Source organism: Vombatus ursinus, unplaced genomic scaffold, assembly GCF_900497805.2.
Source record: "Vombatus ursinus unplaced genomic scaffold, bare-nosed wombat genome assembly UNPS02014802.1, whole genome shotgun sequence".
Lineage (NCBI taxonomy): Eukaryota > Metazoa > Chordata > Mammalia > Diprotodontia > Vombatidae > Vombatus > Vombatus ursinus.
Genome location: NW_020954580.1, coordinates 8,721,736 through 8,834,412, shown reverse-complemented (window position 1 = coordinate 8,834,412; position 112,677 = coordinate 8,721,736). Strand labels below are relative to the sequence as shown.

The window sequence follows — 112,677 nt, the reverse complement described above, 5'->3', positions numbered from 1 at the left end:
GAAGAAGAAGAAGAAGAAGAAGAAGAAGAAGAAGAAGAAGAAGAAGACGAAACAAGAGGACCAGTCATATAATAAGAACCAGAGATACCCAATCGATAGCTTACATGGCCCTTCTTAAAATCTGTGTACATATTTAATCTGGTCCTCTAACTCCATCATTCCTTCTATTCTACCTATAAAGGCAACCATTGATGAAAAATGAAGTAATTAAAATTATTAATTATACTTTGTTATTGAAGTAATCTACAAGCATAGCATTATTAAAATATGCACACGATAGAAAAGATGAAGAATAGATTAAATATGTAACTGATTTCAGCATTAATTATTTAAATTTTTTAACAGTTTTGTCAAATAACTGAGAAAAAATAGACCCAGGAATAACTAGGATTTTCCCCCTAAGATAAAACCACAGCAATTGTTAAAGAAAAGAAACTAGCTGGGACAGTACAAGGAAATGAAGTATTTTTTATGCTTTTGTTTTTTTTTTTTTAAAGAAAGAGTAAATGGGGAATGCAGGGTTTTTCCCCACAGGGAAGCATTCAAGACCCTCCATCTCTCCTTGTGCCAACCAGCAAATGTTCTTTGGAAGAAGAAAAGTGTTTATCAAAACAGACTCTCAAAATCAATCACTAATGGGGGGGAAATCAATAGAATATTGTGTACTGACTTAAGCCTTTGGAATTATTTCTGCTTGCAAATAGAAAAAGAAAAAAAAAAAAGGTCTGATGCTGGACAGAATATAGCATGAGTCAACAGTGACCTCTAGTGTTTACTGAGCTTTATAACAGCAGAAAAATCCCGTGGCTGATTTGGAGGCCCTTAGAAGAGAGATAGGAGGGAGGGCCTAGAGGTTACAACAGCGGCAGCTGACCAGTCACTATGGTGTGAACACTTCTCATATTGGCTTAAAAGAAAATGGCATGGAGTGTCTTGTTTACAAGGATATATGAAATCATGGAATATAATATTGAATAGGACCTCAATAAGCCATCATTATTAATTCCTTACTCTGTATAGGATACATCCCAACCATCCCAGGTACTAAGATCTTCAAAATTCCTATGGAGGGGAATTCCAGACTTTGTGTTACTTAATAGAGTCCTAATATGTAAACTTTGTGTTTGTTAATGGAGTTCATTTTGATTTGCAAGTATTCTCCTATTAAACCCATAGCTCTCCAACTTAATCGAAGAGGGAACTCTTAAGTAGACTCACGTGTGAAACCCCTAGACCTGCTTTCCCTGGATGAATGAGGGTCATGGTGGCTCAGTAAGACATTTTTAAAACAGACCCATTTATTTCAGAATTATGACTTTCTCCATTATCCTAACAGTAGATTTTGAATTGGAAAAATCAATCAATAAATTAACAAGCACTTCGTATGCTCGTTAATTATTTATTATGCTTGTTAACAGAGAGGCAGTGTTGCAGGATGGATAGAAGAAAGTTGGACTCAAAACCAGGAAGATTCCAAGTCCTGCTTCCCACACATACTGGCTATGTGACTCTGGTCAAATCACTTAACCTCTCAGTGTTCTAAACAACTCTTAAGTCTTTAAGTTACAGAAATAGTGCCAACCTGAATTGACAGAGGGAGCTAACTCATCTGGGAGTTCCCTATATCAATGAAATCACATTTCATATATCAATGAAATCACAATGAAGTTCCTATTCCTGGACATTAAACACCTGTTGTGTCCTAGGCACTGATGCAAAGCATAAAATGAAACAGTACTTGCCCTCAAGAAGTTTGGGGGAGGGTTGCTGTAGAGAAGAAATGAAGAGAATATGTATTTATATAGAGACACATAAAATAGATAGAAGTTATTTTGGGTGAAATAGTAGCTGGGGAATCAGAGAAGACTTCATGTAGGAGATACTTAATCTGAGCCTTGAAAAAAACTTAGGGTTTCCAAGGATGTAAAGGAGTACATTAGAGTAATAGAGGATAGCTGGTATAAAGGGAAGAAACAAAAAAACTGAATGATGTGTGAGAAGGATTGATGAAGCCAATTTGGCTGGATGATAGTGTATGTTGGCAGTTGGGTGGCAGCAGTGGATAGAGTGACGGTCCTGAAGTCAGGAAATCTCATCTTCCTGAGTTCAAATCTGGCCTCAGACACACAAAGCTGTGCGACCCTGAGCAAACCACTCAACCCTGTTTACCTCAGTTTCCTCATCTATAAAACGAGCTGGAGAAGGAAATGGCAAACTACTCCTGTATCTTTACCAAGAAAACTCTAAATGGGGTCATGAAGAGTTAGATATGACTGAAACAACTGAAAAACAACAACATAGCATATGTACATGAAGGAAAATAAATTGTAATAAGGCTGGAAATGTAGGATGGGAACAGGTTGGGAAGGGCTTTAAATGCAAGAGTAATTTAATCCTTTTTTTTTTTTTGATCTTAGGAAAAAAACAGGAAGCCCTTAGAGTTAATTAAGTAGAGGAGTAACCTGAGCATTAGGAACAACACTTCAGTAGTTGTTGAGGATGGACCTGAATGGGAAAAGACTAGAGGCAGGGAGACCAGCTCAGAGGCAATACTTTGTAATAGACCACATAAGAGGTCAGTGGAGAGGATCCAGATGCAAGAGATTTGGCAATTGAGTAGATGTGTGAGGTGAGGGAGAGTGAAGAGTTGAGGATGACACCGTGGTTACAAACCTTGTTGTTAGGAACCATAGTCGTTTCACTTATTTTCAATCTCTATCTCCCTACGAGCTCATTTCCTACTGCCTACAAACATGTCTCCCCCATCTTGAAAAAACTCTCGCTTGATCCTTCCTTCCTCACATCATCCTATAGCTCTTCTGCCCTTTCTAGCTCCTCAAACTCATCAAAGTGGCTATCTACAATAGATGCCTCCACTTTCTCTCCTCTCACTCTTTTCTTAAACCCTTATGATTTGGTTTCTGACCTAATCGTTCCACAGAAATTGCTCTCTTCAAAGTTACCAACGATCTTTTAGTTGCCAAATCCAATGACCTTTACTCAATCCTCATTCTCCTTGACCTTTCTGCAGCCTTTAACACCGGTGATCACTTTCTCCTCCTTGAAACTCTCTTCTCTCTAGGTCTTTGGGAAACCACTCTCACCTAGTTTTCCTCCTATCTATCTGACTGTCCCTTCTCTGACTCTTTTGATGAATCCTCCTCCAAATCACACCCTCTAACCTTAGGTGTCCTTCATGTTCAGGGTTCACTTGGTAATCTCATCAGTTCCCATGGATTTAGTTACTATCTCTGTATTCATGATTCCCAAATCTACTTTTCCTTCCCCAATCTTTCTGCTGACCTCCAATCTCACATCTCCAACTACTTTTCAAATATCTAGGACTGAATGTCCAGTAGATTTCTTAAACTCAATATGTGTAAAACATAACTCATAATCTTTCTCCCTAAAACCTCCCCCATCTCCTACTTTCCCTATTGCTGTAGAGGGTAACACCACTGTCCCAGTCTCTTAGGCTCACAACCCAGGAGTCATCCTGGATTCTTCCCTCTCTAACCACTATATCCAAGCTATTGCTAAGGCCTGCCAATTTCACCTTTGCAACATCTCTCAAATATGCCCCCTTCTCTCCTTTGCCATCACTCTAGTGCAAGCCTTCATCATCTCAAGCCTGGATTATTGCAAAAGCCTACTGGTGGGTCTGCCTGTCTCAAATCTCTCTCCACTCCAATCCATTTTCCATTCAACCACAAAAGTGATTTTCCTAAAGCTCAGGTCTGATCATGTCACCCCTACTGTTCAATAAACTCTGGTAACTTCCTTTAACCTCCACGGTCAAATACAAAATATTATTTGGCATTCAAAGCTCCTAGTCCCCCTCCTACCTTTCCAGTCTTTTTGTACCTTACTCCCCAATACTTACTCTTTGATCTAGTGACACTGGCATCCTAATTGTTCCACAAACAAGATATTTCATCTCTGAGCTCCCAGGATTTTCTCTGGCTGTCACCAATATCTAGAATATTCTCCCTTCTCCTTTCTGACTACTGACCTCCCTGGCTTCCTTTAAGTCGCAACTGAAATCCCATCTTCTACAGGAAATCTTCCTCAACACTTCTTAATTCCAATGCCCTTTATCTGTTAACTATTTTCTATTTATTGTGTATATAACTTGTTTTCTATACTTTTTTTGCATGTTGTCTCCCCTATTAGATTGCAAGCTCCTTAAGGGCAGGGACTGTCTTTCGCCTTTTTTTTTTTTGTATCCTCAGTGCTTAGCACAGTGACTGACAAATAGTAGGCTCTTAATAACTGTTTATTGATTGACTAATTGGTAGTAGTGCCCTCGACAGTAGCAAAGAAATTCAGAAAAGAATTGGTTTGAGGTGAAAGATAATGTAATGAGATCTAATGTCTATGATCTAATGATCTAATGAAATTCATGTCTATTTATCCTATGTGAACCATTTTGTCCCATCAAAATACTTACTGGTCACTGCCCTGAAGCACAAAGGCCACCCTTTTGAGAATCATCAAACACAGCCATGAGGTAATGGAGGGAAAAATCAAAGGAAGAGGATCCTGAGGAGTAGAATTTTGTCCAAACAGCTACAGGTGCTCTCACCTGAGTTGGGTTATAACCTCCTTCAGGGATCAATAATAATGAAGTTCTGCAATGGGGCAGAATGGAGAATTGTGGCTATGATAAACAAACCCCACAAATGGCTATTGCATTCTGGGTAGAATGTAGCACATCCTCCCATCTTAACTATTGATCATATAACCCTTGAAGTCATGCTCTGGCACTTTGGGGAACCACAATTCTATAAGACCTGCCCACGTTCTTTTCCAATCATACATACCTTGATGTCTTTCTTATCATTTCTTTTATTTTTTTTTAGGCAAAAATCTGCCTGTTCTCCCTCCCAACTCCCAACTCTCATCCCACCCCCACCCCCATTTAGAAAGCAAGCAAAATAAAACCCATGTTACAAATATGTATAGTCAAACAAAACTGATTCCCTTTTTGGTCATGTTTACAAAAATGTCTAAATCTACTGAGTCCATCACTTCTCAGGAGGTGGGCAGTATGTTTCATGAGTACTCTGGAATCATTGTTGGTCATTGTGGTGGTTAGAGTTCCTAAGTTTTCCAAAGTTGTTTGTCTTTACAATAGTGTTGTTATTGTATAAAATGTTCTGCTCACTTCTCTGTGCACCAGTTCATGTAAAACCATTCCTTTCATCATTTCTTATAGCATAATAGTATTCCATGAAATTCATATACTCTAATTTGTTCAACTACGCCTGAATTGCTGGCTTCCTCCTCAGTTTACAATTTTTTGCCACCCTCAAAAGGAGTTGCTATAAATAATTTTTGTACATATGGATCTTTTTCCTCTTTGATCTTTTTGGGGTGTAGACCTAGTAATGGTATTGTACAATTTAATAGGCAAATTGTTTTCTAGAATGTCTGAACCTATTCACAGCTCCACCAAGAGTGTGTTAATATACCTATTTTCCTATGGCCCCTTCAGCATTTGTCATTTTCTTTTTCTGTCAGCTTTGCAAATCTGGTAAGTGTGAATGTTTTAGATTCACGTTTCTTTAATATGAACCATCATTAGTAATAGACTTCAAGCCTTTTAATCCCATTACATACCTTTCTATTGCTGTTTGGGTCACCAGCAACTATGTGATTCTTTCAAGGTTGGGAGATTCCATGACTTGCAGCTATCTAGCAATTACAGGAGAATATTGGCATTCTACAAACAAAGTCCTGTAGTAGAGAGCATATTAGGATCTCTGAAAACCCTAAACAAGTTCCTAAATGTTATCCAGCTTGATTTCCTCCTATTGAATACTGGGACCAGTGCATTGTGCATCTGCAGTGTCTGGTCAACATATATCTCTTGAAAGACAAATCCCAGAAGACTCTCTGATTTTCACTGAGGGGGCTTAATGAAGCCTACTTAATGTGTTCTGCAAATAAGAGTCTTGGAAGGACCTTACCTTGCTGTGTAGACCCTGTGTAGGCCACCTGTGACCTTGGCAGACCTTATGTATCTATATCTTTCTATTTCATGCTTCACTTAGAGTTGCTTAGCAAAGTTTTTGTTTTCTTTTTTATTAAAATCTCTGTAGTTGCATAGACTTTTATATAATTTTAACATGAGCATAGGAAAATCAGTAAAACCCCTCATGGCTAATCCCTAGTGTGTCTCTGCCTTTGATATTATAGATGGGAATTCATTTAGACATGCTTGACTAAGTAAATCAAAGACCCAGCAAGACTTTCTCTTCTCAACTTATCTCAGTTAGTCATGTGACTGTGAAGATGTGATGTGCTATAGAAAATCATCTTGTCTACCTGATTCATTTCTCATGTTCTCAACAAACTTAGCCTACATGCCTGCAAAGACCCCTGTCATAGTGCTTCTATGAAGATCAGAAAGTAGACATAGAGTCTGTTCTCACTGATTTCTTGAGTGCTATGATTGTCCAAAACAACTCTTTGTTATTTTTTTTTTTTTGGCCAAATATTTTATAGCAGGTTGCCTCTATTCTGGACCTAACTCTTCTTCTAACCTAATAATATTCCCCTTTTCAACCTCCATGCTTTTCTGAAAACTTCCATGCCTTACATTAATCAACTTCACTGGCTAATCTCTAGTGTGTCTCTACCTTTGACATCAGAGATGGAAGATCATTCCTCCCTCCCTATAAGAGCCATGACCTTTACACACATTATCAAGCTCCCCTAGTGTGAAAATGACAATAGAACTTGACTAGGAAGAGTGATGAAAGCTTGGCAGAACCTGAGTGATGAAAGCTTGGCAGAACCTGAGTGGGCTGGATCCAAAGGGTAGCTTCTCATAGGAGCATTATTGACCCCTTTCCTGCTGCTGCTGCTGCTACTGCTGTTACTGCTGCTATTCTCTGAAGAATAGAACCTAAGGTTCTGGTGAATTGCCTGGTTGTATTCTTGATTACCCCCACCCCAATTCTTTATGTCTCAGGTAAGTCTTTGAGATTTATATGAACTGATTCAAAGTGAAATGAATAGAACCAGGAGAATGTTATATACAATAACAGTAATATTGTAAAATAATCAACTGTGAATGACTTAGCTATTCTCAGCAATAGCGATGCAAGACAATTCTAAGGGATTCATGATGAAAATGTTCTTCACCTCCACAGAAAGAACTGATGGAGTCTGGATGCAGATGAAAGCGTACTATTTTTCACTTTCTGTATTTTTTGTGGCTTTTTTCTTCCTTTGGGTCTGTCTTTTTTCATAACATGACTAATATGGTAATATGTTTTGCATGATTGAATTTGACCTATATCAAATTGCTTACTGTCTCAGGGAGGGGGTAAACAAGGGAGGGAGAAAATTTGGAACTCAATTTTTTTAAATGAATGTTAAAAATCATCTTTACATGTAACTGGAGGAAAATAAAATACTATTAAAAATTAAATTAAAATGAGACTAAAAAAAGTTAGACTTTGAGATTTTTCCATGTATGAATTAAAATACTCTACAGTAAAGGCTATTTGTCTGAAGTATTAGTGACCTGCCAAATTTTTTTGTAAAACCAACCCTGCCAAGCCCCCAAACTACTTCTATGGACTAGAAAAAAAGAACCTTTAAAATCATATCACCTCCAGGACAGATTCCTTGTTTATATTTGATCAAATCCAGACACTGTTTCTGAATTCATCTTGCCAGCTATCATTACCATCTCCTCACATAGTGTACTGAATACAGTACTGGGATAACACAATAGAAATGTGATAGTTTCATTATTTCTCTTACATGACTTTTAAGCTCCTTTTTGAGCTCTTTCATGAGTTCTTTCTGGGCTTGAGACCACTTCCCATTTTTCTTTGGGGTTTTGCCTATAGGTGTTTTGACATTGTTATCCTCTTCTGAGTTGGTGTCTTGGTCTTCCCTGTCACTGTAACAACTTTCTAAGGTCAGATTCTTCTGTTGTTGTTTTTTGCTCACCTTTTTTTTCCCCTGCCTTTTTCCTTTCTTTTAAATTTGATTCCAGCTCCCAGGGTAGAAGGGGCACTGTCTCAGGCTTCTTGTGCCAGTGGCTGCAGGCCCTGACTATTTACCTGGTGTTGTGCTGATATTGCCCTGAGGTCCATGAGGAGCTCTCCTGTCTAGTACTGTGTTGAGGATGTAGTGGGGGTGACTGGCACTGCTGGAAGCCATAGGGGTCTGGCAGCTTACCTGGTGCTAAGCAGGACTACTAGTTAGGGTGTCTAGTGTGTGCTGAGGCTTAATGGGGTGTTTCTGTGTTTCCCTGGGGCCATACTGAAGCACATGGTGGTTCTCAGAGTAGGAGTCTGCCAGTTTTCCTGTCTATGCTAAGGTACATGGTGGTTTCTAGTGTTGGCTAGTTTAACTATTATCATGAATGAGAATACAAACATTAGAAGATCTATTCTACTTCATGTCTATTTGTTGTCCAGTTTAATTTTTTTTTAAAAGCATTATTGGGATGAGCTGGCTTAGTTGGATTCCATACTAAGGTCCTTTGCAAGCTCATTTTCTTTTCAAGTTGTTTTTGTGATGCAGAATTACTCAGTCTTCTGTTATCCTTCTCTGTAATTTTGTTCAAATGAGCAATGCTGTCCTTAGCTGCCTTATTTCTTTACTTGGCAAAGGGAATAAGTGTGATCTCGATGTTCTTTTAGGTTCTCCGTTATAGTGACTGGCTTTATCCTTTAGACTTCTTAAAGTAATTGAATTGATGTCTTTGCTTTTGTTCATTCTCCACTTTTTGAAGCTGATGGATCTCAGAGATCAAGTAATCCAAACCCCTCATTTACAGCTGTGGAGGTCAATTAAGGTTGCAAACATAGTGAGTATCAAAGCTGGGATTCAAACCCCAGTTTTCTAAGCACAAATCCAGTGCTCTCACCACTATATCATGCTGCTCCAATTATATATTGGATAAATGATTATAGCAAAATATCATGATAATGGATTATGTAGTGCTTACTAAGTATTTCCCTCACAACAACCCTATAATGTAAGCATTGCAAAGCTTACTTTATAAATGAGGAAATCTAGCATCAGCTAAGTTAAATGACTTGCCCAAGGTGACTCAGCTGGTAAATATCTGAAACTGGAAGATAAGTTTTCTGAATCTTTGTTGGGTTGGTTTCTTTCCAACTCTCTTCATGAAGGCGGTATCCATCTTATATGGGCATGATGCCATTGGCTAGCCTAGAATTCTTTCTTTCATTTTTTTATCATATATTTTTCCAACATAATTTTTTTAACTCTCCTTGCCTATGACCATCTTTGTATTGAAATCACCAATGTATCAAAGTATGGATTGATTTCATTTGGGAGGATTTTATCAAATTCTTCAGATAATTCTTCATTTTCTAGATGTTGGCACATGGCAATTTCCCCAAAGTCACATGGGTAATAAGTGACAGACAGGATTTGAATCCAGGTCCTTTTACACCTAAGCCAGTGTTCTTTCCCCTGCATCAGGCTGCCTCTCAACTATACAATGAAACCAAGTCTATAATCTGCTTTATTTTTCTGTGGAAAACCCATCAGTCATGCTTTCATTGAGCTGAAATGTCTTTCTCTTCTAGTTTCATTTATAGAAAAAATGTCATTATGGATGTGATTCAATCCCTCCACTGACATGTCAAGTCAGGAGTCATAGAACGACAACAACAAAAACATACAAGATTACCAACAATTAAATATGAGTTTACAGAAAGGGTAAGAATTGTATGATTCCTAGAATCTTCTGCTCCTTTTCCACCATTCAGTCACCATAGGAGAACTGGAAGAGGGCCATCGAGGACTGAGAGTTGTTTTGTTTTTTTGTCCATTTTATGTGTCTCTATAACAAAAAAAAATTTCTCACCTACCAGCCAACCTTCTAAGCCTTTCCATGCTTAGCTTGACTCATCCATGGATAGCAAAGTCTATTCCTGAGCCATTCTCAAAGACTGCCCAACTTTGTAGAACCTGTCCACACTCCTCAGACCTAGCTTTTAAGGATCCTGAATCTTCTCTCTTCCATGATACACTGTGCCATCAAAGAAACATTTTTGTGAAAGTTCTCCTAATCAAGGTTCATTAAATACTGTATTGGTAATAATATAGTTCATTTTACCCACATTTTACTTGTTTAAAATCTGAGCAGTCTATTAGTATATATTGCAGAATGATTGGAAAGAGAATTACAAAGACAAAATGAACAGTGATATCAAAATGAATAAAAATCTTTATTTGAATTCAAAGAAATGTTTAAAAGTTATTATAATAAATGCCTTTCCGATATAGTAATTTTATGTTACTTCTCAGTGTATAACTACATATCCTTTTCAAAGAGATGACCTATCTCAACCTCACTTTCTTCATCTACAAAATGAAAGAGTTGGATTAAATGACCTTTAAGGTCCTTTCCACTTCCAAGTCTATGATCTCTAAGGTCCTTTACACCAGATTTTTTCAGCTCAATTATTAGTCTTTAAACTAAAGAACATGGTTAGAGATTTGAATAATAGGTACCTGAAAATATATATAGAATTATAACGTGTCTTACAACAGAATATAGGATGCACTGGATATTCATAAGACCTGTTAAATAATATTTCTCTTTATAAAGAATTGAAAAAGATGGTTTTGTATTTTGTATATTAAAAATGATATGTAGTGTATATTGTGTAGCAGCAATGAATGGGTAGGCTTGGTGGCTGGTAATCCAGACTCTGGTGAGTTCCACAAATGAAGAACCTCCTCCCGAGAGTTACCCCTCACTGGAGATTTCAAGAGGTAACTACAACTATGTTGACCACCTGGATATTGTTCAGGAATTAGTTGTATTCTATGGCCCCTGAAGTCCCTACCAACTCTGAAGTTTTGTGATTCTGTGAAAGTTCCTGTTCCAAATGACTAAAGAAGTACACATTAAAATAACTCAATGCATACAAATCCGTTTCATTGCATACAAATTGGCAAAGATGAAAAATAAGGGAACAATCAACATTGGAGGGGCAGCAGAAAGTCAGGGCATTCATGCATTGTTGATGGACTTGTGTTTTGGTTGAGATGAAAATACCAGGATCCCTAGAGGTTGGGTAACCTTCAAATGTCATCAGCCATTTTATGGTTTGCAAATGAAGGATACAATATGAAGGAAGGCTCCAACAGGAAATAATATGCAGAAGGAAAGAGAGTACTTGGATCTCTAGGAACTATGAATGTAGGCTCAGATTCTTAAAATCTGGCCAATGGTTGAGATTCAATCTAGCCCACTTGTCAATACAAGTGTCACAAATGTTCAGATTCCTTAAGAGTCTGTCCAATATGGTGAATCTTTGATAAGCCTTATCTTTGGCTGAAGGAAGGCTTGGATTGAATTCATTTGGGCAAGACCTTCATGTTGTTATTTTGGGATCCCAGCACCCCTAAACTGACCCAAAGAGTATCAATTAATGATTTACTGTTGTTGGACAAGTAAACACATGACTACACCATTTCTTAAGAGACACAGAAGGGCTTCTATCACCTCTCTCACTAGCAGGTTCACGTTCGATGAGGTCAGATGGGAAGACAGGATTGGAATGTGTTAAATAAGGTGTTAAATAAGCTTACTTTATTCTAGTCTAGTCTTCTCAAAGTGAGTTTGCTGATAATGGGACCACCAAGTCCTACAGCCTTCCCTAACAACTCTTCTCACAAGGGCCAGCATGAAGGGGGGGGCAATAACTCCTCTATCTCGATGGGGTCAGTTGAGACAAGCATGCCCTTACATCTCCTCAAGCCTTAATGGGAGCCAGTTGAGGCAAACACACAGATTCTCCCTCCCAAGCCTTAATGTGGGATGATCAATGCACACACAGCATTCCAGCCTCACTTTTACCCCTAAGGGGGTTCCCAGTCACTGACCATTGCCCACTTGCTTTAAAGGGCAACAGACAAAGGCATATTGCCAGCAATAGCCTCACAATTTTACATTACTTCTTCCCTATATTTACTGTGACTGTGCAGTAGAAACTGTTTTCAACCATGACTGTGAGAACTCAAATCTAACATCTAGGAAGGTGTTATGGCTATTGCTATGGCACTGGGAAGAAAACTCTAAGAAAGAATAAGAAAAAATCCACTTTACACACACTAAAATTCACCTTACTTACAACTGTTAATTTAGAAAATCCGGTGGGGCCCCCCCCATTGTCCCCTGGATGCAGCCTGTGCTCTGTTCCAGTCAACCTCCTCTTTAGGACCCCCTCGAGGCAGGGATAGCTCTACATCCCTTGTCAGCAGGAAGCAGTTTCAGAAGCTGAGACCTTCACCCCTTACCCCAAAAGAATTTGGGTCCCATTGAGAGGGGAATAATGGGGGTGTGATCTGAACCCTGAAAACATCTGCAGAAGGTGTGCCCAGGTCCATGGTCTTGAACCGAACCACTGGACTGAGAGCCTGAGTGTGTCAGGCTGAGTGACTGTCTGCCCAAAAAGCAACTCCAAACCTTCCTAGGTGCTTGGAAAGCAACCCCAACTGCAGGGAGAGAAGGGGATAGGGACAGAAGGAAGGCTTACATACCTTCCAATCTTGGCTGAAGAAGAACTTGGGGTTAGGCAGTTTTCCCAGTCTCAGGGAACCAAAAATGTTGAAGTTTATGGGTGCTAGGACCCCAAAATAGTGACACACAGGTCCTACCCAAATGAATTTAATCCAGACCTTCTTTCAGCCAAAGACTTTATTAAAGCTTCACCGTATTGACCAGACTTTTAAGGAATCTGAACAGTTGTGACGCTTGTATTGACAAGCGGGCTAGATTGAATCTCAACCACTGGTCAGATTTTAAGAATCTGAGCCTACATTCTAGTACTTTCAAGCATCCAGAAAGACAGATCTTGGTGTCAATGAATCATTAGGCTACAGACGAAGCTGAAAAAAACACAAAGTCATAATATTCTCTCCTTTCCCAGACAGGGATTATATTTGGACCTTATAGAGATATATGGAGACATCTGGCTTATGAAGAGCAGCTGCATCAATATTGCCAATGAACCCCTATTGAATTCTAGTCCTGCCTTTGATTAATGATGTGAAGCTTCCCTCACAAAACTACTCTATATGTAGAGCCATAACTATGGTGGAGTGACTGGTGTGGTGGACCAGGGCAATGAAATTTAGAAGGCATTTATCCTTGACCTCTATCAGCAGGTAGAAATAATTGAACTTAGCTCTCAGGTAGCAAGAATAATTGGTTAAAACACAAAGTTGTCAAGTGGCACATCTCTGCTTTCCCACATCCCAGGTGAGCTTCTCTTGACCAGCTTTACTCTCCTTCCTAAACTCCACAAACATACCCCTCTATCCCATGGCAGCCTTGCAGTGTCCTGGGCTCCCTGACCTGTCCTCCCTGTCTCTACCTCACAAATGAATTTGTCTTAAGAAATTGATTTGAGGTATTTTGCATCATTAGCCTTGGACACATTTTGTATTGCTTGCTCTAGGTGCAAAAAAAAAAAAATGGCAAGTTATGGCTCTCTCCACATCTCAGATTATCCACCAACAAATTAAAAATTACAAAGTACAATGGAAAGGGAAAGGAAACTGTTGTAGATAGACATCCACTCATATATTCTCTGCTCTTGTGAATTCCACAGAAATGTTATGAGAATAAATGAGAGGTGTGTATAGAAATCCATTAACATCTTGGAGGAAAAAAAAACAGCAACTGTATAATTCTGTGTGTTCTTACAATCAGAGTTGCATTTCATTACCATAAGTAAAGGAATAGTTACTTAAGCCTTATGTGTTCCATAAATGCAACCAACCTCATCTACTCAGGAAAACAGAAGGCAGAAAGCAGAAAAGAGAAAATGAAAAAATTGAGATAAGAACAATTTTCTTTTCAAAGTCTTTTTTTCCCTCCAAATCAAGCCTGTGTTGGAACAGCACAGAGATATGATGGGAAAGCTGCCTTTAGAAATGTATCTAAGTTGAATTTTTCAAAAATACCATGTCTAAAGAAGCAAACCTTCCATTTTGCTGTTTATTGAACTAGGAACTATATTTAACCGGTCTATCATGTCAGTGGGTCAAACAGCAATAGAGTGTCTTAATTTCTTCTATAAAAGGCACTGAATTGCCAAAAGAAAAAACTAGAGCAAAAAATATTCAAGACACAATCTCTTGGAGAAACTAAATAGTCAGAACCTTTTAGACTGGGGTCAACTATGTGGGGTTGAATTCAAAATAAAAAATTACAAGTGACAAGGTTTTTCCTAGTAATCAACTAATAAATCCTAGTCCTTTAAAACCTTTAAAATAAAATGCTAACATTTAAAAGTGAGTCAGTTCATCTACATAATCCTGGCAATCAGATTTCGAGGCTCATTTTTCAGTTATCCAAGGAACGTTTCAAGCATTGGCCAAAAGGGATTTGCCCAGTTATGTTATTCCATTTAAGTATTTCTTCAGAACTAAAGGCAGAACAAGGTCTCAGACACAGACAAGACAAGAAGGCTGCAGGCTTTGTGTAGGTCCCAGGTCAAGGGCAGCCCATGTAAGTAAACAAAAGCACTGTGCATCTTCCTTAGGAGACAACCATTGTCTACTAACTACAGTGGTTGAGGAAGAAAGGAAAGATTATGGGCAACACAGAAAGAAAAAAAAGACGCAGCAGTAATCTATTTCAATTGATACATAGCAGCAATTCAGTAAGATTCATTAAGCACTTGTGATATGGTTTCTGCTAGATGCTAGGCACACAAATACAAAAACATACGTATCTGCCTTCATGAGGCTTACATTCTACTGGAAATGAAATAAAATGAATAAATCTGGTTTTTAAAAAAAACAGCTTTTTATTAGATATTTTTCTGACTCTTATACATAATAAGAAGAATGAGGTAACCTGCTATCATTACATTTGAGAAATTGCTATCTCTATACTCACATGTGGGTAAGGTCCAGATTTTCCATCTCACTAACAAGAATAAACCCAAGCTTTCTAGCAATCTAGTAATTGAAAGGATAGAAGATCAGAGTTGGAAGGAACCTCAGAGGTCATATATTGTAGCTCCTGTTCAAAAAGTAATCCCCTTTACATACTCCCTAACGTGTAGCTCACTAGCCTCTACTTGAATACCTCCAGTGATGGGCAACTCACTACTCATCAAAGCAACCTGCACCACTTTTGTACTGACCCCACCTGCTTCCAAACAGGATTTCTACACATCTCTAGTAACTGGCCCAACATTCTTTTTGCATAAAAAGTAATGTTTGCTACTGATGCTCCTGAGGCACCATGAGGAGCTGATGTATTTTCTGAATGACCAAAGAAAGATTACACCACATTCAGTTTAGATTTAGTGTTGGGTTCAGCAGATTTTATTGTACACTATTTGAAAGTAGTTCATCCTGACGTGGGATAACCAACAGCTTCCTATCAACTAAGATCAATTTACCTAGTCTTAGCCTTCTCCGTCCCGCCACTCCCTCTTCTGCCCCATACCCCACTAGACTGTAAGCTACCGGAGGGACCCATGTCTTATTCATCTCTGTCTCCACCAGCACCTAATCCTGTGCTTTGCACATAGAGGCACTCAATAAATTTGTTTTGAGTCTGTGGAATTACTGATTTTTCCTTTTGTGAGAATTAGCAGAATTTAAAGTTCTCCAAAGGAAGAGCTGAGACCATGAGGTTTCCCTAATGGTTTAAACACGTATGATGAATCCTCCTAACTAAGGAGGATAATCTTGACTGTAATGATCTCTTAGAACAAGGTCCACACTAGGATTAGTTTAGTCCTTCCTTGGAGCTGGGCAAGGTTCCGAATCCTTCTGTACATGGACATGTGTTTCCTAATCACAACACAGACGTTTTTCTTATTCTCTCCCCTTGTCTCTCTCCTACTTATAATTCTCCAAAGAAAATCCATGGTACTTTGGCTGGTTGCCCTGAGTTCCCAGGGGAAAGTTCAAGTTCTGTTCCAGGTCCATCTCTTTATGGGCTTGGAAATGGAAGGTGGGGAAGTTCCTTATGACCATCGGCTAAGTAGGTGAATCCCGGTTTTTTGGGGTAAGTGAGGCTGGCCATTTTAAAAAACTCTTCTGCAGCATCAAGAGCAATGAGACGATCCTGTCAAAGCAAAATGCAGAGGCATGAGGCAGGGCTGCTCTATCAGGGTAGTGGCAAAAGACCCTCAAAGTCACAGCTGAAATTCCTACATGATGACACCGTTTGTTAACATTTACCTCCAACTTACATGAACTGATGCAAAGTGAAATGAGCAGAATCAGGAGAACATTATAAACTGTAACAACAATTTTATACAATGATCAACTGTGAATGCCTTAGCTGTCCTCAGAAATACAATGATCCAAGACAATCCACCTCCAGAGAAAGAACTGATGGAGTCTGAATGCAGATCAAAGCATACTTTTTTTTCTTCCTTTATTTTTTTGGGACTAATATGGAACTATATTTTGCATGACTGCACATGTAGCCTACTCATGGAGAGGGATAAGGGAGGGAGGGAAGGAGATAATTTAGAACTCAAAATTTTTTAAAATTGAATGTTAAAAATGGCTTTTACATGGAATTGGGAAAAACTAAAATATTAAATAAACATTTACCTTTAGTCAATCAATACATATTTATTTAACACTTTATTTAAATTTTATTAAGTACTTTCCCCTTGTTGAATATCTCTAATCTATCCTGTCTATAGCTTATTCACACATAGTCATTCAGATGTTGTCTTGCCTAACATTGACCTCCTTCAGGAGCACGTGTACACACACACACACAAATATCCCATAGATATGTTCATAGTTGACAATGTCAGAGCCAGATATGATCTAAGAGATCACTTACTTAAGTTCCTCTTTTTACAAAGGAAGAAACAGAGGCCTACTTTTCTACTTAAACAAGGCTACTTGTAACTCTTTTCTTTTTTCAGTCCCATTGCTGTATCAATAATCAACAAGCACTTATTAACATTATTAAATTTAAAATTTTAATTTTAAAATTAAAATAAAATTTGTTAAACTTAATTATTAAAATGAGGATGTTCATAATATTAACTATTCACCTGTATATAGTACTTTATGGTTCACAAACACATTTTCCTCACAACCCTGTGAGTGCAAACTTAATTATTCTTCCTCAGATTTTACAGATGAGAAAACTGAGGCCCAGGGAAATGAAGTGATTTGCCAAATATCAGCCTTGGAAAATTTCAGAGCTGAGATTCAAATCCAGATCTCCAATCTTAGAGGTTTGTCCTCTGAAGGCCCTCCCAACCCTGAACTTCTATGATTTAGTGATTCCAAATCCATTGTTCCGAGACCATACCACCTGATTCCTGGGTGTCCTGACTAACTCATAGAGTTCTCGTGAGCATCAAGGGAGATGGAGAATGTATGAGAAAATTCTCTGTGACTTTAAAACCTATATGAATGTTAGCTATCATTATCATTATCTTTCACTGACAGGATTTCTCACTTGTTGACTATTATAAAGATACTGGCTGATGATGAGGCAATGGAAGGAGTGCCAAATTTGGAGTCAGAAAACCTGGGTTCGAATCCCAGTTCTGCCACTTAAAACTTAGGTAATCTTGGAGGTCACTTAACATCTCATCTGTAAATCATCTGTAAAACAAAATCTCTTGGGTCCCTTCCAGCTCTAAACCTATGATCCTATGACCTCATGACCAAATCCTAGGCCTGCTAATTACTGCCTGTGTAACCTTGACCTCTCTGGGATTCAGCTTCCTCATCTATAAAATGTGGAGGGGTGGGTGAGTTTAAATGATCATTAAAGCCATTTCCTGCTTGAAAATCCCGCGATCCTATGATATGGGGAAAGTATCTGGGTATCTGGAGGTACAAATTAATGTCAAAGTTTTCAATGGGGTCACAGTCTAATGGAAGAGACAACAAGCAAACAGATACGTACAAACCAGCTATAAATGAGATAAGTGGGAAATAATTAACAGGAAAGCATGTTTTAGTTAGCGAAGTGAAAGAAGTGATAAGGAAGGTCCTTCCCAGGTCTAAATCTATGATGCTATGATCTCTATGGCACCTTCCCAATTCCTCTAAAATCCCATGACCTGTGGCCCAGAGCTCATTTCCCTATCCCATTAGATACCTTCTTATTTGCCCTGTTCAAATCTTATCAGAAATATCTCAGAGTGTTTGTAAAAGGGGCAAGAGGGAAACCCAGGGAACAAAATCTACCTTCGATGAACTGCCTCATCAGCTCGTAGCCAACAAAGGGATACCAAAGCTAGATTTGTCTCAAAGTCTAAGGTAAGTTGGTGGAGAGGGTTGGAATCTTTCACCAAGCCTAGTCCTAATATAAATATTAAGGGATATAGGCAAGTAAAAGCAGCCAAGTCAAGAAATAAGGGAGGTATTGAGGTCAGCAAGCCTCCAAGTCTTGTTCTCAAGACAAAAGTTTAAACTTAGTCAGCCTATGTGTGAGTCATGTCAGCCACCTTCCCTCCATCCACTGACTCTCAGATCACAAAGAGAATGCATCCTGGGATTCCACCGTCACATGCCACCTTGAACTTAAGGGTCTAGGAAATATCAAAATCCATTCTTTCACATGCTAAGCAGAAAAGGCAGGAGAGTTTGCAGTAATTTTAGGGCAAAGAAAGCAAAAACTCATCTACTTACCACCACAAAGAGGTACCTCTCTGAGAGCTCCCAATTTGTTGGGAAAATATTTGTCTCTTCAGCAAGTTTTAACAATATCTCCCGTGCTTTCCTTGTGTTCTGAGAGTCACTGATGGTGCTGAGTTTAGTCACTGATAACAAGGAGTCTGCTTCCTTCTGAAAGCCTAGAACAGAAAAGTTCATGATTGTAAAGCAGTGGTTTGACTAGAAAATGATCTCCCTACAGAGAAATGATCGTTTTCTTTGGGATGCACGGGCAAAGTGGGCAAAATCTTCTGTATCCCTCTCCCATCTCCTTGCGGTCTCTCTTACATAATCTTAAGTATTCATTACCTCCTCACACCTTTATGCTTCTTTCTGGGTACCCAAAGCCACAGATGGGAAGACCCACCCATCTCAGCCAGCCCTCCTCCTTAAAACTATGCACTTCATTCTTCCTTCTAGCTTCCTCTTGATCCAAGCTGCCATGTGGTGCAGTAGAAAGGAGCACTAGACTTGGAGTTAGGAAACCCAAGTTCAAATGTCAATTCAACTACTTATTAGCTGTGTGTGACTAACTCTGATTCTCAGTTTCCTCTTTTGTGAAATGGAGATAACAAAGTAGTAGCTGCTTCACCAGCTAGAGAGCTGTGTAAGTGTGACTCATTGTCATTCCCCTAACAACCTACTTGAAATAATTCATGCTAAAGTGTGAATTGTATGGTTCTCTAAGAGTGTTCACATTTTAGAACAAGAGCTCTAATATGAATCCCTAATGCTAACTCTGGCAGAACCAACCCCAAGGCCAAAAGAATAGAGTAGAATCACTTGACTCTATGTCATTAAAAGGTTGTAACCCCTGCTCTAGTATATTTCTGCTTCCATAAAGGAAGACTTGCCCCTTTTGAGATTCATAAGATCATAAATCAGGAGTTATAAGGAACCTTGGAGACCATCAGATCCAACCCTCTAATTTTACAGATGAGGAAACTGAGGCAAACAGTGGTTATGTGATTTGCCCAGAGTCACAAAGCCAATAAGTATCTGAAGATTGAACTCCTGATTCCAAGTCCAATGCTCTATCCAAAACTGATAGGGATAATTACAGCTCTTACCTCCCAGGGTTGTTTTGAGGTTAAAATAAATAAGTAATATCATATAATAATATAAAATAAAGTGCTTTGAAAACCTAAAAGCACTATATAAACACTATCATCATCATCATTATTATTAACAAATAAAAGATTTTTTTAAAGTACAAAAAATTATTTTATTTGGTACCTGTATAAGAATAATAAAGCTAGCATTTTGCATATAGCAAGGTTTACAAAGTGCCTTATCTTATTTGATTCTCACAACAACCCTGGGAAGTAGGTGCTATTATTATCCCCATCTTATAGATGAGGAAACTGAGGCTCAGAGAGGTTAGGTTTCTTGCCCAAGGCCTTGCAGCTAATAAACGTTTGAGACAGGATTTAAACTCAGGTCTTCCTGATTGTCAGTCCAGCACTTTACCCACCACATATGCCCTAGGAACACACAACTTTAGAGAAATAAAAATATGGTACTTAAAAACCAAGGTGTGTGTATGCATCACTGAGACATAGTGAGTTATGAGATAATGAGACCATTATGGGGCTTTTTTTTAAAAAGCCATTGTATGGCTTTAAGAGAGAAATCAGTGAGCAAATAATTCACACAGAGTAATCAGGCAATTACTGGGGCACTTTTAGTCAAATCAAAAAACAAAATGAAAAATCCAAGGATGATAATTTGGGAGGAAAATGTTTTTCTATGTCAGAATATTTTTATAAGAATGTGTGCACAGTGAAAAAAAAAAAACCACACACACACCAAACTTCATTAAATAATCACAGCCCCTCAAAATGAGCCTGGTGGTCCCACCAGAATCCATACCTAAATCTTCCAAAATGCGTTTCCATCTGTTTCTCACTTCCCTTCGAGTTCTCCGTAAGGTGTAGATATCATAGTTGAATTTTTGCCATTCCTGTAGGATAATCATAAAATAAAAAGTCACCTTTACTTGTACCTCCCAAAGTGTCCCTATAGCTTGCAGGCTTTTTAAGCAAATGGGGCCAAAGTACTTGTAAACCATCTATCTCCTCCTCAGTCTATAAAAAGCAACTGCCATAGGTTCAAACACACTACTACCCAGATCCTACTATGACAGAGCCTTGGCTGGCATTAATGAGAAAGCATCAAACAGTTGCATTTCTCCACAGGCTGCCCTATCTTCCCACTGTGGAGGAAATGGAAAGCTTACAGATTTTGAGCTAGAAGAGACCATAAAGTCTTCCCATTCCATGCCCCTCATTAGACTACTTCCTGCCTGAAGATTTTCTACAGCAGCAAATGAAGCCTTGCATTGTGGAACCTGAGCCTTTCACTGCTGAATTGGAACTGAAGGAGTCAATACCAGTAGGTGTCCCCTGTCAGAGTGCCCTAGAATGACCCATCCAATTCGTGGAAAAGTAGGCTCAATGTCTGGGAGACTAGTGCCAACTTCAGGCTAATAAGAAGAAAGAATGTTAAACCTATGATCCCATGAAATCTGGCCTGCAATCACAGCTCTTCCAGCTTTGTAGGAATTCAACAGAGCTTGTGCTCCCCTGATACAGCATTCAAGAATCCAGGGTCACCCCTCACTTCCATGAAGAGGGTAGAACTCCAGTGGTAGGTATCTCATGGCAGGAGCAGGCTAAGAACAAAACCCAGGCTCCCACCTTCTGCACTAACTCTGCCTTTCTTGACAAATGGTACTTCTCAGGCACTCAGCAATTATCCAAAATTGCCCAATTCTGCAGACTTCCTGTTCAGCTGCTCTTATAGGGAGCCTCCTTGTAGGTCATAATTTTGAAATCTGAATCTCTCCACTCTCTTCAAAGGAAACTTGAGCTAGGTATTTTTTAAAAGGGCAGTTACTGGAAAGTGTTTTTGCAAGGGCCCATAAGGGGGTCACATTATAAATGATCATTTTCATACCTCCCCAACCTTCTGTTTCCTGGAGCTTAACAGAACAAGGATGTTGGCCCTATATATTCACCATAAAGCCCCATTCCAGGGGCTCTGCCTAAAAGGACATGCTTCTAAATGCTCTATTTAAGGGGTAAGTCTCATGATACCTTGGCTCCTCCAATTTCATGGAAAACTCTTTTCTCTTCAATGAAGACCTTTATTCTCCAGTCTAGTTTACTATTTCAAGGGCACAGAGAATTTGGTGGCCAGGTAATTCTCACAGATCGGCTCACACTGTGTGAAGTCACAAATAAAGAGAGGGTTCCCAGAATGCTTTATCATGATCACATGTGCTGACTAGCCTTTGTGGTCCCAGCTTTGGCCTTGGGATTTACAGGAGAAAAGTAATGATGAATTTATACTGGTATCATGTCCTGGAAAGAGTACTGACCTAGGACCCAAGAAATCATAGGGGAAAGAGCAAGGGAAGGGAATAAGCATATATCAAGGGCCTAATCTGTGCCAGGCATTGTGCAAATATTATATCGTTTGATAGTATTAATATTAATCAGAGGAGTATAGATTTGGAATTAGAAGAGGCCTTAGAAGTTACCTAGTTTAATGCTCTCTTCCACAGATGTAAAGTGACTTCATCCCCACCACTCAATAAACTCAAGTGGATCCCTATTTACCTCCAGGGTCAAGGATCAAGGGCAGCTAGGTGGCACAGTGAATGAACTTGCAGGTGTAGAGTCAGGAATGCTTATCTTCCTGAGTTCAAATCTCACCTCAGACACTTAGTAGCTATGTGACCCTGTGCAAGTCACTTAACCCTGTCTGCCTCAATTTCCTCATCTGTAAAATGAGCTGGAGAAGGAAATGGCAAACCACTCCCACACTTTTGCCAAGAACAGTACCAACAAAATCAAATATGCCAAGTCTAAAATCTACTTCTTGGCTTTTAAAGCTTTTCACAACCTCACTCATTCCTACCTTTGTAGGTCTTTTTATACTTTACTCCCCTCTACATACCCTACAATATAGTAATACTGGCCTTCCTGCTCTTCCCCACATGGGACAGCTCATCTCCCAAGTCCATACCTTTCCATCGGCTGTCCCCCGTGTCTGGTTTGCTTCACCTCCACCCTCCTGGTTTTCCTGATTTCTGGTAGGACTCAGCTCCAATCCAACCTTCGACAGGAAGCCTCTCCCACCCCAACCCCCATGAAATAGTACACTTTACATTAAACAAAAGAATAGCAGGAAGATAGTGACCTATCCCAGACCTATTACTATTAGAATTCCATCAAACTAGCTGAGATAAATGAGATAATGATTATCATCATTATTATTGGCTTTATATAGCACTTAAAGCATTCAAAATGCTACATATGTATGTGTATATGTACATATACACATGTGTGGATATATGTATATATATATAAAATCTTATTTGATCCCCACAACTATGCAAGGCAGACATTATTAGTGTTATTTAAAGATGAAGAAACTGAGGCTCAAACAAGGCCTTCAGAAAGCCAAAAAGTGTTTAAATTTAAAATCCTTAAAATTTAATGACAACTTATGAGCCTGAAATTTCAACAATTTCCAGGTCACATGACCAACAAGATGGAGGAGTAGACATTTTCTCTGACCCTGAAAATGACTTAAACATCTCCAAAATAGGAATTAAATGCAAAAGATACAATTTTACATGTCTAGGACACCAAGAACCAAATAAGATAACAATTCATTGTGCTAACAGCTGAGAAGGCTAATCTCTAATCCCTAATGTAATTACTCAGCTGCTTCTCCTCTCATTAGCCACCATGCTCTGAAAGGGCTATACAAGCCAATCCAAAGACTTGCCATAGAAATGAAATCTGATTCCCCAAACCTCATGCTGGAGAAAAACAAAAGGTAGATGCTTGTTCCGGCTGGGACTGCAATTGGAAGTACTCTATGTTATATCAGGGCTCAGCCAGAGAACTGAGAAACCTGGGGCAGAATGCCAGCAGGGTTGGCACTCCACTAAGTCTTAGGGAAAGAGCCCAGCATCCAACCAGTGCCAATTCTGTCTCTATAAGCCACTTGGGGGCTCAGATTGAGGCCTGCGAAACATGAATTCCCCATTGTGGTGAAAATTTATTTAGTTTTGAGGTCCAGCTCCCAGGGAAATCATTATCAAAGAGGAAAGAGTCAAAAACTGAACAAGAGGAAAAAACTTAAATTAGAAAATATTTTAGGAAGAAGAAAACTCAGTTAAAGATGTTGAGCATAAACTCAATATTTTAAGATATTAAAAACAGAAAGTAATAAAGTAAATAAAAATAGACATGTATAAATATTGTAAGACAAACAAAAATGAAAGCAACAACTGATGAGACAGAGGAAACTGGATTCTCAAGAGAGAATAGAACCATAATAAGATGTTCCATAATGATAGGAAAGAAAAATAAGAATTGTGAAAACAGAAAACACAGTGCCTGACATACAGTAAGTGCTTAATAAATGTTGATGGTAATGCAAATATACAGAAGTAAAAGACAACCTGGAAGAAAATAAGCAAAAAACAATAATGTTAAAGAAAACATAATCTCTATACAAGCAAAACATATTGATCTCAAAGACAAGATGCATGGACAACTTAAGGATTGTAGATCTCCTAGGAGAATACGAAAAATTTTTTAAAAACTGAACATCATAATGCAAGAAAAAAATATAAGAAAATTACCTAAAATTTCTGAACACAGAAAACAAAATGGCAAGTAAAATATCCACAGATTGCCTGCAGAAAAAAAAAAACTATGCTGCAAAACTCCAAGATAGTCATTCAATTTAACAATTCCATTAACTAATAATAAATTCTTCAAGCAACCAAGAGAAAGACCTTCAAATATAAATGAAAAAAAATGAATAACACAAAATTATTCTGTACTCACTGGAAACCATAGGAGGGAATAGGAAAATGGGTTCCAAATAGTAAAGGGGCTCAAGAAGCAACCCAAAATGATATATTCTGAAAACCTGAGCCTAAACAATGAAAGAAATAGATTCTTAATTTTTTAAAGAGGTTTTTAAAGCATTCCTACTGTATCTCCTTCAGGAATGGGCATGTCTATAATGGGGGGGGGGGGGGAATGGCACCAAAGGCAAAGTCTGTGAGATAACAACATAAGAGCTGTTTAGAAGAAGATATTCAAATGCGTATCTTACAAGAGAGAAATATAGAAACTAAAGATGAAATAAAGAAGTATAAGTTCCATGAATCAAAGAGTAAAAAGTCTAGAAAAGACAGAAGGAAAACAAACAATGAAAAGAACAAGGTGGGACTGGATCCTTTTTAGAAAAAAAACAGAAAATGAAAATTTTAAACTAAAGAATAATAAATAACAAATCAAAGTAAGAAGAGAAAGGGATTTCCCTGACTACTTGAGAAAAGAAAAGATATGAAGATTTAGATCATTACATAAAAGTGAGAAGTTAAACAAAACTCAAACTAGGAAAAGGGATAACAAATGCAGGGAGTTGGCTTTGAGGGTAAGAAGAGAGCTTTTAGAAAAAGGCCTATGTTAAAGTATAATAAGCAGAAGTAACTAGAGACTACATGTCTTTACAGAAGAATAAGGGAGGGAAATCTAATTTGAGGAGGGAGGAATCATTAGAGATAAATGGAGGAAAATATAAATCTGTCATAACTTTAAACGTGAATGGGTTAAACAATCCAATAAAATGAAAAAAGTGACAGATTTGATAAGGACACAAAATCCCACAATCCATTGCTTACAAGAAACACACCTAAAAAACAAAGACACATACAGAATAAAAATTAGTGGCTAGAACACAATATACTATAGATCAAGTGAATTTTAAAAACCAGAAGTTTCAATTACACCATCAGATAAAGCAAAAACAAACATTCACAACATAAAAAAGAGAATCAAGGGAAAACATTTTGCCAAAAGGAGCTATATATAGAAAATAAAATGATATCAATGTTATATTTATATGTTCCAAATGTTTTAGCAACTAAATTTATAAAAGAAACATTAATTGAATTGTAAAAAGACATAGACATAGACTTCACCATCTTGTCTTCTTTCCCCAGGAAACTCATCATTGGGAAAACTCATTCTCCTGAAGCAAGATTGAAATCAGCCTTGGTACTCACATCTCATCAATATCCTCTGGTCATCTGATTGAACTCTCTGACTAGAAAATAGGGATATGAGCTGCAGTGCCTCCATTTAAGAAGGGGACCCAGCACAGTCTTCTCCTCATTTCCCACCAGCTACCTTTACTTTTAGATTTCTTTATCATGCCCCAACTCCTGGTGCCTTCTCCCTGTCCTCTCCTTTCCTCTACCAATCCTCCCACTTTTCAGCTTCTTTTTGAGTGTTGTCTTCCCACCTCCATTAGATTGTAAGCCCCTTGAAGGTAAAGACTGTCTTATTTTTATTTGTATTTGTACTCCCAACCCTTAACATAGTGCTTGGATCATAGTAGGTGCTTAATAAACATCTATTGACTGACAATGGTAGCAGATAATTTTAATTTCCCTCTCTCAGTTTTGGACAAATCTAACAGAACTAAAAATAAAAGTGAAAATAAAGAATTGCTTATTTTAGTACAAGTTTGAATTGATATAGCACTGTTTCAACAAGTAATAAAAAAAGTCACAAGTTTGCCTTCCCTTAGAGATCAGATTTTGTTCTTGATGGCACGTGAAAAAGCAGAAACTGCTTGACACTTTTTAATAGATTAGACCTTCCATGATGCCAGCCTGACATTTGACCAATTATCTTTTAACTTGAAACAATTGTAATGTACTATCTTTCATTCTTAGGCTCATTAATAATAGATGAAAGTCAAGGCAGCAGTTTGGCAGAATGAGTGGGTACAGCCAACAGCCATGCAGAATCCAAGAGAGTCCATATGCTTAGTGATCACACATGCTAAGGACACTAAATAGATTCAGGACTCATTTTATGTTCACTTTCTTTTAATCTGAAAGTATCTCCTGAGGTGAGCTAGAACTAGCTTATAAGGGCTCTTGAGAGCTTATTAAATTTGCAGTGTGAACATTTACACCTTGTACTAAAATAAGCAGTTAAAATATTTTAAACTTTTTGCATTTTTAAAATTAACTTCAAAAATGAGTGATTTGTTCATCTAGAATAGGGGCTCTTAACCTGGGGTCAATAAATTTGGGTTTGTAAACATATTTTTAAAACTTTCATCATAATTAGTTTCCTTTGTTACTCTACGTATTTTAGCTTATTTATTTAAGAACATTATTCCAAGAAGGGGTTCACAGACTAAACCTGACTGCCAAAGGGATTCATTATTCAAAGTTAAAAACCTCTGATCTAGGGGCAGGACCTGAACCCAGCCCTTTGACACCTAATCCAGTACTCTATTCACAGTGCCATGCTAGTATAAAATGGTTGTCAGGGTGGGAAGGACAAAGTGTTTATGAGAAAAGGAATAACTTCAATATGATTTGCTGATGGATTCAAGGAGGACAGGTAGATTCAGATTTAGTATTCTTTTCAGGTTTCATCTACAAGAAAGTAAAAAGCTTAAGTTTTCTCAAACTGATCTTATGGGGCTCTAAGAAGACCAGGTAATTTGCCAGTCAAGTGTCTCCCCTGGGGAGATGTGTTAGCTTAAACAGATGTCCACACCTGGCATCATTTCCCCTCATCCCAAAGGCTACTCAAGAAAAGCTGCCAAATAGAGATCTCACAGCACGGATGCTGCTTGTGAAATGACTGGGGCACAACCTCTTATGCTACTTAGCCAAACCCAGATCAGGGGAGGTGACAGGGAGACAGAGTTTTTAAAAAGTTTTAAAAAATAAGAGTGACTTGGGGCAGCTAGGTGGTGCAGTGGATAGAGCACCAGCCCTGAAGTCATGAGGACCTGAGTTCAAATCCGGCCTCAGACCAAACACTTGACACGTACTAGCTGTGTGACCTTGGGCAAGTCACTTAGTCCCGATTGCCTCACTAAAACAAACAAACAAACAAAAAATAAGAGTGACTGGCACCATCCCTTCCCCCAGCCAGAGCTGTTTGCTACTCTTTTCATTTATATCACTTTGTCCACCCTTGGTACCATGGACAGACACTACACACAATGGGTACATTGTACTTTATGCAAAAAAAGTATTTCCTTAATGAAAGAATCTCAACTATAGCAAAAATGCATTTCATGCAAGTGTCTTAAATGAGAAACTGCTTCAAGCAATCCTGGAGTTGCTAGATTTCTTACTGCGCTTTCCATCATCACCATCAAAAGTATGTCCATATATCTCTGGCATTAGGCCAATCTGTGTACTAGATACCACTAAACAGACACTTGCCCCAACCCTCAGAGAACAGTTCTGAATAGAACACTGACTCAGAGACGTGTATTTTAATGGTACTAAGGTGGACCTATAAAATCAGATAATTACTGCATAGCTAAATACATAAATAAGAAAGTCTGCTTTTGGAAGATACATATTTATGTACACCTGCAGATTAGCCAAATGTTCCTGGATGAAGGTAACAGTTTCTGCATAGGCTGTAGGACAGGTGAAATTGGAACCATTCAATCTCTTCCTTATGGTTCCCACCACCTTATGTCATTAAATAAAAAACCTTTGGTAAGCACCTATTTGTATCTCCTAAATGCTCTTGGACCAATTCCTAAAATAAATAACAGGTTTTTTAAGAGGAGAAAAAAGTTTTACACATTCAGCTTTTTTGCTGTCCATTTTGCTTATTTTCCTTTTATCCCTTTGCTTCAGGGAACCACACTCCAAATAGGTGTTTTCCAGTGTCTTTGAGGGTGTCCACCATAGTATCCAAACAGAAAAGGGAGATTCCCTACAGATATGGAGGTTGTCTACATGTTCCTGTTTACAGATGATATTGTGCTAATGGCAAAAAAGTTTGAAAAATTTTAGAGCTTCCTTAATGAGATCTACAAACACTTAAGAAGAATTTAGCATAACAATATATACATACAGACAGACAGACACACACGATGAGCATGTGCTCTAATGGAAAGTGGACTGGATTAGCAATCAGAGAACATGGGTTCTCATTCCATATCTGCCACTTACTGTGTAACTTGGTGCACACCACTATAATCTCTCTGGATCTCACTTTTCTCATCTGAAAAATGATGGAAGGAGTTAGAAATGACCTCTAAAATCCCTTCTCACTCTCAATCCTATGGAGAAGAATATTCTCCTTTTGTCTGGTCTGTGATATATGCAGCTGGACAAATAGCCCATAGAGTTGGGCTATCAATACATAAGCTTGCTCCAGAACTGAATAGAAGGAAGAGAGCGGGTTGGGCTGTGTTTTGAAAATTGCATGGCCTTTTCAACAATCCCAAGCTACTCCCTGAAAAAAAAGGAAAGAAAAAGAAAAAACCAACTCATCCTTTTAACAGCAATGTTCTTCCAGTGATGGCTGCAAATCATAGAACACCCAATCTCCAAGGAAACAAAATTTCAGGGTATAGAAATCACTGGATGCATAAATCTATGGTTCTGTGAGATAAGTGCTGGGGGGAAAAGATTGAACAAAATAAAACATTATAACTAGAAGGAACTTTAGACAGCATTTGGTCCAACTTCCTACCCATGTAGGCATTCCCCCTTCCCCCCCCATCACATTTCTCATACAGGATTATCTAACCTCTAATCTGCTTTTTTAAAAAAAATTCCAGTAGCAGAAAGTTTACTTTGGCAGAAGGTAGACTTGCCTTTTCCATTGTTGCACAGTTCTAGTTATTAGAACCTTTTCTTAAAACCTATACTGAGCTGCAAACTGCCTGCCTATAATTTCCACTTACAAAATGAAATACATAACATTACAAAGGAAACCAATTATATTGAAATAGTTACCAATATAAAAAAAGTTTACCCCAATTTAAGAACCTCTGCTAAATGACCTCTCATCACTCACTTGACTCATATAATCTATGAATCTAAGTAGCCTGGAAGCCAGGTTAGGGGAGTTATGGATAGGATAAATTTTTATTTGTGACTTGGAGGAAACCTGTCAGCACCAACACCCTTATTCCATCTTAGCCCTCACTCCTGGTCCCCAGACACACTCACTTATCTCCTTTCACTCAATAATGCTATCTTGGATCTAAGAAAGAAAGCATTTATAGGACTTTCCCACAGAGTTCTATTCTGCAGCAATGCTAGAAACTGTCAGGGCTGACGAGCCACATACAGGAACTTAGCTATTTTCTTTCTCTCTTTGTATTCTGCCTCCCTTCTCATTTGATCTAAAGAAAATATGTCATTCAATCATCCTTCCTTCCCTGAAATGTCAGGGCAGGATTCTCACCACTCTCCTCTCATCCTTGGAATATAACCTGGTGTGATATGAATGGCCCCTTCAGACCTCCAGAGAAGCTTTTTAAAGAAAAGGCTTACTTACACAACCAGTTTCATTCATATGATTTACTTTATCCCCAAAAGTTAATGAGCTCCATACACTGGAAACAAACTTGAAACTTCTAATTTGGTTTCGAGTGGGAATCCAAATCTATCTCCCTAAAAATGCAGATGGCAAAGACTTTTCTGTGGGATTTACTTTCTTTTCCTGAAAGGTACCTAGTTTCATTGATCATGAAGCAACTAGGCACCTGCCTTAACCTGCTATCACACATTAGACTAAGCATAAGGCAGGTGTATGGGTCAATCTTTTAAGGAAATGTCAACCATCTACAAGGAAGACTGTCTGGCAAAGACTGATAATCACTGACTTCCCTTATTGGGGGAGGGGAAAGGCAGAGTCCAGGGGTGGGAGGGAAAGTGGTCCAATCGTAACCCAGAAAAGATGGAATGGAAGGAAAGGTCCTATATAATCTCCATCCATCTCCCATCAACAACTTACACTAGCCACAGCATTCATTATTTGCTAGATCATTTTCACACATGCTTTCTCCTTCCATTGTAATGCCTAGGAAAAGAAATGTAAAAATATCCAACATTTCTACAGTGGTTTGGGGTGGGGGGAGTGATGGGGAGGAAAGGAGATGAGACTGGACCTTTGATTTCATTGATCTGTGAGTTCATAGGGAAGTCCCAGATGAAGGGGCTCTCCATCAATGTCAAAAAGCACCTTATGAATAGAAGAGAGGCAGCTGGAGTACTAAGAGGTGACCTAGTATATGTCAGAGGCAAGGCTAGAACCCACATCATGGCTCTGCAGTCAGCTCTCCAACCATCCTGCCACGCTGCCTCTCATGATTTTGTACTTTACAAAGGGCTGTCTTCACAAACACCTTTTAGTAAATCATAGTACCTTTTGTACCTTTAGTACCTTTAGTAAATCATAAACCTTTTGATTACTGGGGAAACTCTGAGGCTCAGAGGGTAAGTGTCTTGCCTTTAATCACACAGACAGCAGGTAAAATAAATGCGACTCAGACCCCCAACCTACTGACGCTAAGCACATTGCTCTTTCTAGAATACGATACTGCCTTTCCTTAAGAATACTGTATTACCAGGTCATACTTGGAACACTGAGATGCAAAGAGAACTGAATAACCCATGATGGCCAATTTACTCTATGTTCAGAAAAGGGTAGCTAGTATGTCTAGTCATTTGCATTACACAGAGGTGCCTCCATTGTTTACGTAAGGCTGTCCCTTACAGCTACATTCCTGACTACCCAAGCAAGACCCCAATGCAGAGCAAAAGAGGGAGAAAAGTAGAAAGAAGGGAGGCAAGGTACTAGACCTTAAGCATTAATGGCAACTCTAAAGTAGAAGGAAAAGTGGAGTAAATGGGAATAAACCATTAGCCAAGCACACAGAGAGGACACACAGCCAGGCTTGTTCTCAATGGAACCTAAGGGACCAGCAGCTCTTGTTAAGCTAGAACCAGGAGGGGAATCATGATAGCTGCCTAGGGACAAATCCTTTCACCTCTCATGTTCTAGGAAGCTGAGACTCTAATAATTGCAGAGAAGAGGCTCATCTGCACTGATAGAGGGAGTGCCCTCACTGTGAACTTCTCATGCTGATGAAATCACAAGAAAAGTCCCTGCTCTGACCTGTAGGGTGAGGCTACATGATATCTGAGCTCCTTTCCAACTATGACATTCTCTGAGTGCAGTGCTAGGAAACAGAACACCACTGAGGGCAGTGATTGGAGCCCACTCATACTGGCTCTCCATAGTCAACTGCTAAATTTTCAGTGCGTGCATTTATACCTGGGAAATCGGCAAACATTACAAACCAGGGCTTGATTTATTGTTCTGTTGATTGTCTAGACAAGAAAGTAATGGATAAAATGTAAATAATACAGATTGAACTTAAAAATGTGTCCTGTGTCCACACACACACACACACACACACACACACACACACACTCAATTTATATTTATACTTACACTTCATAGGTGTATTTGTTTTTTGTTTTTTGTTTTTCTTTCATTTGGTTGGTTGGTTGGTTTTTTTATTTACCAGCACATCCAGGTATTCAGGCTTACTCCTTTTCACTCTCCATAAGGCAGGGAGAACAGTGTAAGGGAGAAGTAACCTCATGCAACATTACACTTTGCCCACAGTGGGGCAGACCTCCTCAGGTCTACCTGCTTCTTATCACCTGCATGCTTCAGAGCCAAAGCTCTAGTCAAAATTCAGGGTCCCCAGTGAATAGCATACTTGACTGATCCAGTGGGCTTATCTATATACATTGCCTCCCTAGAAAGGGGATGATTTTTGATTAAAGAATGAAGCAACTCCAAGAGAGCCACATGGGGGCATTTAGACCCATTGTGTGGTAAAGAATTTATTCAAACAATCTAGCAATTGGAAAGCAAATTCTTTTTGTCCTGTTGGTCCACCCAGCTTGTGCGACTTTGACCAAGTCATATAAACTCTCCATTTCCATGTCTGTAAAGTGAGAAGAGTGGAGCAGATGATAGCTGAGATCTATACCTTCCAGCTCTAAATACTCTGGTACCATGAACCTATAATCTCTAAGGTTCCTCCAGCCTCTAAGATTCCATGAAGTTTGGCTCCAAATCCCACAGCTAATCTTTATATTTCAATTGTGTTCATTGACCAAGAATTTTAAAAATGATTTTTATCATAATTTACTATAATTTCTCATATCTATGCAAATTCACTTTAAATACAAATAATTATAAGAAGATGTTATAGCTTTACTTTGAAATAAATATTTTTACCTTCCTTTCTCTGGTATGTGCAAATGTTCTGTGTCCATCAATGCAGCATGGTCCTTAAAAGGTATTCTTAAATTCTTAAATTACATTTAAATTACAAATGGCACATCCATTTAGTTTGTCTAGGTGGTGCAGTGGACAGAGCTCCAGGCCTGGAGTCAGAAAGATCTGAGTTCAGATACAGCCTTACTAGCTGTATGACCCTGGGCAAGTCACTTAGCCCTATTTGCCTCTGTCACTTAACCCCAATTGCCTCACTGAAAAAAAAAAAAAGGTTAAGGCCAGAGTCATGGCTTTTTCACCTCTCTCTATATATATTTTTGATATATGGGGATCAAATGAGTTAACATATGTAAAACATATTATAAATTTTTCTACTGCTGCTGCTGCAACTACTGTTACTACTGGTACTACTGTTGCTGCTGCTGCTGTTACTACTAATGCTGCTACTACTACTGCTACTGCTATTAATGATGCTACTAATGTTGCTATTGCTGCTGCTGCTGCTACTACTACTGCTGCTGCTGCCTCTACTACAGTCACAAAGCCAGGGGTCAGCAGAAGCTCAGAAAATCTAAAGCTTCACTCGGGAAGTCCTTGACCTAATTCTTTATCTGGTTTTTCAGATAATCTGGAGGCAGTTTATAACTGCTAATGCTGCCTATCTGCCAGCAGAGTAGTGAGGGAAATTAAACTAGGAGGCAGGTTTCATTTTTTTTTTCCAGATTCAGGGGTTCCTTGGAACCCACTTCCACCAAGCCAGATGGATAAATCTAATCAGGCTGTTCCCACTGGAGGGCAGGGTGTATTGGAATGATTCTTTTGTCACCTTGAACCCCAAATCTACTGGTTTATTTCTTTCACTGCCAGCCCTATTCAAGTATTTGAAGGGCTTTCATGTAGGGGGAAAAAAGGATTAGATTTTGATCTGCCAGGCCCCAGAAGGCAGAATTAGGAGCACTGATAGGAAGTTCTAGGTAGACAGATTGAAGCTGATTGTAGGCAGTCCCAGAACAGTGGCGAAGGAGGCTAGGTCTGGAACCAGAGAACACTGATCAAGTCCTGTCTCTGCCTCTTACTAGTGACCTTAACTGAGTCACTTAACCTCTCTTGCCTCAGTTTCCTGCAAATGAGGCTATAAAATCCATACAAAATAAGGGAATTTTACTGAATGATCTCTGAGGTCCCTTCCAGCTCTAACATTTATGAACCTATGAAAAAAACTTTATAACAAATGGGCTTCCAATAGAGGCAGTGAGTGGATTCCTCATCTCTAAGTCTTGAAGCAGAGAGTAAGTAGATGAGCACTTGGTAGATGCCTGAGAGGGGATCCTTGATCTGGTCGAGGCTAGATCAAAGGACTCTGAGTTCACTTCTCATTGTAGAACTGGCATCCTGGGACTTGTATGGTTAAATTCCCATATGGGTAGAGGAGAAAAGGACAGGTTTGTTGACCAGCCAGAAATGGACTACTTATTCAACGGTTGCTACAAGTTACCATCTCCAAGGAGGGCTGCCTTGTTCAAAATAAATGACATTTACAGATATCTTTTTCAAGCTTTCGAAGGGCTTTATGGATATCATCTCATTTCAGCTTCATGATCATCATGTGATCTCATTTTAGAGGGTGTCAAACCTGGGCTCTAAGAGGTTATGCTCAGAGATGCTCAGTGCTCAGAGATGTAAGAAATGTCCAAGACAGAATTTGAACCCAGGCTTTCCTGAGTCCAAGTCTGACATATTTCTCTTCTATTCAGGGATCCTTAACCAGGATCTATGAAGTTAAAAAAAAATTTTGATAACTGTATTTCAGCAGAATTGGTTTCCTTTGTAATCTTACGTAATATATTTTATGCACTTAAAAACATGATTTTTTTAGAAGTTATTTTATTTTTAATTTGTGGAATAAAAAAGAATTTCTATATCACAGTACAATAAAAAAGATGGTTGCACATAAAACTGAAAATCTACTAAAAATAGCACAAGTTGCTATTCCTTTCAAATATACAACAAATTTATTATGTAATATTTTTCTTTTTTCTTCCCTCCCCCCCAAAAAAAAACATGATCCTGAAAAGGCCTCCTTGGTCTTCATCTGATTGCCAAAGGGGTCTATGATACACACAATAGAATTGAGAACTCCTGATCGCCACCATACTGTTTCTGTTAGTGAAGAGTCAAATGCATGTTCTCTATTCTCTGTAAATCTCACCTTTCTTGAAATTAACTCAGAAAGCTTAACTAAGGGGTAGTAGCACATTATCACAAAGCCATAATTCTTCCAAATGTGGAAACTAAGGAAGAAAGCCAGAAAGAGTCTGGAATGGTCATGTTTTTGTTGTTATGCCCACTCAGCTGAGTTATTACTAAGCAGATAAGCTTCTCAACATTGCGTACTATAGAGCTGACTTTTGTAGCTCCACTCCTTATTTCCTACACTACTCAGATTCATAGAACCAGAAGGACTTTCCAAAACTTAGTAGATACCTCTGCATCAGGGAATAATAGTAATAACTACACACACTTCTAAACTGCATTTGGTTTTATAAAGTGCTTTTTATAAAGCTAATTTAAATATTATTATTCCCATTTTACAGATGAGAAAACAGGGCTTTGAGGTGTTATGACTTGCCTAGGACCGTGTGTGTGTGTGTGTGTGTGTGTGTGTGTGTGTGTGTGTGTGTGTGTTTTGTATACACAAAGAATCACAGAATCACAGGATTTAAAGCTGGAAGGAACCTCAGAGATCATCTAATCCAACTTCCTTGTTCTCTAGACGAGTAAACTGAAGCCCAAAGAAATTAAGATACTGTAACTATTATAGTTAAATGAAATTTCTACATGTATAGAATTACTTGAAATGGGATTCAAACTTATGTCTTCTAACTCAGTACTCTTCCTACTCTATTATGTTGTGTCCATGGCCTAAAAGAAAACAAGGTAGATGAACAAAGAAAAATAGGATTTAAACCTAAAAAAGGTTCAAAGCAGGCAGCCAGTGGCTAGAGTATTGGTCGTGGAATCAGGAAGATCAGAGTTCACATCTGACCTCAGACCTTGGGCAAATCATTTCACCTCTGCCTCACTTTCTTCAACTGTGAAAATGGCATCTACCTCCCAGTGTTGATGTGAGGATCTAATGGGATAATATTTGCAAAGTGCATAGAGTAGGCACTATATAGATGTTACCATGTTATAATAAATTTTATAACGAATATGTAGATGTTAATTGCATTCAAGCCCATCTAGGCCAATTTCCTCATATTATAAATGAGGAGACTAAGGTTCAAGATGAAATGACTTGTCCAAAGTCTCACAAGTAGAACGCTGAGGCAAGATTTGAACCCAGGTATTTTGCCACTAACGTCATTATACCATGGTACTTTTCAAACCTAGTTCTCCAAACTCCTATTCTCTTTTCACCACACCATGCTACTTCTCCTATTGGGAGATTTCTGGCCTCCTAGCAAAATTCTACAAAAAGAATCCAGTCCCCTATGGCCTATTACTACCAGAAACACCAGTGCTGTGTGCATTGAAGGGTCCTATACTTTCTGGGGCCCCCAAAAGTGCAAAGGATCTAATGGGTGCTCCCAAATGACTGTGTCACCTAGGTACATGAATTAGAAATAGCCACCAAGAAGCAGTTTTCACCATTTCCGTTAGTAACCCAGTCTAGTATCTAATAACTTCATTAAAGACAAATTCCTTTAACAGGTAAATTGATTATTTATCTGGTTTTGGTAAAATCCATTAAACAAAAACTTCACGTGTGTATGTATATGTGTGTAATATATATTATATTACATATAATATATATTGTGTATATATATATATATATATATACATACACATATGTATGTATATGCACACACATATATCCTATCCTCACTTAATGGAAAACCTGTTATTTGGAGTTCACTAAAATGTATACTTTGTTCAGTATTTATTTGACATGGCCTTCAGGGAGTGTGGGATGGAAGACATCAGCAGAGAGGAAGGCGTCAACACAACCCAATAAAGACAGCAACAGAATCTGGAACATGGACCTTGGCTCAGCAGAGCTGTTAACATCAGCAGAGCTGGACAGAAAAAGGGATATTTAGAATAATTAGGTAGGGAGAGGAAAAAGGAGAAAGAGGAAAGAAAGAAGGGAGAGTGACTGAAGGCTTGCAGTTCACTTTATTCAAACTATCAAAATCAGGTAAAGAACACCCTCTGTACAGCACAGGAAGAGTTTTTCAGCTCAGTATGATTTGAATCAAGTGAAGTAATTTTGATGTCCCAGGATTTTCCTTGAGGTTTTGAAAGGTTTGTATTTTTTTTCCTTTTGTAGACTAAATATCTCATATTGTAGAGTTAGCCCCTTTCTTCTACTTGGTTTTCTTTAGAAGAGCAATTGAGAATAGCTTATCATGAACTATCTTACTTATAATTATCTTCTCTATATTTGAAGTCTATTATTAAGGATCCTTTTCTTCTCCAGGTTAACTAATCCCAACTCTTTTCACCTTTCTTCCTGGGTTCTATTTTCCAACTTTTCTATACTTTCTATTATCTTTTCTGAGCTCTCTCCAAATTACTTTTTTTTTAAATAGGGAGCTCCAAACTGACTCAATTCCTAAATAAATCTAATTACAGTTTCTGCATACTTAATAATATGCAGAAATAGTGTTTCATTGTCACAAGTGGCTTTCAAGCAAAGATATAGAAGATTAGAAGAGAACAGAAGACCCAAAGAGTCTTTACAATCTTAAAAGGCAACTTGATATAGTGGAAAGTGTGTTTAACTTAAGAGTCAGGAAAACCTAGGTCTGAATCCTGCCTCAGAAGTTAAAGTTTTGTGACCAAGAGGAACTCACTTCCCTGAGTCTTGGATTTTATCATCCATAAGATGGGAACAATAATTGTACCTATCTCACAACATTACTATGTTATATAACATGCTTTACAAACCTTATAAATATCAGCTATTAGTATTCATAACATTCATCCCATGAAAGTGGAATCCCAACAACATCTGGGTCTTCTCATGGCTTCAAAAGGCAAATATTCTAAGATGTTTCCATTGAACTTACAATATTTCACAGAGTCTCATTTTCATTCCCAGTAATCAAATACGTCTCCAAATGCTACCAATTCAAGCCAACAAATATTTATTCAGTGTCTATGATATGCAAAGTACTTTGCTAGGTTCTGGAAATACAAAGACAAATATGAAACAATCCTGGCCTCAAGGAATAATAATAATAGCAAACATATAGTGCCTTATGTTTTGCAAAGTACTTTATAAATATTATCTTATACCATGCTCACAGCAACTCAGAGGATAGATGCTATTATTATTCCCATTTTTTTTTACAGATGAGGAAACTGAGACAAACAGAGGTTAAGTGACTTGCCCAGGATCACATAACTAGTAAGTGTCTGAGGCCAGATTTTAATTCAGGTCAGGCGCTCTATCTACTGCTACACCACCATACCCCAGTGTGTCACCTTCTACAATATGCACACAAAGAAATAAATATAGCCAAATTTCAGATTTAAGTGAGCACCAAAAACTAGGGCGATGTGCAAGGCTTCCTGTAACAGGTAAGACCTAAGCTAGGAAACTAAGGATTCTAAGAGAAGGTGAGGAGGGAATACAGCCAAGGCATAGGGATCCACCTTTGCAAAGACACAAAAATGGGAGATGGAATGTTGAACAATAATCCAGTTTGACTGGAAAGTAGAAGGCTTGGAGAATTCTCTTGACCTCTTGGAAGAGCCCATATTGGTCAGCAGGGGTCCAGTGACTGTGGGTCAATGATAGTAGGCCAAATTGGAAAAGAAAGATTTAACAGAATGCTAAACAATCTGCCCTCACTGATAGCCAATTCAGACTCCTGGGTACAGATTCAGTTTTTATAACCTTTCAGGCCCCCAGAAGAGTATATGGCCAATTGTCATCATTCTGAGGCACCATAGAATAGAAAAGTAAAGTATTTCACAGGAGATGGTGCGGTAAAGAAAGGGGGAGGAGGGTCCCTCAAGAAAGAAAAGGGGAATTTGGGGAATGCATGTGGCAAGATTTATATTAACTGAATAAGAGAACATTCCCTGTTCAAGGACAAGAGACATGACAAAGAGACCAAATACTTTAACAATTGTGAAAGCAATCCTTTTAGATAAAACTGCAGAGTCTCTTATCCAAGGTCAGCAAGTGTTTGCTGGAACAGTGAATGAGACCATCTACTTTACATAGTGATTGGAGACTTTCTAATATTACTCTACAAAATGGTTGGGGGATTTCTATATTTTCAGTCCATCCAGATGTATTGAAATGATTGTTTCCTCCTCCCTACCCCCCGGCCCCACACACACAAATGAATGGAGAGTGATGTGAAGTAAATTTGGAAAAGTAAGTTAAAATTGGAACTTTAAATGCTAGGCTGAAGAATTTGTATTTCATCCTAAATGGAGTAGGGAGCAAATGATCATTTTTCAATAGGAGAGCAACATGGTCCAATATATAAACTGGAAACATTACATTTGAGTGCTCTAGGGAAGCAGGGGAGACCAAAAAGATTTGGGAGTTAAATACCATGTAAAAAAAATAGCCTTTTAGTAATTACCTAGAAACAAAGGATACCCCACTTGTTTATAATTAAACACCAGGTTTTATTAGGTGCTAGTTATGGGCACAAGCTGAGACTCACAGTCAAGTCATCACCTCTACCTCTTGAGTCCTGAATTCAACAGTCATTAGCATTTTTGAAGTCCAATTATATTACTTCCTTGTTGGATATCCTGCCCATTAGCATAGTAGGCTTTAATTCATCCAAATAAATCCCTCTTGGCAAAGATACTGGAGTGGTTTTCCATTTCTTTCTCCAGAAGAGAAAACTAAGGCAAACAGGGCTAAGTGACTTGCCTAGGGTCACACAGCTAGTAAGTGTCTGAGTCCACATTTGAACTCAGAAAGATGAGTCTTCCTGACTCGAGGTCCAACACTTTATCCATAAGCCAGGTGGTAAAGGGTTACTGATTGGACGAAAGGGAAGTCTGTGAAGCACCTTTGTGTTGTGGTACCCCAAGAAGGCATTAAGTGTCAAAAAGTCCGGAAATACCAATACCCCACCTTCTAGAAATGTTTCAATGTCAATGGCACTGACCACTAAAATAGAAAAATCACAAGTGGGTGTGAAATGGACTGAAGACAATGATTGCTTTCATTATGTGCCAGCTCTCTATCAACAAAACTGGAAATAGATCCCAATAGTTATTGGAAAGGGCTTCATATGACTTTCTGTCACTAGGAACCTCAGCTCCAAGCAACATAACAATGCATTCATGACCTGAGCAGGAGAATCATCATAGAAAAAACTCTGTCCCTAGATTAGATCCCTAGATTAGACAAAATGAGATTGTATTGAGGAGCTACTAAAATCTGAAGGGAGAAATGTTGAAGACCTCAAAATCATGGAACATCTCCACTTAATACAAACTCCAGAAATTATGCCTAATAATAACATGAAGGACAAAAACACTGGTATCTCCAATGATTTTGAAAAGGAGATGGTAATACTTAGACTGGAATTTTTTCAAGTCCTTTTTGAGTTTAATAGCATGAATCTAATTACCAGACCAACTATAACAATACAGAGTAATATCAAAAAAGCTGCTATCTTTTTTCTTTTTTTATCTTTTTTTCTACTAACCATTCTGAACAAATGCATTTTTCCCACTATATTTGACAGAAAGTAGAAAAACATTTCAGGACCTGTGCACAGTAATATATATGGTAGCCACTGCCATGATAATATAAAAAGAATGATAAGAGGAAAGGTGATGCTCTCAAAGAACGTCACTGAGGCCATGTGTCAAACACTACCATGACAGAAGTAGAGAGCCCACTGAAGATCTCTTTAGGGCAGCTAGGTGGTGCAGCGCGTACAGTGCCAGGCCTGGTGTCAGGAAAATCTGAGTTCAAATCTGGCCTCAGATATTTACTAGTTGTATGACTCTGTGCAAGTCATTTAACCCTGTTTGCCTCAGTTTCCTCATCTGTAAATTGAAGTGGAGAAGGAAATGGCAAACCACTACAGTATCTTTGCCAAGAAAACCCTAAATGAGGTTACAAAGAGTCAGACATGACCAAACAACAACCTTTTTATATACTTGGTTGTTTCAAGCAGCTCAGAATACATTGTGCTTAATATTCCTAGGACTTTTTGTTCCATCCTTTTTGTTTCTCAGACAATGCATTCTTTTATTGTATTTAGAAGATATATTTTAACGATACCATTAATAAATTTTTTAATTGCCAAATGGTATTACCAAGTGGTATTTTAATACCATTAATAGATACATTTTTAGTGTTTAATGGTTTAACGTTTAATTTTTGTGTTTTTTTTGCATTTAACATTACCATTAAAAATGCCATTAACAATACTATTAAAAATTAAAAGCTGCAAACAACCATCATTTATAAATATTGCCTTTGTAGATTATTGCAAAACCTTTGACTCACTTCTGCACTTATGGCTTTACTGCCTCTGTTGATTCTCTTTCTGGATATTTTTACCTTTATTGATTATTAAAATCTGTTCTGCACTCACGGTTTATTCACATGCTGAAAATATATAAAACAGACCCAAGTATAATGAAAATTCTACAATATTTAACATCCATGTAGAACTGTTCACTATTTAAAACATGCCACCAGCACAATAACATCATGAGAAATTCATATAAAATGTGGTGACCCAATATAACACTGAACATAAAAGAATGATACAGCAGGATAGCAACTTGTCCCAGGATTGTTTCCATCTGAATTCCATTTAAAAAAAAAGCATGTGATAATAGTAGTAGTAGTAGTAATATACTGGAACCAGAGCATTATCACAGATAAAACTATCACCCATAATTACTCACACATAATTTTGTGACCCACAAAAATTCAAGAATATTTTTATAGATGTTGCCATACTAAACACTCATACCCTCTAAATTATAGTTACAATGAAAAACTTCCAAAATATTGAACATATTATCCTCATGTTGTGTTAATATCGAATCTCTCCATGTGTTAGATTAGCTTCTCCTTTTGATATTTGCACCTAGGCACAGGTAAAACTACGAAATGGGAAAAGTTTGACTTGACTGGCCCTCCATTACTTCCCTGTTCATGGCTTCCCTCTTATTTGTGGGTACTACTCACACGCTCAGAGCCCTCTACTGTGGAGATTCTCCTGGGCAGCAGTAACCCCTATTCTGCACCTTTTCCTGCCTATCCTGGGTCCTTCCTCCAGTCAAAACAAGCCAGTCCTGATTCCCATCCCTTAAGGTCTCTATTCATGGGCAGGTAGCCAGATAAACAAATTTGTCCATTATTAATAGATCATAGGCTAATTGAGCTAAGGTGAGGCTAAGCAGGTTTGTAGCAGAAAATAGCTTTTAAATTGTTACTCCTTTTTCCCAGATAATGATTAAGCATTTTAATTGGGCTTCCAAGGGCTTAGACCAAAACAGTGACAAGAGGTTTGTATTTCAGCCAGCCTAGCAGGACCAGCAAGAGAGATATTTTGAGCATGCAAGGACTAGCCCAGTCTATGACTCTCAAGAAATGTCAGCTTGCTAAAATGGGGAGCAGCAAAAGCCAGAGGGCAAGGAGGAAATGAGTCAGGAACAAAGGACAGATATCCATCCCCAGTACCAAACAACTGTGAGACTCATATACAATTTCCCCTTTACTCATCTCCAAGAGTCACATGATCTATTGATACTTCCAGTAACATTATTAGTAATAATAGCTGACAATTGCTGTTACAAAGTGACTCAAGATCAGAAAGATAATTTGCTATGTTCAGTTTAGCCTTTTTCAGCCAAATGATGGCAATAATTATTACAGTCAAATAATGGTAATAACAGTAAATCAGTCAAATAATGATAGTAACTATTACAAGGTACTATGATCCATGAAAATGAATAATAATGCCAGATAATAATGAAAAATCAATAATAATGATATTTACATACTACATAATGATGTGTAAAACATCTTATAAGCATTATCTCCTTTGACACTCACAACCCTGAAAGGTGGGATCTAAAGCTTAGAAATATTAAGTACAATTGAGACAATTCTATTTGAATTTTTTTAATCTTTTAAGCACTATTTTATGAGGACTGGGACAGCTAGGTGGTACAGTAGACAGAGCACTAGGCCTGGAGTCAGGAGGACAGGAGTTCAAATCCAGCCTCTGATATTTACTATCCCTGTGACCCTGGGCAAGCCATTTAACCCTGTTTGCCTCAGTTTCCTCATTTCTAAAATACCCTGGAGAAGGAAATAGGAAGCCACTCAAGTATCTCTGCCAAGAAAACTTTAAATGGGGTCACAAAGAATCGGATAAGGTTGGAAAAATAACTGAACGGCTTATAAAAACTTGGCTTCAGCTTCTTCATTAGCAAAACAGGAGGGTTGGGCTCATTGTCTTCTAAAATCTCATCCACATCTAAATCTATAATTCTAATATTGAACGCATGTCTTCTTAATTCCAGGTATCAACCAAACTTACATAAGGAGGTGCTTACTCAAGGGTTTGTTTGGTTGGTTTTTGAAATTAAAATTTCAAGGTTTTCCTTATGAACGGAAACCCTTACAACTCAAACTAGTTATTTAGTTATAATAACCCAAATTAGCTATCTAATCTTAAATCACTTTGCCTCTCCAGTCCCCAATCTCATCTGTATGAAATGATGGAGGTTGACCTAGATAATCTCTTTCTTCAAGTCACTTTTGGCTCTAAAATACTATTATTTGGCCTGCAAAAACAACACTTTCGCATACCTCCACAGTCTTTGCTACACAAAACACATAAAAGTTTAGACCACAGAATTACTGCAGTTATGCCTGACTGAAGAAGCAGGCTGAGGAAGCCAAACTGCAGTACAAGAAAAATGTGTTCGGGCCCTTACTGAATGAGTTATCTCTCCAGTTCCCACATACCTACCTTTACTATTTCTCCTATTTTTTATTTGTTACTTGTATTCCTCTCATTATTATTATTCCTGCTATTTTCTATTACAAAACTTTGTCATTCACATAGGCCTTAAGCTAATGTATAAGCCCATCTATTACAACATAAAGCAAATTTTAAAGCAATTGTCATTTAGTCATTTTTCTGTCATATCTGACTCTCCATGATCCCTTTTGTGGTTTTCTTGGTAAAGATACTACAGTGGTTTTCCATTTCTTTCTTCAGCTAATTTTATGGATGAGGAAACTGAGGCAAATAGGGTTACATGACTTGCCAAGGATCTCACGGCTAGTAAATGTCTGAAGCCAGATTTGAACTCAGGTCTTCTTGACACCAGGCCCAGCATTCTATTCAATTCACTCACCTAGCTACCCCCCTTCTAAAAAAAGCAATATAAAAGCAAATGGTAAAGCACTGAAGATAAAAGTGAATTGAGACTAATAATGATGATATTTAGAATGGCATAGTCTCTGCCTACTAGGAGATTACAAATTAACATAGGAGATGACATACATGAATAAGTAGAAGGGTTTTATCCAAAGACAAAGGCAGCAATTTTAAAAGATTCTCTCCTGACTGTGCCCAAAAGGCTATGAAACTGTGCATACCCCTTGATCTAGCAATACCACTATTAGGTCTGTATCCCAAAGAGATCATAAAAAAGGGAAAGGACTCACATGTACAGAAATATTTACAGCAGCTCTTTTTGTGGTAGCAAAAAATTGGAAATTGAGGGGATGCCCATCAGTTGTGGAATGGATGAACAAGTTGTGGTATATGAATGTAATGGAATACTGTTGTTCCATAAAAAACGGTGAGCAGGTAGATTTCAGAAAAACCTAGAAAAACTTGCAAGAACTGATGTTGAGTGAAGTGAACAGAACCAGGAGAATGTTGTACACAGTAACAGCAACACTGTGCAATAACCGACTTTGTTAGACTTAGCTCTTCTGATCAATGCAATGATCTAGACCAGGGGCGGGGAACCTGCAGCCTCAAGGTCACATGTGGCCCTCTTGACAATTCCAAAAGACCCACGATGGAAAATGCTATCCATACCCAGAGAAGGAACTAAGATTGAAGCATACTATTTTCTTTTAGTTTGTTTGTTTTTTCTTTCTCATAGTTTTTCCTTTTTGTTCTGATTCTTCTTTCACAACATGACTAATGTGGAAATACATTTAATACAATCATACCTATATAGCCTATATCAGATTGTATGCTATCTTGGGGGGGAGGGATTTAGAATTCAAAATTTTATAGAAGTGAATGTTTAAAACTAAAAATTAGTTAATTAATTTTTTAAAAAGATTCTCTGCTGTTACTTTATTCATGGCTTTATATCAGTATTTCTCAAAGAGTGGTCCATGGACCCCTGGAGTCCCAAGACCCTTTCAGAGGGCCCCCAAAGTCAAAACTATTTTCATAATAATGCTGATATCATTTGTCCATTAAAATACTCCTCCCTTTCTGACTGCATATCTGTGTGAGGTCAGATTTTCTTCACATACTTCAACAAAAACTGCATTTCACAACAGATTTGAATGCAGAAGCAAGATATAAGAATCCAACTGTATTCTATTAAGTCAGAAATTAAAAAAGATTTGGAAAATTAAAACAATGTCACTCCTCTCACTTTTTTTTGTTTGGGAAAATATTTTTCATAAAATATGTATGTTAACATGAGCATATTATTATCTTAAATGAATTAATAAATATTTTAATATTAATATCTTAATATTTAATATTTTGATTTTTAAATGTTCAGTTTTTATGGTATATATTGGTATGGTAAATATGATAGATATATCCCACATTTAAAAAAAATTCTTTTGGGTCCTCAGTAATTTTTAAGTGTGTAAAGAGGCCCTGAGGTGAAAAAGTTTGAGAACTGCAGCTTTAAATTGCATCTAGTGAATTTCTACAGTTGGGAGATGTGTAGGTGGGAAAGAAATTGGAAGCAGGCCACAACAGGTTAAGGATAAGATCTCCTAGAACTAGGGCAGAGAAACAGGTACGGTAGGATGTTATGAACAATAGCCTGTGTCTCTATATTCCACTGAGGCTCTACCTTTCATTGCTGTGACCTAAAAGACCTGACTCCTCTCTGTTCTGCCTTCCATCCCAGCACAAGACTCAAAAGGATTGTGGCCAAGGAGGACTATGCTGTCTGACTTTCTGTTTTCAGGGCCTGCACACAGACTGTCCAGCAGAAGAGGCTTAGGCAGGAGTAGGAAAGAGGAGGATGATAAAGTGAGGCCCACAAGGTACTGGGAACCCAGATTTTCCATATCACCTGAGAGGCCACCCTGAATTACATACTACTTTTTTTTTAAAATGATGAACTCCCTGAAAATCGTGTGTTCAAAACTAAATAAAGCTAGAGTTGCCTGCATCCACTGTCTCGTAGACCTGGATCCACTACGATGCTGACCGAGCCAATGAATTCATCTACAATCTCATGTGCCCTACACTGGCTATGTGCCCATGATTTCATCACTGCCTGGCATCCTGAGCCCAGCTCATAGCCTGTAAAACCTCCCCCCTACTCACCAGGTAAGAAGAATGAGGTAAGACTCCTACAGGACCTGTAGTCCTTAAACGTCACCTTCCTTTCCCCAGGGATCCTGTCATCTTCCTGGCTTGTGCCCAGCTACCGGTCCTACCTCACCTCCCAAGGGCCACTGACACCTGATTCCAACACCTTCTGTTCTTCTGCAAAGCAGAAAGAAGGGAGCTAGCTCCTTGATAATTGAGGGAATGAGGTGCAAGGGTAGGGGTGATGTCCATCAGTTCCCCTTCTGCTGACTCCTCCTTGAGACATGCTAAAGTACCTGCAGTCAATACGCATTTATTAGGCACTTACTATGTGTAAGGAATTATGCTAAGCACTGAAAATACAAAGAAAGGCAAAAACTGCTCCTGTCTTAAATGATCTATCCACTGTGCCACCTAGGCCCTCTGGAACAGACAGAATGAGCAACCTTATCCAGGATCCTACAGCTAATAAGTGTCTGAGGCAGGACCTTCTCAAGTCCAGCACTCCTTCCACCGTACCCCCTCCCTGTCTAAAACATAGCATTGGGGCCTGGACCTGTGATTTCACTAGTTCTGAACTCTAGAGGGGTTCAAACTCTAGTGGGGTCCAACTGAATCTGTAATGGCCCCAACCAGTTCCTAGAGAGTTAAGAGAAGAGCACTCAGTCGACATGCATTTATTAAGTGTTTACTATGCTAAACACTGGAGATACAAAGAAGGAAAAAAAAAGCATGACCCCTAGCCTCAAAGAACTCACACCCTAATGAAGCAGACAACATGTAAATAACCAGATGTTGTTAAATCTCTCAGTCATGGCTGACTCTTCATGACCCCATTTTGGGTTTTCTTGGCAAAGATACTAGAGTGGTTTTCTATTTCCTTCTCCAGCTCATTTCACAGATGAGGAACTAAAGTAAACAGGGTTAAGTGACTTGCTCGGGGTGACACATCTAGTAAGTGTCTGAGGCCAGATTTGAATTTGGGAAGATGAATCTAAGTACTTAAATCAGGAATCAATTAATGAAGGAATCAATACCCATAATGCCCTTAGTTTTTGCAACCTGAATATGGAAAGCATTATCCTGGAAATCCCCAAGCAGTTTACTACATTTAGTCCACCAGGTGTTCAAATTCCAGATTTGGGAAGTCCCCACACAAATCCACACTCAGTGGGCAGTTAACACCTATCACCCTAGCCCAGAGGGTAGTCTGGGGATGGGAAAACTGTCTGGGCCTGTCAATGAAATGGCTCAATCTTTACCCCACCCCAAGTACCAATAGGTCCAACATCACCTAATCCCGGAAGAAACCATTCATCTCTATCAGAGCATGGAAATGTTTATGATTCCAGGAGACTTAGCACTGTACTATTTCCACTGGGTAGGAGGCTATAGTGGTTTGCAGTTCCCAACATGTAAAAGACCAAATGAGTATGCCAAGATATCCTCTGGGGAAATCCAAGAGGCAAGTGGATTGAGAGGTAGCCCAACCAATCAACCAATAAATAAACATTTATCAGCATTGTGCCACACACTGGAATCATCCTATAGAACTACCTCTCCACACACACACACAAATGTCTCCACATACATACATTGCACCTACTATAGAATTCTTTAGGTTAACAAAATTCTCTTTTAAAATGAAAATTTTGGGGGCAGCTAGGTGGGGCAGTGGATAGCACCGGCCCTGGAGTCAGGAGGACCTGAGTTCAAATCCAGCCTCAGACAGAAACTTAACACTTACTAGCTGTGTGACCCTGGGCAATTCACTTCACCCCAATTGCCTAAAAAAATAAATAAAATAAAATAAAATAAAATGAAAATTTCTACCTCTACAACCCTTAAACCAATCAACCTTTTATTTCCACTTCAGTGTGAAAGTACTTAAATATGATTTCCTTCTAACTCCCACCTGTCCCCAGAAACATCCATGGTGTCTTACAGGGAAACAAAATTGTTTCATATCATAGATCTTGAGTTGGAAGGGACTAGTCCAATCCTCCCATTTTATTGATGTGGAAACTGAGGCCCAGAGAGGTTGGCTTTTCCAAATGAGGCAGGATTTAAACCCAGATCCAGTGTTTTTCCCACCATTTGACATTGTCCTCTTCTGTCCTTCCTTCAGTCGAATACCCATGGTATTCTAATCACTATTGCCTTATTTGTTCATTTTCAATAGTTTTCAGCAGTTCAACCAAAGTTGAAAAACTGAAAAATCCTCTTTAGGCTTAAGGGAGAAGGATGTCAAGCATTTCCATGGTGACTGCCCAAAGGTAATACAGACACCGCCCCCCATGACTCAGCAGAGACCAGTCAGTATGCCTGGAGACCAGGTTTTATCATTCATTATGCAAAATTCAATCCTCCAAACCAGAGACAACCAAACTATGCCCTAAATGTAATTTCATCAAGCACATACAACTGCCTGCCTCAAAAATTTGCCCTATAGGAGGAAGACTTTTAAACTTTATTCCAGGCCCAGTGGGAGAAAAAAAAATCACAAGAATTAAGTGGTTCATAAATAATAGAAAACAATCACAACAAAAGGGAGGGGCACTACTTTATTTCTCCAGAAACTATTTTATAATTAGATGTGGTAATTACTGCAAATGGGTGTAACTAACTTTTGACATAAGCTGCCGGACCTGCGTCATATTGCAGAACATGAAAATGGACCATCAACCCCAGGTCCCAAAATGCTGACAGGCTTCTAAAACAGCCAACATTTCTGATGTGCTTAAGGACTCCACACATGCAATAGTATTATACATGTGTAATAACTTGGCCAATATTTATGGCCAATGGAGCCAAGATAGAAGAGTTAGTGTTAAGAAATATGTGGTCTTATTTCAAAGTACTTTGGGGAGTTGCATCTGCAGGAGATGCTCAGCAGAAAAGCAGGGTTCAATCTCAACACAATAATAATCACTAGTATTATTATAAATGATGGTGAGAATGGATATTTATAAAGCACTTTAGGGTTTGCAAAGAGATTTGCAAACATGATTTCATTTGATTGTACAGGGTGTAGCCTTTCAACCACATCTTTAGGATGCCATGCTACCCTCATGAGCAGCTTTGCCCTCACTGACTAGTTCTTTCTCATCTTGTCACCTTTCCTTCCATGGAGCCCCTAACCTTGGGTTCCATTTTTCCATTCTTGTAGCAGAGCACAGCCAGTCAACTCAGTCAACAAGTATTTATTAAGCATTTGCTATATGGCAGGCACTGTGCTAAGTGCTAGGGATACAAAGAGAGGCAAAAACAATCCTTCTCCTCAAAAAGCTCACCTTCTACACATAGAAATATCTAGCTAGGAGCATATAAGATATATATGGTCATTAAGTTACATGTCAAGAAGATAGAAGGTAATCCCATAAGGAAAGATACTTAGAAGGTAGGTGGGAGGGAACTAGGAAAGGCCTCATGCAGGATTTGAGCTGAGTCGTGAAGGAAGACAGGAAGCTAAGAGGTGGGCGTTGGGGTGGGGCGCAGAGCATTCCAAGCATGGGGGAACAGCCAGGGAGATTCAGAATCAAAGGTTCCCTTGGGCTCCATGTAACAAGAATGGATCATTTCAGTTTATTCAAAGTGGAGTTAGACCCACCGAACAAAGAAAAGGGAAAGGGTGGCTGTGCTGGCCAAATAATAATTGGTTAATTATCATCTTGGGGGAAGAACCAAACAAGATTTGTAAGCAGGAAGATTGTTGTAAGTTTAGAGAGATAAATTGTTAGAACACAAGGCACAGTCTTCTACAATTCAATGTGACAAGGGTTACTTGGACACATTCCAGAATCCTCATGACCCCCAAAATGATTTGTTAAGGACAAAGATGTTTACAAAGGCCTTTGGAAAGAACAAAAAAGGTGTGAGTGTGCCTGAAAAGAGGGAAGAAGGCAAGGCTCAATACATTCTCGACTTTTTTTTTAAGGAAAAGTTGTTTTGTTTTGTTTTTTAATGCATATCAAATATGGCATTTTAAAAGTTAAGTCAAGCACAGTGACTGGTTCCTCCTAGGAAATTTTGCAGGGTGCAATGATTTTATCAAAGAATGTTGGCACACTTGATTGTTGATTGTTTATTCTTCTTAACCTCCCCAAAAAGCCAGCTTCACTCATTGGGGAGAGAGTGAATACTCTGATTTTTTATTATGCCAACTTGATAAATCAGGCCAGAGCAGAGATAAGCTTAAATTTACCTAGAGTTTTGTGTGTATGTGTATGTGTGTTTGTTTATTGTTCCATTGTTGTGTGTAGGGTTGGGTTCTGGTCACCCTATTTAAATTCAAGAACTAGGAAACTGGCCTCCCAGTGAATTTTAAACTAATGAATCAAGGCCTGACTGACTAGTTAGGAGAAGCATCTGCTTCAAGTTCTGACATTTCAAATCCAAGTGATAGAACCCTTTAGCATCCATTTCCTGGGTGCTCAGCCCACCCTAAGTCAAGTCAGAGGTTGACTTTTAGCAAAAAATCATCTCCTGCATACTCAGTACAGATTTCCAAGTCGAATAATAAAGCAGAGAAAATGAAAAGCTATTCAAACAGGAAAGTATATTTTTTCAGGCAATAAATCTGCAAATATGATTAGGCTGGATAGATAAAGAAGAAGAACTGGATTAGTGCAGTGTAGTTGAAAAAACACTGATTTTGGCATCAGAAGAATTCTGGGTCTGCTTATTCCTCATGGGATCTTAAGACTAGTTACTTATACTTTCTGATCTCAATTTTCCCATCTATAAAATGAGGGTTACACTAAATCAACGCTTCTCAAACTTTTTAATCTCTGGACCCCTTTAGACTCTTAAAAATCAATGAAGACTTTAAAGAGCTTTTGTTTATAAGGGTTATATCTATCAACATTTATCATTTGAAATAAAAATCTATATGGGTTTTAAAATGTTTATTAATTCATTTATAAACAATAATAAATCCATCACATGTTAACATAAATGAAATATTTTTATGAAAAATAGCTATTTTCCAAAATAAAAAAATGTATTGAGAAGAATGGCATTGTTTTACATATTTTTGAAAATGTCTTTAATATCTGGCTTAATAGAACACAGCTGGATTCTCATATTTGCTTCTGTAGTCAATCCTTTGCAATACATTGTTTTGCTTAAAGTATATCAGGAAAATCTGTCCTCACAGAGATATGTAGTCAGAAAAGGGAGGACTACTGTAATATTACATTATTATGCATTATTATGAAAATAGTTTTGATCTTGAAGACCCCATGAAAAGGTCTTAGGGATCCTCTGAGGTCCTTAGGCCACACTTTGAGAATGGTTGGGCTAGATTATCACTAAGGACCCTTCCAACTCTACCTGTATCTAGGGTCCTATGAACATTAGTCCAGTGTCCATCCCTACTGCTATGAGAAAAAGTTCAGTTCTAAAAACTCATTCAATTAAAAGTTATTTTTTGAGAATCTGTTTCATAGAAGGCACCATTATGCTATGTGTTGTAAGTAAAAGAATATGATCTTTGCCCTCAGGAAGCTTACAATCTAATGGTTGAAAAAAGTCATAAATGAAGTTAGCTAGCAAGACACAAAATAAATGAGTTCAATTAAAATAGAAAAAAAATCACTAGCAATTCTACTTCATCATGCTACCACCTCATAAACATCACACTATTTATTAATTACCATTTATCTTTGATTATGAAGTTAAATGCTAAAGTAGCTAAAAGCAATTTTTTCATCACTTCACATGTTTAATGGGTATCACATTGCTTGCTTTCTCAATGGGGTGGGGAGGATCTAGAGAGAGGGAGAGAATTTGGAATTAAAAATTTTAAAATTTTAAAAACTAAAAAATTAATGTTAAATAAAGTAGCTAGAAGCATATATCCCAAATTTTAGTTGAACTGGCTAATTTTCATATTACTCAGGACTTATATTAAATCTTGAAAGAATGAAAACAAGTTGCAATTCTTTTTAGCAAAAATTCAGAACCATTAATGATCAGTTTATTAGCATATTCAGTGTACATGCACGTGTGTGTAAAGGGACTGATACCTTTTTAATAACAAACCCTCCTTATTTTTTCATCCTAGGACTTAACATTAGGGAGACCTCTGCAGTTAATATTAAGCTGAATCCAATGGGCTTAGCTCCACTCCAGTTTAGAAATCCCAAACTGAAGGGGTCCATCAGCCTTAGCCACCCTGATAGCAAGAATTACAGCCACACCATTTTTGTTCCAGCATAATCTCTAATTTCCCACGTGCTGAACCCATGTTAATTTATGTAACACTTAATTTCCTCTACCCTGATTGGTGAAGTGGAACCAAACAATGTTATCTACTCAATACAACATGAATTTAGAACAGTATTTTTCTCACCCTAAAATAAAATTTCATAAAATCTAGGAATGAAAGGGATGGGGAGGGAGTGTCAGAAAAACAAACTTTTGTCTGCTTTTTTCTAATGGGTTTTAGCACCTAACACTAGTGTTTTATGCTTAGGAAATTCAGTTGATGTTATTTTATAACATTTAATGTAAATATATAATGTAGAAATATAACATTGAATGTAAATTCCCACAAGAGCATGAACACTGGAAAAATATGTGTAGGGTCCACCAAGAAACAAGCCTTTAAATCAGTCTATGACTCATTCAGTACGGAAAGAAAAGAGAAGGAATCAGAAAGATTCTCAAGACCTTAGCATCTGTTGGAGTGGAGACAGAAGTAAAAAAGACAAGGGAGAATAAGCAATAATAAAAGGAGGTAGAATTAGGCAGTCAACAAGGTGCTCCACAAACAAAAACTATCTTCTTGGCCAGGTCACTTCTCCACTCTGGGTCTCGGCTTCTTCAGCTGAAAAATAAGGGAGTTGGACTGACCGAAGGCTTCCAACTTTGAATCGATGATCTTAGAATACTAACATCAAGATGCCTCCGGGCTGACCACAAAGAAACCATGGTTGTGGTAAAAGGTTCTGGGTTCCAGATGATTCCTACACATAAACGTCGATATGAAACAAATGTCCCAAAAAATCACAGGTAGACAAGGGTCAGTAAACAATTGTGCCTCCAAAAGCTCTAAAAGGAAAAGAATGAAGTACCAAAGGAGACAGAGAGAGAGAAAGAGATAGTCAGAGACAGAGGGAAAAGGGAGAAGAGGGAGAGGAAAAAAGGCGGAGAGACAGAAACAGAAGAGAGTGAAGGGGGAACAGGGAGAGACAAAGGAGAGATTCCCCCAATCATTTTCATGTCTAATGGGAGAGTACAGGGAAGATGATTGGGAACAAAGGACCTGGAATGTTGCTGATGACTACATCCTTGTACAGAACAGAGCAGATGTCAGATTGATGTGAGCTGAGTCAAACCAAAAAAAAAAAATTAAATTCATGCAGAACTCAGGTAAACACAGGTAAAAGAAATACAACCCACATATATGTATCTGCTCTTTAGTAAGACAAAATTGACTAGGTCAAAAAAGAGTATCTATTACTATTGAAAGTTGCCTCTGGCAGTGGGATGAGCTTGCCTTACAAAATAGACCTGACAGCTTTGATATGCTTTGAAAGCTGACTTGAGACAGAAAACGACTATTTTGAATAGTGAACAGAATGTAAAAATGTTTCATTCTCAGGCAAAAACATTAGCCCTCCCTGTCAAATCCTATGAGGCCAAATATTCTCTAGCAAAGTAAAATGTAGAACTGGGACAATTATGGTCCAAGGAAAAATCTTTGAGCATTTGACAGAGAGACAGTCACAGGACCTGGGTTCGAATGTTTGTTCTGCCATTTAATACTTATGAATCTTTGGGCAAGTCATTCCAAACTGCCCAGTTCTTAGTTTTCTCATCTGTAAAAATGATAGACTTAGATTAAATGACCTCTAAGGACCCTTTCAATTCTGGAATTGGTATCCTATTATCTAGAAGTTGGGAGGAAGGGGAGAATGTGGTGAGGAGAAAGAGGAAAAGAGGGAGAGAGAGCAATGAATTATCTGTGAATGCTTGTAAGTTTGTTCTTGCTATATCTTCAGAGTTCTTTCTGTTCATGCCATCACCTTTGTAAATGCTAATTTTAATTTAACTGGTTAAATGGAACTAAGGCAGCTTGGTGTCACTGTAGATAGAACATGGGACCCAGAGTCAAAAACACTTGAGTGCCAACCTAGTTCCCAACATTTAATAGTTGTGCAACCTTGGATAAGACAATTAACTGCTGCCTGCCTCAGTTTCCTCATCTGTAAAATAGGGATAATAATAGCACCTACCTCCCAGGGTTGTTGTTAGGATAAAATGGAGTAATATTTGCATCTTGTAAGCTTTAAAACACTACATAAATGCTAGCTATTATTATTAGTCTAAATTATCCATTTTATTTAGCTCATTTATGTTTTGTTTGAATAAGTGCACAAAAATGAAGGACTCTATTGGTCTCTGTTTATGCAATTGTGGGAGAATTAGATGTTACTGAATGAAAGGCTACCAAATCTATGCATGTGAATCATTAAGATGGCAGGTCTGGCATTTTGAGTCACCATGACTTGTTAGGCTACACAGACCCACCATAGAAAACTATGTAACTTAAATATTTTGATAAACTCTGACTCTGTTAGAGCATCAGCATGGAGGCCAACATGGTACAGCAGAAAAATCCTTTGATTTGGGTCACCAAGACCCAAGTTAAAACTCTGCCCTGATGTTTCATGGTCTTGTAGATTTATGGCAAGAAGAAACCTAGGAGGTGACTCAGATCAACTTCTTCATTTTACAGATGAGAAAACTGAGACCCAGAGAGGTCAAGTAATTTGCCCAAGTTCATACAGGTCATCCCTCTATCTCTGTGTCTTTGCATAGGTGGGTCTTCATGTGTAAAATGTCCTTCCTTTTTACCCTTGCCTCATTGAAACTCTGTATTTCTTCAAAGCTTAGCAAAAATGCTTCCTCCTCCGTGAGACTTTTCCTGATTCCCCTATTTAATTAGTGTCATGTAGTGAAGTTCATTTTATCTTAAAATTAATTTATCAGTTCATATGTTGCATTCCCTCATAAAATAAACTTGAGGCTAGAGATTATTTTGAGTTTTGTCTTTCTGTCCCCAGTGCCTAGCACGTAGTAGGTACTTAAAGTGTTCCTTGAATGTGAATTGAATTAAATTGGTTTCCTCCAAGAAGTTTTTTAGACTCACTTTAAACTTTCTGCTTTGTGAAACTTTATGCCAAATATCTAACCTGTGGAAGCGGGAACACTAAACACCCGTGTAATAGAAACTATATATGTACACATATATACATATGTATATATTTGAATATATATTTATTTATATACATATAAATATATTTCTATATATGAGCATATAGTATTAGTGGATAGCATATATAAAAAAAATATATATACATTTAAATACACATTTAAACCTCTACCATTGTCAGCAGCATGGATGAATAAGCTAACAGAGGAAATCAACTATATCTAAATAAGGAATTTGATGTTCTAATAGGACCAAATTCCACAGTTGTGAGGAAAATAAGTTTTAAAAAAGAGGGAGAGGGGCATCAAGAAAGTATCAGCAAATGCCCAACATGGATTCAACCTTATGGGTTGATGGGAAAAGCACAGGACCAGGAACAAGAGGGCTTATGCCCCAGCAAAGAGAAGAATCCACAAACAGATCCAGAAGCCAGGCCTCGTCTGAGTTCTCATGGTACACAGAGCCTCCTACGCTGTCTTCTTGAAACTGAAAAAGTCATACTAAATAAAGTGCGGCAAATGTGGCTATGGGCCTCCAGGGACTGGCTTGTCTGCTCTGCTTACCACATAAGCCACTCTAGAAGGACTTTCCCTGCTTCTTAATTTAGGTACAGGGATACATAGGGAACTGAGAACCGTGCTCTTGGTTGGTAAGAGGTGAGGGACAAAAGAGAGAACTGAGTCTGCTCTCACCAACAGAAACACAAACTGATCTTCCCAAAAAGGGCTTATGACAATTGGTTCCCCTCTGCATAAGAGAAAGAATCATGTGCTTTGGCACAAATACACATAAATCTAATTATTTCTCTGGCATAGATAAGACTATAACAAATACAGAGCTACAAGACTTTAGAGGTCATTCAGTTCAACCTCTTTCATTTTTACAGATGAGGAAACTGAGGCCCATAGAAGTCAAAATCTAGCAATGCCACATGCCTTCAAGCAAAAACCTTCAGAGGCTCCCTATTGTCTAACTCTGTGTGGCATTAAGGTTTTCCACAAGCTGGCATGACCCAGACTCTGGCTTCTGGACCTTTATTCAGACTATTCCTTATGCCTGTAATGTTGTTAGGTCTATATCTAGATACAGATAAAGGGTCAAGAACATCTGAGTTCAAATCCAGTCTCCATCACTTTCGAGCTGTATGACCTTGGGTAAAACATGTCTGTCTACCTCAATTTCCTCAGCTATAAAATGAGGATAATAAAAGTATCTACTACCCAGAATTATTGTGAAGATAAAATGAGAAAATATTTGTAAAGCACTTTGTAACCTTAAATTGATACATAAGTGTTAAGTATTATTATTTGTATTTGTAGCCACAGCATAGTATCTGGTGCACAGTAACCATTTAATAAATGTTTATTGATTGACTGATTATAAAGTCCAAAGACATCTTATTTTTTTTTTTGCCTTTTTTTTTTTTTGGTGAGGCAATCGGGGTTACTTGCCCAGGGTCACACAACTGGTAAGTGTTAAGTGGCTGAGGCTGGATTTGAACTCAGGTCCTCCTGACTCCAAGGCCAGAGCTCTATTCACTGTGCTACCTAGCTGCCCCGACATCTTATTTATTTACTAAAGTCATGCACTATTTTTTTTGTGAGGCAATTAGGGTTAAGTGACTTGCCCAGGGTCACACAACTAGTGAGTTTAAAGTGTCTCAGGCCAGATTTGAACTCAGGTCCTCCTGATTCCAAGGCTAGTGCTCTATCCACTGTGCTACCTAGTAGCCCCTGAGTCATGCACTTCTAATGAAGACAAATTTATTCATCTACCAGCTAAGTCATTCACCCAAATCACTGTCCTCAGTCACATAAAGAGGTGGCTGAAGCTTAGGATTGAGCTTGGGATTGGGGTAGGATCATCCTCCACCAGAGAACAATAACTAAGATGGCACACGTCCTAAGCGAAAAATAGAGAGAAGATATTTTCTACCCAAGAGCACCTGTACACATTAGGTACGTAGATTTTTTTTTTATAGCCAAAGCCCAAGCAATAACAAGTTTTCTGCTCTTCTCATTCACTGTAAGACTCAAGAAAATGGAAAGTCTGTATGTATAACCTATGTCAAATTGCTTGCCTTTTCAATGGTGGGGGAGGGGAAAAAATCAGAGACTCAAAATTTAAGAAAAAACAATTGTTTTTTACATTTTTACATGTAACTGGGGAAAATATTTTTTAAAAAAGAAAATGAGAAGTCAGCATACTCCATAGGGGTATACTCAGCAGCATTTTAAATAAACAGAGGTCAGAATATCTTGGTCATGAAGGATGGGCAAATGTCACCTACAATGAAGCCTTTTCTTTTGAATGAAGGGGGGGAACCAGTCAAACCTCATCATGCTCAGCTGCTTGTACTCTCAAAACATTAATTCCTCACCTTCTGACCTATTTCTTAATTTGCCAGTCAATAAGTTTCAAAGCTTAAAAGCCTCCTGAAGTTGCTTGGTGAGATCTCATTAAACTCATTCCTCAGGAGGGCAGGAACTGCTTTGATGTGTGCTAAAAACTACTTTTGGAAATCGGAGAGTTGGTGTTATGGTCCAAAATCAGGTAACCTGGAGTGAAACCTGCCAGATAAAACCTAATTTGGACTTCAAAAGTTCAGACATGGTGATGATTTCGATCCAGCACAGTTAATTCTGTGTTATCTATGAAGAAAGGGCAAGTCAAATAAATGGGGCAATATTTCTGGTGGAATGTTTGCTCCTCAGTACTTAATTGAGCAACTCATCTTCAAGTACCTTAATGACATCAGTTTGCAGCAATGTAGTAAGTCAGTAAGTCATAAATTTGTGGTAATGCACTACAAATGAATCTTAGCTATTTGTTAAAGTGGATTCATTAAGGCCTTTCCTTGGAAATCCCTGAATGATAGAGGTCGTCTTCTTCCTCTTCCTCCTCTTTTTCATATTTTTCTCCTTGTTCCTCTTCTTTCTTGCTCCTCTTTCCTCCTTCCCTTTCCTGACCCCATAGACCCTCCCCCCAATTTCCTCTAAACAAACACACACACACACACACACACACACCCCTTGTATGTACATGCTGCCACCCCCAATAAGTTATATGCTATAATAAGTTTCTGGAGGACAGGGATCATTTCATTTTTGTTTTTGTATCCTCAGGACCTAGCAAAATGTTTGGTACTTGAAGTAGGAATTTAATACATGCTTGTTGGTTGATTGACTATAATGCAATGTAGAATAGCACATCTATTTTGTAAATTAGAAAACGCAGGCTAGAGAAACCATCATTTGCCCCAAGTCATACAGCCCTTAGTTTGTGCTGGTATATTCTTAAATCTGCAAGAGTATCTGTCATTTCATTGATTCAGGAGTTCCCACCAACACTTGAGGATCACAACCCAGCCATAGCTGCCGATCCTGTGTAACTCTTATCCATGTTCTCCCACAAATTTGTCATAAGAGGTCCAGTCAGTGTTGGAGACTTTCCTCACTTTTTCCTGACAATGCAAAGGTAACAGTGGAAAATTCAAACAGTGGCCCACCTTTTATCCCTCATTCTTGCTAGTCTAGCTTCTCTTCTTATCTTCCATTTCCCTGACAACATCATCTTTTACTCCTGTTCCTCAGAGTTCCTCATCGGTTATATGTTGCAGTCTGCTCATGCCCACCATAAGCACCTTCACTGTCTTCTGTGAGACACTCATTTTTAATTCTTCAGAGGCAAGCTATCACATGCCTTTACTGCCATATAGCAATACAGGTAAAATGTCAGTCCTAAAAAGATGGGCCTTTGCTTTCATGTGAAACTTGGAATTAGCAAAAGAGCTTTACAATGCCCCTAAGGAAATCCAGACCACTCTCTTTGTCCTATTCAGTTCTGGACCCAAGACACAGTCCATCTGTCCTATCTGTTTCAAATATACAAAGTGTTGGAAAAGTTCTATAAAGCATCCATCCAAATGCATGCTGAAATCTGAGCAATGGTCTTTCCTATGTGGATAGGCAGACCAAACAGATGCTTACAGGTATCTTCAAGGAGGCTGTGTAATGTCTTGGAGCTTGAGGTTCCAAGACACAAAATATAAAGCAAGCAAGAGCATCTGGAATACTTTCACCATCCAATGGGAATCCCTTGTCCTCCTTCCATTTTCATCCTTGAATGTTGTCGTGATGATTTTGCTTAACTGGATATCTCAAAAAGATTTCTTCAGACAGCTTTTACCCTCCATTGCTTTTCTCTGCTTTATGAGACAATTTTGCTCATAGTTATCCATTGTCCTTACAAGTAAGATCTTACGAACAAGTGTATATTCTAACCCACTGCCTTTGGCAGCCATCACTCTCCATTTGGTAAGTAAGTCAGATGTGTCCTATGGTGCTTGCTTCCTCTGGGCTCTTTTGGTCTCCTTGTAGTAGCAATTAATTTATGCTAGATAAAATTTTTATATTCAATATTGATAGCACTTCTGTTTTCCATTTCCCATTTTTTATTTCCAATTAATTTCGCAGGGTTAAGTTGTTTCACTTAATGTGACATATCTTTTTCTTATTATTCTTTCCTCTTGTTTTATAATAATTCTGATCTTAGCTCTGATGAGAGGATGGTCTGACTGTACAAAGGCTACTGAACTGGGGGTGACTCCTATAACATTAACAAGTCATTTCTTTTCTTTTGTTATATATTTTGTTCTTTATGGTACTATTTGCTGCTCACCATGTCCACAACCTTCCAATTTTTAAAGTGCTCATAATCTAAAATTATGAGGTTTCTCTGTAATCTAAAAGCCCTTGACATTTCCGTTTCCTTCTTCTTGAACTATACTTTCCCATGTATCTCTCCAGACTTAACTTTTCCCACTTTTGCTCACAAGTTACCCCATAAAAGAGTATATGTTGGTTTAACTTGCAGCATTTTATCAAGTTCTTCTTAGAGAAATTCTACCCCTTCCTCTTCAGCAAACAGTAATTATTTTCATGGTGATCTTTTTGTCAATATTCATCATTAATACTACAAAATGGGATGATCAAACATCCCATGAAATAATGTTTCTTGTTGCCTTTGGACAAATGATAAAAAACTATTTTGCCAATTCCTTTCTTGTTCTTGCCAAGGAATACCGGAGTGAGCCATCCTTCCAGTTAGCAGCAATTACCTCCTTCCTTCTGGTTTCATGTATAGAACTATATATATACATATATATATATATATATATATCTCAAAAATGTCAAGTTAATATGATTCAGCTCCTCCAGCAATATAGGGGATATAAAATCCACTCTTATTGGATGGGGATCCTTAGAGAAGCAGTAATCAAACTAAAAGTTTCTTAGTGATCTAAAAACCTGTGTGATTCTCAGCACCTTCTGCCCCTTTCCCACCTCTCTGCCATTACCACTGAAAAAGCAGAAAGAGACATTGTCTTGTTGCTGCAGTTTGTCCTTTGTTCTTGAAACGGACCATGATGTCAGGGAGAAGAAGCCATGACATGCAAGTGAACTGGATTTAAGTGAAGGAGGGCTGTGCAAAGTCACCAGCCTCACTTTCTCCTCCAGAGTCATCTGAGTCCAGAGGCCAGATATGGCTTAGGACAACTAGAGATGGTCCATGGTACAATGGGGGACCTCGGCCTTTTCAAGCTAAGGTCTTTCCCAGGTCTCAGTCTGACTGAAGCAATGCCCATTCAGTGATTAAGGCTTAATAAGAAATGAGGCAAAGAATGGCCTCTTTTAAAAAAAATAGATCTGGGAGAGGAAGACCCTCAGAAATTCTGGCCAAAACAGAAACAACTGTTATTTACATTCATCCAGAGCCAATCAGGATCCAAACAATGACCAAGTAGGGCTTGGCCTGGAACCTATTGTTGGCTAATCTATGAGAGCTAGAGTGATTTGGAGTTAAGGCTAGTCTTTAAGAGAAAAAAAAAAGAACTAAAGTCCATTTATCTTCAAACAGTTGATAACTTAAGACTTTCTGCCATCTCAGACAGATCTAAATCACTAAGATTTTACCTACCAATGTGAAGAGTGGGTTCTCCAAAGTTACTTGCTAGATGACTTACCTCTGAATCTTTGGGCTGCTGATTTCGAATGACAATCAAATTATACAATATCCTATCATCATCCGCTTCTGTATGGGAGACATCATGAGGTATGCTCCATAAATTCTTCTCATCATCTCTCACTAGAGTTGCTCCAAAAGAGGAGTAAGGATTGTTGCCACTAGAATTAGGATGGGGGAAAAGAAGGAGGGAGAAGAAATAAAGTATAGTAAGTTCAGAGAACTTAAGTATGTAGTACCTTTCTTTTCTTTGACTTATACAACTAGCCTTTCAGGAATACTTATATGATAACAAAATAAAATTGCAAAAAGCAAATCAAAAATTTCTATTACTTAGTCACACCTTTAGGGTTATTAGTCTACTTGCTACCAATTTTCCAAATTCAAAATGTTTTTTTGACGGCTTAGTTCAAATTTCTGATTACAATAAAGTGCAAAATATGTAAAGCAAAGAAGGTATGCCCAGGAAGGCCTGGTAAGGCTTTCTCAGAATCAGAGTTCGAGAGCCAGAAGGGCCCTCGGGGGCCATGTTATCAGTCCAATTCACGCATGAACAACATCTACACTATCATATACCTCCTTGAGGAACTGTGCACCATGACAAGGTAAGCTCACTGTGAACTCTCCTTGCCCTGGGAAGACAGTCCTCTTGCCCTTTTAATACCATGTGAAGGATGCTTCTTCATACACCTGGGCTATACCCTTGGTCCTGGCCTTTAAAGGGAGGAACAGAGGCAGATTGAAAAAATCAGAGAAAAGAACCACAGATGGAAGAGGGACTATATATAGAGGCTCCAGTTCCCTCAAGGAAACTACCAAAAAATCATTCAATCACTCCTTAATGTGGTATTAAAAGAGCAAAGGGACAACCCAGGACCAAAATGGTTCAGCCATTATCATGAATTTAACTTTGTCAGGGGGCTGCAAACAACTTAGGACACACATATATACATAGGAGATACAAGAAAGATTTAGAAGAGTCTTATCAAGATCCTTCTCCTGGGCATATCTTCTATATAAGTATTCAGATGAGTCAGTTTTAATATTCCCCATTTGGTTCTATTAGATGTTTTCGGGTTTGTTTTTTTTTCTCCAAGGGAACACCATACTATTTCTGTTTCATGAAGGTGATCAAGTGAATTAATTCTCCAGATTCAAGGCTTATGGCTTATACCTGATTATAAGCATTTCTGTCCCGGAAATGTCCTTTACTCCCCTTTTAGTGCAGAAATGAATCAACTGCAATTCAAATAGGCATGCTCATGCTATTCAGCTGCTATAAGGAGATTCACCTTATCCTGGAGCTCCCATGGGTATTTCTCTGGTTATTTCTCTCACAGCTAATTGCTAACATTGATACAGCTCTTTAATGTATGTAAAGTTTTTTACGTATATGTATGTATATATACCATGTGATCTTTACAAGGGTGGGAGGTAGGTGCTATCATAATCCCCATTTTATAGATAAGAAGATTGAGGCTGAGAAAGAGTCAGGTTCACATAACCCATAAGTGCCTGAGGCAGGATTCAATTCATCTTTCTGACTCCAAGTCCAGCATTCTAACCACTGGGTAACCTAGTGGACTCACAGTTTCCCCTTTACTCAGACATAATTGTCACATGGAACCCAAGATCTGGCGGGGGGGGGAGGAGCGGTGTCTATCCAACTTGATATATCTGATGATATTCTAAACCTTTTCCTGGCCAAAATAAAATGCTCAGCCATTTTCTGTTACTTCATTAATGTGAATTTAGCAATCTAATATTCAAAAAAAAAGCTAAAACTAGGGGCCATATAAACATCTTAATTAGTCTGTGCTAGCCGTGATGTTTGCCAAGTTGACAATTGTAAACAGGTCTTATGGAAGACTTTAGTTCCCAAAAGATAAAAATCATTTTGAGGTTAAGGACCATATATCCTTGCTCCAGCAGCACCTATACCAAAATTGGAACAGTGCAGAGAAGAAAACCACAGCTCCTGAACAAGAAAGACACCCAAGTTCAGGATGCAATCCCTACTTTTTCCGGAAATGATCCTCCCCTCAGACTTCACATAGTACTTTGTACTTCTTTAAGGTAATAATTCCCTGCAGCATTATAATTATCTGTGGGTGTATCTTATCTTTCCACTAACCCTAAAGCCCCTTGAAGACAGAGACTAATCTAAGTTTTTTTTTTTCAGGAAGACCTGAGTTCAAATCCAGCCTCAGACACTATCTATGTGACCTTGGGCAAGTCATTTAACTTGCCTCAGTTTTCCTTATCCATAAATGGGCATAATAATAGCACCTACCTCCTATTTGTTTAGCACTTAACATAGTTTCTGGCACATAGTAAGTGCGATATAAATGTTAGCTCTGATATTATCTCCCTTAATGCTTAGCAGAGCACTATGTACACAATTGATACTTACTAAATATTTGCTGAATGGTCTCTTTTCCTATCTCCTACTCTAAGGACAGAGAAGGTACACAATAAATACTTATAGAATAATCATAATTTATATAGTGCTTTAAGGTTGGCAAAGTGCTTTACAAGGCTATCCCACTGATCTTCACAAGAACCTTGTGAAGTAGGGACCATAATTATCTCCCTTTTGGAGATGAAGAAACTGAGGCTGAATAAGGTTAAGTAGCATGTTCAGGGCCACACAACTATTAAATATAAGAAGCAGGATTTGAACTCAGGTTTTCCTGATTCTCGATCCTGTACTATATTCACTATGCTACTTACCTGCCTCACTATGCCACACCTTGCTACCTCAAGAATTGGGAAAGAATTGAAGAAAATGAACAGATATTCAAAATCACTGAAGGAGATCCAAGAGGTGTTTAGCTTCACCACCTTCTTAAAACTTCCTCAAAGCAGCAAAGTCAGAAATCAGCCAGAACCTAAGTTGGCTCACCAATGATAATAGCATCCTGACCATGGGCCTAATCCACTCTTCCTCTGTCAGACCACAATTTCCTTTTTTCTTCTGGGTACAATACCATAACCCACAGTATCCTCATCCATGCAAGGAAACAGAAACCTTTATATTAAAGTTCCCAAGAAGTCTTGTGAGGGTCACTGACGTGAGTACTACTGGCCTTACCTCACCAATGAAGGGCAGGGTCTACCTATCAGTCACTGAATTATTTGCTTTCTAACTGTAGTCAATACCTGTGAGTCCAAAACTAATAAAACAAGGCATAAAGCAAGTGGTCTCCAACACAATGCTGTTGTCTATGAATTCGTGCTAATATTCTCTAACTTCCTGGTCCCCAGGTCTTGTCTGTTTGCCCCTATAATTTCCTGGCTATTTCTCCATGACCTAGGTGACTTTCCTGGACCGGACCTTTCACCTACATGGATTTATTTTTTTTCCTTTTGCTACATTTGAGGTCCAAGCTTTTCCCCTCCGTCTTCCCAACCCCAAACTAGAGAAGGCCAACATTTGGCACAGATATATGTGAAACTATATGATCCATAGTTCCATGTATTGATTATTTTTCTGGAGGGGGGTTCCTTCATAGGTCCTTTGTCATTGATTTGAATATGCATATAGCCTGCCCAGATTTCTGATACCCATCACACCACCCATACAGTGCCCATACACAACCAGTTTGCTTGAGCACCACCAGTTTGGATCTGCGTCCCACTAACGGGGTCCTACTGTTCTCTATATCCCATAAGAGCTATTCACTCTTTACCTCCCCTCTCTCACATCATGGACAGCATCACTCCTCAAGATAAACCAAAAGTGAGAGAATTATCTTATATAACTTTGGACCATTAGGAAGACAAGAATAAAGGAGTGAAAAATCGGTACCAAAAGGATGGAGAAAACGAGAATCATCCTGACAGTTCTGATGAGGCTTTGTAAGACCTCTTTGTACAAAGTAAGCATATAGTGTGGTCTAATAGCCACTGGGGTTTAGGGTTGAATGAAAAAACCTTCAGAAAGATTAGCAGAAAGGGAACAAAACCATGCTACACAAAGAGGCCAATTCTGCTCTCTGCCTGTGCCTTCCTCCCCCCCCCCCCCCCCCCCCCAATTTAGTGCCTTCTCTTCTCAGCCTTTCAGAATCCTGCTCTTCCTTCAAGGCCTAGATCTGTCGAGCATCACCTCCTACAAAGTCTATCACTAAGTCTGCCTCTCCCCCCATAACCCAGCTAAAAGTTCTTTCTCTCTCTCCTCAAATTTTCCTAGGGGATTATGCTTGGTTTCTCCTTTTCCATACTCACTCCTTATTTTATTTTGTATTTCCTTGGTAGAACATAAGCCCCTTGAGGGCAGGGACTGTTTCTTGTTTTGTTTTATTTTTTATTCTTTGTAATCCCAAACACCTAGCCCAGTGCCTGGAATAGATGGGGGACCTTACAAATTTGTGGGATTAAGAATTGAATACATAGTTCCTGAAAGGTCCTACAGAAAAGGAGAGTTTCTACTATGCCTACCACTCCCCCTCACACACACTGCTTCCTGCACCCCTCCCTCCCACAATCCCCACAACCATCTGCTGATAATAAATATTTTATTAACATCAGGCATTCAAAGGCACACTGAGAGGCCCCTGTGATACTATATACTGAACAGATGCTTTTCGCTCCTGTAGAGAGGATGAGAAAGTCTCAGAAATTCTACCTCCAAATTCCCCTAAGGGTCAATTATCAAATTGATCTTCAGTATTTTACTTCAATAGTGTCTCAGCTAATAAGATGCTGAATGGTTTAGAAAGGCTGATCATCCCCACTAGGGACTCTGGGAGAGACATTATATGTCCAAAGTCTAATCAGTAAGGAGAAAAGTTCTTTATGGAGAGTTTCAAAGTGAATTCTCTCCACTGACCTTGAGCTCAGGGACTAGATCCATCCCTAAAGGTCCCACACTCACAAGTCTAGGTTTTTTTTTTTTGTTGATGATATAAACTTCAGGGACTTTTCTGTCCACCTCCAAAGGTTATATGGCTGTGTTTATTCTATTTGCTTAAGACTGAAGCTCAAAGGAACATGAAGAGACTTCAAAAATCAACCAAGAAAATCTTCATTCCAAACCTAACTCAGGTCTGCCTTTTTATTCAGACACACTTATGAAGCTGACATCTTTGAAGGCAAAATAAATTTGCAAGATAAACTTACTGGCTCAATTTTGAATAACTTTTAGCCTTACTTTGCACCTTGGTCTGTTAACAAGAAAACAACTTGCTGGTCTGGACACAGCAGTGTGTTCTCATGGATATACCCCTGACCTTGAAGTCAGGAAAGGGTGAAGGGAAAAAGTATTTAGTAAGAGCCTACTATGCACTAAGCAATGTGCTAAGTGCCTTACAAATATTATCTCATTTGATCTTCCCAACAACCCTGGGAGATAGGTGCTATTATTAGTCCTATTTTACAGATGAGAAATTGAGGCTGAGAAGGGATAAGTTCTTTATCCATAGAGCCACTCGCCTAAAGAAAGCACCATAATAGGACCAATACAGGTGATACTTAGGAATGGGGGCCTCAAGTCACATTAACAGAGGCTATGGAGCATGAAAATTATGATTGGATATGATGTTACTAACAGTGCATCAGTTCAGAAGTTCCTTCTGGCTATTTTGTCTTCAATTAATATAAACTCTGAACAGATGGTGTTTATACCACATTCATGGTCCGTGACCTATATGTCCTATCATGTGCCTTACTCTGAGCTCCAGACCAAGTCTTCGAACTTTTCACTCACTTTCTCTTTTTAAATTATAACTATAACCCTTTATTCAACAGCTATGATAAGTTGTAATTTATATAGCACTTTAATATTTGAAAAGTGATTTCTATATAGAGGGTGTCCCAAAAGTCATGGTGAATTTTTAAGCCTTAATACACTAAAAACTTTTGGGACAACCTATATTTTATTTGAACCTCATAAAATAACCCTGGGAGATAGACTCTACAGGCATTACTAACCCCCTTTTATAGATGAAGAAGTTGAGGTTCCATAGGGTTAAGTGATTTGCTTATAGTCCCATAAAAGATTCCCCAGCTTCTCTTGTCATCATACATAATGCTAAGGAGGTACTGTGGATAGAGCAGTAGACATGAAGTCAGGAAGGTCTCAGTTCAAATTTAACCTCAGACACTTACTAGCTGAGTGACCTTGTGCAAGTTATTAATGTCTGCTTGTCTCAGTTTCCTCAACTATATCATGGGGATAATAATAGCACGTATCTTCGAGAGTTGTTGTGAGGATCAAATTTATTTATAAAGCACTTAACACAGTGTCTGGCACATAGTAGGTGCTATATAAATACTAGCTATCAGTTATATAACACTGATTCCATTCATCCATAATTTACCTCACACTTACAGCTATGACATCTCAGTCCCTCCCTCCCAGAAGTATTACCCTTATATTTACAGGTGATTAAAATGGGGTTCAGAAAGGTTAAGTAATTTGAAGGCAAAATAGAAGTTTATATCATCAATAAATGATTAGCACTAGAACTCAGGTCTTCTAATTATCGGTCTAGATCTCTGACCACTAAACAACCCTGTCTCCCTGTACGGAAAGAAAATGGTTAGTTGTGTAAATTTACCCATTTCTACATAGACAGCATAAACTCTCATTCTTTTTCCAATAGAAAGATAATAAATTTCCAAGCAAAAGAGAGCAGAAACATCCTCCTTACAATAGGAATCTGGATGTTAGTTACCTGTGTGTTTACTGGTAATCTAGATAGAATGGCTTTCCTTAGAACCTAGAGTTATCCCGTTACCGGATTTGTTTACCAAAAAGCTATGGATAATCAACTTTATTCAACACATTTTTGTGGGCAGGTTCCAGCTCATGGCCAAGGATACAAGAAGAAGGAATTCTCTCGGAGTCTAGTGTTATGGAAATGTAGAGTTTCCTCCTGGAGTTTATAATATAGGTTGGGATGGGAAGTTGGAGAGAGAGAAGAGAAAGCTGGTGAGACAAGTACTTAAGTAACTAGAGAACAAGGTAGGATATAAGTCTCCAGGGAGAGATGAGGAAAAAAACTTACTATTCAAGTTTCAGAGAGATCGCATCTGGCTTTTAGGAAAGGAGAAAAAGAAGAAAAGGCTGGATGGGGAACTGGTTTTTGTGTTGGACCTTGAAGGATGAGCAAGATTTCAGTAGGCAGAGAAGTAGAGATAGAGCCCCATATAGGCAAAGGTAACAGCATGGGCAAAGGAAAGAAGGTGGGAAAGTTAGGGGCTACTTGTGCATCAACAGTGAGGGGCAAGCATACTTTTAGCTAGGTATCACCAACTGCCTCTTCCCAGGGCGTAGGTCAATTCCTCTGGGGCTGATCCCTACTCCTCCCCCCCACAAAGTAACCATGGGAAATTCCAAAGTCTACTTCCAATTCCCCTCCTTCTGTCTTGTCTTCCCCCATTAGAATGTAAGCTCCATGAGGTCAGGGACCGTCTTGCTTTCTTATATTTGTATCCCCTAGAACTTTGCACAGTGAATTTATCTACTACTACTATCTACTTCATAGGACCATAGATTAAGAGTTGGAAGAGCCTTTAGAGGTCAAATCCAACCCTCTCATTTTACAAATAAGGAAACTGAGTCCCAGAGAGGTTAAGTGACTTGCCCTAGGTCCTACAGCTGGTAAGTGTGTAAGGCAGAATACAAACCCCAAGTGATCAAATTTCACTAATCTGGTAATGTGTGTACTCTTACCTTACTGGCTTTTGTTAAGTCCTCTTTAAATTCCCCTTGATTCTCTAGCATCAGGCTACTTGCACCGGACCCAGGCCACTACTGTGATGGAATCCATTTTATGTAGCGTCTTTCTGGCTTCCCATTCCTCGTTGGTCTCCACCGTCATTGACTCCTGGCCCCCCTCTGACTCCATTATCCAGTCTTCGCTGCCCATCTACCAGCTGCTACCATTCACCCAATTCCCCTGTACCCAGACAAGAAAAGTTCATGCTCTTGGAATCTGGGCAGGGGCAGCAGGTTATGGATACAGGGAGAGGAGACTAACAAAAATGGTAGGATAAGCAGTAATCCTAGGAATGAAAGGGTTAAAGCTAGCCTTGCTGCTCCCCATCTCAGCCAGAAATAGTGCAGTACAATACAAAGAGATTGAATGAGTGAGTTTACAGTCAAAGTCTGGATTCGTAGATCACCTCACTATGTGATCTGGGATAAGCCACTTAAATTCTCAGGTGAAGATTGGACTAACTGGCCTCAAAAACACCTTCTAATCCTGAGATCTCAGTGGTTCTCAGAATGACTCTAGGATCCTCAGAGTGGCCCAGGTCCACCAGGAGAGCACAAGGTGCACAAAGCCAAGAGGCTACACAAGGATCAGAGGTGACAACCCAGTTTGCCAAAGCAGCTTCTGCTGACCAACTCACTCTTATCTCCTCCTTTGCCTTGGCTGATCTCCCAGGACTCTGATTTCCTGCCTGAACCTTCAGGAATCCCATGCTCAGCTCCCTTCATTGCCTGGACTTAAGGTTTCTACCAGACCCTCCAGGCCTGGCCTGTCCAGTGCCTCATGCATTACTGTGCCACGCAGCCCAACACTAAACATAATGAAAACGAGTTCTGCAAATATCAAAGTAACCTTGGGCATGACATTTTACTGGGCCTTAGTTTCCTTTTCTTTAAAAATCAGAGGACTGGACTATACTACCTTTAATATAACTTCCCACTCCAAATCCTATGGTCACTGAAGAACTATTGGAAAGCAAATGATGGGGGCAGCTAGGTGGCACAGTGGATAGAGCTCTGGCCTTAGAGTCAGGAGGACCTGCGTTCAAATCTGTACTCAGACACATAACAGAGACTAGCTGTGTGATCCTGGGCAAGTCACTTAACCCCAATGGCCAAAAAAAAAAAAAAGAAAGGACAGCAAATAAGACTAGGACATAGGAGGCTTGGGTTCTGATCCCAGCTCTTTCATTTACTTACTAGTTGTATTATTTTGGTCATCCTCCAAAGGCAGGGAGAGCCTACCTTGGTAGCCCTATTTATATGCTGTATCAATGTAATGTTGTTGGTGAGTTGCCAGGTGTGTCCATCACTTCATGACCCCATTTTGGGATTTTCTTGGCAATGATACCAGAGTTCTTTGTCATTTTCTTCTTCAGCTCATTTCACAGATGAGGAAACTGAGGCAAATAGGGTTAAGTTTTTTGGGAAGTCACACAACTAGTAAGTGTCTGAGGCTGGATTTAAACTCAGGAAGATGAATATTCCTGACTCCACACCCAGTTCTCCATCCACTGTGCCATCTAGCCTATACCGATGTAATACAAGATGCCAAAAATGAGGATGTGGGAAAAATACAAAATGTAGAAAAAAATGGGAAAAATTTAACTGTTTCCCTAGCTACCAGCAAGCATCTGGTGCTAATAAATATTTCAGAAACACTATCTAATGAGTCCCAATCTGTGACTACCACATACAAGTTTTTGATCATTTCATGGGTAGAGCTCTGGCTGGTTACTTAATTGATTTCTACTATGTTACTTAGAAGGGGGTTTTAAAAGAAATCAATCATTAAGCACTTATTAAGCTCCTACCACATACCAGGCAACATGCTACAAATACAATGAATATTAGAACTTACATTGTAATGGGGAAGATAACAATTACTTATCAATTTGAACTCAAAGCAAAACTAGCAGGTAGGAAGGTGAGTTTTACTGATTCCACACGGTATAGACAAATCTACAGCTATAAAAATAAAATAGGCCTCCATATGATTTGTTGATGTCACATGCCACATTCTAATATGGTTAGAAACAAATATACCCATATCAAAATCCACCAAATAGTACAAGTTCCTGGTTTCCCTATATTTTAAAAGGTATTTGAAAATGCAGCATGGTACAGAGGAAAGAGTATTGGAATATGAGACAGAAGACCTAGGTTCATATCACATCCGGGCCACCTACTATTATCTTGGCCTTGTGTTAAATGTGACTACTTAACTTTCCTGGGCCTTAGTAAAAAGACAGGGTTGGACGACATGACCTCTAACAGTCTTCTCAATTCTACTATGATCAAAGACAATCTTATGATATTCCCCATGGGTTTTGCACACAATGTACTAAACAAATATTTGTTAAATTGAATTTAATTCAATGTTGTTGTTGTTCAGTCTATTTAGTTGTGTTCAACTCTTCATGACCCCATTTGTGGTTTTCTTGGCAAAGATACTGGAGGGGTTTGCCATTTCCTTCTCGAGCTCACAGCTAGTAAGTATCTGAGGCTGGATTTGAACTTAGCTTTTCCTGATTCCAGGTCCAGTGCTCTATCCAATGTGCCACCTCACTGAAATGGATCAAAACTTGATAACTTGTATTATCCCATTATGAAGAATTTAGGAGTTGAAAGGGAGGAAACAGGCATTTATTAAGTGCCTATAAACTGTTTTTCCTCCCGTTACAGAGAAAGCTCCTTGAGGGCAGGAGTTAGTATTACACTTCTACTACATCTCCCACATCACCAAGGATAGTTCTAGATGTATAGTAGGCACCCAATATTCTTGCTAATCTTGTAAGGTATTAACCTTTGGGGGAAAAAATGCTAAAATCAACCATGTGTCAAACTCTGAAATTCCCAACTATGGAATGTTTTAAAAATGAAAATGTAAGGAATGTATTATTTAGACTGAAGGCTACATAGTCATAAGGTTTACTTTCTGCTGGTGCTGAGGATTTCTTTTTTTTAGTTATTGGAACAGCTCTTGTATTTGGAAGTATTTTCTCACATAGACCAAGCTGAAATATAATCTATTTGTCTCAAGGTATGCTTGCACTGTCTTCAGGATTAGTGATGAAGTAGAGGCACTGAGAGGGAGGCAGACAATTTGCCAAGAATGTATTTGCTTGGGTGTAGGGAGAGCACATGCCTGAGTGACTCAGTGGGCCACGTGAGCTCCTTCAGCCAGATGTCCAGGCAGTAGCATGCTGGGATGTAGCAACAGCTTTCAAATAAAGCAGAAGGCCCTTCCAGGTTGGGTAGAGGAGGACTGAAGATTGGAGAGGCAAGAGAATATAGGATTACAAGCTGGGTAGTGGCTTCTCCCCAGGAACTGAACTACCAAAAACCCAAGGATCTGTGCTTTACAGATGTGGAAAGTGAGTCACAGACATAGTAAATGTAAATGCCTTACTCAATACTGGAGGACCTACTGCAGTTCTTAACCCTTTCTCGTGTCACAGACACCTTTGGCCACCCAGTGACGCTTATGGACCTTTTCTCAGAAAAATATTTTTAAATGCATAAAATACTTAGAATTACAAAGGAAACCAATCATTGAAATATGATTATCGATTAAAAATTAAAAATCAATTTAAAAAAAAGGTATAGGACCCTAGGTTAAGAACCCCTGACCTAGAGAAAGAATGATAAATGTAGGTAATGCTTTCCTGGCTGGGCCAGTCACCTATGTGATCCTAGGACAAGTCACTTAACCCCCATCTGAACCACAGCTTTCTCAGGTGTAGAATGAATATAACAATACTTGCATAGGGTTGTTGTGAAAATTAAATGAGATCATGTGTGCCCAAGGTGCTGGATAAGTGTAAGCTCCTATTATCTGTGTTATGTAAATGTCAACTATTATTATCCCACCTCTGAATCACCAAATAAAACTACTGGAAACAGGGCGACAGGGCAAGCCAGTTGGGCTACCTACACACTCCCCAGTTGTGATCTGCTCTTCACTAAAACAGTTGTTGTCTAGACATGGAGCAGAGTCATCCATAGCAAGCTGAGGCTATGTTGTTTTTCTAGTGGGTTACCACCATAGTTTCTAGGCAATGTATTGAAAATGAAGCATGCCACTCTTTTGTAGCCAAAAACTAGAGTCAATGCCCATTGATTAAGGATTGGCTGAACAAATAGTGGTATGTGAACATTAATATTAATGTTAAAGGATAGAAATGTGTTTTAAGAAACTATGACATGAAAACATGGGAAGACTTCAATAAACTGATGCACAAGTAAAGTAAACTGAACCAGGAAAACAAGATACACAAAGACTTCAGCAATGTCATTGGAAAACAACAATAACAAACTGAATGCTGCAAAGTTATTACCAAGCTAGGTCCTAAAGAAGAAATAGATTTTCATCTCTCTCCCTTCTTTGCAGAGGCATATGTGTGTGTGTGTGGTTTCTGTGTGTGTATATATCATATATATATATATACACACACACATATAATATATGTATGTATATGTATATATGTGTGCATACACATGAATATACATATACATGTGTATATATACATGTATTATGTGTCTATTTACACACATACATGTGTGTATGTTATACATGTGTGTGTACATACATACATACACACACAGAGACACATACATATATATTTGAAATGACAGACTTAGTTGATGTGTTGGCTATTTTTATTAACCTGTTTTTTGCCTCTCTTTAATTCTTTTTTTTTTTTTACAAAGGATAGCTCTCTTGGAGTAAGGGGAAGGGGGAAGAAGGGACTTACTGGGAAATGAAAGTGATGTAAAAACAAATGAAAAATGAAAACAAAGGTGATGAAACAAAATAAAAATAATTGAAGTGAAAAATGTTAAAAAAAATAAAGTGAAGCATGCCTATTCATTCATTTATTCATTCAACAAATATCTATTCTCCATTCAGAGCCACAGCCATGCATACTATATATATATGGGGATTGCAGATGGACTTGGAGACAAGAAAAGAGCAAGCCATGCAAGATGAAGACATGGAAAACTTGAAAGGGAACATAGTCCTTTTAGGGAGCTTATTTAAGAATTGTGAGTTATATGCCCATTCTAGAGTAGTACTGGACTTAGAGTGAGAAAAACCATGGGTTCAAATACTGATTCTGACACTGGCTGTGAAACCTTAGGGAAGTTACCTCTCCACATCTTAAGTTTCCTCACCTATAAAAGAGGCTAGTTTATGCCTTCAGTGTCTGCCTCCTGGGATTGTTATGAGCTTCAAATGACATACTGTGTTTTGCAAACCTTAAAGTGATATATAAATGTCAATTGTATTGTAATTCTTTTATTGTTATCTCCCCCACTCTTAAAAGTTGTGGAAGGACAGATACAGCAAAGCATTTGGCAAAACAGTTAAGTGATACCTTCAGATGAACCATCCTTATAACTGCCACTCGTGTTCAGCAGCATGTCAGTCCATCTGGTGGCAGCATTAAGTTAGAAAGGAATGATATTCCTCTGAAAACATTTACAATAGCACTCATGATCCCGCTTTCCTTCAGTGAAAGGGAAGCTACAGCTCTTGCCACTCATTCAACAATATCCCAGGGCCCCATCTCCAAGGTCTCCAATTTCAGCACCAGAATATTGTGTGCTGCTTGACTCTTCAGGGCAGCCAAGGGAAGTCACATGGCTGTCTTGGTCACAGGAGACTACAGAACAGCCTCCAGGGGTTAGAGGGCCTCTTACCTGTGTGATGGACTGTTGTGTTGGTGTGGTATATAGAAAAGAGTCCTGAATGGCCCATATAGAGATTTCAGAGGACCTAGATCCAAATGTCTCCTCTGAAGCTTACAGTCTAGGGAAAAGAACTCCTGAGTTCAAATTCTAACTCTGCTCTATTTATCACCAGTGTAATTTTGGGCAAGTCACTTAAAATCAGTCTGCCTCTTAGTCTCCTCATCTATAAAATGAGAGGTCTAAGCCTCTGAAGTCCCTTCCAGCTCTAAATCTATCAGGCTCTGATTCCAATGTGGTCAGATAATTACTAAGTGGCAGGGTCAGTAACTGATGAGCATTTCTCTTCTCTTTATACCTCACCACTTACTCAGACACCAGATTTGGAGTCAAGAGAAACCTGGGTTCCAACCCGTTCTCTGACATTTATTAGCTGTTTGATCATAAGTGAGTTATTTAAGACTGGGGAGATAGGATCACAGGTTCATAGATTTAGGGTTAAAAGAGATCTGAGAGTCCATTTATTCTAACTGTCACATTTTTCAGCTAAAAGAGATCAATCCTGAAGCTCTTAGAGTTGAAAGATTTGCCTGGGATTATGTATAGTGACAGAGTCAGGATTCAAACTCAAGATAGTCTGACTCCAAGTCTTAAGGAGCCTTCCAGGGTATCTCATTCCCATTTTGTGGATAAGGAAACCAAGGCTCAGATTAAGCTTAAGTGGTTTGCCCAGGGTCACACAGCTAGCAATTGTCAGTTATTATTCAAGCCCAGGTCTTCCACCTCTGCATTGACCCATTTTCCACCACATGACACTGTCTCTCTGTGGAAAACACACTTTCCCAAGGAACCCATAGAGACACCACACATAACCCTGGGTGTTGGGGAAACTCAAGTCTACAAACAATTGGATAAAGTAGAAAGTTGTTCATGAGCTAAAAAAATAAAAAGGGTAGGCGGAGGAAGAACAAATGAAATGTTTACAAATGAAAACCTAAGATGACATTAGAGAAAACAATGGCATAGCTTAAGCTAACTGTGGAGCAGAGAAAAATGTGAGGTTCTCCTCCAAAGAACAACACATGGCTCATGGCCCATGAGTCCAGAGCATTGGTATTCCAAAAGGAATTTCATTCCAACAGTTTATTTAGGTTGATAAAGAGCATGTAACCATCTCGGCATTATTAACCCTGGCCAGGCATCCAAGCCTGTCCTGCCCCAGAATTGGGATGTCATACCCAATTGACATCAATCTAGCATTACGCAGCCAGTTACCCATCACCTTGGTAAGCCACTAGCTCAAAAGGATCTGCTAAGGAAGTCCTGTGTTCTTAACTGAATTACATGGTCAAACCCTTAGATTTAGGTGTCTATTCCTAGACAGGCCAGTCCTGGGTTCAAAAGAAAAAAGACTACAGAGGCAAACCAAGATTGCTCCTAGATGCAATGTTTAAAATATCCATGGTTCACCCAGTGAAAATAAGCATTATCTTTCAGGGGAGGAGATGGATATTCAACGAAATAGGGGACTTCTAAACTTCCTGATAAAAAGACAAGAGCTCAACAGAAAATTTGATCTTCAAATACAAGACTCAAGAGAGACATAAAAAGGGAAACGGGACAGAAACAACATGTTATTAATAAGGGCAAACTGTTTACATCCCTACAAGGGAAGATGACACTTGTAACCCTTGAGAACTGTATTGTTATTACACCATGATAAAGGGGTACACATAAAGGGGGTGGGTATAAGTTGGCTTTCAGGTAATGATAAAAAAAAATCTAATCAAGTGAGTTAAATGGATCCAAGTAAATGGATTAATCTGATCTAACTAAGAAAATGTACTGAGGAGGCAGACAAGGCTAAATTACATTACAGGAAAATGCACAAAAACCTATTACAACAGAGGGAAAGAAGGGAGGGAGATAAGCATTGTTTGAACCTTACTCTCATCAGATTTGGCTCAAGAAGGGAATAACATAATCAGTTAAGTACTAATATTGATAGACTTAACCCTTCTCAGTAATACAAGGATCTAAGACATCTCCAAGGGCCTCATGATGGAAAATGCTATCCACATCATACTATTTGCTATTTTTTTCTTCTGTTGTGTTTTGTTTCCTCTTTCTGGTGGTTCCTTCTATTGGTTCTAATTATTACTTACAATATCACTAATGTGAAAATATGTTTAACAGGAATATATATATATAAAGCCTATATCAGATTGTGCATCATCTTGGGGAGGTAAGTGGAGAGGGAGGGGGAGAAAAATCAAAACTCAAAAGCTTATGGAAGTGATTGTTGATAAATCAAAATAAATTTTAAAAAATAAAATAAAATAACCATGGTTCAAAACTGGTTTTTATATCCTATCAAACCTACGAAAACTTGAATTTTATCAGATAAACTACCCACTGATTTTTAGGAAAGGAAACAAGTATTTATTAAGTACTTGCTATGGTTTAGGCACTATGCTATATGCTTTATAATCTTATTTGATCCTCTCAACAACCCATGGAGGTAGGTCCTATACCACCCTATTTTTTTTTTACAGTTGAGGAAATGAAGGCAGAGGTTAAGTGACTTACACACGGTCACAGTGTCTGAGGTTGGATTTGAACTCAGGTCTTCCTAACTCTAGACCCAGGGGTCTATCCACCATGCCACTTAGCACCTAAATCTTTTCATTTTCCCCTGCCCTCTAAAGGAATTTACGATCTCCTTATGGAGGCAAGACTAAAATAGTGAATCTGGTGTCCCATATGAGACACATCTCCCACCTGAGCATTTTCACTGGTCTGTTGTTCTCTCCCTCCTCATCTCCATCTCCTGGCTTCCCTGACTTCCTTCAAGTCCCTGCAAAAACCTCACCTTCTACAAAAAGCCTTGAGAGATGTCTTAAATGCTTGTGCCTTCCCTCGATGATTATCTCTAATTTATCCTGTATATATCTCATTCATAACATAATTTTTGTATATTATCTTCCTCTTTAGGCTGTGAGCTCCTGTAGAGCAGAGACTGTCTTCTGCCTTTCTTTGTATCCCCAGCCCTTAGGATAATGCCTAGCACACAGCAGGTGCTTAATAATTCCTCTTTGACAAGAGTGACCATAGGAGCTGTCATGCCAGTCACTGCTATCATGTGACCTTAGATGAGTCACAAAGCCCTTCAGGGCTTCTCTGTAAAATGAGGGGATTGGATTAGATGGCATATAGAGTCCCTTCTCAATTTAAATCTAGATTTACATGCTCCTAAGTCACAACCTCTCTGTGCCTCAATTTCCTCATGCATAAAATGGAGATGACAGTGTTTGTATTCCCTAGATCATGAAGTTGGTTTGAGGAAAGCAATTTGTAAACCTAATTCAAATGTGACTTATTATCTGTATGGTATGCATGTGTGTATATAGCCATAGAATAGAAATTATACACATTACACAGGAATTTTGAAGAGAAGGAGCATGCTAAGGGCTAGAGTAGGCAGGGAAGGCTTTAGAAAGGAAGTAGGATTGATGAGCTTTACTTTGAAGGATGGGTAGGATTTAGACAAATACAAGGATGAAAAGAGGGGATTCCCAGTACAGCAAACATCATGAAGGAAAGGTCCAAGGAAAGAATGAACTGATCAGAACAGAGAGTTGCTGGAAGAGTTGGGATACCAGAGAATTGGATTGGCTAGGTAGGCTGGGGTTAGATTACATAAGGCCTTGAAACCCGGGCAGAAGTGTTTAGACTTGATGTGACAGGAAATCCTAAACCTTGGCAGGTGAGCTAGCTCACAAATAAAATTCATATTTTTGGAAGAGTGGTGGGGTTTAGTTTTCTTTGTTTTGATGATGTTCCTTTTTATAAGGTTACTAATGCTATATGAGGTTGACTGGTTTTAAACTACAGCATGCTACCAAAACTCTGTCTTACTTTAAATGTACTATTTCTGAAATTTCTACCCAAAGAGGGATATCCTTGTGAAACATGGAGTATGTTTGTGGTACAAAATAATAATTTATACTTCTGGATCCTCAACCCAAATGCAGTCCCCACACAGAGAGATCCAATCCTCTCATTTTGCTTATAAGGAAACTGAGGCCCAGAGACTTGCCCAGGGTTCACATAGTGTAGTAACATATTGGAATCATCTAGTGAGACCCACTACACCACACTGCCTAGTGAAGAGAACCAATCCATACACTCTGTGGGACTTAGGTTTAGAGAGATAAAGCGACTTCACACAGACAGTAAGAGGCAGAGTTAGGATTTGAACACAGATCCTCTAACTCCAAAGACACTATAACTTTTCAAACTAAAAGAGTGCACAAAAAATCATAAGGTTGGGGCAAAGTGAGATCCAGCCTGGCATAACGGGTAGAGAGCAGGTAAGAATAAGGATGTCCAGTACACGTCTTATACTCAACATGTCTAAAACAAATCATTATCTTTCCCACTAAACTGTCCCCTCTCTTTTACCTTTCCTATTACTCTAGAAGGTAACACCATCCTCCCAGTCCCTTACGCTCACAACCTAGGAGTCATTCAGGACTCCTCATTCTCTCTCACCCCCCCTCCCCCCATCACCAAGCTGTAGCCAAGACCTGTTGATTTCACCTTTGCATCATCTCCTTAATATGCTCCCTTCTCTCCTCTGATACTGCTAGCATTCTAGTGCAGACCCTTATCACCTCATGCCTAGATTATTGCAATAGTGGTTGGCTGGGTCTGCCTGCCTCAAGTCCCTCCCCACTCAATCCATCCTCCATTCAGCCTCTAAAGTGATTTTCTTAAAGCCAGCTCTGATCAAATCAGTCCCCTACTCAATCAACTCCAGTGATTCCCTTTTGTCTCCAGGATCTAGTACAAAATTTTCTGTTTGGCCTTCAAAGTCCTTCATAACCTACCTTTCCATTCGTCTTATGTCTTACTCCCCACAAGACATACTCTTTAATCCAATCCAATGACACCAACATCCTGGCTGTTCCACCAATGACACATTCAATCTCTGTACTTAGGTCATTTTCTCTGGGTGTATCCCATGTCTGGAATGCTCTCCCTCCTTTCTGACTACTGACCTTCCTGGCTTCCTTTAAGTCCCAACCAAAACCCTACCTTCCACAGGAAGCCTTCCCCAATCCTTCTTAGTTCTAGTGACTTCCCACAGTTAATTATTTCCTATTTATCCTGTATGTAGTTTGTTTTATTTATATTTGTTTGCTTGTTTTATCTGCCATTAGATGGTAAATTCCTCGAGGGCAGGAACTGCCTTTTGCATCCTTTTGTTTTCTCAGTCCTTAACAATGCCTAATAAATACTGATTGACTGATTTAAGTCCTGCTAGACAATATTTGTTCATTAATTGGACCTAAGTACTTGCTTGGTAATATTTATTGATTGATTGGATTTAAGTCCTGCTTGTGTCAATTTGTTGAGTGACCCTGGGCAACTCACACACAACTTCTCAATGGCCCAGGTAGCTAAGGACTAGAAATTGTCAAAAAAAAAGTCTGCAGCGGGAAAGTCTCCTATACCAAAGAAATCACAGGACCATAGGAATCATTTTACAGATGAAGAACTGAGGCCTAGAGACACTAAGTAACTTGTCCAAGGTCACACAGCTAGTAATTGTCTAAGGAATGATTTGAACCTGAGTGTCTCATTTGCCCCCCTAAAAAATGGGAACCCTTGGGGCAGCTAGGTGGCTCAATGGATAGAGCACCGTCCCTGAAGTCAAGAGGACCTGAGTTCAAATCCGACCTCAGACCAAACACTTGATGCTTACTAGCTGTGTGACCCTAGGCAAGTCACTTAACCCTAATTGCCTAAAAAAAAAAATGGCAGGGCTAAAAGTATTGTATTCCTAGGATCATACATTTAGACCTGGAAAGGACCTTAAAAACATCCAACCTTCTCATTTTACAGATAAGGAAACAGGTGGAGAAGTGGCAGGTGAAATAGTGGATAGATCACTGGGCCTGCAGTCAGGAAGACCTGAGTTCAAAGCTGGCTGCAGATACTGACTAACCGTGTGACCCTACACAAGTCGCTTAACCTCTGTTTCCCTCAGTTTCTTCATCTGTAATATGGGGATAATAATAGCTCCCACCTCCCAAATTTGTGCTATATAAATACTGGATATCATTATTATGCATAATAGCATCTTTCTCTGAGGGTTGTGAAAATCACAACACACAATACACAAGGTCACAATACAAATTTACCATCTGTAAAGCCCTTAGCACAGTGTGTGGCACATAATATGCTCCATATGTTACCTATTATTGGTGTTATTATTAATGGTACCTACCTCCCCAGATAGGTTGTTATGAGATAATATTTGTAAAGATAATATTTGTAAAGCACAGTGCCTGGCACATAGTGAGTTCTATATATATGTAAGTAAGACATTAACTGTTATTAGCTATTATTAGCTGAGGCCCAGAGAAGAAGCCTAGGGTAACACAAGTAATAAGTATCTGAGGCAGGATTCAAACCCAGGTCTTCCCAAGTTCAAGTCAGTTACTCTGTCCTATTCTGATCCCTTTATTTTTAGGCTGACCCTAGTCTGAACAATTAAGATGCTTCCCTCCCAGCAATTTTTTGGGGCCTCAATTTATCCAGAGCCAGAACTTCACATGAGTAAACTGTCCTTAACAAAGAAAGCATCCCTCCCCCACCCCTAAAAATCAGTGAATTGCTTTCCTGTAATAACTACATTGAACCTTCCTTGTGGTCTACTAGGCAGAGGATAGAAACACAATACCCAGTTCTTTTCCATGGGAGAAATCCATCACTAGTGGTTGCTTGTTCCAGGACATCAAGATAACTTCACAGTGTCCCCTCTTCCAAACTGGGGCACTCTGCTCAAAGGTCTACAAACACACACGGATACTCCTCCTCTCAAAAGCATCTGCCATCACTTGTGTCTTCAAAAGCCCCGCTCTGTGTGTTCGGGCCATAACTGCACAGCCAAGAAAGTGCTGCGGATCCCAGTGAACCCAGCATAAATCCAGAGCTGAGCTCAAGAGGATCTTAGTGTGGTCAGAAGGACGGGCAGACAGAGCCACACAGAGAGCCACACACACAAACACACAGAGACACACACAGCCAGATACACGCATGGAATAAAAAGCTGCGAATACCAGGCTGTAGCAACAGTATCAGAGGCAAGCAACTCTGGGCCGGCGGTCTCCCAGGTCCGACCTTCGTAGCCTACGCCAGCCTGGCATCCTGGAGAGCACCGGCTGCCGGCTGGCTCCCTGACATCACCCTTACCTGAGCAGGGGCTCCTTCTCAGGCAGGTCCGGGTCTCCCAGGCATTTGCACGGGCAGCAGCAGCAGCAAAGCGTCCTCAGCCAGGCCCGCAGCCCCATGGAGAGCGGTCCAGGACCGCCTGGAGACTCAGCAGGACAAGGTGGAAAGGAGCCTAACCGGTCCCGTCCCCGGCTCCCTCTGTCTGTCTGTCCCCGTCCGCCGCGAGCAGAGATCCAGAAGGGCTGGATGTCCAGCTCACTAGGGCACAGAAACCGGCTGGATTACCAGGCGAGTCAGCGCTAAGGCATCGCCGGGCCGGGCGCCGGGTGCATCACGCTGCGGTCACGGTCACCAGCTCCTTGGCCGGGGCAGCCTCCAACCTGGGACAGCCAGCACGAAGCCTAGAACGCCGCGCCACAGACATGGCCGGTGGGCTCCTCTCTCCTGTCCTTCCCTGCAGCTGTTTTTGCTACTCTGGAACCCAGAAGCGGGATGTTAAAAGACTCGCGGAGGCGTTTTTCTTCTAGTTGTTTTTCCTTTTCAATTCCCCCGTGCTAAGTGGAGCGCATGCCCCGTGCGGGCTTGGGAGCGTCTCCGGCCCCAGGGAAGTCACCACTGCTGCCCTCTAAGGAGGAAGGAGGGGACTCCAGTCAGATGTGGAAGCCGAGCAAACCCTCTCGCCGCGTGCACTTCAGTGCACGCTGCACAGCTGGCCCTCGGGGCAAGACTTCAGAACCCCATGCTGGGCTGAGGCAGGAGCCCTGGAGCTATTCGAGGACGAGGTGGCGTGTACATCTATTTATACATTTTTATTGGCTTCCTCCCCTGTTGCCTTCTCCCCCTTCCTTGTTTTGGTTTTGTTTTTCCTCCTAAAGGAAACTGAATGTCAGTTTTCTTTTGGCAGATGTCTTAAAAGAGTCGTAGAATTTTTGTGCAGCAAAGGCCGGTGGAGATTCTCTGGCCATAGGATAAAAATCTAGAAGAGATCCTTGTCCAGCCCTCTCCTGTCGCAGGAGACAACTCAGCACCAGAGGGGTGAGCTGATTTGCCCAAGGTCACACTCCCAATTACTGGTGGAAACAGGTCCTCAGATTCCAGACTCCAAATCCTCTGCCCTCTTCTACATCCCCCCCCCCCCCCCTGAATGCAAATACTGTACCGAGATTATAGTTCATGGGACTATGGTCTCCTAGTGAAGTAACTGAAGCCAGGAGACTGAGTGATTTGCCCAAACTTAGAAAGCAGAAGCAGGATTATAACCCATTAATAGGGGTATGTTGATTAGGTCAAGAAAGAGAAACATAGAACTTAGTTTTAAAGTCTATTGTTGCAATTATTAAGTGTAATTGGTCTGCAAAGAAAGGACAAGGTCTTTTGGTACCACCCTGAGCCTTCTGAGTCATTGTGGATTTACTGAGGATCACCTAGGTGCCAAGGACTGTGGCAAATGTTGCATAGGGTACAAAGAAATAGAAGAGTTGGCAGCGTAACAGTGTAAAGAGAATGGAATTTCAAGTTGGAAGATGGTTAAAATTCAGACTCGACCACTTACTAAATACATGACCTTTTTGGACAAGTCTTCCTCATGTTTGGGCCCCCCTATATAAAATTAGGGGCATTGGACTACATGATATCTGTGGTTCCTTCCAGCTCTAAATCTATGATTCTGTGATCCCTTAAGGCTTGGCTTCTGCCCTTAAGAAACTTCCCATCTACATAGGATAAACACTCATGGAAAGATAAATACTCCCAAAAAGTTAAATCACAGTTCAAGACAGCAAGAAATATCACAATATCAATAGCTATCATTTGTAGATACTTTACATATATTATCTTAGCTGATCCTCAACAATAACCCCGGAAGGTAGATGCTATTATCCTTCATTTTAGTGATGAGGAAACTGAGACAGAGAAATTAAGTGACTTGCCCAGAGTCACCTGGCTAAGTAAGTGTCTGAGACAGAATTTATATTTCTGTCTCCCTGACCCAAGGCTCAGTGCTCTATTCACTGCACCTAGTTGGCACAAGGAAATAGATAGTATGGAATCATTTTAAAGAACACTGGACCAAGAGTCAGAATTCCTGGGTTCTCTAAGTCCTAGCCATTCCACTCAGTAACCAAGCCCTTGGAAAACTCATGTAACTTCCTTGAGCCTCACTTTCCTTGGATGTAAAATGAGGGATTTAAATGATCTGTAAGGTACATCTCTAAATTGTATGCTGCTGTGACAGTTATGTGCAGTCTATGACTATAGCACTAAGCAAAGCATGATAGTTTTCAATGTCCCACCTCTGTGTGTGTGTATATATGTATGTATGTATGTATGGATATGGATATGGATATGGATATGGATATAAACACTGTGCTATACCACAACTTGTTCTTAATAGTTTATCAAATCAAAGATGAGCAACAAAAACTAGCAGACCAAAACTGTTCCTTACATTAGTACTTGTGCTTACATAGAATGTCAATATTCCATTTACTGTTTATCCTTTTAGACTTTTGGGCTGCCCTTCTATAATCGTTTGCCTCAATGGAAACTTCCAGAGAGCACAAGTCTCCTCATTTGTGAAGAAGTTGTATTAGATAATTCCAGCCCTCAATCCCATGATCCTGTAATCTTTTCTAAAAAATATTTTCCCCAATTACATGTTAAAACAATTTTTTTACATTTTTTAAAGTTTAGAGGTCCAAATTCTATCCCTCCTTCCCTTTTCCTCTCTCCCTCTCCCCTTCATCCCCTTCCTTCGTCCCTTCCCTGAGATGACAAGCAATGATCCTATGATCTTAAGATCCATTTCTATTCAGCTAGCTTGGTGTCATTCCCCAGTATCTGCCCACTCTGATGATTCCGACCACTCTGTATTTCTATGACATTTTTGTTTTCCTTCCAAGAACTTAACACATGGACTATTTCTCCATGTTCTGCAGATCAGATCCCTGTCAGTTAACAAGAAAGCTGCCAGCACTTGAGTTTGGAATTTACCAATACCTTCTTCCCTATTCTGACGTCAGGTGAGGGGAGTACCAAGGTTCCCTTTTGACTGAAAATAGTTCAATTGCTCTGCCGTTTCCGGTCTGTGTTCCTGAAACCAGCCCCACCCACCACCACCACCATCAGCAGCAGAAGCTAACCCTTAGGAAGGTCCACTGGGCACCTGATACTAGAGTCACTGGTGACTCACTAGTGTAATTCCTCGTTTTCAAAAGTTCAGACTGACATTTCCAGATTCCTCAAGACAGGGAAAACCTCCAACTCAACTTGAAAAATGGGTGACATCTAAGTATGGTTTGTTATTTCCCCTCTCAATACTTTTTTTTTTCTTAAGATCACAGATATGGAGTCAGAGGTATAATAATAATATCTGGCATTTATAAAGCATTCCAAGAGATGATTGCTGTTATTATTTCCATTTTTAACAGATGAGGAAACTGAGGTTCACAGAGGTTAAATGACTTACCTAGGTTCAAACAACCACTAAGTATCTAAGGCAGGATCCAAATTCTGGTCTTCCTTACATCAGTCCAGCATTCTATCTACTACTCCATGTTGACTCTAAGGTGTGTGTGTGTGTGTGTGTGTGTGTGTGTGTGTGTGCGCGTGTATATACACACAGTATATGTATGTACATATGTATAATATAGGTGTATACACATATATGCATATGTGTATGCATGTGTTGTGTATATATACATATATTTACACACACACACACACACACACATATACAAGTAGGTAGAAGACCAGGAAAAGCCTTTAGAAGAAGGTGTGATTTGAGATCTCTTAGCATTTCAGGCAAGAGAAACTCTCAGAGATGGAATGTTGTGTAAGGAACAGAAAGTAGTTGGCTTATAAAGTGCGTGAAGGAGAGTAAAATCTAAGAATACTGGAAAGGGAAGGAAAAAAACAGATTATAAAGAGCTTTAAGTGGCAAATAGAGGAATTTGTATTTAATCTTGGTGTTACTAGGGTGCCACTGGAGTATATTCAATGAGGGGTGAGGGGATGACATGAGTAGATATTTGAGAAAATCACTTTGGCAGTGACTAAGTAAGATAGGAGCAAGGAAAGACAAGCCAGAACCAGGATTCCAGATTGGATCTTGTGATTTTAGGTCCAGTAGGCTTGCCATGACACTACACTCTCTCTCAGAAATGACTGGCCCAGGATCATAAGCTGCAAAACGAAACTGCTGGGATTTGACCCCAGGTCTTCTGTTGGCTAGTCTTTTGTCCTGTATGATACTGCTCATCTGATTTTTTTTTTCCATTCTCCATCCTCCAGGACTCAGAGACCTCTGGTCTTCAGAGTAGAGGTTTTACATTCCTTCCACCCTAAGACAAAAACCCCACCACCACCAGCTCTGTACTTCCAGCTCCCCTTCTCTTCCAGTGCCCCAGACCCTCTTGAAGGGTTTCCCTTAGGTGCATGTACGGTCTGTGATATATCTGCTTTGAGGAGTAATAATGTTAGCTGACAAGCCGAGTTAAGAAATGTCCATATGAATGACTAGAACACATTTTGCATTTTATGTAGAAGTATAATTATTAAATAAAGTATTATTGATTGACCTGGAATGGATCTTAGAAAGCAAATCCATCTACCTTCAGGGAATTCTCAGAGGCAAGACTGCCACATCGTTACTAGCCATGGAAATGGAAATAATCATCATTCCAGTGCAGAGCAAACTTTAAAGTTATTTACTCCTCTCTTCCAAAAAAGTTCTCCAGTTTCAAGCTCATCCTCTTTCTACCTCCCAGCTTCCTTCAGGGTGGGAAGTCTGGACCCTCCCTGCCCTGCAAGGATCACTCCTACCTTTTCCCCAACTATTATCAGAGAGAATCTGATTGCTAATACTGTACATCCCTCAGGTACAGTCTAGCTTAGCTAAGCTATATTAGAGCTGACTAAAAATCACCTTTATCATGACCCCCTAAACACCATAATGAATCTATTGATATCTACATAACAGTTGAATGATCCCTTCCTCCCAGGGTTGTTTAAGAAGGATCTTTTACTTCAAGGGCCATTAGATTATGAGGTTATAAGACACTGAAATAAATCATGTCTCAGTAACATCACATGTATGTCAGTGGTACTCCCTAAATGCAGATTACACCCCCTGAGAATTCAGGGATGTCCTCTTCAATGCAATTCAATTCAACAAACTTTTATTGAACCCCTACCATGCAACAGTCACTGTGCTACAAGGAGAAAAAAATGAAACAGCCCCAGTCCTCAAGGAGTTGATGGTCTAATGCAGAAGTAATCTGCATCACTTTCTGTCTGCACTTTCTCCACTGGCTCCATCCTTGCCAGAAATACCCTTGAAGGAGATTGAGGACATAGAGAATATGAAGATGGAGGACTTTTTTTGAAGAAAAAAGTAAGTAACATCAAAGTGTGGTCTGGGTAAGTGCAATTATTATTTCCATTCCAATGCCTGGTAATAGTATAGTTGTCTGGGTTCCCAGTTCTCCCTGAAGGTAGATGGGTCTGCCTTCTTGGATTCATTCCAGCTCAATCAATATTTCATCTAATATTTGCAGTTTCTGTATACCATACAAAATGCATTCTAGTCATTTATATTGATTTTTCTTAACTCAGCTAGTCAGTCAATAATATTACTCCTTACAACAGATCCTCAAGGAAAATCTTAATGAATAAATTAATTGCTCATTCCTTACATACAGATCATAAATATCCTGAATCCTTTCTAAAACAGTATGGTGGTTTTCCTTTTTTTTCTTAACCTAATAAATATTGGGTTGCTTGCAAGATCAGATAACCATGAAAGGAGTAGCAATGGATTTGGAGTCAAATGACTCATTCAACTTTGCCCCAGAACTCTGACGACCCAAATATTCAATAAGTCAAACAAATTGACCTTGTTGGCCAGGGCCCAAAGCTCTGGGCTTATGTGAACTATAGATTTATCCTAAAATCATATCTCTTTGGCTCATTTTGCCCCCCTACCCCCAAACCAGAGTTTCCTCTGGGAATCTTCAGAATAGAGCCCTTGTCTAGATATCCAGTGATGTGAATAACAGGGTTCACTAGTTCCCATGCAATCAATCAAGGTAACAATGAATATCAAATATAAGATAGCCTTTATTTTACCTCAGTGATTAAATGAAGAAAATACGAAAGACTCACATAAGCCATTAATATAATTCTTCTCCCTCTTTGCTATACCCCACTGTCCCCCAAGGAGACCATACAGTTTTCTAGACTCATAACACCAATATGTGATTTGAATATCACACAAAAGAGACTTCCAACAAAGATGGCAGACTGACACTCTTCCTCATACCTACTCCAGCAAAAACTTAGAATTAATAGCAAATGAGATAATGGTCAAGAAATCCAATGAGAATCTATAATAAATGACTTAGTCCTCTGCAAAATTACATAAAAAGTCAGCCAGCATCCCACAGGCAATAGAAACAAGGATCATAAGCAAACCCTCAAATTTATGAGCCAGAGACATGTGTAGCATGCAAGGCTCTGTGTCCATTCAGAAGAAAAATGAAGGGCCCTGAAAGAATCGACCTAGGTGGATCAGAAAGCCCCAGGGTGGGAACCCTGAAAGCCCTGAGGAACAGAAGCAACCAGAGAGACATGGCAGCACTCAGATTGAGAAATTACAAGTGTCCAGGGGCTTCATTTCCAGAGCATTCTGCCTTAGGGGCCACTAGAAGCCCTGAAGATCCAGTACTCTAGTCCTCAAAAATGGAGGGGGTGGTGAGGGCTAATCCTTTGAGATTGGAAGTCAGCACAGAAACCAATGGGACTCAGGATAAAACCAATCGGTCAACCATCCTATCCTAAAGAACAGGAGAGGGAAGAGCCAGACCTGACACAGAAAGTAACTCCATAATTACTATAAGCATTGACTCATAGGGGAAAATGGATTTTTCCATAAGGACCATGTGACTATCTAGAAGAAATGAAACAAGAAAAAATTTTAATGAAATAAAAACTTCAAAGGAAAGAATTAAAAGGACACTAATAGCTTAGAAGACAAAGTGGTAAATCTTGCCCAAATGATGGGCCCCCTGAAAATTAGAATAGGATACATAGAAATTAATGGCTCCATGGGTCAGCAAGAAATATTAGAACAATTTCAAGTTTGAAAAAAATAAAACAGGTATGTCATATAATATAAATAAAAAAAAACTTACGTGAAGGACAGCTAGGTGGCACAGTGGATAGAGCACCAGCCCTGAAGTCAGGAGGACCTGAGTTCAAATCTGGCCTCAGACCAAACACTTAACACTTAGTAGCTGTGTGACCCTAGGCAAATCACTTAACCCCAACTGCCTAAGCAAAAAAAAAAAAAAAAAAAACTGACATGAAAAACAGGTCAAGCAGAAATAATTCAAGATTGGACTCTCTGAAAACCATGATTATTTTTTTGATAGCCTGCAGACTATATTTCAAGAAATCATAACTGAGAAATGCCTTGACCCTATTACAATCAAAGGAAAAAGTGAAGACTGAGAGAATATACTGATAATCTTTCCCAAAAGGAATGTCATAGCCAACATTTAGAGCTCTCATGCATATGTATACATACATATGCATATATATAGATGTACATACATATACGTATGTATATGCATATATATGTATATGTATGTATGTATATATGTATTTATTGCAAACATCTGGAAAGAAATGGTTCATGTGTGTATATCGGAGAATCCAGAAAGAAAAAGTTCAAGGTTAAGTATCATGGAGCCACAATCAATATCACATAAAACCTGGTAACTTATGATGTAAATGAGATGAGACTTTGTAATACAATATTCCAAAGGGCGAAAGATAGAGACGTACAAGCAAAAATAACTTACCTTGCAAAGCTGAGAATAATCCTACGAGGAGAAAACGAATCTTTTAATGGAATAGAGCATTTCTGATGAAAAGACCAAAGCTCAGTAGGAACTTTGAAGTACAAACACAGGAATACAGAGAAGCCAGAGTGACAAGTTTATCTGATCAATTGGAAGGGGCTCTGATGCAATGCTAACATTCTGCTAGGGAAGAAGAGTTTTCATGTCTTCAGAGTGTATCAAGAAAGTAAAAAATGAAAAACAGAGGACCTGGGAGTAGATTGATTATATCCTGAGCATTTGAAGAAGGGAAAGAAGAAAGAAAGTAAAAGGATATTTTAGTGTAGTGTAGAAAAGAGGAAGAAGGAGTGGAGCTTGCTATTTCTCGTAACTGAAGTGTGTGAAAAGAGTAATATACAAACATGGGGAAAGTGGAGGAGTGATAGGAGCAGACACCCAACCAACCTCACTCTTTCTGAACCAGACTGAACAGAGAGAGACAGACAGACAGACTGATTGACTGACTGACAGACAGAGACAGAAAGAGGTAGAGACAAGTTTGGTGGAAAAATTCATAAAACTCAACAAGGAAGCCAGCAGGATGGGGGAGGGACATTAAAAAGGAGGATAACACTGGGGAGGGATTAAATGCAAGTAAAACAAACTCTCAGCCCCATCCCAACCAGGAAGAATTGAAAGGGAAGAAAGAGAAGCAAATAACTTACAATCTAAGGTGGGGGTGGGGTGGGGAGGAGGAAATGGTATCCATCGATTGGCAAATGGAGGAAGAAATTGTGATATATGAGTGTAATCATTATATTATCATACCATAAGAAATGGCAAAAGATCAGATTTCAAAGAAGCGACACGAAGAAGGCCACCAGAACCAAGAGAACAATTTGTACAAGGACAACAATATTTAAAGAAAGATAACTTTGAACAACTTGAGAACATTGTTTAATGTAATGACCAAACCAAGTCTCCAGAGGACCTATGAGGAAGCATTTTACCCATCTCTTGACAAAGAAATGATGGACTCAGAATGCAGAGAGAAACATACATTTTTAGTGATGGCCAAAAGTGGGATTTGTTTGCTTGGTTACGCTTATTTGTTACAAAGGTGTTGGGGGCATGGGAGGGGTGTTTAGCAATATTGATGCCAAAAAAAGAAGGCTATTCAAACTGTGAAAAATGATTTTTCTTAGTAATCATTGTCTTGGAGACTTGGAGCTTTCCCCTCCCCCCCCAGCCCCCTTCTTTCAAAGTCCTATCCTTAAGTTAAGTTTTTCTACAGAAGGACATTTCTGATAATGAGATTACATTGAGTTACCTGATCAAACCTCAATGCACGCCCGAACTGATTTAATCAAAGGTATTGTAGCTCCATTGTGTTCTGCTTGGGCTTGGGTAGAGAGAGATTCTTCTTTCTAGATAGCCCAAGGCTGGGAGTGGTATGGTATGGTTGGGTGGGGTGGTCTGATAGAGGGAGTATTTCCTTTGTGTGGAGATAAAATGATGATGGGCTGTTTCAGCCCCTGTTGAAAAGGTATATAAACTGGGCACCCCAACCCCCAAATGGAGCCCAGCTTTAGAATGGGCTCCCTTAAGGGATCTCAGTCTTTGACTGCAGCTCTGCATCCATGCCACCAGCTTGAGAGAAACAAAAATATGGACTCAGTCAACCTAATTTCATTTGTCTTTCTTATATCAAACTCTACCAAGTTGACAAAACATTTTTAAAATGCACAGGAGAGAGAAGTGCAAGAGTTTTGAAAATAATATTAGAATTATGTACTTTTTTAGAAAAGCAAGTGAAATGAGTTGGAAATTCATAGTTTCATATACAGTCTCTTTTTTTATTCTGCTATGTATATGGAAACTCTCTCTCTCTATCTATCTGGTGTTTAAATTAAAAAATAATCTAAAGGAAACAAATTTGAAGTTACTTTTTAAAAATGTAGTTCCTTGACATTTTGGTGAATCCCAACTACATTCCAATATTACAAATCAGCCAGTCAATCAATCAAAAACATTTATCAAGCACCTACTAAGTGGCAGGCTCTTGGGCTAAGCAAATGCGAAAAAGAAAATGAGTCCCTGCCCTCAAGGAGCTTACAACCTAAGAGAGAAAAACAACACACAAAAGGGAGATGAAAAGGAGACTTGGGGGTGTGGTGGCAAAGTCTGAGAAGATAGAAAGTAGTACAGCCTCATTAGCCTAATGATATTATCAAAAAGACTTGCCACTCCTCTTGGAAAGAAAATTCACCTGAAATTGTTGGAGAGGCCCTTCCTATAGACCTGCATCATCTGAATTACTCACAGTAGGAGCAGAGAAAAAAGTGTAATAATGTTCTGGACCCTCCATATCATGGTTCAGTTTCTTGCTGCTCTTCCCACCAGCTCTGCTCTCCAGTGGGCCTGCACTGTTCTGGAACTCCTCTCTTGAGAAGTTTGGGTTGAAGAAGTAGGTTCTTAATAAATGTATGTTGACTTGACTGTTTATTGACTAACATCTCTGCTCCCAGCTTTGCTATGGTACTCCAGTCTGTGCTTAGTTCTCTCAGGCTCTCTCCAAAATGGACAGATGTGGGACTGATTTCCCTTTTTTATAAACCCAGCACAAAGAGGTAGCTTTGGTCCACAACAGCCTAACCTAATCAATTCATGGGGCAGCTAGGTGGTGCAGTGGATAGAGGGCTGGGACTGGAGTAAATAAGACCTGAGTTCAAATCCAACCTCAGACACTTAACTGTATGACCCTGGGCAAGTCATTTAACCCAATTTGCCTCAGTTTCCTCATCTGTAAAATGAGTTGGAGAAGGAAATGACAAATCACTCCAGTATCTTTGCCATGAAAAACCCAAAATGGGGCCACGAAAAGTTGGACAAACTGAACAATCAATTTGTCTGCAATCAGTGAGACTTAAGGAGGTGTCCTCAGTCTTTTCAAGGAGCTGCCATTGGGAATGTCTATACCAATCCCTAACATCATATCCCTTTAACCTCATTAAATTGATTAATTTCCCCCCATCAACTCTCTACATTAGTCATTTTCCAAACCACAAGGCACAACCACATGGAGGGAGAGGAAGTAAAACAGTACTTAATTATTACAACTCTTTAATCAATCAAAACAAATTTTTCAAAATTAAAGTCAACAAGAATAAGACTAACATGAAGAATTCAATCCAACTGACAGGGAATGTAGTATAGTAATTATTTAACACAAGTGGTCAAATCTGAATTCCCATATGCCTATCTTTTTCCCCATTTTAAAAAATTCTGAACTTAACAAATATCAACAAAAATGATCATTTCTATATACACAGTAGAACAGAGAAGACTGCAATGAAACTGCTGATCTGTATTATATACAGCTTGCTTTTCCTTTTAAGTATATAAAAAACTCAGCATGTAACTTTTGAAGTTTTTCTGCTTCTTTGTGATTCCTTCTAGGTTTCCTTCTTTACTATGCATTTCAAAAACATTTTAATTACTTTTCTTTTTTAAAATTTTTTTCTGTTTTTTTTTTTTTTTTTTGGTGAGGGGATAAGGGCAACCCTATCCCTAATTTCTTTCTCCCATCCTACCACCGCCCACCCAAAATGAGGGGAAAAAATAACATAATTGTTATAAATATGTAATAAATTGTATTAAATATGCTTTTTTGAGAAAAAAATCCCACATTGGTTATGTCCAAAAATGTATGTCTCATTCTGCAACCTCTCTTCCAGGAGATAAGTAGCATTCTTCATGAGTCCTCTTGATCAAAATTCTTAAGTCTTTTATAGTTATTTGTTTTTATAATGTTGTTATTATTGTATAAACTGTTCTTCTGGTCCTACTTACCAAAAGACATAACAAAAGGGATGGTTTCAGAGAAAGGTAGGAAGATTTATATGAACTGGTACAGAATGAAATGGGTAGGCTATACTCTGGAGTCCTTCCAGCATGGAAGAACTATTTGGCTGGCATAATCTTTGAACCCAGGGTCACCTCCATTTTACAATGAAGCATTAGAGTTGGATTTTCATGGAGTACTACAATACTGGTTACATTTTTGAAGTAATTCATTTTGGTAAGTATACTATAATAAGTTGATTTCCCAAAAAACAATAACTTTAAAAATTGAAATAACATATGAATATTTATAGTCTTTTGAAATGTTCAAAATAAAATTTAAATTAATTGTCCTTAAGTTCATATTCCCTAATTATTTAAAGTGTAGGGTCTGGAAATCTCCTGGTTGGGGGACCTTGTACCTCCCCCAACACCATGGGGTGAGTTTAATATCAAAAGAAGACGACAAGGAAGTCCAGATTGATTACAGCAGTTTAATCAATCATTATAATTACTTGCAAACAGAAGCAATCTGGGGCAGCTGACAGATAATTCAGTGGATTCCCACAAAGATCCCAAAAAATTCCTGTGGTAATTATAGAAATCAGACAAAGGGAGGAGGAGCCATAAGGTACTTTCCTTCAGATTGGTGGATATTTTGGATTTTTCCGCTTAGTTAATGTTTTGGCTAATGTTTCAGTTTATACTTAGTATTATTTACCCAGCACTGTTGGGTAAATGCCCAAGCACTAAACGTTAGGTACTGGTCATGTACAGTATCTAACTTATGACTCAGTGTCTGAATTACGATTTTTTAATAGGTCACTATTTTTGGGCTTCCATCTTTCACAGAGTTTAAGTTTATGGCTTTCACTTCTTACTGTGTATTATGGTTTTCACCAATTGGGACCCCACAGTAAGATAATATTCTCTTTTGATAAATACATAAAAGATTTGAAGAAAAATCCATTGGAGTAATTAAAACCAGTGAAGGCAAGGTTCACAAAAACAGTTTAAGAAATTGAAATACAGAAACATAAAAATAAAAAATAAAGTAAAAAGCTCAATTCCAGAAAGTATAATTCATTGTATTTATCATTGGAATACACAAATATGCTATTATTGATGTGGAGGGAAAATGGCTATGTTTACTTTATACAAATACTTTAATTGCAGATCACATGAAACCTAATAAATTAAAAATCTTAAAAGTTCATATGCAGAATATATTGGAAAGACAAAGTAATTTTCCAGAGAAAAGTAGATGTTTCTGATGAGCAAAAATAAATCTTTTCAAAAACCACGTTTGTGACATCAAAAGGGTTACTTACAATGTATAAGAATTTCTAATGTAAAGATTTTCATTCAATAGAATTGCTGGTACTATCTGTCTCTAGAGAGCTTAGACTGTATCTTACAAATAATATGCAAAGAAACTTTGAATGGTTTCCCTTGTAGATAATACAGTGGGAAGGGGAATCAGTAATATTTCTAGAGATCTTTGTGCTTAATTGAGAAACATTTTTTTTATTTCACATACCAAGTAGATAAGGCCATATATAGTTAAAGATGCTCATTTAATTGTAAATATACAATAAGTTGCTGAAGTTTATATGGGAGAAAATTTGGTATTTTGCAAACTTATTAATGACAAGACCATATCAAGAGAAAAAGTTAAAACAACTGATAGATTTTTTAATAAAAATTATGTAGTATTATATAGTATTGAACTTTTCACTGATAGTTTCACTAATGCCAGAAAGAAACACAGGTCTACAAATACTGGTTTGAAATGTATACAATCTGAACACATTACATATCTCACAGACAATCATTTGCTTTGAGAAATATAAGCATGGAAGTCATTTCTCATGTTGTTCCAAAGATAATCAACTTTATAAAAGCAGTCCATTAAAAGGAAAGCTTTTAGAAAAAGTATTATGATATAGGGGCAGAGGAAATAGCACTTTCATGCTGCTAAGAAATGTGCTGCATTTCTTGTGACAAAGTACTTTCAAGGACATTTGAGCTAAAAGAAAAAGATTGTTCTTTTACTTAGCAATAGTAAGAAAGATGAAGCAAATGCATTTTAATCACAAAAAAAAATTACCTCCTGAAATGTATGTATTTGGTGGATATTTTTGAAATCTGTGTACCTTTACAAATCAATGATTAAAAGATTCATTAGCACAAAGACTTTCTTTACCTACAAGAATCTTTAATAAAAGCTGAAATATGTCAGATGTAACTTATTAAAAACTATGTTTCAATTCCATTAAAAAAAAAAAGCAATGCTGCTATTAAAAAGAGAGTATCATCCCTGAACTTTGTTTGGATATCATAAGCATGGTTGTCTTTTGATGTGTTTCTAAACCTATGTCCTTCTGAAATTCACATAAATCCCCTGACTTCTTATATGCTTCATTTTGTGCTCTGGACAAAGGCTCAGAATTCAGGATTAATCCCCTCTGCAGCAGATACAGACGAGAGGGTGTAATGTTCCTATCTCCTATGGTCCTCCTATATCCATAAATAGTTTAACTGGTTTTTTTTTAATATTGCTAACCTTTTGTTTATAACCTATTCTTGATTTTTAAAAAATAGTTTAAGAATTAGTTATAAAAAACATCTAAAATAATGAATAATCCCTAAACCACATAACCTAATTTCAAAAATAGAGAAAGATGGCACCTAAAAAAAAACCTCCTTCTACAAAACAAATATGGTCCTGATATCCAAACCATAAGAGAATAACTTAAAGAGAGATAAAGAAATATAATTAATGAATATAGATGCAAAATTATTTAATAAAGTAATATCAAAGAAGCTAGAGCAGTGATAAATATTAAAAGATTCATTGTGACTAATGTGTTTGTATCAAGAAATTCAAAGATTGTTCAATGCTGGGAAAAATATTAGGATAACTAAATTGATAACAAAAACATAAAGATCTTACAATTATATCAAGAAAGATCAAAAATGTATTTGAAAAAAAAATCATCCTAAGCATGTTAATAAAGGACCTTTTCCTAAAAAATCCAGAGTATTTATCCAGCATTATTTATAATGTAGGAACACAAGAATCTTTCTTAGTAGGATCATGGGTAAAGCAGGGATGCCACTGTCCATTATTTATTTGATACTTTCTTGGAAGGAAGTAGCTTAGTAGCCTTAGGAAGAACTAATGGTCTTGAGTATCTTTAAAAGCAAGCAAATAAAAAACAGTTCTACAAGTTGTATAAGTTTGCATCTAACGTGTTTTTTTTCCTTCCATGTAAAACAGATTAAACAGGACTTCTTTTTTTTCTAATAATGGAAAATCTTTTTGTACTTTGTGAGATTACAGTCAGCATAAAGAACATAAAGCAATACAATAAATGGGAGAAGAGGTAAAATGGACTTCAGGTGAAGATTTTTTTTCTTTGTTTTTCTTTTTTTTATTAATTTAGTTTGATTTATCAACAATCACTTCCATAAGCTCTTGAGTTTTAAATTTTTCTCTCCCTCTCTCCGCACCTCCCTGCCCAAGATAGTGCATAATCTGATATAGGCTATACATACACATTCCTATTAAACATATTTTCACATTAGTGATGTTGTAAGTAAGAATTAGAACCAATACGAGAAACCACCAGAAAGAGGAAACAAAACACAACAGAGGAAAAAAAATAGCAAATAGTATGCTTCTATCTGCATTCAAACTCCATAGTTCTTTCTTTGGATGTGGATAGCATTTTCCATCATGAGGCCTTTGGAGTTGTCTTAGATCCTTGCATTGCTGAGAGTGGCTAAGTCTATCAATATTAGTCATCACACAACATAGCTGTTACTGTATACAATGGTATCCTGGTTCCGCTCACTTCACTCGCCATCAGTCCATACAAATCTTTCCAGGTTTTTCTGAAGTCCACCTGCTCATCATTTCTTATAGCACACTAGTATTCCATTACACTCATATACCACAACTTGCTCAGTCATTCCCCAATTGATGGGCATCCCCTCAATTTCTAATTCTTTACCACCACAAAAAGAACTGCCATAAATATTTTTATACATGTGGGTACTTCTTCCATTTGTATGAGTTCTTTGGGATACAGCCCTAGAAGTGCTATTGTTGGCTCAAAGGGTATGCACATTTTTATAGCCCTTTGAGCATAGTTCCAAATTGCTCTCCAAAATGGTTGGATCATTTCATAACTCCACCAACAATGTATTTGTGTTCCAATTTTCCCATATCTTCTCCATCATTTATCATTTTCCTGTTTTGTCATGTTAGCCAATCTGATAGCTATGATGTAGTACCTCAGAGCTGTTTTGATTTGCTGAAGATTCTATTTTCACTACAGAGAGAAGCCCAGGAAAATCTCTCTATCTAAAATGTAGATATTCTAAAGAATCACTTGAAAAAGCTGTGAGTCAATAGCATTATCGTTGAGTACCATAATATTAACAAAGAAAATTTTAAAGATTAGGGTTTATGGGGACTACTAAATTCCAAATAAAACAACTAAAATGGATCAGTACACCATGCTCCAAGTTCAGGATGGAGTGAATTTTCTTCTGGGAAGTCTGACTATAACAAAAGACATGACATGGAAAGATAAGGAAAAAAGGCTTTTATTTATTTGGCAGTATTCTACCAATTTGAAGGCATGTCCCCATGAAATTTCATCCCTACTTTACAGCAGAACGTGGAGAAACCAGTGAGTATTGTGAGTTAGTTCCTCCACTAAAGTCTTTCTCTGATGCCTCTTTAGGGCACTGAGGTTTTGATTCTTAGAGACTTTGCTAACAAAGTTCAAGGGGGCCATCTCCAGTTGTCCTGATTTCTATTTTACTGCTATACCCAGATGGCTCTGGAAGAGAAAGTGAGGTTGGTGACCTTGCACAGCCCTGCAAGTCATGGCATCATCTTCCTGATGTCATGGTCCTCTTCAAGAATGAAGGACAAATAACAGCATAGTTCAAACTCTTGGCAAGTCCTACACAGTTTGAAAGGCTTTAAGTGCAAGCCCAGTGGTGTACTGTATGGTATCCAAGGGCTAACCTAGTTAGATATGGAAAAAAACTCATCACTATGTTGAACATAGGGTGATGACCTTTCCAAGTCATTACAACATATGAAGACCATCTATTAAGACATGGAGGGGCTATGAAGTTACACTGATAGAATGAGAACCCACATCAAAAAAATTCCAGATCCATCAAAAATATATCTAATATATGTATATGTGTATATGTAAACATATACACATATACACATATTTTCATATATACATATAGATATAGATAGATAGATAGATAGATAGATAGTTCCCTACAGGTAGTGGTTTATCAGGATGATCTCACTGTAAGTAGGAAAAATGCAAGAAGTAACTCTTAAGGGAATTAGCTCAGATGGCAACTTGCCTATCTAAAACTTCCAATTCACAAGTGTTAGGTTTACAGAGTACTTGGATAATACATGAGTCACATGGTATCTCTGCACAGTGAGTACTGAATACCGTCCCTGAGAATACAGAAGCACTCATCCTCATCCAAATAATTATCATGAACTAAAGATATTTCTGGAATTTGGTAGTTATCATGAGAGATTCGTAGAAAATGACATCATTGAACAGTCACTTAATAATTTCACATATGGGTTAATTGTTGGAAGAAATCATAAATAGAGGGGCACAAAGGAAGTTCAAGAACAGAATCCCATTCAAAAGGAATAGCCTGCCCTTATTAACCTTTGGAAACTGCTTGGATAGAAAGTGTGATCATACTTTCAAAGACCTGATTAACTTCCTCACGTGTACATTTTGTGGAAGTTTGCCAATTCAAGTTATTTTGCTATACTCTGATGTAAGGCTAGATAGCTTGTGGGCAGTCTTGTACCAAGATGATAATGGCTATCAAAAGTCTAATGCATATGCCAGTTGGGAATCAGTAACAGTGGGAACTATTATACTATTCAAAAATTAGAATTCTTGACCTTGAAGTAGGCCATATCCGAAAAATTCCCCAACTAAGAATTGAGGGCTCAATTTAAGATAATAATTGTACCTAGGTAATAGCTAGCAGCATCTTAACTTTTATTCTAACAGAATTGCCAAATTTTGCCAAAACAAGTTTGATGCCCCAAACTAGAGGAAGGTAGGTGTCTTGGCTAATTATGAGGTCATCACATATTATGAGGTTAGCGAAAGAGAAACAATGTAGATGTAAATTCATCTCTATCTAAATATGCATCCTGTAGACCAGTGATGTCCCACACATATAGAAACAGTAGGCACTAATCTGCACATAAGGATCTCTGTGGGCTGCACATTGACTTAGTTTTAAAATGTAATGTTATCTATGTTTTTTTGTATTTTTATTTATTTTGCTAAAGATTTCCCAATTACATTTTAATCTGGCTCAGGTGGCATTTGGAAGTTTTTCCATGTGGCCGGTATCTACACATTTGAGACCTTTGATATAGACCCCAGGCAGTAGAGATCATGGTGATTACCATGGAAAGGGCAAAGGTAATCCATAACTTAAAGTGAACAGGGCATCTGTCTCGAGAAAATGTGGCAGAGAGCCTGAGATGCCTTCCAAAGATTATTCCTTAAAAATTATGTAACCTTGAGTGAATCCTCAATACCCAAATTAAATAAAGGTGGCTGACAATAAGCCCAGAAGCAAGGTGAGGGTTGTCAAGATATTAGGAGATACCCTATTTTCCAGGGTTAAGGCCCAGCAAGCAAGCTGTCCCCTGAGCTTGGCATAACAACAATCTTTGGAGCTCACCCTCTGGATGGTCTCAACTATAGCAAAATTCCAGAATTGTTTCACACCAGCATCAGGTGGTCTTTGAGCTCAGATAAGCACCTGTAGTACCCATTTTCTAATCATAAAGCCCTGCTATGAATCAAATTTGTCACATTGTTGCTGTTACCCCTCATTGTCAGGGCTACAGCTCACTGCATAGCCATTGGTATAAGTAATGAGATTTGACCACAATAAAGTGAGTCCTCCACCCTCCTGCCCATTAGGGATAGGGCCCTGGCACTTTTGTCCTTGCTCTCAAGCCATTTCCCTCACTTTGAAATTAAACTTGTTTGATTACTGACTTTTCTTTTTCTAGCCCACTCTGTTCAGCTTCAACCACCCACAGTTTAGAGGGCGATTCAATCTGTTTGACACTAATTGGTGGTAGCAGTGGAATTGGACATGGAACTGGGTCATTGGACTCTCTGGTACTAGTGGGAATGGACCAGGTGCCAACAGATATTTATTTCTCAGTCTCCAGAGTCCAACCTCCCCATGCTTCATCTGGTGAGTCCTCTGTTCTTGTCCCTGCTCCAATTCTCTGAGTTCCCACCTTGGTCAAGCATGCCATTCCTTGTGAGGAAAACTCCAAGCCCCTGCCCTGCCCTCCTCCCTCCCACAGTGATCAAGTTCATCTTTGTATCACTCTGGTAAGGATATCTTGTCTTAACTGCATACCTCTGTTAATTGGCCTCTCCATGTGCTTCTGCTGTTTTTAACTACATGCCTCTGTAAAATTTGCAACTGTGTGCATGCATGACTAACTGTATGCCTTAGCCCCAACTGCTTAAAATTAAAATTGCAATTATTCACTTTGTTAAAACTATATGTGTCTGTTTGTATCTGTCTCGTCATTTTGTCTGTGTCTATGTCTTTGTAAAATATAAAATGTCTGTGTCATTTTTGTGTTGTGAGCTAGATTCTGTAATCTTGAAAAATTTAAAAATGCAGCCAACCAGACAAACTTCTAAGGGTTTTAGCCAGAGTTTAGAACACTGGGAAAAATTAATGAACTTTCATAGTTGAAGTAATTGTCCCAGTAAGCAGTATTAATTCCTGCTTTAGGTTTTCCATGGGACATTAGGTTAGAAGAAAAGAGAAAAATCCTGTAAGACACTTTTTCCCACTGTCATTTCAGCTTTGGCTATATTGGAATTACATAAATAAAATCAGATAATCAAAGGTTGTGGAACTACTAAAAAGTCTTAGCATATTAAGGAGTTTGAAGATTAATCATTTTTGGATTACAGGGGGGAGAACTCCTGGGACCTTGAAGTAACTCCAGGAATTCACTCCCTTCAGAAATATCTTAGCGAGTTTTGGGGTACCACTATGTTGAATTTGTTTTAAGGAAAAATAAGAATTAAATTCTAAAAGTCTTAAAAGTTAATGGCAAGATTAATACCTTCATTGTTCTAAGACAATGAAGGAAGGCAACTAGTTTGGAGGTAATCTCAGAGTGAAGAAAGAAAAAATAGGTAAACAGTTTCCACTTTATAGCAACCTCTTATTAACCCTTCCTTGAATGATTATTTAAACCAGAGACCTCCTGTAACTACCCCAATTCAGAGACCCTCTCCCTGTTAACCCCTTTCATTCTAGATCAGAGTCCCAAATATGGATATTAAAAAAATGCTGGAAAAATGTAGGGAAACTTGAATTATATTCTGGTTGCAAAAATTTGTTAGCTGTGTAATCTTAAGCAAGGTATCTTATCTCTATTTGCCCAAGTTTCCTGATTTGTAAAGAAAAAAATAATCAACGGTATTCACCTCCCAAGGTTGTTGTTAAAAATCAAAATAATATAATGATTGTAAAGTGCTTAACACAGTGACTGACATGCTAAGCACTACATTATTATTATTTCTTTAACTGAATGTAATTGTTACATTCCTGATAACTCTAAAGTGGTGTTAACATGCCAAAGTTAATAAGATCAATGATTTTTATATGTGATAATTTGTAAATGCAATAGATGTCATCTGAAGTTTTGTTTCAAGTTTTAAATACATGATTTTATTTGTTATTATTGTATTTTTAAATTCTCTTATATTGTGAAATTTGAGAGACCATTGTCATAGAAATGCTGTTAAACAAAACAACTTTTTAAAAATCTGGATGCTGTTACACATGAATTGAGCTTTTAAAAGCTCAATTTAAAAGGATGTGATAAGAAAATAGGTATTTGAAAACTGTTAAATATTTAATGAGGTATATTTTGTTATAAAGAAAATAATAATAACAATAATAATAAGTTCACTGTAACAGTGAATTTTCATTTGAAATTCTTGGCTATTATGTAAGTGTATAGTTTAAAGATGTAGCTTTAACATATTGATGATAAGTCAACTATTAGGTATTTGATATATGTCTGAAGCCCCAGAATATGGGTGGTTTTCATTTATAAGTAAAAAAATAAATGAATGTTAACTGTTGGGGAAACATCAGGAAAGATATTCAAGCCCTAAGTTGTGGTTAGTGAAATTCTGGTATTTAAGTTGAAAAGTCTTGGGACTACAATTTACTATTGCTTTGAACTTTGTTTACAGGGATAGTTGTCTGAATTGTCATAAAGCCAATAGAAGAAAATGGCATGTGTTATAGTCTGGAAACTGCTAAAGGTGGATGTCTAAACCTGGGAAAGGTTTTGGAGATGACCCTGACACAGCGTAGATAGGATCCTCCTGATTCTATTTCCCCATTGTGCTATTTCCTTTCTGCAAAGGAAATTTCCCATCTGCTTAATTTTGAACCTTGCTTTTGATATCCCGGGACTATATGATTGACTGTCAGATATGATTCATGTCTGGAATTAAACAAAGCTAAGTTGAGAGCCTCCCCCCATTATGATATATGACATTTTTGTGACTATATCCCTTTTTTTCATTTTATAGCAAATTTCTATAATCAAGAAGTTTTATAAGTATAACACTAAATCTATTAAATAATAGATTGATACTGGAACATCTCTGAGTTACTATAATAGGATGCAAGTATAAACATCTTACATCCTGTATTTGTGGTTAGATTATAATATCAGGATGATATCCTCCTAAGGGGGAAATGATTAGACAAGAATAAGACAAAGCTGTAATGTAAAAAGTTTTCCAAATAAATGGAACAGTAAATTTTGAGAAAAGCAACAGGTTTAGACTGTTCTCTCTAAGAACATGTACATATGTATATGATTGGCTTCCAAATTTATTTATCACGGAAATTCAGGCTTTTAGTATGTTTTGGTAATAGGTTCCCAAAATTGGATTGAGAAGAAAGTCCCTGCTCCTGAGTGGATGGCAGAACCCTCCAGAGACCTCAAGATTCATCTAGTATGGACCCAGAGGCAGCCTACATCCGGATGAGACAGCGGTCCCAAGACTCTGGATGAGGGCTGAGTATACTGTCCTCCTCCCTTTTGTTATGTGCACAGCCACCAAAGCCCTGATTCAAGCATGTGTTGGCATTTTCTTCCTTTACATTCTTGACCCTCCCCTTTTTTGCTTGCAAGCAAACAATAGCTAGCAATGATACCTGGGACACTCTTCCCCAGTAGGTCCCCTCAAGGAACTAACCCCCAGGGCAACAGCTTATCCTGGTCCAACTGGCCTTTTGTGGCGTCTTGGCTTGTATCTGCCTCTCCTTTATTAGCCAGAAGGGTAGAGGTTCTTTCAGATCCTCTCCCTTTGGCCAAAAGGGGAAAATGTAAAGATATTAGGAGATACCTTGTTTTCCAGAGCTAAGGCCCAGCAAGCAAGCTGTGTCCTGAGCTTGGCATAACAACAGTCCTTTGCACTCATCCTCTGGATGAGCTCAGCCACAGCAGAATCCCAGAATTGTTCCACACCAGCATCAGTTATTCTCTGAGCTTGGACAAGCACCTGTAGTCCCCATGTTTCAGTCATGAAACCCTGCTACGAGTCAAACTTGTTGTGTCGTTATTGCTACCCTTCATTGTCAGGGCTATGGCCAACTGCATAGACATTGATATAAGTATTGAGATTTGACCACACTAACGTGGGTCTCCCCCATTAGGGGCAAGGCCCTGGTACATGTGTCCTTGTTTGCAAGTCATTTCCCTCACTCTGAAATTAAACTTCTGTTTGATTCAGGACTCTCCTATCTCTAGCCTGCTCTTTTCGGTTCTGGCCACCCACAGGTTAGAGGCTGATTTGATCCAGTTGACAGAATCTAAGAGTATAATGTGGACTAACCAAAATAAGGGAGATGAGCACAGTGAATTAGGCTTGGGTCACTCAAAATCAAACTATGGTTATTAGAGTGAAGGAAGTTGGGAACCACTAACAGTTATTTTGAACTATGGGAGATCCCGTGAAGGGTGGAGGAAAACAATCAGTGATATCCAAAGTGTACCAATCCATGTCTATGAAAGATCTCTGAGATGATTTTGTATATCTGGGCCAAAAAATCAGGATCTGGTAGGGAAAAGTTTCTACGGGTATCAAATGAAAACTAATGTAGAGAAGAAGTGTGAGACACATCAAATATGTTGAAAGAAAAGTATTGCCAACTTGAGATACCTATGAGGACAATATAAAGAGCCCCAAATTTTTTGATTGGCTATGCAAGGGCTATGGATAAAGTGTTAGAACCAGGAAGTCTTGAGTTCAAATTCAGCCACAGATACTTACTAGCTCTGTGACCCTCAGCATGTCACTTAACTGCTAGATGATTCAGTTTCCTCATCTTTAAAATGGAAGTCATAATAGCACCTACCTCCCAGGGTTGTTGTGAGGATAAAATGAAATATTTGTAAAGCACTTTGCAAGCCTCAAAGTGCTATATAAACATTATCTATATATTTGTCTACCTATCATTATTATTATTATTATTATTATTATTGTATCAGAAGAATATGAGCAATATCTCAAGGTGACTTAGAATTCACAGCCTATATGAACAAGAATTAAAAGGCTTGAGGGGGCAGCTAGTTGGCGCAGTGGATAGAGCACCAACCCTGGATTCAGGAGGACCTGAGTTCAATTCCAGACTCAAACACATAACACTTACTAGTTGTGTGACCCTGGGCAAGTCACTTAACCCCCATTGCCCAAAAAACAAACAAACAAAAAGAATGAAAAGGTTTCCACAATGGGCCAAAGTGTCACAGAGAAGTATTTTTAGTATGACTTTCTTGCTAGGATAAAATCTTACCAAGATTCAGATTTTGAAAGCAAATTTCTCAAGGACATAGCTTGACCTGGCAGAAATTAAGTAATCTAAAACTATGCCATACAATCTCCAAGAAGTTCTTTAGCCAGAGCATTTTAATTGCATCCTGTGATGCATGCTGGGGACAATAATCCCTGAGCAGAAGTCCTGGTGGAATCAGTATGTGGCATTTCTGGTACCTGATTATAATAAGAAAAATGACACAGGATTTACTCAGAACACATTGATGTTTTGTTAAGAAGCATGGTTGCTCATTGACCTGGGCTTTGGCATATCAAAGGGAAGGAAAGGGGAAGAAAGCAAACATTTATTTGACACCTACTATGTGCTAGGCACCACTGCTAAGCATTTTACAGATATTATCTCATTTGATAAGAGAATGGAGGAAATTTGAAGACTAAAACTAATACAGTATCTGACCAAAAGGCCAGCTAAAGAGGTCTACTATCTACCATGGCCTGAGTGCAGAAGAGGTCTAATGTTTGAGTTTGTTGCCAGAAAATACTATGACAAAATCTTGGCATCTCTAGAAAACACAAAACAGTAATTCAGTGGGAAACCATCATAGTTCAGAGATTAAGTAGTTTACTAGTCAACAAAATGGCCCTACGTAATAACCATTATACTACAAAGATGATGTATTATAACAACATATTGTCCATAAGGGACCCACTTAGACTATTCAACAAATAGAAGAATAGGAACTGAAGAGAAGCAATGAATTGATCACTTCTAACAGACTTCTAACCTCAGGGAAGGACTCACATGAATACTATCTGGGCCAAAGTCCTGATGAAGAATGTGGAGAATGTGGGAGGTTTCCAGGGTTACTTGAGAAGGTGGAAGGCTGCTAATGCTGCCTTGACCTATAGGAAATCCCTGCCTGGGAGGAGGAAAGACAAGTCCCATTCTGCCTTTTACTTCACAGTAGATTCTAACCATGGTACCAGAGGTTATCTATGGCTTATATCTCTCCTTATGGCAAGAGGTATCCCCAGTTGCTATCACTCATTCATGGAAACTTAGGCTATAGGTTAGTGGATCTGAAGAAAGCTTTTCCTCCTCAGAGGACAGAACAATTGTGCATTCAGAGGTAGAAGCAAACTAAAGGAATCAGGTGCCTGACCAGTGAGTGACCAGGCTAATGCATGACGTCCCAGGAGAAATGAGTAAGGATGCCATTCATATAGAACTAACTCAGGGCAGCAGACTTTATTCTTAGAAGGAGAGCACACAAATGAGAGGTCTCATAGAAGGTCTTTTTAGGGGATGGGGGACAAAAGAGGAAAGGGAGAAGGGGAAGGGAGGTGGCTGCTGGATCCATGATTCCATAGATGTAAGGAGCTTCCTATCAGAAAAACTCTCTCAATCAGCAACTGTTATCTTTGAATATCTAAAGGCACTGAGTGGTTAAAGTGACTTGCTCAGGGACAGGACAGTATTTATTTACTGTATGTGAAGACATTATATGTGGACAATTTGTATTATATAAGATGTAACTTCATGTAATCTACATGAAATTTGCATATGTATCTGGTATAATTCTCCAGAATTTGACTGTTCTAACTGGAGAGAAAACTATTCAAAGGTACAAATCTTTCCCTCAGGCACAAGAAATGTTCAAATAATTCATAGCAGCTTTCCTGAGAGAAATATGGGGAACTAAGAAACAGTTGGGAAGATTGTGGTACCCTCTCCTTGAACCTCTAGACCCAGTAGGAAGTACTGATGTAGGTAGGAAATAATCCATCCAGACCCTAGAGAAGAGAGGATGCAAACTGCAATGTCACCTTAAAGGTATCATAGAGAGGTTTACTTGCAGGAAGCAAGGAGAATGTAGGTTTCCTGTATATGAGACCTGGGGGAGATTGCCACCACACAGAAGAGAGAGCTTCAAAAACAGAGGTGTTCAGGGATGGAGAAACATTTCTGAGCTGCAAATGCACTGAGACAAGACAGAGAGAGATCTGGCACCATTTCCTGGAAATCAAGAACCTACAGGAGAGAAACTATAGAGAAAGATCAGCAAGAGGTTGCTAAAAAGATCACATGCTCCCCATCTGCTAGAGATGAAGAGGATAATAACAGGGAGTGACAGCCACTGAATATGGCTACAGGTGTGAGCTGCAAGGGGAAAAAAAGCAATACTGCAAAGACAATGAGATCGCTATGAAGAAAGGCACTGATGTAGAGGAAAACCAAGATGCCCCTACCAGAGTGCTATCCATGGTAGTGCTGTGAGGGACTGAGGCTGTAGAGGCATCTGGTGGGAGGGTTGCTGATTGCTATTTTCTATCAGCTCTGACTTGAGCCGTTGGATCCCCTTTATTTGTAAATGAAACTGTTCATGTTTTGAGCTTTGTAAGCCTGTATAAGGTAATTGTAAAATTTGCTCTGGTTAGGGGTGAGGAGGCAAATACTGAAATCATCTAGGGGAAAACCAGAGCCCTAACTAAGCAATTTTGCACCCGGGGTAAGTGTCTTGAAATGTGCTCTGAAATCAGCTTTAGAAGACAGATTCAGTTAAACAGTGGCAAGAGAGGTAGAGCGTGTGGGAGTGGGGGTTGGGACACTTGGAGGTCACTACTGGAAGAGACAGCGAGGCTGACAACTCTTTGCAACTCTGCTTCACTTAAATCCAATTCACGCACAAGTCAAGCCATCACCCCATGACTCCATTGGTCCTCTTCAAAGGCAAAGGATGGACAACAACTGAGGAGGACACTCTAACAGTTGGGGAGGGAAGGGGAATTTATAGAGTGGAGGGGATCAGGGTGGGTCCTGGGGTGAGGTGAGGTGCAGTCCCTAGGAAGAGGAAGCAGACCATCTGATATCTTCGTATTTAACTATAATTATTATTATTTTTTTTTTGACTAGACAATGGGGTTAAGTGACTTGCCCAGAGTCATACAGCTAGTATTTGTCAAGTGTCTGAAACTGGATTTGAACTTAGGTCCTCCTGAATCCAGGGCCAGTGCTCTATCCACTGCACCACCTAGCTGCCCCTTAACTATGATTATTTTCACTGACCAAATGCTAAGCTCAATTGTTTCTATGCTGCTGGAGGCCTACAGGAACTGTCAGTGCCCTCTAAATTTCTAGGAGCACCAAAGTAGAGATATCCTAGATCACCACCCCTGGCAAGAGTTTCTGACAAACTCAAACATGTTCTTCTGGGCTTAGGTCTCTCTAATCTGGTCATTGTTTCCAGATCTCATCTACCCTCTGATACAACTGAATGCCCAGGTTGGCAGGCAACTATGACTCTTGCCAACATGAATAAATCCTGAGTAAAGCTGGTGTCATCTTCTTGGTGAGATTACAAGCAAATGCTAGAAATGCTAAATCTGCCAAGCTTTCTCAAGGTTCATTGATCCCAGCATGGTTCACAGTATAAGATTAAAATGCTCTGGAGGTAAATCTTTGATTGTCCCCCTCTAATAATAACTATCAGGAGTGACAAATCAGAGAAATTAGAAGTCTCCCAAAGTATATCTGGGCCAGTAGTTTTAATAACAAAACTGTAGAGTTGTGATTTGAACCCAAGTCTTCTGACTCATAGAATCACAAAATTCAAAGTTGAAACTCACTTTGGTGGTCATCTAGCTCCTACCTAAAAAAGAATTCCCTCAACAGTATAATCAGCAAATGGTCATTCAGCCTTTTGTTAGGCAACTTGATGGCTCATTGGCTAGAGCACTGGGCCTAGAGACAGAAAGACCTGAGTTCAAATCTGGCCTCAGACATGAATTGTGTGACCCTGAGCAAGTCACTTAAACCTTTATCTACCTCAATTTCCCTAACTGTAAAAGGGGGATAATAATAGCATCTACCTCTCACAGTTGTGAAGATCAAATGAGATATTTGTAAAGTGCTTAGCACAGTGTCTAGCAAATAGGAGATACTTACTAATACTTACTTATTTTTCACTTTTGAACAGCTGAAATTGTTAGTTTTTCCCTTTTATAAAATCTAAATTTGCTTCTGTTCCATTCAAAGTTTAATGCTCCATTTCAACTTTCTGCCATGGAGTTTTTTCTTCACCATCTTGTTTCCTGCTAAAGCTAATGAGTGTGTTCTATTTCTCTCACCAGTTTCTCTGCTGGTTCACCTCCCTCCCTCTTTCCTTGTTACTTCCACTCTGGGTGGGCTGCTCTGGGGCCCTGGTCCCTGAGTTCTGACTTTTCATACTATCCTGTTTGTCTCAGTATTAAACACCTGGACTCAGGTTGTTTCCTCCTAAGCCCTTTACCTATGTGATAGTAGCTGCATAGCAATCTAATTGCCCTTTAACTTGAGCTTTTAATGGATCCATACTTTCATTACAGTGTATACTCCCTCCATATGGATTATAACCTCTCTGTGCTTTCTCATCTAATAGGATTTCAGTCCTATTCCTAAGGGATCTACCCAATACCTTAGAGGCCTTCCTTTGGGTGTTTGAACACACCAAGGGTACCAATGCAACAGTATTATACTTGCTCATGTTACATGACCAGCCTACCTCTATTGTGGATCATATCTTGCCTAAATATCTTTACCTTAGTTCTTAAAAACCCCCACAAAACTATATGCTGCAACCTACTTACACCTGCCATGCCATCTCCACTGTCATTTGAGTCACCTATAGTTTTCATTCTTTGGGAATTGTCAAGTTCCATGAGGAGTGGTTAGATAGTATTAGTGCAAAATTGTATTAAGAAGGTAGATTTTTGTGTCGGGGAACAACTTAAGGTTGTTGGAAATACTGTAAAATTTCCCAAGAGTCATTCAGTTTTCTCTCTGTCTGCTATTCAATTCTAGACTTAGTATAATGTCCTTCTGCAGTGTCTGTCCAAGATATAAATAGATGGATAGAAAGATAGACAGACAGACAGGTGGATAGTTAGATAGATAGATAGATAGATAGATAGATAGATAGATAGATAGATAGTTAGATAGATAGATAGATATAGATCTATCTATAGACAGAAATCTATCCATAGATAACTATAGATCTAGACAGATAATGCTGCTGTTCGGTCATTTTTCAGTCATGTCTGACTCTTCGTGACCCCATTTGGGGTTTTCTTGGCAAAGATACTGAAGTGGTTTGCCATTTCCTTCTCCAGTTCATTTTACAGATGAGGAAACTGAGGCAAACAGCATTAAGTAACTTGCCCAGGGTCACATGGCTAGTAAGTGGCTGAGACCAGATTTGAATTTACGTAGATGACTCGTTCTGACTCTAGGGTCTGTGTTCTCTCCACTGTGACACCTAGCTACCCGTTTAAAAGATAAATATCTAGATATAGGCATATATATATGGACCAGCTAAATCACTGGACTGACAGCTACCTTATTTTTTTTTAAGCCTCTCTCTTGCTCCTCAAGAATTTGATTGCTCTCAAGCTATTTTGACTATGGCTCTGTAGTATTGACAAGTCCTTTGCCCCCAAAACAGTTAGTAGTGTTGGACAGATTGCTGTCTCATCCCTCCTACACCTGTAGGCACTTGGCTTACCAATAAACCTCTGGCAGGATGAGGTCAGCCATAGCAATATAGACAGATGATCTATCTTCTTCTGGAAGCTTCTCAAAAATAAAACTGTATATACTCCCTCATAAATCCTTTCTAGTTTAAATTGTTTTTCTAATTAAGAAATTTTTCTGTATGTTCAATTGAAATCTTTCCTTTGATTTAAACTGTTCCCTAGGATTACATTCTAATGCAAACAAATCATTTTAATTAAATGTATAATTTTAGAATTAGTATATTTTTATTTGAATTTGTGATCCAGATTTCTAGAAAAATTTGTCTATATTCTTTGCATCCAGTTCTTCTCGTCTCCACCATCTTCTTAATCTGACTTCAAATCTTTGTAATCTGATTTTAAATTACCATGAAGATAAATACAGCTCTTGAGCCAACATCTCAGGCAGATGATTGCTTTTTGTCCTTTTTTCTCAAAGAGGACCATGACATCAGGAAGGTGATGCCACGACTTGCAAGTGAATTGGATTTAAGTGAGGGAGGGTTGCACAAAGTCACCAGCCTCACTCTCTCCTCCAGAGCCATCAGGGCCCAGTGGCAAGATATAGAACAGTGGGGGACATTAGCTAAGGTCTTTCCCAGGCCTCAGTTTGATTGAGACAATACCCATTGAGTGATTAAGGCTAGATAAGAAATGAGGCAAAGAATGGCCTCTTTTACATGGCTTAAAAAAAAAGGAAATCAATCTGGAAGGGGAAGCTGAGCCAATGACCAGGTAAGGCTTGGGCTGGGACCTATTGTTGGCCAATCAATGAGAAATAGAGTGATTTGTCTTCAAGGTGTGGTCGTTAAGAAAGAAATATTGCCAGTAAACTCCAAAATATCTTGTGGAAGATTCAGGTGATCAAAATTTGTACTCCTTTGGGTAGAGCACTGGAGGTAAGGGCATGATACCTTATGTGGACAGAGGGAGAGGAGGGAAAGAAGAAGGGAAGGAGAGGAGTGAAAAGAGGAAGGGAGGAAGGGAGGGAAGGAAGGAAGGGAAGGAGAGAAAAAGGAAGGGAGGGAGAAAAAAGAGAAAGAAAGAGAGGGAGGAAAGGAGGGAAGGAGGAAGGAAAGAAGGAAAGAAGGAAGGAAGGAAAGAAGGAAGGAAGGAAAGAAGGAAGGAAGGAAGGAAGGAAGGAAGGAAGGAAGGAAGGAAGGAAGGAAGGAAGGAAGGAAGGAAGGAAGGAAGGA

The 112,677-nt window shown here is 38.8% G+C and overlaps 1 protein-coding gene and 1 non-coding gene across 3 annotated transcripts; one reads left to right on the top strand and one right to left on the bottom strand.

The window, feature by feature from the left end:
- Positions 1–14,830: 14,830 nt before the first annotated feature.
- MREG (melanoregulin) lies at positions 14,831–83,162 on the bottom strand. 2 transcript variants are annotated; one of them, XM_027873703.1, is made up of 5 exons: positions 82,318–83,162; positions 61,642–61,801; positions 20,557–20,647; positions 18,661–18,824; positions 14,831–16,108 (listed from the first exon to the last, which is right to left on the bottom strand). In XM_027873703.1, the coding sequence occupies exons 1-5, from the start codon at positions 82,413–82,415 to the stop codon at positions 15,974–15,976; spliced, it is 648 nt and encodes a 215-aa protein (XP_027729504.1). In that variant the 5' UTR covers positions 82,416–83,162; the 3' UTR covers positions 14,831–15,973. The 2 variants fall into 2 exon arrangements, with proteins under 2 accessions (XP_027729504.1, XP_027729505.1); XM_027873704.1 differs by lacking the exon at positions 82,318–83,162 and adding an exon at positions 79,947–79,999.
- On the top strand, positions 63,561–63,663 carry LOC114051518. The gene has a single exon (XR_003570162.1). It is a non-coding gene; the product is annotated as a U6 spliceosomal RNA (small nuclear RNA).
- Positions 83,163–112,677: the final 29,515 nt, after the last annotated feature.

What these genes read in the sequence shown, in the direction of transcription:
- MREG (XM_027873703.1), bottom strand. Translation starts at nt 82,415, where the DNA reads ATGGGGCTGCGGGCCTGGCTGAGGACGCTTTGCTGCTGCTGCTGCCCG. An exon ending in GAGAAGGAGCCCCTGCTCAG is followed by an intron (nt 61,802 to 82,317) that starts GTAAGGGTGATG and finishes TCCTAATTCTAG; the next exon opens with TGGCAACAATCCTTACTCCT. An exon ending in AGAGGTACCTCTTTGTGGTG is followed by an intron (nt 16,109 to 18,660) that starts GTAAGTAGATGA and finishes TTGCTTTGACAG; the next exon opens with GATCGTCTCATTGCTCTTGA.